At 51.4% G+C, this 140,856-nt stretch overlaps 2 protein-coding genes and 1 long non-coding RNA gene across 13 annotated transcripts; 2 read left to right on the top strand and 1 right to left on the bottom strand.

The window, feature by feature from the left end:
- Positions 1 to 15,857: 15,857 nt before the first annotated feature.
- Positions 15,858 to 42,804, top strand: CBS (cystathionine beta-synthase). Of its 8 annotated transcripts, XM_033232597.1 has the most exons (19): positions 15,933 to 16,468; positions 17,040 to 17,247; positions 18,454 to 18,529; positions 19,617 to 19,833; positions 23,091 to 23,197; positions 25,631 to 25,765; positions 26,313 to 26,392; positions 26,487 to 26,621; positions 26,736 to 26,805; positions 28,039 to 28,130; positions 28,930 to 29,055; positions 29,617 to 29,701; positions 31,860 to 31,965; positions 33,112 to 33,189; positions 33,355 to 33,489; positions 34,295 to 34,403; positions 38,624 to 38,708; positions 39,423 to 39,464; positions 42,000 to 42,208. In XM_033232597.1, the coding sequence occupies exons 4-19, from the start codon at positions 19,625 to 19,627 to the stop codon at positions 42,101 to 42,103; spliced, it is 1,698 nt and encodes a 565-aa protein (XP_033088488.1). In that variant the 5' UTR covers positions 15,933 to 16,468; positions 17,040 to 17,247; positions 18,454 to 18,529; positions 19,617 to 19,624; the 3' UTR covers positions 42,104 to 42,208. The 8 variants fall into 8 exon arrangements, with proteins under 8 accessions (XP_033088487.1, XP_033088492.1, XP_033088490.1 ...); XM_033232596.1 differs by lacking the exon at positions 17,040 to 17,247 and having other exon boundaries at positions 15,858 to 16,033; positions 42,000 to 42,804; XM_033232595.1 differs by lacking the exon at positions 17,040 to 17,247.
- An 18,938-nt stretch (positions 42,805 to 61,742) lies between these two features.
- Positions 61,743 to 132,138, bottom strand: PKNOX1 (PBX/knotted 1 homeobox 1). Of its 4 annotated transcripts, none has more exons than XM_033232603.1 (11): positions 131,989 to 132,138; positions 97,016 to 97,122; positions 93,931 to 94,058; positions 91,179 to 91,350; positions 88,172 to 88,342; positions 83,463 to 83,562; positions 81,927 to 82,024; positions 78,398 to 78,526; positions 74,312 to 74,388; positions 69,340 to 69,512; positions 61,743 to 65,388 (listed from the first exon to the last, which is right to left on the bottom strand). In XM_033232603.1, exons 2-11 carry the CDS (start codon positions 97,064 to 97,066, stop codon positions 65,177 to 65,179), a joined length of 1,311 nt encoding a protein of 436 aa, XP_033088494.1. In that variant the 5' UTR covers positions 97,067 to 97,122; positions 131,989 to 132,138; the 3' UTR covers positions 61,743 to 65,176. The 4 variants fall into 4 exon arrangements, with proteins under 4 accessions (XP_033088494.1, XP_033088496.1, XP_033088497.1 ...); XM_033232605.1 differs by lacking the exon at positions 131,989 to 132,138 and adding an exon at positions 110,209 to 110,618 and having other exon boundaries at positions 64,541 to 65,388; XM_033232606.1 differs by lacking the exon at positions 131,989 to 132,138 and adding an exon at positions 102,763 to 102,931 and having other exon boundaries at positions 64,541 to 65,388.
- LOC117095842 lies at positions 73,594 to 75,385 on the top strand. The gene is made up of 2 exons (XR_004442200.1): positions 73,594 to 73,754; positions 74,009 to 75,385. It is a non-coding gene; the product is annotated as an uncharacterized LOC117095842 (long non-coding RNA).
- Positions 132,139 to 140,856: the final 8,718 nt, after the last annotated feature.

Raw genomic sequence — 140,856 nt, 5'->3', positions numbered from 1 at the left:
AAGAAAAGTTTTATTTTGGAAATATCTAAACATACGTGACAGTAGAGAATGCAGTAATAAAGCCCACAGACTTTACCCTGTGCACCCCAGTTTGCGTCCCTAACGCAGAGGACCCAGGAGAGGACAGCCCTGAACGCGTTCCACGTTATGACGCTCCCCGCGTGGCTTGTTTTTCGTGTTTGCCAGGCTCCAGGGGTTCACAGGTGAGCAAGACACAGAGCCTGCCTGGCACGTGCTGTGCTGCTGCCCTGGAGAAGCGGGGCGCAAATCAAAGCAGCACTTCTAGGAACCGCCGCTCCGCTCCCAGAGCTCCTTTTGGTCCAGATGAGCAGCCTGGCAAGTGAGAGGCCCAGGGCGATGGCGGGGTAAGAATCTCAAGGGCTTTGTAAGTAGCAAAGCTGGACCAGGGCCTCGGGGCATGGAAACTGAATTTTACCTGCCCTGAAAATCCAGACACCAGCAAGGGGAGTTGTGGTTGACAGGGGACAATGCAGGAAGAAAACGGAACTCTTCAGAGTAGCTCTTTATCCCGGTGGATCCAACAAGCTCTTGAGAAATGAGTCTCGCTCTGCAGAAGAGGGAACCGCTTCAGAGACCCTAAGCGGACCAGGCTGTCCCAGCATGCTGTTCGCTGCAGGTCACAGACAATCTAACAAACTAGCTCCAACAGCAAGATGTGTTGGGCCAGGCACGGTGGCTCATGCCTGTAATCCCAGCATTTTGGGAGGCCGAGGCAGGCGGATCACGAGGTCAGGAGATCGAGACCATCCTGGCCAACATGATCAAACACTGTCTCTGCTAAAAATACAAAAAATAAAAATAAAAAAATGAGCCGGGAGTGGTGGCACACACCTGTAGTCTCAGCTACTCTGGAGGCTGAGGCAGGAGAATCACTTGAACCCAGGAGGCAGAGGTTGCAGTGAGCCAAGATCACGCCACTGCCCTCCAGCCTGGCTGATAAAGTGAGACTCCGTCTCAAAAGAAAAAGAAAGAAGATGTGTTGGCTTCTGGAATTAGAAAGGCCCAGTGGCCTTGCCCTGCTGAGCTCTGGTCTGTGCCACGTGGGTTCCACATAACATTAGGCGAATAGCGTGATGGCCAACGTAGGCTGCGACAGATGCCCAGCATCTCAGTCTCATAGGCCCAAGTTGGCGTCACTTATTTTTCCAACCTGAAAAAAAGGTCCGCTTCCAAATTCTATGAACTGAGTGTGATACTGATCAAAATAGCCCACAAAACTACAGGTGCCTCCCAGTTCTGAATATGGATGCAAAAACCCCACATCCAGTATTAGCAAACAGTCTAGCAGCGTGTTAGGGGAAATCTGCCACTAGTGGGTGCAGTTCAGCCCAGGAACTCAAGGATGGATGCTATCAAATATTTCATCTGTTCTAAGTTTGCTTACTTTTTTATTTTATTTTTTTTATGAGACAGAGTCTCACTTTGTCACCCAGGCTGGAGTGCAGTGGCACAATCTCAGTTCACTGCAACCTCTGCCTCTCTGGTTTAAGTGATTCTCATGCCTCGGCCTCCTGAGTAGCTAGGACCACAGGCACACACCACCACGCCTGACTCATTTTTGTATTCTTCGCCATGGGGTTTCGCCATGTTGGCCAGGCTGGTCTCGAACTCTTGACCTTAGGCGACCCACCCGCCTCAGCCTCCCAAAGTGCTAGGATTGCAGGCGTGAGCCACTGCACCCAGCCAGCTTGTTTCTTATGGTTCTCCCAATTATGCTTATGTTGTATCTCTTAGCTGGCTTCCATGTCTGTTATATTTTTAATTAGATGCATGATACGTACAGCAAAGTACCTAAAAGCTAGACCTGGTTTAAAGGACAGTTGCAAGGTGATCATCGTGGTCAAGAAGCTGCACCGATGACAGCATCCAGGCCTGCCCTCCCCGGCCATAAAATTCTTCTTCCTCCTAAAAGAAACAATCTTGACATTTGCAATAATCGTTTTGCTTTTATTATTTTACAAACTACATATGGTTCACTAAACCTTACAGTTTTGCCTGCTTTTAGAAGTGGAGTCATGGCCGGGCGCGGTGGCTCAAGCCTGTAATCCCAGCACTTTGGGAGGCCGAGACGGGCGGATCACGAGGTCAGGAGATCGAGACCATCCTGGCTAACACGGTGAAACCCCGTCTCTACTAAAAATACAAAAAAAAAAAAAACTAGCCGGGCGAGGTGGCGGGCGCCTGTAGTCCCAGCTACTGGGGAGGCTGAGGCAGGAGAATGGCGTAAACCCGGGAGGCGGAGCTTGCAGTGAGCTGAGATCTGGCCACTGCACTCCAGCCTGGGCGACAGAGCGAGACTCCGTCTCAACAACAACAACAACAACAGCAAAAAAAAGAAGTGGAGTCATGTATGATTTTGTCTGGCTCAGCTTGTCCGCAATATTCAACTGTGTTGGGTGTAGCTGGCCTAAGATTTGCAGCTGGTGGGTGCATCAGTCTGGAAAAAGCAAAGAATACAGCAGTAAGTAATGGCGTGGGTACAAGTGAGCAGCCGGGAGACAGGTGTGGAAAGAGGAGGAGGAGGGCGTGTCCTGGCGCATGGAGCAGTGAGGGCTAATTCCATGTGGCAGGAACCAGGAACACACTGAGGTTGTCAGGAAGGACTAGCACCAGGTCACAACAGCTCTGAAATCCCAGGACTCATGTCCCTCTCACCTGTGTGTCTGCCACCCGTCCTGCAGCTCAGAGCTGTCTTCACGGGGACCAGGTTGACAGGGCAGCCCCCACCCAACATGCTGCCAGCTTACAGGGAGGGAGAGAGTGAGAGAGGAGTGATGAGAGCGAGAGAGAGACTTCTTGCTGGCGCTCTGGCCCCTGACCAGAATGACGTGCAAACTGCACACGCCACTGGGTGAAACCAGGCCCACAGCCACTCAGGACTTGAGTTCTGGGGGCCCCAGAGGAGGGCACCCTGGTCATCCTCCGCTGGGTGTTGGAGACACATGTGCTGGGAAGAGATCAGGAAAAGGTTGGGGAGGACGTCAGGGAGAGCTCTCACGGGGCCTCCTGGGCCATAGGAAGGACCTGGAATCTTTTTTGTTTTTTTCCCCCAGAAACAGGGTCTCATCATGTTGCCCAAGCTTCAAACTCCTGGGCTGAAGCCGTCCTCCCGCCTCGGCCTCCCCAGTGCTGGGGGTACAGGTCTGAGTGACCACATGTGGCTTGTCCCTGGAATCCCTAAGCTGAGTCGTGGGAAGGGTTTGAACAGGAACATGAAGAGCTCTGATTCAAATGCTTAAAGCAGCTTCTCGCTGCAGCGTGCGGGACAGACTGCAGGCTGGGCAGGAGTGCAGGGGAGAACCATGCAGGCAGAAGGACTGTCCAGGCAAGAGCAGAGGGCAGCTTGGACCCTGACGGGCTTGGGGCGGTCCTCTCAGCTTGGTTTGTAAGCTGTTCTGGTGGGGTACAGTGATGGGTGACTGTGGTTTTAATTTTCATATTCCTGATGGCTAATGAGGCTGGCACCTTCTCCTGCTGTTACCATTTACATGTCTCTCTGTGAAGCCTAGTTTAAGTCTTTTGCCTATTTTAAAATATTGAGGCTGGGCACAGTGGCTCACGCCTGTAATTCCAGCACTTTGGGAGGCAGAGGTGGGTGGATCACGTGAGGTCAGGAGTTCGAGACCAGCCTGACCAACATGGTGAAACCCCGTCTCTACTAAAAATACAAAAATTAGCCAGGCCTGGAATCCCAGCTACTCAGGAGGCTGAAACAGGAGAATCACTTGAACCTGGGAGGCGGAGGTTGCAGTGAGCTGAGGTCGTGCCCATTGCACTCCAGCCTGGGCGACAAGAGTGAAACTCTTGTCTCAAAAAAAAAAAAAAATTGAGTAGTTTGTCATTTTCTTACTTATTTCTAGATTTTTTTTTAATATATGGTGGAGATTAACGTTTTGTTGATGTGCATTGCAAATATTTTCTCCCAGTCTGTCGTTTGCCTTTTCTCTCTCTAAATAGTGTCTTGATGAAAGCCTAAGTCAACTTACCCATCTTTCGTCTGTGCACAGTGCTTTGTGTTCCATGTAAGATATTTCTTGTCTCCCTGAGATCCTGCTGATATTCTCTGTCTTTGTCTTAAGGCTTATATATATTGTGTTTGTTTGTTTGCTTTTTTTTTTTTTTGAGATGAAGACTCGCTCTGTCGCCCAGGCTGGAGTGCAGTGGCACGATCTCAGCTCACTACAACCTCCACCTCCCGGGTTCAGGCAATTCCCCTACCTCAGCCTCCCAAGTACCACAGCGCCTGCCACCACGCCTGGGTGATTTTTTTTTTTTTTTTTTTTTTTGAGACAGAGTCTCGCTCTGTCTCCAGGCTGGAGTGCAGTGGCTCAATCTCTGCTCACTGCAAGCTCCGCCACCCGGGTTCACGCCATTCGCCTATCTCAGCCTCCCGAGTAGCTGGGACCACAGGTGCCTGCCACCACGCCCAGCTAATTTTTTGTATTTTTAGTAGAGACGGTGTTTCACCGTGTTAGCCAGGATGGTCTTGATCTGACCTCGTGATCCGCCCACCTTAGCCTCACAAAGTGCTAGGATTACAGGCGTGAGCCACCACGCCCGGCGATTTTTGAATTTTTAGTCACGATGGGGTTTCACCATGTTCACCAGGCTGGTCTCAAACTCCTGACCTCAAGCGATCCACCTGCCTCAGCCTCCCAAAGTGCTGGGATTACAGGCGTGAGCCACCACACCCAGCCTGTTTGCTTGTTTTTTGTTTTGTTTTGTTTGAGACAGAGTCTCGCTCAGTCGCCCAGGCTGGAGTGCAGTGGCGCCATCTCAGCTCACTGCAAACTCCGCCTCCCGGGTTCACGCCATTCTCCTGCCTCAGCCTCCCGAGTAGCTGGGACTACAGGTGCCCGCCACCTCGCCTGGCTAGTTTTTTGTGTTTTTAGTAGAGACGGGGTTTCACTATGTTAGCCAGGATGGTCTCGATCTCCTGACCTCGTGATCCGCCCGCCTCGGCCTCCCAAAGTGCTGGGATTACAGGCATGAGCCACCGCGCCCGGCCTGTTTTGTTTTTTGAAATGGAGTTTCACTCTTGTTGCCCAGGCTGGAGTGCAATGGTGTGATCTCGGCTCACTGCAATCTCCACCTCCCAGGTTCAAGCGATTCTCCTGCTTCAGCCTCCCGAGTATCTGGGATTACAGACACACCACCACGCCTGGCTAGTTTTTGTATTTTTAGTAGAGACAGAGTTTCACCATGTTGACCAGGCTAGTCTCGAACTCCTGACTTCAGGTGATCCACCCACCTTGGCCTCCCAAAGTGCTGGGATTACAGGCGTGAGCTATGGCGCCTGGCCGCTTGTTTGTGAGTGTGTGTGTGTGTGTTTTGTTTTGTTTTTTGAGGAGTCTCTCTCTGTAGCCCAGGCTGGAGTGCAGTGGTGCGATCTCAGCTCACTGCAATCTCTGCCCCCTGAGTTCAAGCGATTCTCCTGCCTCAGCCTCCTGAGTAGCTTGAACTCCTGACCTCAAGTGATCTGTCCTCGGCCCACCAAAGTGCTTGGATTACAGGCATGAGCCACCGCACCTGGCCTGTTAGCTTGTTTTTGAGACAAGGTCTGGCTCTGTCTCCGGGCTGGAATGCAGTGGATGTGATCTCAGCTCACTGTAACCTCCATCTGCCGGACCCAAGTGATCTTCCCACGTCAGCCTTCCAAGTAATTGGAACTACAGGTGTGCCCCACCACAACTGGCTAATTCTTTGATTTTTTTTTTTTTTTTTTTTGTAGAAACGGGGTTTCACCATATTGCCCAGGCTTATCTCAAACTCCTGGGCTCAAGCCATCCTCCCACCTTGGCCTCCCGAAGTGCTGGGATTACAGCTGTGAGCCACCGTGCCCAGCCCCTGTCATAAGCTTTAATATGTTCAGTTTCACACTTAACTCTAGGACTTACCTTCCTTTTCTTGTTGTTGTTGAGACAGGATCTCACTTCGTCGCCCAGGCTGGAGTGCAGTGGCGTAATTACAGCTCACTGTAGCCTCAAACTCCTGGGCTCGAGTGACTCTCCCCCCTCAGCCTCCGGTGTAGCTGAGAATATAGGTGCAAGCCACCATACACATCTAATTTTTTTTTTTTTTTTTTTAGAAACAGGGTTTCACCATGTTGCCAGGCTGGTCTCAAACTCCTGGCCTCAAGTGATCCACCAGCCTTGGCCTCCCAGAGTGCTGGGATTACAGGCGTGAGCCACACACGCAGCCATGTTCCGTGTCGGTGTGAAATCAGCACTTTCCTACATGGATATCCAATTGCTCCAGCAGCATTTACTGTGAAAACCACCACCACCTTTCCCCGCTGAACGCAGCTCCCTCTGTGGTAGTCCCGTCATGGGTGCAGTTGGGTCTGTTCTTGGATTCCCTTCTGTTTGTGGGTCTTTTGCACATCCTTGTGCCTGGGGTACATTTTGAATGAACAGGAGTCTACAGGGGCCGGGCACGGTGGCTCATGCCTGCAATCCCGGCACTTTGGGAGGCCGAGGCAAGTGGATCAGCCCAGGAGTTCAAGAGCAGCCTGGGCAACATGGTGAAACCCCATCTCTACAAAAAGTATTTAAAAACCAGCCAGGTACAGTGGCACGTGTCTGTGGTCCCAGCTACTCGGGAGCCAGAGGTGGGAGGGTCACTTGGGTCCAGGAGGTTGAGGCTGCAGGGAGCCAGGATTGCACCACTGCACTCCAGCCTGGGCAACGGAGCAAGACCTGACTCAAAAAAGAAAAAGAGCCTCTGGTATTCGCTGCTGGGTCCAGTGTGGGCTGTGAGGGAGAATTCAAGGATGCCCCTGAGGGTTTTCACCTGAGTAGACTTTGCCTTATCAACTTTATTTCTTATAAAGCGGATTGGAGAACATGGATCTAGGTTTTAAGGCCTAAAGAACTTGTAAGCCCATCCCTGTCCACGGTCTGACCCGGGACTGCCCACCTGCGGTCAGCTTGGGCCCACACAGCATGCAGGGACGCTGGCCCTGTGCCTGCCTGGGGGCAGGAAGGGAGTGAGTCCCCAGGGCTCGTACCATTTAAACAGATCAGCGCCCTGCAGTCCAGGCATCGGCACAAGTCAGTGCCAGAGCCTCGGCCTGATGTGGTCAGACAGGTCACACCTCCTCTCCAGGGAAGGATAGAGGATGGGCGAGGAGAGAAGCCAGGAGTGGCCTCTCATGGAAACATGACACTGTTGCTGTGTTCCTCACTCCGAGTGGAGTGGGCTGGGCAAGGCATCGACCATGCCAAGGCCGTCCTTCCACACCCCAAGGGCCACTTCCTTAGTGCCCACTGCCACCCCTGAGGCTCCTCCTGGTTCCACGGGCAGTTGGCTTCTTCCCCAGGAAGGTTTTGAACAAGTGAGATCCACGCAATTATCAGGTTAACTCAAGCGCCACCCGGCAGCCAAGGCTGACACGCCGCACCGCCTCCCCGGTCACGTGAGCTCCCAAGCGCTTTGCAAGAGATCAGCGGAGACCCATGGCGGCCTGAAGCTGCAGCGTCTGGAAAGTATGGCTCCCCTCCCACTGCCAGGCTCCTAAGAGAAAACGTGGTCTAAAGCTGAAACCTCCTTCTCCTGTCTAACGCCCAAAGAAATTAAAGTCCAAGGTCTTTTCTTTCCAGCACATCCTGTGTGACAGAACCTTCAACCAAACAGTCCCAGGACTGCCCAGGTGGCTGTCTCCCATGCCTGTGCTCCAGGGGCAGCAGGACAGCCCCGGAAACTGAGTCTGCAGGTCTGTGGAGCCTTCAGGAGAGAGCCGGGCCTGGGCCCACCAACCCAGCAAGTGAGGTCACCACCCAGCCTTGGCCATCTTGCCAGGGGTTTCAGCTGCATGCTGGCTCGTTAGATGGCATGGTGTGGCTCTCAGGGAGGAAGCCAGCCCTTCACTCCTCTGGGACTCCCCTCCACAGGGCGCCTCCGTCTCAGCAGCATTCCCAGCTGGCCCGTTCACACAGCGGGGATCCTTGGAGCCTTTGTTCCACCTCACACAACCAAACTCATTTGGAAAACGCCCGCCTCCAAATATTCAGGCACCTCCTCAAATCCCAGGTCTTTTTTTTTAACTAAGTTGAATCAGCCAGGGTATAGTGACTCACGCCTGTAATCCCAACACTGGGAGGCTGAGGTGGGCAGATCACCTGAGGTCAGGAGTCTGTCACCAGCCTGGCCAACATGGCAAAACCCCATGTCTACTAAAAACACAACAATTAGCCGGGTGTGGTGGGTGCCTGTAATCCCAGGGAGGCTGAGGCAGGAGAATTGCTTGAACCTGGGAGGCAAAGGGTGCAGTGAGCCGAGATTGTACCACTGCACTCCAGCCTGGGTGACAGAGCGACATTGTATCTCAAAAAAAAACAAACAAACAAACAAAAGTAAGTTGAATCAGCCGGGCACAATGGCTCACACTTATAATCCTAACACTTTGGGAGGCTGAGGCAGGTGGATCACCTGAGGTCAGGAGTTCAAGACCAGCCTCGCCAATATGGCAAAACCCCGTCTCTACTAAAAATACAAAGATGAGCCAGGCATGGTGGAACGCACCTGTAATCCCAGCTACTCAGGAGGCTGAGGCAGGAGAATAGCTTGAACCCGGGAGGCAGAGGTTGCAGTGAGCCAAGATTGCACCACTGCACTCCAGCCTGGGCGACAGAGTGAGACTCAGTCTCAAAAAAAAAAAAAAGAATCATATGAAATTGCCATTTTTTTGTGGGTCAGAAGGTCGCATTTCAGCAATTTCGCGTGGTTCAAACTAAGACACCCCAAGCTGGGGCTGACTGTCGTCGTGGGAGGACCGCAAAGTCCCATGGGTAAGAGCAGGCCCAGGAGTCCCGCTGCCTGGGCTCACCCAGCTCTACTTCCCGTTCCCGCACACTCGTCTTTCCCTTCTGGAAAGGGGTGGCCAGGTGGTGCCCTCCTTCAGTGTCAGGAGGATCTCGTCAGGTAACACAGGTGAAGTTCCCAAGGCAGGACCTGGCCCATCCGCAGTCAGTGCATGGCAGTCAGTTGTTGCCGTTGTTGGCAGCAATAGCATTAGTAACTGTTGCCGGGTGTGGTGGCTCACAGCTGTGCTCCTACCTACTTGGGAGGCTGAGGCAGGAGAATCACTTGAGCCCAGGAGGTTGAGGCTGCAGGGCACCATGAGTGCACCACTGCACTCCAGCCTGGGAGACAGAGTGAGACCGTCTCTAGAAAAATAAAAGATACAGACTGGGCGCGGTGGCTCACGCCTATAATCTCAGCACTTTGGGAGGCTGAGGTGGGTGGATCACTTGAGGTTGGGAGTTCGAGATCAGTCTGACCAATATGGAGAAACCCTGTCTCTACTAAAAAATACAAAATTAGCTGGGTATGGTAGTGCATGCCTGTAATCCCAACTACTCAGGAGGCTGAGGCAGGAGAATCGCTTGAACCCGGGAGGTGGAGGTTGCAGTGAGCCAAGATCATGCCTCAGCACTCCGGCCTGGGTGATAGGGTGAGACTCCGTCTCAAAAAAAAAAAAAAAGAAAAGATACAGTATTAGTAACTGAAGGTGGGATGTGGGAGTGGGGCACACACGCAGAACGGGGAGCAGGAACTCTGCTTGCCCCATGAGGAGTGGAGAGATGGCGTGAAAGTGAGCGAGTGAGTGCGCACATTACTCTCGGAAAATGACACAGCGTTGCTGGAAGACTTGCAGCCGACCCTGAGACATGGACGGCCCGCATTCATGGGCAATCGGACTCCCTCCTCAAGTCAAAAGGAATGAATGTAACCAAAGAAGTGTGAGACTTACATATCCCCACATCCCAAAACACCGCTGAAAGATCCATCCTCCTCCTGGACGCCTGGGCTCAGGTCCCCTCCCCTCGGGACGATATTGGCCACAGTCCTACCCAAATCCTCCCCTCCTCTCATGCCCAAAGGGTATTGCTGCTATAGCGGCAGCCCCTTCAGCCCCTCGGAGGCTCCAGCTCCTTATTCTAGAACTCTCCATTGGCAGTTATTTCTCTCTGGTGACGCTGCCCATGCATGGACCCACCAGGTTTTCACTGTCCCTGCCGCCTGCTGCCCATCCTTCCCACCCCACTCTGTGCAGATCCCTGCAAACAAATGCAGCTCAGCCTCCCTTCTGTGCCGTCTCCCACCAACACACTCAGACAAAACTTCGCTCTCACACGTAACCCAGCCTGCAAACAGCCCCAGTCCCAGCAGCTCCCTGCAAAGGGCATTTTGTTCTTGCGCTGCCAGGCTCTGCAGGGCTGGGCCCCAGGCTGCAGGTGGAGGTCAGGGCCTCTGTCCCCAAGGTCTCAGCTGCAAACAGGTCACTCCCTTCTGCCGTGTGTCCCAAGGGGTGAAGCAAACCACGGCTCAGCCCAAATCCACACCACTGCCATGACTTGGGCAGGGAGAGAGAATCGCGTAAACATACACAACCATCTCCAGCGCCCTTCCCCTGTTCTGCCACGCAGGCCACTCACCACAGCCAGAGAAAAGCACAGCCATGCTGCCAGGGGCCTCTGAAATTACTGAATGGAAATTCGCAGGGGCCGTCAGTGCTGACCACCTCTCCTTCGCTTCCTCTTCCTCCTCCTTCTCCTCCAACCTCCTCCAGCTCTGAGGGCCCAGCCTTCCGGCCACCAGGGGATGGTGCAGGCCCAGGCCTCTCCCCTCTGCTAGCACCCCAGTGGGGTAGCGGTTTATCCACTGTCCATGTCCACTCGTGACGTGTGCACTTTCTGCATACATGTTATACTCTGAACAAAAGTAACAACAAAACCCTCCATCAGCTCGGACTGTCTGTCCACCTGCTGCTGACCAGCTGTCAGGCCTATTCCTTTGAGGAAACAGAGGTGATTAGAAGGAAGCTCTCCACAGGACACCAGCGTTCCTGCATCTCTGGCTCTGAGCTCCTTCCCATTCCAGTGTGGCCAGCCAGGGCCTCCCGAGGATTCTGCTCCTATGGTGCCTTCTCTCATGTAGGGAGGCACAGAAATGAGGCAGAGGCTAGAAAATGATGAAGGCCGGAGAGACATGGATTTTTTGTTGTTTGTTTTTGTTTTTGTTTTTGAGACGGAGTTTCGCTCTTGTTACCCAGGCTGGAGTGCAATGGCACGATCTCAGCTCACCGCAACCTCCGCCTCTTGGGTTCAGGCAATTCCCCTGCTTCAGCCTCCCAAGTAGCTGGGATTACAGGTGCTGGCCACCACACCCAGCTAATTTGTGTGTGTATGTGTGTGTGTGTGTGTGTGTGTGTGTGTATGTGTGTTTAATAGAGACGGGGTTTCACCATGTTGGCCAGGCTGGGCTCCAACTCCTGACCTCAGGCGATCCATCTGCCTTGGCCTTCCAAAGTGATGGGATTACAGGCGTGAGCCACTGCACTGGGCCAATTTTTGTATTTTTAGTAGAGACTAGAGACGGGGTTTTGCCATGTTGACCGGGCTGGTCTCAAACTCCTGACCTCAGGTGATCTGCCCACCTTGGCCTCCCAAAGTACTGGGATTACAGGCGTGAGCCACCCCATTTGGCCATTCGTGCACTTTCAGTGGTCAGGTGTAGCTTTTTCGTTTTAAAATAGGACCTATGGGCCGGGCGCGGTGGCTCAAGCCTGTAATCCCAGCACTTTGGGAGGCCGAGACGGGCAGATCATGAGGTCAGGAGATCGAGACCATCCTGGCTAACACGGTGAAACCCCGTCTCTACTAAAAATACAAAAACTAGCCGGGCGAGATGGCGGCGCCTATAGTCCCAGCTACTAGGGAGGCTGAGGCAGGAGAATGGCGTAAACCCAGGAGGCGGAGCTTGCAGTGAGCTGAGATCCGGCCACTGCACTCCAGTCTGGGCGACAGAGCGAGACTCCGCCTCAAAAAATAAATAAATAAATAAAATAGGACCTATGGCTCACATTGATATAACGTGAGTAAATAAATGAGGGAGAAGGAAAACTCTGATAATGGAATGCCAAATGGTATATACATATAGAAGGAGTGATGGGCTTAGAAAAACCATTATTCAGCAACTATTTTATTTTATTTTATTTTATTTTATTTTTCAGACGGAGCCTCGCTCTGTCGCCAGGCTGGAGTGCAGTGGCACGATCCCAGCTCACTGCAACCTCCGAGTCCCTGGTTCAAGCGATTCTCCTGCCTCGGCCTCCCGAGTAGCTGGGAGTACAGGCACGCACTATCATGCCCAGCTAATTTTTGTATTTTTAGTAGAGACGAGGTTTCACCATGTTGACCAGGACGGTCTCAATCTCTTGACCTTGTGATATGCCCACCTTGGCCTCCCAAAGTGCTGAGATTACAGGCGTGAGCCACAGCTCGGCAACCATCTTAATAAAAATCAATTCAGACAAAATCATCAGTGAGTGTTCAAACTAGAGAGTGGGCTGGGTGTGGTGGCTCACCCCTGTAATCCCAGCACTTTGGAGGCCGAGGCAGGTGGATCACCTGAGGTCAGGAGTTCGAGACCAGCCTGGCCAACATGGTGAAACCCTGTCTCTACTAAAAATACAAAAATAGCCGGGCACTGTGGCTCACACCTGTAATTCCAGCACTTTGGGAAGCCAAGGTGGGCAGATCACCTGAGGTAGGAAGTTTGAGACCAGCATGGAGAAACCCCCTCTCTACTAAAAATACAAAATTAGCCAGGCGTGGTGGCGGGAGCCTGTAATGCAAGCTACTGAGGGGGGCGGAGGCAGGAGAATTGCTTGAACCTGGGAGGCAGAGGTGGCAGAGATCACACCATTGCACTCCAGCGTAGGCAACAAGAGCAAAACTGCGCCTGGAAAGAAAAACAAAAAAAGAAAAATTAGCTGGGCGTGGTGGCATCCCAGCTACTCCAGAGGCTGACGTGTGGACTACAGTGAGCCAAGATCACACCTCTGCACTCCAGCCAAGGAAAGAGAGTGAGACTACGTCTCAAAAAAAAAAAAAAAAGAAAGAAAGAAAGAAAGAAAAAAGAAAAGCGGGGCATGGTGGCTCATGCCTGTAATCCGAGCACTTTGGGAGGCTGAGGCAGGTGGATCACAAGGTTAAGAGTTCAAGTCCAGCCTGGCCAACATGGTGAAACCCTGTCTCTACTAAAAAAAAATACAAAAAATAGCCAGGCGTGGTGGTGTGCACCTGTAATCCCAGCTACTCAGGAGGCTGAGGCAGAAGAATAGCTTGAACCTGGGAGGGGGAGGTTGCAGTGAGCTGAGATCACACCACTGCACTCCAGCCTGGGTGACAGAGCAAGACTCTGTCTCAAAAAGAAACAAAACAAAACAAAATAACATAAAAACTAGAGAGTGAAAGATTGAGAAGCAACAGGATACATAGAGTTACAAAGTAGCTCCCTACAAGACACTTAGTAATTACATAGAGTGGGTTGGCCACCTTAGATGCCTGTAATCCCAGTACTTTGGGAGGCTGAGGCAGGCAGATTACTTGAGACCAGGAGTTCAAGACCAGCCTGGCCAACATGGCAAAAACGTGTCTCTACTAAAAATAAAAATAAAAAAATAGCCAGGCATGGTGGTGGGTAACTGTAATCCCAGCTACTCAGGAGGCTGAGGCAGGAGAATGGCGTGAACCAGGGAGGCGGAGCTTGCAGTGAGCCGAGATTGTGCCACTGCACTCCAGCCTGGGCGACAGAGCAAGACTCCGTCTCAAAACAAAACAAAACAAAAAAATCTCCAAAATTACTTATTGAAAAAAATCTGTGTATAAATGGACTCATGCAGTTGAAACCTGTGATTCAGGGGCGGACTATATTGGCAGACTCTGAGCAAGCACCAGGCATGAGATCACAGTTTTGTATCAATGTTAAGTTCTCAGCTTTGACAGTTCATTGTATTGTAGTCATGAAAAATATTTTTTTTGTTTTTACTAAGTACACACTAAGGAATTCAAGGGTAAAGAGGCATCATGTCTGCAACTTGGTCTCCAAGTTACAGAAACCAGAGAGATGGACTGAGTGACAGACGGATTCATACACCACACCAGCGCACAGTGTGTGTGTCGAGACAGAGAGAGACAAAGGGAGCAAATGTAGTAAAAACTTAACATTTGAATTAAAAATGAGTTTCTGATAATAGAAGCAAAAAATTTTAACATTTGGAAAATCTGTATGAGGGAATATGACATTCTGTATGGTTCTTGCCACTTTTCTAATCTAAAATTACGTTAAAAAATTTAAAAGTGTTTGGGTTGTGTAACAAATTACTGCAAACTTGAGTGGTTTAAAACAACACACATTGGGCTGGGCCGGGTGGCTCACTGCTGTAACCCCAGCACTTTTGGGAGGCAGAGGCGGATGGATCACCTGATGTTAGGAGTTCGAGACCAGCCTGGTCAACACGGTGAAACCCCGTCTCTACTAAAAATACAAAAATTAGCCGGGCGTGGTGGCACGCGCCTGTAATCCCAGCTACTCGGGTGGGTGAGGCAGGAGAATCACTTGAGCCCGGGAGGCGGAGACGGCAGTGAGCCAAGATCGCACCATTGCACTCCAGCCTGTACGACAGGGACTCTGTCTCAAACAACAGCAACAAAAACAACAAGTTTATCATCTTTCTCTCCTGCAGGCTGTCTGAAGGCTCTGGGGGAGGCCCCCACCTTTCCCAGCCCTTTGGAGGCCGCCAGCGGTCCCTGCCGTTTCTCGTCTGGTGGCAGCACACCTCGTCTCTGCCCCCATCTCCACATGGCCTTTTTCTCTCCGCGTGTCTGTGTCCACGTCTCTCTTCTTATAAAGGCTGGGCAGGGTTTTTTTTTTTTTTTTTTTTGAGACACTCTCGCTCAGTCGCACAGGCTGGAGGACAGCGGCGCGGTCTCGGCCTCCAGTGCCACCTTCCAGAGCCTTCCTAATGTAACTCCATCCCCGTCCCCTCCCCACGTCGCCCGCTTTATTGTTCTTCGTGTCAGTTCCTGTCAGTGGACATTTAATTCTAATTCACGTCTCCCTCCCTCCCGCACTGTGAGCCCCACGCGGCAGAGACCCCGGCGGAGCCGCACGGGCCGGAGGAGGCTGCGGAGCATCGCTCTGGACTGAGCCCGGGACGCCGCGGAGGCGCAGCGCGTTCCTCCGCCCACAGCTGCTGGGCACAGTCCGTGTCTTTCGCTGCAGGACTCCAGGGAGACTTGGGGGCCTGGGGTCCCCCATTTAGCCGTAGGGCGGGGGGATCAGGTTCAGCCTCTGAAAGTCCGGAACACGGTGTTTGGAAAACGGCCCCGCCCGCGGCCTCCGGGACCTGGCAAAGGAGCCCCGCGGGGCGCCCCGGCTACCACCCTGCGCGGCGTCGGCCCGGTCCCCGCGAGCGCCCGGCTGCCCCTGCCCATGGGCCGCACCGGAGCCGCGCAAGGCGACTGTTCTGCGCCTCGGCTCGGGGATCGGACCCGGCGCTGGGCGCGGTCACGCAAAACGCTGCGCACGGCGTCCGGTGGCCACAGAGAGCGGCCATCGAGTCCCTCCCCGGCGCGGCGCCCCCCTCTCCCGGGCCTGCAACACACGCCCTTGGGGTCGGTCCTCGAGGACGCGCAATCCCCCCACCCATCAGGACGCACGTTTCGAGCTCGTTAGTAAATGTTCCTTAAATTCCCGAAGGGCAAGAAGTTAACCAAGTAAAACAGCATCGGAACACCACGTAGGGGCGTTCGCACGGCCCCCGGGGTCCGCGCGCTGGGGCAGGGGCAGGGGAAGGCGGGGGAGGGGCGGCGACCCGGGTCTGCGGTTGAATCAACAGGGCGTGGGAATGGGGCGGGCGAGCTGCGGTGGGGGCAAGCCCGGGTGCCGGGGAGGGCGGGGGTCTCAGGCCGGCGGGTCCCAGCCTGCGGTGGGGCTGGGGGGAGGGGCCCGGGCTGGGTGGGGTGAGGAGGGGCTGGGCGGGGCGGGTGCTGTGCCACGAGGCATTGGCGGGCGCCGGCCTCCGCCCCCGCCTCTCCGCCAATCGCAGCCCGCCCGCTCCCCTTGCCGTGGGTCCCAGCGAGGCCGCCACCCCGGGGTCGCCGTCTCCGCCTCTCCGCAGTCGGGGCAGCAGCTCGCCCCTCTTTCCCACATATCCGTCCAGGTGAGATCCGGCCCCACCGAGACGCGCTCTCCGCTCTGGACGGAGGATCCCAACTGGGTCCGGGGCTCCCCCTCCGCGCCTCCGCCCGCTGTTGCATCATCTGCACCGAATCGCGGCGAGACGGGTTCCCAGGACCCCCGACCTACCCGCGCCCACGCCTGCGGTCTTGGCCGCCCAGAAGCTGGGGGTTTGGGCGTGCACGTGGCCCCAGGCTCCCACCCCAGCCCCCGCGCCGGCGGAGCGGACCCCACTGGCGGCGAGTCCCGGAGCGTGGAGCGGGGACGCGGGCTGGGAATCTGGGGGAGACGCACGCTTCGTGCCCAGCATTGAGTTTTCGCTGCATTGTGGATGGGAAATGACTGTTTGCAAATCGCCCTTTTCGGCGGACTGTGTGGGGTGGCGGTAAACGCTGTCGTTGCGCGGGCGGCACGCGAGGTGGGTGCCCGCTGGGGGAGGGACGCGGGGCTCTGCGCAGGTTGCGTTGTGGGGATGGAGGATTTCCTGGGACCTCACTTCCCGGAGCCCCAGGCGAGACGGCAGCTGAGCTGGAGGATGCAAAGGGGAGGCGGAAGGGGAGTGAGAGAGCGGAGCGCGAAACTCGGCTTCCCGAGGATCTTCTAGGCTCACTTGTCCCCAACTTTGTCCCAAAGTGTCGCTTCCGGAGGCGGAGTGGCCAGCGGTTTCCGGTGTCGGTACGGTCTGGATCTCCCCCGGGGAAGCTTAGAGGAGTTTCCCGCTCTCCGTGCGCCTGGCCCTCCCCAGGCCCCTCCGGGAGTGCTGGCGCGCGCGTGCAGGGGTGTCCCGGGAGCGTCGTGACCCCAAGGGGGTCTTGCGGTTTAAGGAGCGGCCGGAGGCGACCGGGCGACGCCAAGTGAACCCCCCTCCCCGGGACGCACGTGCGACCGGCCGCCCGACGCTGTCGCCTTGGGGAGCCCGCGGGTTCGGGTTCGAGTTCGGGTCCGGGTCTCCTGGAGAGCTTTCCGCCGAGCGCCTCTGGGTTCTTCAGAGCCCCGGCGGCGTGCGATCTGCGTGTCCGGCAGCCCCTTACCTTGCGGGAGAGTGCTCCAGGGCGAGGCGAGGCGCCAAGAGCAACGCGCTGGGCCGCCTGCGTCTGCCAGGGCCTCGGGTCCAAGGCTTTCCGGAGGATTCCGCGGCGGAGCGTGCGCGCCCCAGGCCAGACAGGGCCTGTGCCAGACGGAGAGTCCCTTCCGCAGGTGACTCCCGCGACCCGCGGAGGAAGGGAGGAAGGTGCTGCTCCGCTCACGGCGGCGGCTTCTTACAAGGTCGGGGTAGAAAGAAAAGCAGGGGCACGCTTGGGTGACTTCAGGAGGGACACGAACCTCTGAAAGCGGGGTGCATTTTTCTGGGGAAGAGATCCAACGCCTTCGGATTGTCAGACAAGTCCGTGGTCCCATGACCTTGAAAGCACCACCCTCCAGGGTTGTTTGAAGCCGCTTTGGGCCTGGTGAATTGCACAGGTGGAGGGGAGGCCAGGAAGTCCAGGAGGCCAAGCTGAGGCCTGGGTAAGGCCTGTGCGCAGAGACCAGCTGAGCCGCATACTCCAAGGGTTCCAAATGCAGCCAGCATCAGCAACTTTTTCTTTTTTAATAGGCTTTTAAAAAAAGAACAGTTTTAGGCCGGGCGGGGTGCCTCACTCCTATAATCCTAGCAATTGAGAGGCCGAGGTGGGCAAATCACCTGAGGTCAGGAGTTCGAGACCAGTCTGGCCGACATAGTGAAACCTCCTCTCTACTAAAAATACAAAAATCAGCTGAGTGTGGTGACACGCGCCTGTAATCCCAGCTACTCTGGAGGCTGAGGCAGGAGAATTGCTTGAACCCGGGAGGTGCAGGTTGCAGTAAGCCGGGATGGCACCACTGCACTCCAGCCTGGGCAACAAGAGTGAGACTCCATCTTGAAAATTTTACAAAGAGCAGTTTTAGATTTACAGAAAAATTGAGAAGATAGATAGTTTCTCCTGTTAAGATCTTAAACTGATGTTGTGTATTTGTTACTTTTTTTTTTTTTTTGACAGAGTCTCGCTCTGTTGCCAGGCTGGAGTGCAGTGGCACGATCTCGGCTCACTGCAACCTCCACCTCCCAGGTTCAAGCAATTCTCCTGCCTCAGCTTCCCGAGTAGCTGGGACTACAGGCACACACCACCACACTTGGCTAATTTTTGTATTTTTAGTAGAAACGGGGTTTCACCATGTTAGCCAGGATGGTCTCGATCTCTTGACCTCGTGATCTGCCTGCCTTGGCCTCCCCTGCTGGGATTACAGGCGTGAGCCACCGCGCACGGCCTATTTGTTACAATTAATGAGCCAATTCCACAATCACATAACCTTTGTTAACGTTAACCAAAGTCCATGCTTGAGTCAGATTTACAGTTTTCCCCTCACGCCCCTTTTCTATTCAAGGATCCCCCGACACAGTTTGCTGTCACGTCTCCTTACAGAGTCTGAACAGCACTGAACTGTCAGCACCATCTGCCCGGTGAGTGACAGCTGTGGACTTAGTGTCCTGTTGAATGTGGAGAATCAAAGCAGGGTGAAGGGGGACTGAGTCCAGTCCTGGGTCCTGTGCAGAGGGTGAGGTGGGAGGTGGTCATACGTTCTTTGTGCCCCCAGAGGAAGGGCAGCAGATGGGGCCTCGTCTGGGTGCCCTGGCCTTTCTTTTTTCTCTCTCTTTTTTTTTTTTTTGTCTTATCTATTTCAAGGTGCTTGTGTGTTTTTTTAATCCCGGGTAAAAATACACATGACACTTATCACTGTAACCATTTGTAAATGTGATGCAACCACCGTCACTATCTCCACCTAGAACATTTTCATCATCCCCAACACAACCTCTGTACCCATCGAACAATCACCCTCCCTTCCCCACTCACCCCAGCCCCTGGCAGCCTCTTTTCTACTTTCTGTCTCTATGAATTTGCCAGACATAGAGGGGCGTTCGAGAGTCCCAGGTGCCTCATCGTGGAAGTGGAATCACACAGCATTTGTCCGTTTGTCTCTGGCTCGTTTCACTTGGCATCATGTCCTGAGGGTTCGTCCGTGTTGTAACATGTGCCAGAATTCGTTGCTCTTATGGCTGAGTAAATATTCTAGTGTGTGTATGAGCCTATCGTGTGCGTCCATCCATCTGCAGACACAAGGGCTGCCTGCCTCCACCTTTTGACTTGTGAATAGTGCAGCAGTGAGCATGGGTGTGCAAGCATCTGTTTTGTTGTTATTGTTTTATTTTTTAAGTAGAGACAGGGCTGGAGCCCAGGCTGGTCTTAACCTCCTGGACTCAATTGTCCTCCTGCCTCAGCCTCCTGAATTGCTGGGATGAGAGGCGTGAGCCACTGCACCCGGCCCAAGCAACTGTCTGTTTCCTTTTTTTTTTTTATTTTTGTATGTGCCTATGGAGGAGACATGGCCAAGCGGCTGCCCACAGGGCTGGTGCCTGTGTTTTTGTGTAATTCTTCCTGGGCTTCTCTGAGGGAGCAGAGCACCCCGCCCGGAGGGGACCGGGTCAGCAGCGTTCGCTGGACCCCACAGCATCTGAGCCTGAACTGAAGCCTCTCTCCTTGCTTTGCCAGGTCCCAGCATGCCTTCTGAGACCCCCCAGGCAGAAGTGGGGCCCACAGGCTGCCCCCACAGCTCAGGGCCACATTCGGCGCAGGGAAGCCTGGAGAAGGGGCTCCCAGGGGATAAGGAAGCCAAGGAGCCCCTGTGGATCCGGCCTGATGCCCCGAGCAGGTGCACCTGGCAGCTGGGCCGGCCTGCCTCTGAGTCCCCACATCACCACACTGTCCCGTAAGTCCTGCTTTTGATCACAAGAGGGTTGATCCGTAACCTGCAGGGCAGGATTTTGTTACCTGGATACCACACAGCCTGGAGGACATGAGGTGTGGCCCCCCTGTAGTCACTCTGGGTTGAGGAGCTGGGGGTGGGGGCATGCCGTGTAGATGAGGTTCTGAGGCCAAGGCCTCCTTACGCTGCAGCCCAGCGCCTAGGCCAGCATCTGGCACGACAGTGGATGCTCACTAGGTATTTCCGGAAAAAATAAATAAATTATGGCCGGGCGCAGTGGCTCAAGCCTGTAATCCCAGCACTTTGGGAGGCCGAGACGGGCGGATCACGAGGTCAGGAGATCGAGACCATCCTGGCTAATACGGTGAAACCCTGTCTCTACTTAAAAATACAAAAAACTAGCCGGGCGACGAGGCGGGCGCCTGTAGTCCCAGCTACTCGGGAGGCTGAGGCAGGAGAATGGCGTAAACCTGGGAGGCGGAGCTTGCAGTGAGCTGAGATCCGGCCACTGCACTCCAGCCTGGGTGGCAGAGCAAGACTCCGTCTCAAAAAAATAATAATAATAAAAATAAATAAATAAATAAATTAGTATGTCCAGGTCACATGCTTTCCCCGGTCTGTGGCTGTGCACGTGCGTTCGCTGGAGGTGAGTGACCAGGATCCTGCCTGCACTTTATTTTATTTTATTTTATTTTTTTGAGACACAAGCTGGAATGCAGTGGCGCAATCATGGCTTGCTGCAGCCTCAATCTCCCCCGATTAAGGGATCCTCCCACCTCAGCCTCCCAAGTAGCTGGGACTATGGGCGCCCACTACCACGCCCAGCTAATTTTTGTATTTTTAGGAGAGACGGGGTTTCACCATGTTGACCAGGCTGGTCTTGAACTCCTGGGTTCAAGTGACCACCTGCCTTGGCCTCCCACAAGTGCTGGGATTACAGGCGTGAGCCACCGTGCCCAGCCCAGCCTGCACTTTTCTGTCAACTCTAGGTCATGGAGACTTCCCCTAGGCATTAAACATTTTTCCATAGTGGGCTGTTTTTGTGGTGGCACAGACTGTTCGGTGAAGAAGCCGTCATTTTGTAAGCCCTCTACTGGGTAGATACACGTTTGCAGTTATCTCATTTTAAATAACTGCAATAGAAAATACTACACATTCATTTAGCCAACGAGTCTTTCCTGAGCGCCTTGTGCATTTGTGCCCTGCTCAAGGTGCAGAAGCTCTATCAGCAGAAAAGACAAATAAACAAAAATCCCTACCCCAGCATGAAACTGAAATCAGTCTCACTAAGCCTTAGGATTATATTTATTTCCTTAGTGTCATCTCCTTGGAGGAGAACAGATAGATCAAAGGATGTGCCTCTTAGATGTTTGATTCCTTTTTTTGTTTTGTTTTGTTTTGTTTTGTTTTTTTGGAGACAGAGTCTCGCTGTCGCCAGGCTGGAGTGCTAGTCGCCCAATCTCAGCTCACTGCAACTTCTGCCTCCCGGGTTCAAGAGATTCTTCTACCTTAGCCTCCCTAGTAGCTGGGATTACAGGCACGTGCCAGCACGCCCAGTGGGTTTTTGTATTTTTAGTAGAGATGGGATTTCACCATGTTGTCCAGGCTGGTCTTGAACTCCTGACCTCCGGTGATCTGCCTGCCTCGGCCTCCCGACATGCGGGGATTATGATTCCTATTTTGTGTACAGCACTACCAGCATTTATGGTGGTTGATTTACAGTTCAGAATGGTTGGAGTGGCTGGGTGGAGCCACTCTCAGTGCAGCAATAGAAGAAGTGACAATTGACAAACCCAGAAGGTCTGAGAGTTGAACACGGTCAGTGCTGGGAGCTCAGGAGGCCAAGCAGATGGGTGGGCAGCCAGGAGGATGGGCTCTTGCCCCCAACACAAACCTGAGAGAGCAGTGGGTGAGAGGCCCGGTGAGGTCAGGAGTGGCTGCTGGGGAGTAGAGTGGGCAGGGAAGACAGGCCGGATTCCTGAGGGCTCCATGAGCTCCTAACTCTAGGGCATGAGATGAAGATGATGCCTTCCAGGTTGTAAGATGGTGTTGTACCTGCACCTCACACACACCTCATTCATCCTCCAAAGACACCCCCATCCTGAGATGCAGAGCCTACGCCGCTTGTCTCCAGTCAGAGGGCCCCCGAGAAGAGCAGGGTTGCAGGGAGGTGCTGCAGAGGTGGGTGAGGGGTTGGGGCTTCATTCTAGGACAGTGTGGGATGTCCTCCCAGGAGCCTCTTGGGCTGTAGAAGTGGGAGTCCTTGAGATAAGGGGCTCCAGGGCTATCCCTGCAAGTCGTATTCTTTATCTTGCTGAGTGCTCTGGGCCTGGCTCTGACCACCTCTAGAAACTTCTCAGGTAACTTCACAGCCACGGAGGCCCAGTGCCTGCTGCAGAGAGGCGGGCCTCTTCCTGCCTGGCTGGCCGGATGCCTGAACTGAGCTAATGAACTAACGCCCAGTGCTGTCACCCGGGGGCTTGACTTTCCACCTGGCCCTGGCTTTCTGCACCTTGCCAAGCCTGGTTCCCTTCCGCCAAGAACTGCTTCCGAGGGAGCCTCCCTGGTCCCTGTACAGCTTGGGCACCTGGCAGGACTGCCCTCTGCTCCCTGGGAAGGGCGCGATTGGACTCCTCTTGTTGGCGCCTGTTTGGGCCTTCAGGGCGGCTCTCCCTGCAAATGTGGCACTCCCTCCATGCCACAGGACATCCGGGAGCTGGGTGCACCCCAGGTCTGAGGATCGCTTCCTGGGGGGCAGGGCCCAAGGAGCCTGGCTGTTTTGCAGGTGCCTGTGCTGAGGAGGAGGCTCAGGGTCAGAGCCATGGGGTGTCCTTGGAACTGCAAGGGCCAGGGAGGGGTTGCAGGTCTGGACACCGCTGTGAACCATGCGTGTTCCCAGATGAGTTTCAGGCGTGTGTGTGGTGTGTGTGTTTGAGGCGTGTGTGTGGTGTGTGTGTTTGAGGCGTGTGTGTGGTGTGTGTGTGTGTGTGTGTGGTGTGTGTGTTTGAGGCGTGTGTGTGGTGTGTGTGTTTGAGGCGTGTGTGTGGTGTGTGTGTTTGAGGCGTGTGTGTGGTGTGTGTGTGTGTGGTGTGTGTGTGTGGTGTGTGTTAGGGGTATCTGTGTAGATATGTGTAACAACCATCCAGATAAAGCCAGTTCTTTGACTGTTGATTTGTGTCAGACAATGGCCTTGGGCTGCCAGGGCCGGTACTACTTTGTTTTGTTTTTTTCCTGAATAAATGTGGACTCCTCTGTTTCAGGGCAAAATCTCCAAAAATCTTGCCAGATATTCTGAAGAAAATTGGGGACACCCCTATGGTCAGAATCAACAAGATTGGGAAGAAGTTCGGCCTGAAGTGTGAGCTCCGTGAGTGCCCTGGCTTTTGAGAGGGGCTTCCTCCGTCTCATGCTGCGCTCCGTGGGCCTGGGGGTGCTGGGATGGGCTTAGGCAAGGCCCTGGGATCGGAAAACACGCTGGTTAATGAGTGGCTGAGATCATATCAGTTTAAGTTTGGGAAAAACACACAACAGGGTGTTGTGTCCGAGGGTGACCAGAGTGGCTCCCCAGCTGATGGACCAGGGAACGAACAGGTGACCTTTGAACTGAGGCTGGAGTGGAAGGAGCGAGGGTGTGAAGAGCCAGGTGAGGGTCAAAGGCAGAAGCAAGCAGGTGGGGAGGGTCTGCGTCCTGCCTCCTAGCGAGACGCGGACGGGTCCTAGCACGAGCTGTGAGCCACCCACTGCCCAGGGAGCGGTTGCCTCTGTCTTGCCAGCTTCATGGGGACAGACAGTTCAGCTCATCATTTACGAGACAGAGAATGGAAATTTGGAGGGTCTGTGGCTGGCCTCGTCCTGGGTACACAGGGTGTCACCTGAGGTCTGCTGTGAGCCCTCCGGGGAAGGGCAGTTCTTTGCAGGGCGCAGTTTCCAGGCTCAAGAGGGTGGAAGAAATTCATAAGGGTTGCTCTTCACCAGGAGCTCGGGGCCCTGGTAGACCTCAGCATCGTCACGGAGAAAGCTGTGGGTGCAGAGGCCTTGGGGACAAGGCGGGGACGGAATTTCATATTTCAGATGACCGAGGCCAAGGGAGTTCGGAGGGCGGCAGCACAGGTGCCGCGGAGAACCCTGAGACAGGGCCAGATGGAGGGGGTGCAGTTTGAGTGGGAAGGAGAGGGAACCAGTAACATGGCTTGGGACTTTCTCATCCTGAAATGCTGTCATGTCACAGCCGGGGGACCTGTGAGAGCTGGGACAGGCGCTGGGGGAAGGAAGTCAGGGGTCGGTGCATTGGGAACTGATCGCACATTCACAGGAGAGGCCTGCTGGGAGCCTGGCCCTCCTCTGCCCCTCTAGGGAAGGAATTCTCAGAGCTGCATCAGAGCAGCTCCCTTCACAGAGACCCCCAAGGCAGCAGGGCCGGCTCTGTGCTCATTTGTCAGACAATAAGGACCCTTGGACGCAGCAAGCGTGGCTGCCCCCTGTGCTACGTACAGGACGGCGTCTAAACTTGGCAGTTGCCCTCGAAGTAGGTTTGGGAACGCCCGTTTTACAGACAGGCACACCGAGGGTCAGGTCGGTCACGTGGCTTGTCCGAGGCCACCCAGCTCTGCTTTCTGCTTCGGAGCTGGCCCCCAGGCGCGGGTGAGAAAGAGCTAACGGAGGGCTTCACAGTGTGGGACCCAGAGGGCTCCGGAAATGCAGACCTGCGGCGGGCCAGGCCCCAGGAGTCCTCCCCACCACACAGCACCTCGGCCTGGTTCTAGGGGCAACACCTGTCTGGTGGTGGCTTTCAGAAGTTTTGAGGTGCTGCGGGCTGGTCCCAGGTCCCTCAAATCACATTTCATGCAGCCCAGTCTCTCTCTCTTTCTCTTAAAAACTAAATATTTTTAAGAGCTGGAGAGGGAGGGAGGACCTGCAATGAGAAAAGAAGTGCAGGCCGGGTGCGGTGGCTCACGCCTGTAATCCCAGCACTTTGAGAGGCTGAGGCAGGCAGATCACAAGGTCAGCAGATCAAGACCATCCTGGCTAACATGGTGAAACCCCATCTCTACTAAAAATACAAAAAAAAAAAACTAGCCAGGCGAGGTGGCGGGCGCCTGTCGTCCCAGCTACTGGGGAGGCTGAGGCAGGAGAATGGCGTGAACCCAGGAGGCGGAGCTTGCAGTGAGCCGAGATCATGCCACTGCACTGCAGCCTGGGCGACAGAGCGAGACTCCGTCTCAAAAAAAAAAAAAAAGGAAAGACGTGCAAGTGAAGGCCTTGGTCTTGTGTGGGGACCGAGCAGGGAACCCTTCCCAGGGCAGGTGACGCCCCACAGGGGAAGGAGGACAATGGGAGGCTGTAGGGAGAGTTTGCAAGTCCTCATCCGATGGGGCCGGGGTGTGGCCAGTGCCGTGGCTTCAGGACATCAAGCTGCTTTGGCAGGGGCTGCCGGGTATGGCTGGGCATGGGGCGTAGGGGACCCAAATCCAGGCGCCCACCCGCCACATGCCTAGCTTGTGGGTGGGGGGATGGGGTTTTCTGTGGGCCCCCCAGTGAGGGCTGCTTATGCCTCTCTGGTTCCCACAGAGTTGCTCTGCGCCCCGCAGGGCCGGTAGGATGGCCTGCAGGGGGAGAAGCTCTGATGGGCGAGCGCCCAGGTGCAGGTGTAGGGGAGGTGAGTGGAGAAGTGGCGATTTTTCAGAACCCACAGACCCCCAAGCCCACCCCCATCCTGGGGTGTATCAGGTAATGGGGGGTGAGCAGGAATCACTGGGGGGTGGTCAGGGGATCTTCTCTGTGATTCATCCCTGCTTCCCAGTGGCCAAGTGTGAATTCTTCAACGCGGGCGGGAGCGTGAAGGACCGCATCAGCCTGCGGATGATTGAGGATGCCGAGCGCGCCGGGACGCTGAAGCCCGGGGACACGATCATCGAGCCGACATCTGGGAACACCGGTGGGTGCCCGGCCCAGTAGGGGTGCCTGGCTGGCTGTCCCCTACCCATGCTGAGCCTGCCAGAACCCGGGGGGGGTGGTGGCTGAGCTGCAGCTGCATGTGCTGGCCCACCCGGCCGCCTGCTCCCTGGCATCTCGCGCCTGCTGCCAGCATGTGTCCCAGCCCAGCTCCCTCTGACCAGCGGTCCGAGTCAGTGCCGATGCTGTTGGGGCGATAGCACCTGGCAGTGCCTGGCACACGGGACGAGCACCCAGAGTCTGCTGTTCCTGTGCCCCTGTACCTGGCCGGGCCTGGAGGAACCAAATCTCCCGTCCTGTACTGCTCCCTCCTCCTCCTTGGCATGTACCTTTTATTCCTGCCTCTGGCAGCCTCTCTTCCCCTGCACTTGAAGGCAGAAGCAGCTATGTTGGGCAATTTTGGAATCCCACAGAACCCTCTTCCCTGGGCCCGAGGGGAGCCGGCACCGGGGTGTGCCCCTATGTCCCAGGCAGGGGTGGGGCGGGGCTTGGGGGGCACCGGGCCCCTCTCATCCTCTGTGTGCCCTCAGGGATCGGGCTGGCCCTGACTGCGGCTGTGAGGGGCTATCGCTGCATCATCGTGATGCCGGAGAAGATGAGCACGGAGAAGGTGGGTGGGCACAGCCAGGGGCGGGGTCATAGGGCAGGGGATGAGGGTGCCTGGGCCAGGCAAAAGGTGCAGGCCACCGCCTTCCCTCCTGCAGGTGGATGTGCTGCGGGCCCTGGGGGCCGAGATTGTGAGGACGCCCACCAATGCCAGGTTCGACTCCCCAGAGTCACACGTGGGCGTGGCCTGGCGGCTGAAGAATGAAATCCCCAATTCTCACATCCTAGACCAGGTGAGGCGCCTGGGGCCTGGAGACGGGCATTCCCTAGGAGGGTCTCGGTCAGGGATGTGGGGGTGACTGAGGTGTCGGGGGCCAGCTCACGGGCTCTGCTCTCTTTCTATGCAGTACCGCAACGCCAGCAACCCCCTGGCTCACTACGACACCACCGCTGATGAGATACTGCAGCAGTGTGATGGTGCGTCCCTCTGTCCGTCCCTCTGTCCGTCCCTCTGTCCATCTTGATTGCATTTATCCCAGGCTGCCCGGGAGTGTACAAATCTCTTGCCCTCTCCTTGGTGAACTCCTATTCACCCTTCAAAACCCAGCTCAAATGTTCCCTCTGTGAAATGCTATCTAGAGCATTTCTCTAGAACAGTTTCCTCCCTCCCTTGTGCCCTCTTGGGACCTCTGCCTGTGCCTTACCTGTAACACCAAACACAGGGCACGGCTATATTGGTTTCCCCGGCAATCTCTGCAGGTCTGCAGGGGGTCTTCCCACAGAGAATGTAGGGAGTGAGTCTGTTCAGGGCCCAGGCTGGTGCCGGGCTCACAGCTGGGACTTCAGCTGGGATCATGCCCTGACTCGGCATCAAATTCATCTGCAGAACAAGGCTGGTGAGATCTGCAATGAGTTCACTCTCTGGTACAGGCATGAGACCGGCTCCTTGGGCCCTTTTCCAGGGACTTGGTGCCAAGGCCTGTGGGGATTGGTACTGATGTTTTCCCAAGAGATCCCTTTAGAGAGACGTTGCCAGGAGGTTGGCGCCCTGGCTTCCTGTTGGGAATCCGGTGTTGGCATGGGCTGGAGCACACCCTCAGTCCATGCCCAGGAGCCAGGCTGTAAGGTCCAGGGATTTGCTTGTTTGGGCTTTATGTGTGGGAACTCTCTCGTTTGGCAAAAGCAGTCCTGTCTCAGCATGGGTGCCCAAGCGGCCCCCCCTCACTGAGTCTTTCCCTGCCGTGGCTTGTCTGCCAGATGCATGTGCTGGCCGCCAGCAGTGTGAGTGCCCAGCGAGTTCCTGAGCTGAAGCCTGAGTGACTGATTCCATTTCCTGTGCCAATTCAGTTAACTCACTCACACCATGCAAACATCCAACAGCCCGTGGAGGTGATTAACTGGAAGCCTCCCTCTGCCCACCCTCAGCGCCTGCACCCCCTGGACAGTGTCCGGTCTTTCTGCATCCAGCTAAATGGGGGTTTTAGGGGCCGAGTCTCATTGAGCAAAGACTGGGCTGGGGTGCCCCAGGCTGCCTGTTTCTGAGGCTTTCACAGACCAAGGGCAGCAATGAGGGCTGCTCCAGCTGGAGAAGTCTTTCTTTTGAACTTTTTGGTCACCCACCGTGGTTTGGGCTGAGTGTGTTTTCAGTGATTATTACTATGAGTGATGGGCTGGCCAGGCGAGGACCTGAGAATGTTATCCATCCACCAGGGAAGCTGGACATGCTGGTGGCTTCAGTGGGCACGGGTGGCACCATCACGGGCATTGCCAGGAAGCTGAAGGAGAAGTGTCCTGGATGCAGGGTGAGTGGTGTGACCGGGCCCAGGAGGGGCAGCGCGGAGTGGCCCCGACTTCTGAACTGAAAGCTCTCCTTCCTCACCATGTGCTCAGCACACTGTCTTCCGCGGTATTTCTACACTGCTTGGGAGGTGAGATAAGGGACCAGCAGCTCGTGACCCGGAGGAGCTGGGGCTGGGTGCTCGCTCACTGGCCAGCGTCTTGGAGGGGCTTCCTGCACTGAGTGGGGGGTTGGAGTTCCATCTAGGGGCTCTGAGAATCAGCCAGGAGCTCTGAGTCCTCTGGTCCTGAGTCTGCCCCTCGCCTGGGGTTTGAGGGAGATGGGGGAGGGTTCCTGGACTCAGGGTTAAGAGCAGGTCTCAGGTGCCTAGAAAGGTCCCACTGATGAGACAAGAGTGTTACCTCGTTGTTGCTTGCCCTTGAAAAAGACATCACTGCCCAGCGATGCCCTTTGTCCGCTAAGGTTCTGGTGTTTCACCGCAGGGTGGTCTGTCTGGGCTGTCCTGGGGGCCCCCCTCCGAGAAGCCCCCAGGGAGGTCACTTCCTCCCAGACACCTGCTTTCACTTCTGAGCGCCCTGCACTGAACGTTTAGTCCAGACGAGGTCATTATCGCTTTCATACTTGGGGCCTGGGTTCCTGGGTTTCTCGTCCTGCCTCTGAGGCCGGGAACGGGCCACCACCCACGGGCAGAGTGTTAACGGCGCTTGTTCACGGCGGTATTGGCCACTCCGATAATAGAATAGTCAGGCATGTCCAGCGGGGGCTTTTGCTGGCCTTGAGCCCTGAAGCCACGCACTCTGCAGATCATTGGGGTGGATCCCGAAGGGTCCATCCTCGCGGAGCCAGAGGAGCTGAACCAGACAGAGCAGACAACCTACGAGGTGGAAGGGATCGGCTATGACTTCATCCCCACGGTGCTGGACAGGACGGTAGGTCGAGTCCTGAGCCCGGCCGCAGTGCCAGTGCAGCCTGTAACTCACCCTCACACTGCAAAGCCTGGCTGACCCTGGGCCCCAACCAGCTTCTCCGCTGAGGGCAACAGAAGGGCAAGCCCCGGCACGCGTGGTGAGAAGCTGATCTCGCAGGTCGAGACAAAGTAGACTGGGGGACGACGTCTGCACATGTGGCCTGACCTCACCAAGGGATGTAGCCCGGGTGGCACAGGCAGGGAGCAGGGAAAACATGGGAAAATTAAGGCCCCAGAAAACTCTGTTAAGAGCCAAAAAGGTGGATTTGGCCTGAGTGAGCGCAGAGACCAAAGGGCCCCTGCAGGTCACACGGATGCTCAGGGGGGCTGGCGAGCAGTTTTACTGTCTGCTAAACGTGTTAGAACTGGAAGGTCTGCAGACGTGCCGATCCCAGAGGGAGAGGCTGGGGCATGACCTCTGGGGTCCTGCTCCCTAGACACGGGGTCCACCAGAAGGCTGTTCACTCCCTTGGCCACGCAGAAGCGGCTCCCACACTGACGGGCTGTGGGGGGTCCCGCTCAGGTGGTGGACAAATGGTTCAAGAGTAACGACGAGGAGGCGTTCACCTTTGCCCGCATGCTCATCGCGCAAGAGGGGCTGCTGTGTGGTGAGTGGGTGGCAGGCACGGGGGTACGGGGATGGCAGAGATGGATGGGGGCACCGGGGATGGCTGGGGACGCACCCTCTGCCAGCCACCAGCCTGCATGTGTAAGACAGCAGTTCTGAGGAGTGTCACTGCTGCGGCCACAAGCCTCAGGTGTTGTCTGTCTGCCTGGGTCCTCACCTGCCCAGTGTGGTCACCTGCTCAGATGAGGGCAGGAGGCCACAAGGCAGGGCTTCGAGCTGCCCTTCCAGAATGTGTTTCTAGAACAAGCCTAAAGCTGTCATGGCACTTACTGTTTCTCATCAAGCCCACCAGGGCCCCTGGGGCAGTGACTCTGCACTGACGGGGCCCATGGCCAGGACTGGGTGCTGTGAGCACCCTGGAACAGCTGGGGAGGGGCTCTGGAGCCTAAGGCTGTCCAGGATCGACCCCACTCACCTTCCTCCCACCCCGTGCCCCTCTGCCCACCTGCTTGGGGGCTGGCAATGCCACTGACCAGCCACACAGGCAGGAGAGGCTGTAGGGACCACAGTTGATCTGGACATCTGGGAACTTAGAGAGCACACACCAGCTTCTGAAACCCAGGCAGGGACATATGAGGTTTTTACATGTGCATTCCCTGTGTCATATCACTTTGCAGGTGGTGACAGGGAAAGTGGAAGGAAACCAGCCCTCAGCGTGGGCAATAGCTGAGCCCCAAACTAAAGACTGGAAGCAAGTCTTGATTGAAAAACCATTTCCTAGCCAGACGCGGTGGCTCATGCCTATCATACCACCACTTTGGGAGGTTGAGGCGGACAGATCACCTGAGGTCAGGAGTTCGAGACCAGCCTGGCCAACATGGTGAAACCCCATGGTGAAAATTAGCCAGGAGTGGTGGCGCATGCCTGTAATCCCAGCTACTCAGGAGGCTGAGGCAGGAGAATTGCTTGAACCTGGGAGGTGGAGGTTGCAGTGAGCCGAGATCATGCCATTGCGTTCCAACCTGGGCAACAGAGCAAAAACTCCATCTCAAAAAAAAAAAAAAGAAAAGAGAAAACCATTTCCCAGATGTATCTGTCATCTGTCATGAAAGGTGTCTTGGTGCCCATAAACGCTGGGCTCTCCCTATCTCAGTCTCCCTGTTCCCCGTGTTGGTGGAGAAACAAGCCCCTGCCTTTGGAGCTGGAAAGCAGGTCTGTGGGCCCCGTTACAGAGGAGGGCGCCTCTGTTCCTGCGGGTGCTCCTGGTGCAGACTTAGACCTTCCCGACTGCTGTGTGCACCCTCAAACTAAGCCCGGAGAAGACGCCTCAGACTCTGACTTCAGGGATCCTAGGCACAGCTGGTGTCACCGTGAGCCTTGGTCTGTTGTTTATAAAGCAGAGCCCAGTGTGCAGTCAGGCAGCCTGCAGGAGTGGTGCTGGGGACTCTGTCCTCAGAGCATCGCTGGCTCTCGTCTCAGGGCCAGGAGGTTTGCCAGGGGCCGAAGCCCCACCGCAGGCATTTTCCTGGCACCAGTGCCCACCCCAGCCTAGCAGGCGCCCCTTTTTTTTTTTTTTTTGAAACGGAGTCTCGCTCTGTCGCCCAGGCTGGAGTGCAGTGGCCGGATCTCAGCTCACTGCAAGCTCCGCCTCCCGGGTTTATGCCATTCTCTCGCCTCAGCCTCCTGAGTAGCTGGGACTACAGGCGCCCGCCATATCGCCCGGCTAATTTTTTGTATTTTTTTAGTAGAGACGGGGTTTCACCGTGTTAGCCAGGATGGTCTCGATCTCCTGACCTCGTGATCCACCCGTCTCGGCCTCCCAAAGTGCTGGGATTACAGGCTTGAGCCACCGCGCCCGGCCGCAGGCGCCCCTTTTGCTCCCAGATTTTTTGTTTCCTGGGTGAGGGTTTCGTTATGAAGCCCCCAGTGGACATGAAAACTCCATGGTGCACAAGGAGGATGCCGATGCTCATGGAGAAGTAGGGTCCTCCCAGCCCCTTTTCCCGAGGCAGCCCCTCTTGACGGATCCTTCGAAGCGTGTCTGACACACTCTGACGCATGCAGGTGCACAATTCATGCACCCTGGTGCACCCATGCGCACTCACCCTGGCGTATCTGATTTGTGTGCACAATTCATGCACATGCGTGCACCCACACGCACGCACCTTGGTGCGTCCGACTCATGGCCCTCTTTGCAGGTGGCAGTGCTGGCAGCACGATGGCGGTGGCCGTGAAGGCCGCGCAGGAGCTGCAGGAGGGCCAGCGCTGCGTGGTCATTCTGCCCGACTCGGTGCGGAACTACATGTAAGACATGGCTTCCCTCCCAGGTCCCTGCTCCTCTCTGTCCTGCCACCCTTCCCTGGATGCCTCACCTGAGAGCCGGCAGCCAGAGCTGGGAGGGGAGGAAGCACTGGGCCCTGTGCTCTGCTGCTCTCTCCTGCCCGGGTGCCCTCATGCTATTGGGCTTCCCAGCCCCTTAATGCTGTGAAAATCAGTGGACACTCAGGGACAGCCCTGATGGGAGGGGCATGGAAGGCGGTGGTTCCCTCTCTGTCCCTCCTGTCCATCCCTCTCTGGTGTCTGCCCCCCTCACTGCTCGGGGGTCTGTGAGCTCCAAGGGGTAGCCCTGGCCACATGGACTGACGTCCTCTTGGGCTGGGCCCTGTGCCACCTCCTCTCCACCCCGACTCCCTCTGCTGCTTCCCCCAAACTCCAGGCTGGGACCGAGTGCTTCCCGGGTGGCAAGAGCCCTGCTGCCCAGGTGGCCCCCTAGGACGTGCTGTGACTGTTTTGCCCAGAGGCCCCTTGGGCAGTAATGCCACAGACCTTGCTGGTCACCGGGCAGCCGGGCTGAGACTGCGGCTGCTCTGCACCTGCTCTCTGAGGGCGGCACCGGGGCGGGTGTCTAGAGACCCCCATGCCGTGCCCCCTGCACCTGAAGGGTTTCCTCCATGGCCTGCAAGCTGCAGGGGCTACACAGCTCCCGAGAGCTCAGCTGCCCTTGGGGGGCCCAGGCCTGGCTGGTGGGTGCCCCCAGTTGGGTTCCCCGGTGTGGGGTGATTCACAGCTGGTGCCCAGGGCCAAGTTGCCCTGTGCAGGGCTCCTGCCCACCCCCGTCCGTGCAAGAACACCGTCTCCCCACATGCTTGGCCAGCTTGCCGTGCGTGCCCGCGCGTGTGTGAGTGTGCGAGGGGCAGAGGGCAAGCATGAGAGGACGTGTTTATTTGAGTGCCTGAGCGATGGCTGTGTGCATGTTCACACACGCCTGTTGGCCATGGGGGGCAGGAAGTCCAGCCCACAGGCTGCCCCTGGGACCTCCAGCCAGCACCTGGGTGTCTCTGCTGCACCAGTGAGGTCCAGGAGAGGGGCTGGGCAGGCGGTGCTGCCCCTCAGCATGCGTGGAGGCCCAGTGGGGCCCTGTGGGGTCCTGGTGACGCCCCCATCCCGCAGGACCAAGTTCCTGAGCGACAGGTGGATGCTGCAGAAGGGCTTTCTGAAGGAGGAGGACCTCGTGGAGAAGAAGCCCTGGTAAGACTGCTCGGCCAGAGACCCACTGCCCCGTGGCCTGCGCTGGCCCTGCCCAGTGTGACAGGCAGGAGAGCGGTCCCCGTGGCCTCCTGCTGAGGTGCTGCCCGGTGGGGGGACAAGAGCGTGTGTCCATATCCTGACCTCCCGCCTGCCCTCTTCCCTCAGGTGGTGGCACCTCCGTGTTCAGGAGCTGAGCCTGTCGGCCCCACTGACCGTGCTGCCGACTGTCTCCTGTGAGCACACCATCGAGATCCTCCGGGAGAAGGGCTTCGACCAGGCGCCCGTGGTGGACGAGGCGGGGTCAGTTTCAGTCCCTGCCCAGAGCTCAGTCCCGGGTTCTGTCTGTCCAGCTCCACCATGTCAGTGTCCCTGGACAGGGCAGCCGTGCAGACCCCGCAGCTCAGCTGACAGGCCTGCCTGGGCCGCCTCATGCAGATGTTCAGGGTGTTGGAGGCCCCTTGTCGGTCCCTGAGCAGCCTGGGCCAGGGCTGCCGTGCTCACTCCAGGCCCTCAGACCTCGGCCCACCCACCCTTTGTGTGCAGCCCATCTTGGGCCCACCTGGGGGGCAGGGGGAGATATCCCTGACATGTCTGACAGCAGAAGGCCTTGGCACACATGCCCAGTGACCACGGAGAGCCCCATGTCACGGAAACCTGACGGTTGGTCACCGTCGACCCCCGTCACCCTCGACCCCGGCCACCGTCGACCCCGGCCACCCTCGACCCCGGTCACCCTCGACCCCGGTCACCGTCGACCCCGGTCACCCTCGACCCCGGTCACCGTCGACCCCGGCCACCCTCGACCCCGGCCACCGTCGACCCCTGTCACCCTCGATCCCGGTCACCCTCCACCCCAGTCACCCTTGACCCCGGCCACCCTCGACCCTGGCCACCCTCCACTCCGGCTGAAAGGGTCCAAGGACTCCTGGCTTCTTTCTCCCCGTCAGGGCCCAGCCTGGTTCCTGCCGTGTGTAGGCTCGTGGCAGAGGCTCGACTCCCATGTGTGGCCAGAGAGTGCTCCTCCCCGGGGCAGCTGAGGGTGTGCCCTGGCGTCCTGGGAGGCGTGAGGTGCCAGCGCTGACCCCTGCCTGCCCCCACCCCACAGGGTGATCCTGGGAATGGTGACGCTTGGGAACATGCTGTCGTCCCTGCTTGCCGGGAAGGTGCAGCCATCAGACCAAGTTGGCAAAGTCATCTACACACAGTTCAAACAGGTACTCAGGCACCTATGGGCAGTTCAAACAGGTACACAGGCGCTTTGGGACGGCAGAGGGTGCCCGAGTCCCCCCGGCCTTGAAGGCAGGATGCGGCACTTCCCGTGTGGGGGTGCTGGGTCCTCAACCCTCAACACCACTTAGGCCGAAGCTGGCTGCACCCCTCAAACCATGAAGCTGAGAAGCACCCACTTTACAAGCGCAGCAGCCAGAGAGGAGGCTCTCATCAGCGCAGGCTTATCCGTGCCAGCCGTGTCTTGGGGACTTGAGGAGGTCGTTTGCGCTGAGAGGCTGTCCCCGGCACCATGCGGCATCTGCCGGGATCTTTCTCATGCCCAGCCTCATTTGCACACACTTGGTTATCCAACAAGAGCTAGAACATTCTGAGAGAAGCCCATGGTGGCTCCTTGCCGGGCTGGTTAGACCCCATGCTTGTCCTGAGACACCCACCCACTGCTGCTCTGAGGGTGGCCAGGAAAGCTCGTGTGATGTTCCACATGGAGCCCCTGGGACATGGAGGTGAGGCTCTTGACACTGGAAAGGCCAAGACACGTTCTGCCCAAACGTAGGAGCAAAGCTGACTTTTTTTTTTTTTTTTTAAAGACAGAGTCTCGCTCTGTCGCCCAGGCTGGAGTGCAGTGGCGCGATTTCGGCTCGCTGCAAGCTCCGCCTCCTGGGTTCACGCCATTCTTCTGCCTCAGCCTCCCCAGCAGCTGGGACTACAGGCGCCTGCCACCACGCTGGCTAATTTTTTGTATTTTTTTGTTTGTTTGTTTTTTCTTGAGATGGAGTCTCACTCTGTCGCCCAGGCTGGAGTGCAGTGGCGAAATCTCAGCTCACTGCAAGCTCTGCCTCCCGGGTTCACGCCATTCTCCCGCCTCAGCCTCCCGAGTAGCTGGGACTACAGGCGCCCGCCAGGACGCCTGGCTAATTTTTTTTTTGTATTTTTAGTAGAGATGGGGTTTCACTGTGTTAGCCAGGATGGTCTCAATCTCCTGACTTTGTGATCCGCCCGTCTCGGCCTCCCAAAGTGCTGGGATTACAGGCTTGAGCCACCGCGCCCGGCACAGATTTGACTTCTTTCCCATCTCATACACACACCTGAAAGGTCACCTGAATCCACGCGTTTCTCACATTCGGCTGCCACCGCCTCCCGAGTGGGCCTTGCAGGAACCCCCATCGTGTCTCCTCTCACTCCACAGAAAACTTGCGGGGCCGTGACCCCCATGCCCACCTAGAGGGTGTTCCTTCTCGGCGTTGCACTTGCTGTCCCGGCCCCGGAGCACCTGTGCTGCGGGAGGTGCTTCCTGTGCTTTCTGGAGCCGCCATCGCCTCCCACTCTGTGGGGAGCTCCCGGAGACTCTCCAGCCCCCGGTGATCACCGAGTGGGGTCATGGTGCCCAGCACCACGTGACAGCACTACCCACCAGTGCCGGAAGCTTCTCTCCTTCCTCCCCACTCTCCCCTCCATTCTTGACTGCAGTGTTATAGGATACAATGAACATATTTAATACACACAGCTTAGTGATTTGTTGTTGTTGTTTTTTTTTTTTTGAGATGGAGTCTGGCTCTGTCACCCAGGCTGGAATGCAATGGCGCAATCTCTGCTCACTGCAACCTCCGCCTCCCGGGTTCAAGCGATTCTCCTGCCTCAGCCTCCTGTGTAGCTGGGATTATAGGCATGTGCCACCATGCCCAGCTACTTTTTGTATTTTTAGTAGAGACAGGGTTTTACCATGTTGGCCAGGTGGGTCTTGAACTTCTGACCTCGTGATCCGCCCACCTCAGGCTACCGAAGTGCTGGGATTACAGGCGTGAGCCACCGTGCCTGGCCTAGCTTAGTGATTTTGACATAAATACACACCCACGATGCTGTCACCCATGACACATCTGTTGTCCCCAAAGGCTTCTTGTGCCCCTTTGAGCCCCCACCCCACCCCTAGGCAGCCACCCCAGGCTGGGGTCCCCCTCAGCCACACCCTCCAGGGCTGTGTGGGTGGAGACGCCTGGGGGGTGCTCACCATTTCTACCTCCTTCCCACGGACCTGGCGGTCGTCCTGCGACCTGCTGCGCAATGTCGCATGCCTGTCTGCCCCTCTCCGTGCTGAGTCACTGAGTTCTATTCCATGGTGTCTGTGGCCTTTGGTATTGATTCTCGGGCTGCGCTCCGGCCCCTGCACTGATGGGACAGATTGGGTGCCCTTGCCTGGCGAGGTGCTGAGCCGGCTCTGGTGGTTGCGTTGAGACCTCTGGTTGCTTTGGTTTTCTGACTTTGATCTTCAAGCTGGCAGGATCTGAGAGAGCTAAAGGGCAGGGCTGGTGGCCGCTGGCCTCATGCCCAAGGGCGTGGGGGTTCGGAGGCTTGGTCATCATCCAGCGATGCCCTGACTCCCAGGCACAGCTGAGCTCCCAGCCGCGCTTGCCCTGCTTGCCCCACTGGGCTCTAGCAGACCCGCCGCCAAGGCCTGAGGCTCTCACCATGGCCCACACGAGGGGCCTGGCCAGCAGGGACAGAGCACCTGTGGGGCCTCCCTGTGTCCCACTCTGCTCCGAGCCCCAAGGGGAAGGGATGCAGGGATAGGATGGCCTTCAGCAGGAGTAGAAGCTACCTCGTTTCAGACCCTGTCCTGAGGCAAAGGCTGGGCACCACCACAGAAAACAGTGGCTCCCATCCCCTGGGCACAGGGTTCTACCCGGCGCTGGCCTTTCCTGTGGTCCCCAGGCTGAGGGTCTGTCCCACAGTGAGCGGGGCGGGGCAGGTCCCGGCCTTCACGGCTCCCCGGGGTGTTAGTCCTGGTTCTTTTGTTGGACGGGAAAACGCTGCCTCCTTGGTCTTCCGACACATGCAGGGTCTGCCTTCGTCAGAACGAGCGCCGGGGGGTTGGGCTTTCCATAAATCACAGTCTTGCTTCTGGATGCATGGGGCACATCGCGGTGCTTTGCCTCCTGAGCATTTGGTACAGGGTCAGGCGGTGCCGCCTCCGAGCCCCGGGAGCTCATGGTTTACCTGGGAAAGTCACCTCTACTGCCAGGTCGAAACAGGAAGGACACCTGCCGTGCAGACCTGAGGGTGGTTCACTGTGAGGTGCGCCCCCCCTCTGGGTTTGGCTGCCCGTTTCTGATAAGCACGTGTCCCCCCAAGAGGGGCTTGTGCAGCTCTGGTGGCATTTCCCCAGGACATCGATGGCACTGAAGGCCACAGTGAGTGGAGGTTTGAGCTCCCCTCAGATGGGAGTCATAGGACCATCCAGAGGAACGCTCGTAGCCCTAAAACGCCTCTGCGCTCCGGCTGTTCAGCCCACCCCCGACCCCAGAGTCCACGACTCTTTTTTACTAGTTTTGCCTGAAACAGGACGTCATAGAGTTGGAATCAGATAGCACAGAGCCCTCTCACACTGGCTCTTTGACGTAATAATGCATTCGAGGGCTGTCCACATCCCTTCCTGTTTTTTATTTCCCCTCAAGACTGAGTCTCTCTCTGCCGCCCAGGCTGGAGTTGAGTGGCATGATCATGGCTCATTGCAGCCTTGAACTCCCAGGCTCAATCAATCCACGTGCCTCAGCCTCCAAGTAGCTGGGACTACAGGCACGCGCCACCATGCTTGGCTAAGTTTTTGTGTTTTTGATGAGGTCTTGCCATGTTGTCCAGGCTGGTTTCAAACTCCCGGGCTCAAGCTATCCTCCTGCCTTGAGCTCCCAAGGTGCTGGGATTATAGGCAACAGCCACTGCTCCCAGCCCCTTTCTTAATTTGATAGTTCCTCAAAGGGTCTTTTATTTTATTTTATTTTATTTTATTTTTTTGAGACGGAGTCCCCCTCTGTCGCCCAGGCTGGAGTGCAATGGTGCAATCTCAGCTCACTGTAACCTCTGCCTCCCGGGTTCAAACGATTCTCCTGCCTCAGCCTCCTGAGTAGCTGGGATTGCAGGCACTCACCTCCACGCCCTGTTAATTTTTGTATTTTTAATAGAGTACAGGGTTTCACCATGTTGGTCGGGCTGGTCTCGAACTCGTGACCTCAAGTGATCTGCCCACTCGGTCTCCCAAATTGTTGGGATTACAGGTGTGAGCCGCCGTGCCCGGCCTCCTCAAAGGGTCTTTCTCGGTGTGTCCTGTCACCCTCTGATTCCTAGGTTAGGATCCTTTCACGCGATGCTTTCCTGTCACCCGTGTTCCTTTTCCTGGGGCCGGTGAGGCCCACTGACCATGCTTCCCTTGCAGATCCGCCTGACGGACACGCTGGGCAGGCTCTCGCACATCCTGGAGATGGACCACTTCGCCCTGGTGGTGCACGAGCAGATCCAATGTGAGTGGACACCTGCTCTGCGCATGGGGTTCTCACTGGGGTCAGGCCACCAAGCCTGGCCTCTGCCATGGGCAGCAGCTGGGCCCCCGTCCCCCGCGGGGTGTTAGGGGAGTGGGTGGTGCCGACCTTCAGTGACACCCAGTCTTTGTGCCCGGGCCTCCCACACGCCCCAGGCTGGTGGGCTGCACCTGTGATTCCTGCAGGGACCCCTCAGGCCACACAGGGTAGGGGCCCTTTGCCTCCAGGGAGGCCAGGGGTCTTGGGGACTCTCAGGGACAAGCCCAGAAACATCTCGAAGGGTTTCAAGTCCTGACCCTGGCCATGTCCTGCAGCCCTGGAGAGGCAGTGTTTGCCCCAACAGCCTCGTGGTCTTCGGGGGGCTGCTCTGAACAGAAACCCCCACGTGGGTCTCAGAGGAGCCATTCGTGGGCTGTCCTTGGAGCCCTGCTCCCAGCGAGCTCTGAGGTTTGGTGACTCCTGAGCACATCCCTGGGCGTCCCCACCACATCCCCACAGCCCAGGAGAGCTGCTCGCAGGTTTTGGGTTATAGATGGCAGCCCTCGGCCCGGGGTCCACAGGAAGAGTTGGGAGGGGGCCTGGAGCCCGGAGCCTGCCCACTCACCAGGCCTGTGTGCAGTGGGTGAGCACTCGGCGGCTGAGGCTGGTCCGTGAGGGCCGCGAGTCTAATCCCATCTCCCATCCTTGGCTCTGCAGCGCGGGACCAGGCCTGGGCAGGTGTGGTGGGGGGGCCTGCAGGTAGGTAACACCCACCCCTCAGAATGGCTCTCAGGCTCAGAATCACAGCCTCCCCATGGCAAATGAAGGCCTTCCAGGGCCCTGGCCCCACCCCTGAGCTTGGGTAGGAGGGTTCCCCTCTTAATCTCACATTTAGTTGTGTTTGAACATCTCAGAAAAAAAAAAGATGTAAATGCCAACGTCAAGGTCCCCAAATCAAGTCTTCCCGGAGCATGTCCACGCTTGTCACCACTGTCTGTGGCTGCTTTCGAGCAGGTCAGGGCTGTGTGGTCACAACAGAGACGGCACAGCCCCCAAGACCTAACATACCACACCACCTGGTCCTCGTCGGAAAACCCACCGGCCAGCCCTGGTTCACTGCCTCAGGGCCACAGAAGCCCGCGGCACTCAGGGCTCCCTTCTCCAACGCTCTCACTGTGCCTCAGTGTCCCCGAAACGCAAGGAGCTGATTTCATCTGGGTTCCCTGGTTTTCCTGGGGCGCTAAGTAGGGACCTCTGCCTACAAAGATCGGAGTGACAGCCGTGGCAGAGTGGGGATGGGCTCTGAGGGCTCTGCCTGGATGTTCCTTACCCCCACCCTGCTCACCCCTCTGTGCCTTATGACAGCTGGCATAGGGTCCTGTGGAGCTGGCATAGGGTCCTGGCATAGGGTCCTGTGGAGACCCTATGCAGGACTGAGAGGATGTGTGGGGAGGGGAGAGAGGGAGAGAATGAGATCTGTGTTAAGGAATTGGCTCATGAGATCACAGAGGCTGACAGACCCTGAGATCTGCAGGGTGAGGTGGCAGGCTGGAGACTGGAGAGCCAGTGGTTCAAGCCCCAAGGCAGGAAATTCCACCTTGGGTTCTATTCAGGCCTCAGCTGCTTGGGTGAGGCCCTCCACAGTAGCACGCGTTTCTGCCTCTTGACTCCTGTGCTAATTGAGAAATCCCCTCACACACGCCCAGAATGATGTGTGACCAATGCCTGGGCTCCCCACGGCCCCGTTAACCTGTATTAAAATTAACCATCGTGGGAACCTGGGCCAGCATTAACACCGAGCCCACGCTTGCCAGGAGAAGGCAGTAGGGGTGAAGACAGAATCAGGCCAGAGATGGGAGCTGTGTGCTGCCGGTGGTGGCAAGGGGTTTTTGTCTGTTTTTAGAGACAGGGTCTTGCTCTGTTGCCCAGACTGGAGTGCAGTGGTGCCATCACAGCTCGCTGCAGGCTTGACCTCCTGTGCTCAACTGATCCTTCTGCCTCAGTCTCCCAAGTAGCTGTGCCACCATGCCACAAGCATGTGCCACCATGCTCAACTAATTTATTTTTAAAAATATTCTGGCTGGGCGCGGTGGCTCAAGCCTGTAATCCCAGCACTTTGGGAGACCGAGACGGGCGGATCACGAGGTCAGGAGATCAAGACCATCCTGGCTAACACGGTGAGACCCTGTCTCTACTAAAAAATACAAAAAACTAGCCAGGCGAGGTGGCAGGCGCCTGTAGTCCCAGCTACTCGGGAGGCTGAGGCAGGAGAATGGCGTAAACCCGGGAGGCGGAGCTTGCAGTGAGCCGAGATCCAGCCACTGCACTCCAGCCTGGGCAACAAAGCGAGACTCCGTCTCAAAAAAAAAAATTCTGTAGAGATGGGGTCTCGATATGTTGCCTAGGCTGGTCCCAGACTTCTGGCCTTAAATGATCCTCCCACCTTGGCCTTCCACAGCGCTGGGATCACAGGTGTGAGCCACTGTGCCGGCCTCGTGAGCAGGCTTGAATTTCAGGCTCACACCGGCTCTGAAGTCCTGAGCGCCTCAGGATCCCAGCTGGTGGGCCGGGGAAGGGTGCGTCCTGGCATGCGGTGGGTGGCCTGGGGCTCAGGAGACTCAAGCGGTGGGTGGAGCCTGGCCTGGTTCCCATGGGACTCATGGGGTGGGGGGCGGGGTAGAGCCTGGCCTGGGGCCTAGGGGACTCATACAGTGGGTGGAGCCTGGCCTGGAGCCCAGGGGACTCATGCGGTGGGTGGAGCCTGGCCTGGGGCCCATGGGACTCATGGGGTAGGGGTAGAGCCTGGCCTGGGACCCCATGGGGCTCATATCAGAAGAGGCTTGGCCAGGCCCAGTGGCTCATGCCTGTGATCCCAGCACTTTGGAAGGCCGAGGCAGGCGGATCACTTGAGGTCAGGAGTCCGAGGCCAGCCTGGCCAGCATGGCAAAATCCCATCTCTACTAAAAATACAAAAATTAGCTGGGTGTGGGGATGTGCACCTCAAGTCCCAGCTCCTTGGGAGTCTGAGGCATGAGAATCACTTGAACCCAGGAGGTGGAGGTTGCAGTGAGCCAAGACTGCACCACTGCACTCCAGCCTGGGTGACAGTGAGGCTCTGTCTCGGAAAAAAAAAAAAAAAAGAACACAGCCTTGGCTGCTGGGCTCCAGCAGGCCGCCCTGGGGTCCCCACAGTGCACAGGTAGGTCCCCTAGGCCCCCAGGAGCCTCCTGCCGCGCAGCAGCCCGCCCAGCCTCCCGCGGCACCTGCAAACCCGCTGCCTCGTTCTCCCCTCAGACCACAGCACCGGGAAGTCCAGTCAGCGGCAGATGGTGTTCGGGGTGGTCACCGCCATTGACTTGCTGAACTTCGTGGCCGGCCAGGAGCGGGACCAGAAGTGAAGTCGGGAGCGCTGGGCACTGCGGAGCGGCCCCGCCACCCTGGCCCGCTTCTCCTTCGCTTTCCTGAGCCGTAAACACACACGTGATTGGTAACTGCCTCGCCTGGCACCCGTTATCCTCGCAGACGACAAGGAACATCCATCCCCCCTCATTAACACATGGCTTCCTAAATGGCCCTATTTATGGCCTGTGAGATGAAATGTGCTTTTCTCTAATGTAACTTCCTCTTACGATGTTGCACCAAGGAAATACTGAGAGAGAAGTCGGCCAGGTAGGAAGAACACGAGGAATGACTGGGCAGAGTGGATTAAAGGCAAAAGAGAGAAGAGTCCAGGACGGGGACAGGGAAGGGGGCAGGGAGAAGCCCGGGTGGCTCGGCATCCTCCACGGGCAGCGCCGTCAGCTCAGGGCTGAGCTGGTGGGAGCAGTCTGAGTGTTTGGGTTTTTTAATTGAGGTGAAATTCAACTTACCTAAAAATCAATCACCTTAAAGTAAATGATCAGCAGCATTTAGTACGTCCAGAAAGTTGTGTAGGCACCACCTCTGTCACGTTCCGGAACATTCTCTCATCACCGCAGGAAGCAATCATTTCCCTTCCCGTCTTCCTCCTCCCCTGGCAACTGCTAATCGCCTTTCTGTCTCTGTTGTCTAAAATAGGTTTTCCCTGTTCTGGACGTTTCATATAAATGGAATCACACAATTGCAGCCTCGTGTCTAACTTATTTTGCTTTGCATAGTATTTTCACCCGTCAGAGCATGTGTACTTGGTTTTTTTTGTGACCGAATAATAAGCCATTGCGTGGATAGAGCACATTTTGGTTCCTCATTTGTCAGACTTGGGTTGTTTCTGCTTTTCAGCCCTTGTGAGTAATCTGCTGTGCACATTCAGGGCTATTTTGGACACCTCTTTTCATTTTTCTTGGGTGTGTAGCCAGGAGTGGCATTGCTGGGTAATGTGGTAACTCCATGTTTAATTTTTATTTTTTTATTTTTTTGGAGACGGAGTCTGGCTCTGTCACCCAGGCTGGAGTGCAGTGGTGCAATCTCGGCTCACTGCAACTTCCACCTCCCGGGTTTACGCCATTCTCCTGCCTCAGCCTTCCGAGTAGCTGGGACTACAGGCACCCGCCACCTCGCCTGGCTAATTTTTGTATTTTGTAGAGACGGGGTTTCACCATGTTGGCCAGGATGGTCTCGATCTCCTGACCTCCTGATCCACCCACCTCGGCCTCCCAAAGTACTGGGATGCGCCACTGCACCCGGACTTTATTTATTTATTTATTTATTTTGAGATGGAGTCTCGCTCTGTTGCCAGGCTGGAGTGCAATGGCACAATCTCAGTTCACTGCAACCTCCGCTTCCTGGGTTCAAGCAATTCTCCTGCCTCAGCCTCCTGAGTAGCTGGGATTACAAGCATGTGCCACTCTGCCTGGCTAATTTTTGTATTTTGTAGAGATGGGGGTTTCACCATGTTGGCCAGGCTGGTCTTGAACTCCTGACCTCAGGTGATCCACCTGCCTCGGCCTCCCAAAGTGCTGGGATGACAGGTGTGAGCCCCCGTGCCCGGCCTCCATGTTTATTTTTTGAGGAACCATCAAGCTGTGTTCCACAGCGGTCTCACCGATTTCCATTCTCACCAACAGTGCACGAGGGTTCCAGTTTCTCCAGGTCCTAATCAACACTTGTTATTTTCTTGTTTTAAATTATGATAGCCATGCTAGTGTATATCAAGAGGTGTCTCATTGAGGAGAGAAGCCATTTCTCTTACTGTCTCCTGTCTCTGAGGAGGAGGAGGAAGTAAAAGTTGAAAAACAACAGGAATGAAGTCAGTGGCAAGACCAGGTGGTGCCACTGATGACCAGGCCTGAGGTTAAAAGATTAACCCCGCCCCCCGACTCTAACCACATGTGCTCTCAATCGATCATCACCCTTTCACGTGAAACCTCTTAGCGCTGTAAGCCCTTAGAGGGGCCAGGAACTCTCTTCGGGGAGCTCGGTCCTTAAGACGTGAGTCTGCTGACGCTCCTGGCCGAATGAAAAACCTCTTCCTTCCTTAATCCGGTGTCTGAGGAGTTTTGTCTGCGGCTCGTCCTGCTACATTTCTTGGTTCCCTGACCGGGAAGCGAGGTGATTAACACAGTCGAGGCAGCCCCTTAGGCCGCTTAGGCCTGCCTTGTGGAACATCCCTGTGGGGCGTCTGGCCAGCTTGAGCCACGCGGATCCTGAGAGCGCTCCCGGGTAGGCATTTGCCCCGGTGGAACGTCTCGTCAGAGCAGCGCCCAGCAGACCAGCGCGGAGGATCAACGCAGAGGCTGAACACCGGGAAGGAGCTGGCGCTGTAAGTCCGGACGTCTGAAACCAGGTAAGACTGGTCTTGGGAACTTGCCCACTCCATTTGAGTGGAAGCGTGGCCTGATCACCCACGGCGTGCCTGTACCGGCACTTTGGTTTTTGACTTAACCTGAATTGCTTGATACTTTGGATTTGGTTTTGATGTGGCTTGGATTACTGGATACTCTGATTTTGGTTTTTATCCTGGTTTGGTGTAAACTGAAGAAGTGCATGTGGATCCTTTTTGCCCATTCTTCGTTCTGCGGTGTGTGTGGTGTTTTATTTCAAAGAAACATGGGTCAGACACAAAGTGAGCCCACTCCGCTAGGAACTATGTTGAAAAATTCTAGGAAGGGATCTAGTGGAGACTGTGGGGTTACTATGACACCAGGGAAACTTAGAACTTTGTGTGAACTAGACTGGCCAGCATTAGAAGTGGGTTGGCCATCAGAAGGAAGCCTGGACAGGTCCCTTGTTTCTAAGGTGTGGCACAAAGTAACTGGTAAGGGATACCTAGACTAGTTCCCATACATAGACACTTGGTTACAGCTGGTGCTAGACCCCCCACAGTGGCTAAGCAGGCAGGCAGCACAGGGCTAGTTAGGAAAGGGACAGATAGCCAAGGGAGAATCCCGCTCCCCTCACCGAGGGAAATCAACTCCTGAAGTTCTGTTCAACGCAGCACCAGAAGACCCATTGCAGGAGATGGCACCAGTGATCCCAGTGGTGCCCTCCCCTTACCAGGGAGAGAGGCTGCCCCCTCTTGAGCCCACAGTGCTTGCGCCTCCGCAAGACAAACATATCTCAAGGCCACCCAGAGTAGACGAGAGAGGAGGTGAAGTCTCGGGAGAAACCCCTCCCTTGGCAGCTCGTTTACGACCCAAAACTGGGTACAAATGCCCCTGAGAGAGCAGCGGTATCCTGGGATAGATGAGGATGGGCAGATGGTGGAGAGGTGTGTTTTTGTGTACCAGCCCTTCACCTCTGCCGACCAACAATACCCCATCCTATAGGAAAAGCCACAAGCTCTAATTGATTTGCTCCAAACTTATCCAGACCCATAACCCCACCTGGGCTGATTGCCACCAGCTGCTCATGTTCCTCTTTAACATAGATGAGCCGGGCGCGGTGGCTCAAGCCTGTAATCCCAGCACTTTGGGAGGCCGAGATGGGCGGATCACGAGGTCAGGAGATCGAGACCATCCTGGCTAACACGGTGAAACCCCGTCTCTACTAAAAAATACAAAAAACTAGCCGGGCGAGGTGGCGGTCGCCTGTAGTCCCAGCTACTGGGGAGGCTGAGGCAGGAGAATGGCGTAAACCCAGGAGGCGGGGCTTGCAGTGAGCTGAGATCCGGCCACTGCACTCCAGCCTGGGCGGCAGAGCGAGAGTCCTTCTCAAAAAAAAAAAAAAAAAAAAATAGATGAAAGGCGGAGAGTGCTCCACGCAGCGACTAAGTGGCTAGAGGAACATGCACCGGCTGATTACCAAAACCCCCAAGAGTATGAGGACCCAGTTCCCAAGAACCGACCCCCAGTGGGACCCAGACGAAAGAGAGAGGATATGCAAAGGCTGAACTGAGACAGGGAAGCTCTCTTGGAAGGATTAAAGAGGGAGTCCAGAAGGCCCCAAATGTTAACAAGGTCTCTGAGGTCATTCGGGGAAAAGAAGAGAGTCCAGCACAATTCTACGAGAGACTGTGTGAGGCCTATCGTATATATACTCCCTTTGATCCCCATAGCCCTGAAAATCAGCGCATGATCAACATGGCTTTAGTAAAAGCGCAGAAGACATGAGAAGAAAACTGCAGAAACAGGCGGGTTTGCAGGGATGAATACATCAGTTATTAGAAATCGCTAACCAAGTGTTTGTAAACAGGGACGCAGGAAGCCATAAGGAAAACCACACAGAGAGTGAACATCAGGCCTGGCGAAATGCCAACCTGCTAGCTGCAGCAATCAGGGGTCCCCCCAAAGAGGCAAGGGAAGTGGGGGGCCCTGGGAAAGAAACTCAGCCTGGTTGTCAGAGTTTGCAGCGTAACCAGTGTGCTTATTGTAAAGAAATAGGACATTAGAAGAACAAATACCCTCAGCTAAAAAGAAAACAAGGTGTTTTTAGTAGAGACGGGGTTTCACAATCCTAGCTACTAGGGAGGCTGAGGCAGGTGAATGGTATGAACCCGGGAGGGGGAGCTTGCAGTGAGCCGAGTTTGCACCACTGCACTCCAGCCTGGGTGACAGAGCGAGACTCTGTCTCAAAAAAAAAAAAAAACACGGCTGGGCGCGGTGGCTCAAGCCTGTAATCCCAGCACTTTGGAAGGCCGATACGGGCGGATCACGAGGTCAGGAGATCGAGACCATCCTGGCTAACACGGTGAAACCCCGTCTCTACTGAAAATACAAAAAAAACTAGCTGGGCGAGGTGGCGGCGCCTGTAGTCCCAGCTACTCGGGAGGCTGAGGCAGGAGAATGGCGTAAACCCGGGAGGCGGAGCTTGCAGTGAGCTGAGATCTGGCCACTGCACTCCAGCCTGGGTGACAGAGCGAGACTCTGTCTCAAAAAAAAAAAAAAAAAACAAGGTTACTCAGAGCAGGAGGCCCCAGACAAGGAGGAAGGGGCCCTGCTCAACCTGGCAGAAGGGTTATTGGACTGAGGGGGACCGGGCTCAAGTGCCGCCAAAGAGCCTATGGTGAGGATGACAGTCGGGGGTAAAGACACTGATTTTCTTGTAGTTCCTGGTGCTGAACATTTGGTAGTAACTGCCCCAGTTGCCCGCTTATCCAAAAAGACTATTGACACATTTTTGGGGTTGCTGCCAGCTGAGGACACCTGGTTCACCTGTTTGGACCTAAAAGATGCAGATTAGCCCCTGTTAGAAAACAGAGTATGTAACTCTAGGAGTCAATGGAACTGAACTGGCAGGAAGACCTGGGTAGTGAAGATGAGAGTGAGAAACTCCCACTAGTGAGTGAGGTTCTCAAAGTGCGGAATGAGGAGAGAAGCCATTTCTCTTACTGTCCCCTGTCTCTGAGGAGGAGGAGGAAATAAAAGTTGAAAAACAACAGGAATGAAGTCAGTGGCAAGACCAGCCGGTGCCACTGATGACCAGGCCTGAGGTTAAAAGATTAATCCCCACTCTAATCACATGTACACGACCCTTGCACGTGGAACTCCTTAGCGTTGCAAGCCCTTAAAAGGGCCAGGAACTCTGTCTTCGGGGAGCTCGGCTCTGAAGATGCGAGTCTGCCAACACTTCCGGCCGAATGAAAAACCTCTTCCTTCTTTAATCTGGTGTCTGAGGAGTTTTGTCTGTGGCTTGTCCTGCTACATCATTATGGTTTTGATTTGCCTTTCTCTAATGATTGGTGATGTTGAGTGAACATCTTTTCATGTTCCTGCTGGTTATTTTTTGGGAGAAGATATTCAATATACTAAACCCTTATCATAAGACTTGCAAATATTTTCTCCCATTCTATAGGTTATTTTTTTACCTTTTTTTTTTTTTTCTTTTTTTTGAGATGGAGTCTCACTCTGTCACCCAGGCTGGAGTGCAATGGTGTGATCTTGGCTCACTGCAACCTTCACCTCCTGGGTTCAAGAGATTCTCCTGCCTCAGCCTCCCAAGTAGCTGGGATTACAGGTTCCCAACACCACGCCCAGCTAATTTTTTTTTTTAAAGACAGAGTCTTGCTCTGTCTCCCAGGCTGGAATGCAGTGGCACGATCTCAGCTCACTGCAACCTCCACCTCCCAGGATCAAGCGGTTCTCCTGCCTCAGCCTCTCCAGGAACTGGGATTACAGGCACACACCACCACACCCGGCTAATTTTTGTATTTTTGGCAGAGATGGGGTTTCACAACGTTGGCCAGGCTGGTCTCAAACTGCTGACCTTGTGATCCACCCGCCTCGGCCTCCCAAAAGTGCTGGGATTACAGGTGTGAGCCACTGTGCCTGGCCTAATTTTTTTTTGAGACGGAGTCTCACTCTGTCGCCCGGGCTGGAGTGCAGTGGCGCGATCTCGGTTCACTGCAAGCTCCACCTCCCGGGCTCACGCCATTCTCCTGCCTCAGCCTCCCGAGCAGCTGGGACTACAGGCGCCCGCCTCCTCGCCCGGCTAGTTTTTTTGGTAGTTTTTAGTAGAGACAGGGTTTCTTTTTTTTTTTTTTTTTTTTTGAGGCGGAGTCTCGCTCTGTCGCCCGGACTGGAGTGCAGTGGCCGGATCTCAGCTCACTGCAAGCTCCGTCTCCCAGGTTTACGCCATTCTCCTGCCTCAGCCTCCCGAGTAGCTGGGACTACAGGCGCCCGCCACCTCGCCCGGCTAGTTTTTTTTGTATTTTTAGTAGAGACGGGGTTTCACCGTGTTAGCCAGGATGGTCTCGATCTCCTGACCTCGTGATCCGCCCGTCTCGGCCTCCCAACGTGCTGGGATTACAGGCTTGAGCCACCGCGCCCGGCCCTGGCCTAATTTTTTATATTTTTAGGAGAGACAGGGTTTCACCATGTTGGCCAGGCTGGTCTTGAATTCCTGACCTCAAGTGATCTGTCCACCTCGGCCTCCCAAAGTGCTGGGATTACAGGCATGAGCCACTGGTCCCAGTCTCTTTACTTTCTTAATGTTCTTTGATGCACAGCTGTTTCTAGTTTTGGTGGAGTCAAAATTTGTTTATTTTTTTTTCCAGTTGCTCATGCTTTGGGTGTCATATTCATGGGCAAATCCAAGGTTCGTGGAAATAAACCCCTATGTTTTCTTCTAAGATCTGCATAGATTTAACTCATTGATCGATTTTTGGTCAATTTTTGTAGATGGTTTAACATGGGAGTTTGTGGATGTCTGTCTGTCTCAGCATCTTTTGTTGAAGAGACAATTCTTCCTCCGTGGCATGGCCCGGCACCCTTGCTCAGATATGTGGGCTCATTTCTAGACTCAGCGTTATTCCATTGATCTGTGTGGCCTTAGGGTGGTACCACACTGTTTTGATTACTGTAATTCCGTAGTAAGTTTTGAAATTGAAAGTATGGGTCCTACAGCTTTGTTCTTTTACAACATTGTTTTGGAAATTATGATGTGCCCAGCTTCATGTTCTTGGTCTCTGGGCATCTCAGCAATGGCTTGAATTCTGCCCTGGCATTGAGCCACCTAAAGGATGGAGACAGAGTCGCTGTGGACACTAATAAGGGCTTTTCTCCACAGGCTGGTGGCATCCGTGTTGGGCTGTGGTGTTGGCCTGGGACGTCCCCGACACTCGGGGCCCCATGGCGGCATTGTTCCTGCAGGTCTGCTGCTACGCTGGCAGGGAGGCAGGTGGGAAGAGGAAAGGGCAGGGCTTCCCAGAGCGATCGGAAGGCACTCCTTCTACAGGGCCTCAAGGGAGCCTCTGGCTTTCCCTCCACCCAGCTCTCCCCAGGCACTTGATTTTCTGCCAGTCTCTGGAGAGCAGGCTCTGCTTAGGGCCGGTGGAAAAGTTCCCTTTTCCCACTATGCAGCCAAGTGAAACAGGGCAGGCCAGCGGGTAGAGGAAGGGGATGGGCGTGACCTCTCCTGAACGACTTCAAAAGCAAGTCAGTCAATCACAGGCCAGAGATGTGGAAACTTACTCTTGACAAAATGGCATTCACTCTTCCAGGAAACGGCACTTGGTGTTCTTGAGATGCTAGGGTGCCAGCATGCTGCCTGGGGCTGGGGGAGGGTTTGGAGTTGAGGTAATCACAGAGCCTTCCTGAACCAGAAGCCCTTGTGGGCCTCGGAGGCTGGCAGGGCCCTGTACATAGCACCTACAGAGGGCAGGGGTGTGCATCAGGAACTGGAGAAGGGGAAGCTCGTGCGGGTTGCAGAGGAGAGCGCCAAGCAGGGAGCTGTGGGGGTCTCTGCGGCTCCAGGGAGTGACAATATTCGGGGAGCCTCTAGGAGCTTGTTGAGCAGGGAGGCAGGAGAGAAGCCAGGAGAGGGACACAGTGAGTGAGATTCAGGGAGGGCAGAGCATGGGCCTATCCACCTGTGTGGGGTGGCACATACAACTTCTCAGCTCTGGAGCTGTAGCACTGACAACTCAATCTGAGGCCATACTAAAAACCCCAAACACCCAAATTCTCACAAACGATCTTCAAGAGTGACGTTAAATGCCAACTGTCCCCGCTGCAGCAATCTCAAGCTGCCACCTCCCCTGGCTCTCTGCGAGAGTCTCACACAGTCACAATGGGAGTGAGCCGGGCCCTGGGCTCCATGCAAAATGCAGGGGAAGTGGCCGAGGCTAGTCATTCTCGATGCAGTCAAAATAGTCATTGTTATGGAAGTGTCCTAAGAGTCACAATTCCGCACAGTCAGCAGGTGCACACCTGTGCCTGGGGCCGCGCACCCATCCGGGGCACCATACCGTCTGTCTGCTGAGCCTGGCAGGCTCTGGAGCCGCTGGTGAGCACTCAGACGCAGCCCCTCTCTGGGGCAGACGCTCTTAGCAGCCACAAGTGCCACCACCTCGTGGCCTGTGAGTGCTCCCCGGAGGCCAAGCTGTGGTTCAGCTGGTGCTGTCTCCTGCAGGAGTACCCTGGCTGGCTCAGGACTTCCTAGCCGGGGACACATGCCCACGACACAGGGTCTCGGTCAGCCCCTGGGTGGGGGCACTAATGCTCTTGACCCAGTGAGCCCACAGTTGTGGAGGTCCTCACTGTCTCCTGACAGATGTTCTTGCAGCAGAGGCCACAACATCGTGAGGACAGAGGAGCCTTCCAGGCCAGCAGGACTTGCTCAGAGCTGCATCACCAAACCCTTGACCATGATAAGAAAGGGGGTTTGCTGTGGATGGGACAGGGACTGCAGAGAGGCTAGCTCAGCTGTGCAGATTGGTCCCCATTAGGGTCAAAATCGCAGGTTCCCTGGGCCCACGCCCAGGAGTGCACACCTGGCCTTCATAAGGGCAGCATCAGTGGTCAAGATGGACCAGGAGTGGTCTGTGGGCTATCTCCTCAGGATTTTTAAAGGTTCCCTACATTTTTTTTTTATTTATTTAACATTATTATTATTTTCAGACAGAGTCTTGCTGTCACCCAGGCTGGAGTGTAGTGGCGCCATCTCAGCTCACTGCAACCTCCACCTCTCCACCTTCCGGGTTCAGGAGATTCTCCTGCCTCAGCCTCCTGAATAGCTGGGACTACAGGCGCTCATTACCAGGCCTGGCTGATTTTGTATTGTTAGTAAAGATGGGGTTTCACCATGCTGGCCAGGCTGGTCTCGAACTCCAGACCTTGTGATCCGCCTGCCTCAGCCTCCCGAAGTGCTGGGATTACAGGCGTGAGCCTCCGCGTCCAGCTACATTATTTTTTTAAGTTTAGAAATATGTAGAATGTATGTAATGTGGAATAACAACAAAGACATGTCAGCGAGTCTTAGTTGAGTGAACACAATAGAGAATTGCATCTCACCAGACATGTATTGACTTAACTAAAGGTTTAAGACTTCACAGACACAGGAGGATGACGGGAGCATGTGAACAGACAACAGACGGGCTCGAACAGACGCTGAGCTGCACGCAGACATCACAGCACGGGGAGACGGGGAAGTGCCGCAAACTGGAGGAGAAAATGCCATCGTGTTATGGGATGTTTGGGGTGTCGTTTTTCCGGCCAAAACCTTTGTGGCTGGGGGGCCTTTGCCCGAGTTTGGCTCAGGCTTGCTGGGCTCATTTCACCCACTTGGGCTGGCAGGCTGCCCTCGGCTCACACTACAGGCCTGGGTCCCATGCCTGCCAAGGGCGAGTCAGGCATGGAATGGTGAGGCATGTGTGAGCGTGTGGGGTCTGGCCACGGTGCAGACATGCCAGCTGCTTCGGCATGGCGAGCAGCTCTAGATGCTGGCTCCCTGTGAGGCATCAGCCAGACCAAGCATACTGCAAGCAGCTTCCACAGTGTGGCACTGGGGAACACGGTGGTGCCCAAAAGTTTAGAGACACCAGGAACCACAGGGCCCCAAAGAGGGAATCACAGCCCTGGCTTGGGGAGCTCCCAGGTCTCGGTTCCCCAAAGGGCCGCAGCTCTTCTCTCCTTCGCTTAACCTGTAATGTGGCAAGCAAAGGGCACATCTCAGCCCTGTTTGTGCTACAGCTCTTTTAGCCTTGCCATTTGGCAGGTCCTGAGTTCTTGTCCTGCATCCAAGAATGAGGTACGCAGACAAGTGGAGAGTGAGTAAGATGAAGAGAAGTTTTATTGAGTGATAGAACAGCTTTGAGGAAACCCGCAGGGAGGGCAGCTCCTTTCTGCAGCCAGGGTGTCCCAACGTCTGTTCAGCTCCGAGCAGAAAGGGTAGCTCCTCTCTGTTAGGCAAGTCATCCCAACAAGTGTTCAGCTATCAGTAGAGAGGGTAGCACTTCTCTGCAGCTGGTCGTCCCATCATCTCCCTGTCATCGCTCCATCTCTGTAGCTCTCAGCAAAGAGGGGTCCTAGAGTAGGTTGCTCCTGTCTGCAGGTGGTCATCCCAACATTTGCTCAGCTCTGGCTGAGCCTGGGGCTTTTATGGGCCTCAATGGGGAGGAGGTGCATGCTGTGCCAATTGGTCCAAGAGAGGCCATGGGCAGGCCTGAAAAAGGCACCGCAAGTTCCCACTCCAGTCCACAGGACTGGCAGCCTTGCCCCCAGCCTTCAAGCCATTCCTGGCCTGAAGGTGGGGCCTCACCAAGGACCTGCCCCCTTCCACCCAGGAACCTGTCTGCCTCCTGCTGCCATTCATGGTGCCAAGGGTGCCTTCAGGCCAGCACCAAGCTGCCCTCAGTCCCCACTTGGCTTTCCTCCTATGCTTATCAGTGCCCAAAGTCCAGAGGGGGCCGAGGTGGCAAGGGACTGGCGTGTCAGCATTGCCCCAAGTGTGTGCACACCCAGTCGGGCTGTGACAGCACCTGAACTCGGCTCCAACTTTGCTCTAAAGATGGCCTGCTGCTGCCATCAGCAGGACCCATCAGTCCCCTACCCACTAGAGGCAAGGAATTAGCAGGCACCGCTGTGCCAGGCCTGTGAGGCAGCAGGCTCATGAGCCCAGGCTGGATTCCATGCAGAGACTCTGCCATGTGGGGCCATGGGGTTTACTTGGCTCCCATTCAAATCATTCAGGCCCTGACTGCTCAGCTTCAGGGAAGCCAGGCCCACTCCTTCTCCTTACATACTTGCCTAATCTTGCCAAAGCCCTCGAGGTAGGGGAAGGAGGAAACCCACGGTCATGGATGTCAATCTCCTCGGCATCCATCCCCTTCCTCATTCCTGACAGTTCAGGTCTCCTTGCCTCTTCCCACAGCCATGATGATGGGAGGGCGGGAATGGGGACTAGGGATTGACCTCAGTCGACAGAAGCCGACGGGTACATGCCATTCCCTGGCCAGTCACTAGTCTGGGTGGGCATGTGTCCTCAGCAGTCCACACAGGGTGGGTCCCAGGGCTCTGCTGAGAGGGCCGGGAGCAACAGCATCCCCGGTGGGGCCCCGATAAGCAGTGTGTGGCCCTGGCTGCTACGGTGGCACCCCATGGCCACAGAGATGCCAGAGAACCAACACCCTCCTGGGGCGGAAGCCGGGTGCTGGGGCCTCTTGTTCGCTGCTGAAAGCATCTGGGCTGATTCAAATGACCCCCTCCAATCTTGGAGAAACAGACCTTGGCAAAGGGAGCAGGAAGAATTGCTGAAAAGTGGTGGTAACAGATACATTCCTGAAAGCTCAGGCGGGGGCTGGTTTCCAGAAGGGATCATTGAAAAGTACCAATGCTTACAAAACCCACCAGCAAGAGAGTGACAGCAGGAGCCAGATGAAAAGATGATGTCAAATAAAAGCACAGGCTGTCAGCAAGAGACTGCCGTGCCCAGTGACTTCACCCTAGTGCTGTGAGTTTCACTGAGCTCAGAACTACTGTCTTGGTCCAAGCTCAAGTTCATATTCGTGCTATTTGTTTAAAAATGTAAAAAAGGATGTGAGCAAATGTCTAGCAGAAACAGCAGTGCAAGAAGACATGCGGCCCGCCTAAGACAACACATGGCTTCAAAGGCTTGGCAGGCGCCCTCACAGGGACACAGGTGCAGCCAATTACCAGCCACTGTTAAAGTCCTAAAGACTGCATTTGAGGAACGCTGGGCCTCTTCCACTGCAGGGACTGTCCCTGCCTGGCAGGCAGTGAGTCCAGGGACGCCTTGGACCACCAAATCCTCGACAGCCCTCAGCTCAGGGGCATATCAGCTGGCTTCTGCCAGTAGGGACAGTGAGGCCTCGGTGGGGCTCAGCTGGAGGTGGACCTCAAAGAGCCCAGGCCAGGACCCACTGTCGGGCGGTGGACAGAGGTAGTATCAGTGACATTCTTTTTAACCAGTGAGCGCTTAATTGAAGCAACTACTGGCACTGAAATAACATTTTAAAAGTGTTCTCTTAAGATTTAGTTTGGCCAGGAGCAGTGGCTCACACCTGTAATCCCAGCACTTTGGGAGGCCGAGGCGGGTGGATCACTTGAGGTCAGGAGTTCGAGACCAGCCTGGCCAATATGGTGAAACCCCATCTCTCCTAAAAATATAAAACTTAGCTGGGCGTGGTGGCACATGGGTGTAATCCCAGCTACTTGGGAGGCTGAGGCAGGAGAACTGCTTGAACCCAGGAGGCGGAGGTTGCAGTGAACTGAGATCGTGCCACTGTACTTCAGCCTGGGTGACGAAGCAAGACTCCATTTCAAAAAAAAAAAAAAAGATTTAGCTTAACATACTTGATTACAGCATCATTTTAGAAATGTGAACCGTGTGCTCGGTGTCTCCTCAGGCTGCAGCTAGCAAGGATGTGCACATGACTCAGGACAGCTCCATCAAAGCTTTGGGAAGCCGCCGGAGGGAAGCCGCCGGAGGGAAGCCTGAACTGGGAGAGAACGACTCAAAGACTTCAGAGCCTGAGTGGGCAGCTCCTGCCCACAGTGCCACACCTGGGGCACAGCCCTCTCTGCTGGCTCACACCCAGGTGGCGTCAGCATCGGGTGAAGAGGCCCGGGACGGCCCACTCCCTTCCAAGCTCCCCCAAACTTTGCTTCTTTATGGATCTGACACCGCCGCTCAGTGACTGGATCCAGAGCCGGCGTCACCGGCGGGCAGCGTGGGTCCACGGCAGGCCCCAGGAAGGCTGGTGCAGGGCTGACATGGCCCAGTGCATGCCCGGCACACGACGGGCACGGCCCATGCCAAGGCCCCACATGACATGACAGAAGCGGCCACAGAGTCCCCCTCAGGCACTAAGCCAGTTTAACAACAACAACAACCAGAAAAGTGGCTTCAGACAGTGGCAACATTTATTTTGCTCACACATCTGTGTCTGGAGCGGGGCTCACGGGCGGCTGGGCTCTGCTCTGCTCATCAGCTGGGGTAGCTTGAGATGCCTGTAGGCTCACCTGTGTGTAGCTGGTGGTCAGCACGAGCTGGCAGACAGGACACCTGCATGGCCTGTCCCCACAGCCTGGGCTTCCTTCCAACATGGCACCCAGGCCAAGCCTGAGCCCCCTCAACCTGTCAGTCACATGGCAGCTACCTCCCCAGCAGTCCCCCGGGGGACTCCCTGGATGGGCAAAATTCCAGAGGGGCACAGGGGACTGGAGATGTCATTCCTGCCATAAGATCCTGGACACTGCCCGAGAGGATCCTTCCATACAGAGAGAATCAGCAATCAGAACAGCTTTACGTTGCTCAAGGTAAAAGGCAATGCCTTCAACTCGGAGTGAAAACCATTTCCAAACCCGAAAGTTCCCCCTTCCTCATTCCCATTTCTGTTGAACTCTCAGACTGTGCACAGAGCTCTGTGTGCACTCTGGAGCGCAGGGCAAAGGCCTCCCTGCCCGCCCCGAGTTTGGCAGCTGCCAGAGGGCAGGAAAGGAGAAAACGGTGAGGGGACGGGGAACCTGCAGCCCCTTCCCTCCTTCCACCAGGTAAAGAGCCACCGCGGAGAGGCAGAAAACATTTTCAACTCAAGGTCTGCCCTGGCTCAGACACCCTCCCACCCAAGCCACTGTCCAGAGATAAGGCAGAGTTTGGCAGCAGAGGCAGGAGTGGGCATGAGCCCTGTACCCCAAGGGTATAGGACCCACCTGCGACGAAGGCGGAGCCAGGAGCAGGCAGCAGCCCTCTGCGAGGGAGGGCAGGGACAGACACCAGGCACAGCGCAGCATCCAAGGCCTGCTGGCACCTAAGGAGGGGCAGGGCCACTCTGGCACCCACACCATGCACAGGCTGGCTGTGGCCACTGCTGGAAGAATCGGAAGCCTGTCGTGCCTGCAGGGACAAAGGCAGCCCCAAGCCCACAGCCAGCTCACCTGGTGACCACACCCACCCAGGGCCTGTCCGAAGGGCAGTGCCTGTTTCTGGGCATGAGGACTATTCATCTTGGTCTCCACTGTTCTCCAAAAAGACCCCCGGCATTCAACAAACTATGAGAGAAACACAGACAATCCACGGCCATGAACTAAAGCTATTGACAGAAGCAGACCCAAGAATGTCCGGCGCCAACTGTCGCACAGCCACACCCCCACGACACGCCTAGCAGCGCACCCCGTTCCCCTCCCTGTGGGTGTCCACGCTGCTTCTGTAACCCCTGCTGCCACAGGCGAGGCTGCAGTGAGCGTCTCTGCACAGGTCTGTGCCACCCTCAATGTTTCAGCCAACAACAGACCTAGCAGACCAAGGAGGTCCCGTGAGGTTAGAGCGCAATGGAGAAGTCCCTGTCGTCAGAACGTGGAGCACAGCGTATCTCCCGTGTCTGTGGTGGGGCCGGTGTCAACAAGCCTGACGTGCTGCCAGCGCACATATACAGTAACATCCTAGGCTTCCATGCTCGCTCACACTCCCTGACGCGCTTACAGCTCCTGGTAAGTGCCCTGTGCTATTTTTAACACTTCAGACTGTATTTTTACTGTATCTTTTTGTTTAGCATATATTTTTTTCAGACAGGGTCTGGCACTGTCGCCCAGGCTGGCATCAGTGGTGTAATCACAGCTCACCGAAACCTTTCCCTCCTGAGTCCAAGACATCTTCCCACCTCAGCCTCCGAGTAGCTGGGGCTACAGGCGTCAGCCACCATGCTAGGCTAATTTTTACATTTTTTTGTAGAGATGAAGTCTTACTCTATTGCCCAGGCTGCTCTGGAGCTCCTCAGCGCAAGTGATCTGCCTGCCCCAGCCTCCCAGAGTGCTGGGATTACACGCGTGAGTCACGGTACCCGGCCAATTTAGCTGTTTAGACACACAAATCCTTACGATATGTTATGACTGCCCCGGGTACGCAGCAGGGTCACGTGCCGTGCTGGTCTTTGGCCGGGAGCAATGGGCTAAGCCACACAGGCTGGGTGTGGAGTGAGCTGTGAGTGCACTGTGCTGTTCCTACGGTGACAGTCCCCTAAAGAGGCGTCCCTCAGAGCACAGCCTGTTGTTATGTGACATGTGACTGTACTGTCAGGTTCATTCCAAAATGGCTGGCCCTGTGATATGCCTGCCCGCACCACACAAGTTCTCGTTTCTGCAGATCCCCAATCCCAGCTTCCTCACTGCAGCCGGCCGACAAGGCGGCACGCCCCTGGCTCCAGCTCACACTCCCTGGCATGGTGAGGCCATGCAGTCTTCACGTGCTGCTTGGTCCTCGGGTCTCCTTTCAATGAACTATTAATATTCGCTGTCATGGTTCTAGAGACTTCTAGAATCCCCCTAAACACTGGCTCCTTGCTTGCTTTATCATTAAAAAGAAGGAACGAGCAAAGTGCTGCTGTCAGTCACCACCTGTTAACAGTCCTCTGTGTCCTCCACTGCACAGAAAAACTGAATTTTGATCTGGCCAAATCACCCATGTTTTGCCCTTGGATTTATGCCTTTGGGGTCTCAAAATAAGGGCTTCTTCCCCAACGGAGCAAAGATAAGCTCCCATATCATCTTCCAGTGGCTCATGGCCATGCCCAGAACCCAAGGCGCCTGCCTCTGCCCTCCCCTCACCTCTGCACTGCTGTCTCCCAGGCCACCAGTCCCTCCCGGCTGCCCAGCCCCCTGTCCTCCTCCCATCTACCCTCCCACAGCAACCCCCACTCTCACAGCTTCTGCTGCGGGAAGCACTCCTTCCTGGGATTCCCTGGCACAGTTCAGCTGAATATTTCTCCACCTTCGCTGGCTGCTCTCCTCTAGCTCCACGGTCTCTACAACTCAGTCTACACTAACACACAAGACAATGTAAACTGTCAAGGGCTTCACAACTCATTTCTGACATGGATTGCTGTGTTAAGATAATGTGAAAGAAAACTGAGTAAATATAAAGTGAAATATTTTAAAATATACCTTATTTTCCTACAGGCCATTTTCTAAAAATGTCTAAGCAACTAAAGCCATTATTAAAATGTTTTTTTCTTTTTCTTTTTTTTTTTTTTTTTTGAGAAGGACTCTCGCTCTGTCACCCAGGCTAGAGTGCAGTGGCACAATCTCGGCTCACCGCAACCTCCCTCTCCTGGGTTCATGGAATTCTCCTGCTTCAGCCTCCTAAGTAGCTGGGACTACAGGCACACGCCACCATGCCCGGCTAATTTTTTGTATTTTCAGTAGAGACAGGGTTTCACCATACTGGCCAGGTTGGTCTGGAACTCCTGACCTTGTGACCCACCCGCCTTGGCCTCCCAAAGTGCTGGGATTATTAGGCATGAGCCACTGCGCCCAGCCTAAAATGTTTCTTTTGAAAGATGCTGGAATAAAAGAATTCCTGACTTTTTTTGGGGGGACGATGGTGGGGGGGGACAGAGTCTTGCTCTGTTACCCAGGCTGCGCTGCAGTGGCATGGTCTCGGCTCACTACAACCTCTGCCTCCCAGGTTCAAGTGATTCTCCTGCCTCAGCTTCCCGAGTAGCTGGGATTTCAGGCACCCACCACCATGCCCGACTAATTTTTGTATTTTTAGTACAGACCAGGTTTCTCCATGTCAGCCAGGCTGGTCTCAAACTCCTGACCTCAGGTGATCCACCCGCCTCGGCCTCCCAAAGTGCTGGGAAAAAAGGTGTGAGCCATCACGCCCAGCCTAGAATTCCTGATTTATATTAAAACCATTCTTGTAGGCCGGGCGCGGTGGCTCAAGCCTGTAATCCCAGCACTTTGGGAGGCCGAGACGGGCGGATCACGAGGTCAGGAGATCAAGACCATCCTGGCTAACACGGTGAAACCCCGTGTCTACTAAAAAATACAAAAAACTAGCTGGGCGAGGTGGCGGGCGCCTGTAGTCCCAGCTACTCGGGAGGCTGAGGCAGGAGAATGGCATAAACCCGGGAGGCGGAGCTTGCAGTGAGCCGAGATCCGGCCACTGCACTCCAGCCTGGACGACAGAGCGAGAGTCCTTCTCAAAAAAAAAAAAAAAAAAAAAAACCATTCTTGCTTTTTACAGGGTTGAAATCCTCATTCAAATAACGAGATAAAGAATGGAAACATCTGTATAAGACGATACCTTCTAAATACTATTTTTATGCAGAATATTTACAAATTATCCAAGTAAGCAACCCTAACTAGTCCTTTATAGCCTACAAAAGCCAGACCTGAGGAGGCCTGGCAGAGAGGAGCCTGCAGGTGCCAAACCGAGCTGGGCCGTGTGGTGAGGATGTGGCATTGGGGAAAGCTGGCCCAGGCCCAGATGCCAGATGCCCCGGGAGCAGCATTCACTGCTTTCAGTTGCATATGCTTAGAGGCTATATAGTCACTTGTCTCGCGGTCTTAGTGAAGGTAAAAAGATCTTACTGTACAAGGGCAAAAATAATTTGTACTAATTTTTTTTTTTTTTTTTTGAGACAGAGTCTCGCTCTAGGCCCCAGGCTGTAGTGCAGTGGGGCAATCTCAGCTCACTGCAACCTCCGCCTCTCAGATTCAAGAGATTCTCCGGCCTCAGTTTCCCGAGTAGCTGGGATTACAGGCATGAACCACCATGCCTGGCTAATTTTTGCGTTTTTAGTAGAGACGGGGTTTCATCATGTGGGCCAGCCACGCTGATCTCAAACTCCCGACCTCAGGTGGTCCACCCAGCTTGGCCTCACTAAGTGCTGGGATTACAGGCGTGAGCCACCAAGCCTGGCCTTGTACTAAGAATTTCTTCTGAGAGTATATATAATAGAATGGGATGAAAGCTAAAAAGAGTAGACATTACTTATGACATTCGTATAATTCAGAAAGTATGAAACACTATTTAATACAAATATTTCTTATTTTCTGGATTTGCTAGACTATTACTCCCTCATCTCTCTTTAGATGGAGAGATAGTCTTATGAGTCATAAACATCATTGTAGAGCTAGAATAAACCTTATAAGCCAGTTCTTCCTTTTTTTTTTTTTTTTTGAGGTGGATTCTCGCTCTGTTGCCCAGGCTGGAGTGCAGTGGCCGGATCTCAGCTCACTGCAAGCTCCGCCTCCCGGGTTCACGCCATTCTCCTGCCTCAGCCTCCCGAGTAGCTGGGACTACAGGCGCCCGCCACCTCGCCCGGCTAGTTTTTTGTATTTTTTAGTAGACACGGGGTTTCACTGTATTAACGAGGATGGTCTCGATTTCCTGACCTCATGATCTGCCTGTTTCGGCCTCCCAAAGTGCTGGAATTACAGGCTTGAGCCACCGCGCCCGGCCCAGTTCTTCCTTTTCACAAATGAAGCCCTGGAAGTCTAGAGACGCCGGGGCTGCCTGAGACCCCACACTAATCAAGCTCATGTCCGTCCTCTCACCTCCGACCTGAGGGAGCTGTAGACACAACACAGTGCCTCGGTTTTCTGTAAATCAATGAAAAACATTTCCTGAAACAATACAGTCAGCTGTCACTACTAATCACCAACAAGACGCACAATTTTGGATGTGGTTTTTAAAATACTTAAGTCTGCTGACTTTAGCCTCTAAGCATGAACAGTTGTTGGGTTATAACACTTTGGATAACAAAGACTAAAAACCCTCTGAAATTGTTTCAATGTACCTTTTAAACCTTCAGGAACTTCTTGTAACTATCTTCTTGTAACTATCTTGTAACTATCTTCTTGTAACTATCAGAATAATTAGATTTATAGAAAACTATAATAAAAACATAAAAGCTACCTGTTTCCATTTTCTGCCTGGACAGCCAATGAATGAACAAAGTAAGGAATTGAAGAAAAGATTCTTGGACATGTGAATGGACCTGAATAGTCCGATGCAGTGTGGTCCTCGTTTCCCAATATGCAGGGGTCACTACAGACCTTACATGTCACCAGAAAACATGAAAACACTCTCAATGTTTTACCTAAAATGGAAAAGCAGTTTTCAGTGACATGAGCTTTATAGAATAAACCATTCATAAAGCAAGTTTCTATTTTTAATTTTTTTGCTTTGATAAATCAATTGCTTCACAAAAATCCTTTTTAAAGACAACAATCCAAGAAAACATATTGTTACAGTATTCACATTTCAAAGATTGTCAGTTTCAAAGACCGAACATAACTAGAACGAAAGAAGATTGCTGAGTTCTTTCTGTCTCTAAGTGCCAGGAATGGGCTTTCGCAGGGGGCAGAACCCCAGCTGGGCACCCTGCTTCCTCACACAGGCAGGAGACGGATCACTCGCAGGTCACACAGACACAACTCCAGGAGCCCTTAGCCATGAGGGTTTCCTTTGCCTACTAGATAAACACTTCCACTCATCTTACTATCTGGAATCAAAGCGCAAAGGCCAAGCTAGTCCCTCAGCAGAAGCGTGCAGGAACCCAGCACAGCCAGCCCTGCCACTCCTCAACAGGTGCAGGGCAGGAACAACAGCAACATGCTCAATTTGGGTCTCAAGACACATTCAAAGGGAGCCTTCATAGGGAAAAATTCAACAAGTATAAAACTGGGATCGAATCTGATCATTTAAAACGAAATCTTAAAGGGGTCACACTTTTACAGATTCCACTGTCCGAGGGCTGGGGAACAGGTGTTTTAAGGTGCCAACTGACCTCAAACATGCTGGGCAGTGATTTTACAAACTGAAACGGCTTGCCATGTAGAAGCTAGTTAAAAGCACCCAGTGGAGAGAGGTTAAAGGAAACTCAGGCTATGTCCATAAGCACCCTCTCTCTAAATGATCTTTATCCGATTCCTCTGAATTTAGTAAGAATTTAGGAAAGTTGAAAGTTTTCAGCTGGAGAGAATGCACACTGTACCATTCAGCATGGGTGTTTAACTCTCAGGCCAGAGCTTCCAGTGCCACCAAGGTTCACGCAGTGCCCTCTTTTTATAGATGGGGTCTCACTGTGTTGCCCAAGATGGAGTGCAGTGGCTATTCAGAGGTGTAAGCACAGTGCATTGCAGCCTCAAACTCCTGGCACATGCCATCCTCTGCCTCAGACTCCCGAGTAGCTGGAATGAAAGGCACGCTCTACTGAGCTGGGCAAGGGCAGTGCTCTTAAATTCACTGCTCAGTGAATGTGATTTCTAGTGGGGGAAAGAAACAGTGACCTATATACGAGTCTACATTCTGCGAATGGCTTCCACTAATCTACACTAAAGAGCAGGCAGCCCGAGAGACGGAGAGTGGTGAGGGAAGGAGGAAGGGCCGGCTGGCTTTCATGGGTGCTTATTTTAAGAAGTCCAACAAAGTTGGAACTTAGGTTAAAATGATCTTGTAGACTTGACTTAAAATATGAGAAAACAGTTCACAAACGAGGAATGCAATGGTGGCTTCATTCTCGGCCGGGCACGGTGGCTCATGCCTGTAATCCCAGCACTTTAGGAGGCTGAGGCAGGTGGATCACCTGAGGTCGGGAGTTTGAGACCAGACTGACCAACATGGAGAAACCCATCTCTATTATAAATACAAAATTAGCCAGGCGTGGTGGTGCATGTCTGTAATCTTAGCAACTCGGGAGGCTGAGGAAGGAGAATCATTTGAACCAGGGAGGTAGAGGTTGCAGTGAGCTGAGATCGCACCATTGCACTCCAGCCTGGGCAACAAGAGCAAAACTCTGTCCCAAAAAAAAAACAACAATGTCATTCTCTCCCTAAAAGAGCTGACAATCAAGTCTTTCAGTTAAAGCTCCTGAAAGATTTTAAAATACATTTCTCTCTGTTTCCTGCTGACTTCTAAGTTATCTAGAAGTACTCCCCTATGATTAACTTCAATTAATATATTCTTCTGGGAAAAATCAGTTCCAGAAAAAACACTTCACTCGCTTAAAATGTCCCTTGGCTTACAACCAATCATTACTGTTGACTCTCAAGAATCAAAGACATTCCCGACCCTATAAACAAATGAACTTGGGCCATACCATTTCAGATGACATAAAGACATTCTGTATGAAACACTGTGGCCTGTTTTCTGAGAAAAAGCACCACTCCTAAGTAAACAAATGAAAACAAATCAAAACCAAAGAAAACAGAACCCAGCCCACTCTTTCAGTTCATCTTGTTACCAGGAAACAGAAGTCCTACAGTTATTCCAAATCTCACATGGTCAAGTGAGCAGGAGGGTTCTGGAAAGTCAAAAGCAACAACGTACAACAAGAGAACACTGACACCAGGAGACCAGCCACAAATGCAAATGTGGGAGCCAACCCGTGGGGGCTGCTGCTGCGCCCTCGCCAGACCAACTCGCCGCTGGGACTCCAGGGATGTCGGCTAGTTAAGTCATAAAGTCTGAATATCTGCTGTTTGCCCTAGCTCTGAGCCAATGGGGTAGAGCACATTTGATATTAGTTTATAATAAACATTCTGTGCATAACATATTTTGAATTTAAAACTTCTAAAACAATACACAGCTAACATGGTAAAGCAACCATGCAACTGTGGTCAGATTTAAATTAGACTGGAGTATGTATGGTAAGAGCTCCTAACGGATCACTGGCTACCATTCGCTTCACTTACCTGAAGTCCTATTTAGCAAATACCTTTCGATACATGTTTAGATCAAGTGTAAAATGCAATCCGAGCATTACATATCAACAAAAATTTGCAGATATCAAAATTTCATTAAATAGCTGTTTCTTTTATAGTAGTAAATGCTCATCACTACCCTGGGAGAGCAAAGAACCATGGAACAGTAGCTAACTTTGGGCAGGTTCATTAAATTTGGTCAATTCAGAACATTCCAAATTGAAATATTAATAGCAAGCATGTATTGTTTCTTTCTCTAGAAATTTTATCCTCAATATAGTCATCATCCAATTCATAACGAATTTATAAAAATAGCTTTTTTATCCAATAATTCCAGCAAGGTAAAAATAGGAGTTTCTTTTTATATATAGCAAATGAAACAGGCTCACTGAACATGAGGGGACTTAGGCTTGCTAAGCTTGCCATCCATCCACTCACGACGAAACCACACTCAGTCTAGGCGTGTGCCGTTGTCACTGCACACTGGCAGTTTCGGGTGCAGCGGCTTCTTTCAAATCCATGGGCCACACAAATAAGCCAGCCCACTGAGATCTGCTGGAACCACAGAACTAAGTGAAAACTGCATCACGGTTTAGAAAATGGCAGCGCTATTTCTTAATCTAATTAGGGATTCAAGGTGGGGAGGGAGTGGTGTGTCATTCCTCACAATCTAGCGTTAAACCTTTAAGGAATTTCTTTAAAAATACACACACACACACACACACACTCTTGAAAGAAGTCGCTGCACCGGCAAAGACGCGCTTTAAGCTTACTATGAAATACAAAAGTGCACTCTTCTATATCTACATATAAAACATATTAGAAATAAAACTGTGTAAAATGTTTGCTGTGCAAACTCTAAAAAGTCAGGTGCGTCTGCTCCTGCCCCTACTGTAGGGAGTCACTGTTCTCCAAGACAAGCCCGCTGATGTGGGCAGGGGCCAGGGCACCCGCGTCCTCCTCTGTGCTGTCCACAGACTCGTCCTCACTCTGCCCTGCCATCATGACCTGCTGCACCGCCAGGGTGGCCCCGTCCGAGGACAGAGACTGAAGGCTGTCCACGTTCATGTTCACGGGAGTGGTGATGGTGACAACAGCTCCTGCGGCAGGATGAAGGTGTGTCATTATTTAAATTAGTACTCGCAGAAAAACACTTTATTACTCAATTGGGTACTGTTTGCTTGTTTGACCTAAAGTTAAAAAAAAAAAAACCAGCCGGGCGCGGTGGCTCAAGCCTGTAATCTCAGCACTTTGGGAGGCCGAGACGGGCGGATCACGAGGTCAGGAGATCAAGACCATCCTGGCTAACACGGTGAAACCCCGTCTCTACTAAAAATACAAAAAACTAGCTGGGCAAGGTGGTGGGCGCCTGTAGTCCCGGCTACTCGGGAGGCTGAGGCAGGAGAATTGCGTAAACCCGGGAGGCGGAGCTTGCAGTGAGCTGAGATCTGGCCACTGCACTCCAGCCTGGGCGACAGAGCGAGACTCCGTCTCAAAAAAAAAAAAAAAACAAAAAAAAACAAAAAAGAAACTCCTTCTGAAATCAGCCTCAGGCCACGCTTAGCTAATAAGGCCTCGGCCTAAGAACAACCTCAGTGGAGATCAGGACTACACAGAACACAGATTCATGGAGCAAAAAGTACTGTAGTAACAAAAAACCCAAAAACACAGAAGAAAGACACAAGAATATAGTGGAGAAACAAAGTACAAAGGAGAATACAGAAAGAGGAAGATTCGTGTGAAAGAAGAGAAACCTTGTCACATGCCAGTGCCTGTTGTAAAACCTAACAGCAGAAGATGGAAATGGCCCAAATATCCCCGAGCAAGGCCCAAATTAAAAACACTCAACAATGGAAAGGACAGGCACAGTGGCTCACAACTGTAATCCCAGCACTGTGGGAGGCCAAGGAGGGAGGATCCCTTGAACCCAGGAGTTCCAGACCAGCCGGCCTGGACAACATAGGCAGACCCTATCTCTACAAAAAATTTAAAAATTAGCTGGGCATGGTGGTGCATGCCTGTAGTCCTAGCTATTCAGGAGGCTGAGGCGGGAGGATCAGTTGAGCCCAGGAGGTTCAGGCTGCAGTGAACCAAGCTTGCCCCACTGCACTCCAACCTGGGTGACAGAGCAAGACCCTGTCTCAAAAAAATAAAATAAAACAAAATTAAACAATGGAATGCTATTGCTATGGTGCTACTAAACAATACAGTGGACCAACATTTACTCATCTGTAAAACTCTGCGAGATGTATTAATAAGTAATGAAAGAAAGTAGAGACAGTGTTATGTGATATGCTAACATCTGGGTAAAATTTTAAGAGGCCCAGGAGCAGTGGCTCACGCCTGTAATCCCAGCACTTTGGGAGGCCAAGGTGGGCGGATCATGAGGTCAGGAGTTTGAGACCAGCCTGGCCAATATGGTGAAACCCTGTCTCTACGAAAAATACAAAAATTAGCTGGGTGTAGTGGTGTGTGCCTGTAGTCCCAGCTACTCGGGAGGCTGAGGCAGGAGAATTGCTTGAACCCAGGAAGCGGAAGGCGCAGTGAGCTGAGATTGCACCACTGCACTCCAGCCTGGCGACAGACAGAAACTCTGTCCAAAAAAAAAAAAATTTTTTTTTTTTTTTTTTTTGTTGAGGCGGAGTCTCGCTCTGTCGCCCGGACTGGAGTGCAGTGGCCGGATCTCAGCTCACTGCAAGCTCCGTCTCTCAGGTTTACGCCATTCTCCTGCCTCAGCCTCCCGAGTAGCTGGGACTACAGGCGCCCGCCACCTCGCCCGGCTAGTTTTTGTATTTTTAGTAGAGACGGGGTTTCACCTTGTTAGCCAGGATGGTCTCGATCTCCTGACCTCGTGATCCGCCCGTCTCGGCCTCCCAAAGTGCTGGGATTACAGGCTTGAGCCACCGCGCCCGGCCAAAAAAAAAATTTAAAAGAGATACACTTTCATTCATTCATGTCTGTGCATACAATATCATATTGTGTATGCACTGGAGCTTGTACAGGAAACTGGTAACAATGGTTGTCCCTGGAGAAGTAGAAGCCAGGATGGAAGAGAGATTTACTTTTCACTGAACATTGTTTGAATGTCTTTCCTCAATAGATAGGTATTGCCTTTTCTGACAGAGGGAGACAGAGAAAGAGGGAGAAACAGAATAACTTTCTAGCTGTACATTCTTTAAACAGAAGACCACCACACATCCAAACCTAAAGAATGCAGTCACAGCAGTACTTGAGGACGCTCTGGTTTAAATGCATATAACACAACTCAAGAAAGGCTAAATGGAGACAAAATAAGTGTGATTCACAGCCCATCCGAACCCGGGGGCCAGCACCCCCCGCGCAAAGTCACCTGCGCATTCAGGGGAGAACCCATCAGCACCTGCCACAGGGAACTGACTTGAGGTCGCGGGAAGAACCGTCTGAAAAGACCACAGAGAACAGAGCCCAGCGCTCACACAGGTAGCCTGGAAAACTCATTGTCTTCAGGCACCGGATGGAGAACTCAGGAAGGTCTGGCTTCAGCTGGGATAATCTGCACTAGCCTGAGCACTGCTGGGGACAACCCACAAGGATCACACTGCTCCCAAGTGACCTAACTGCACTTCAGAGCAAAGCTCAAGAAGACTTACGGGAATACAAAAACATCCAGCACCTCAAAAAGCCAAATTCCCAATGCCTGGCATCCAGTGAGATGACTAGGCATGGAAGAGGCAGGAAAACCTGTCATAAGGAGGAAAATCAATCAGCTGAAACTGACCCAGAGCTGACAGATGTTAGAATTCGCAGAGAACGACATCAAAACAGTGGTGGCAACTGTATTCTGTGTGTTCAAAACTTAAGTAGACTCATGAAAGACAGGAAAGACTCAAACAGAACTTCTGGAGACATGAAAACTACAAGGTCTGAGATGAAAACCACACTGGATGGGATGAGTGTAAGATGAAGCCGTACAGAAGAAAAGATTAGTGCAGCAGGAGGAGAGTCACAGAAATCACCCAAAATTAAACACAGAGAATCTAACAAACTGGAAAGAACATCAGGAACTGTGTGAAACTTTTCACCACCTAATACACAGGCACTGAAGTCCCTAAAAAGGGCTGCAGGAGGAAGGTCAGAAAATATGGTTGAAGAAATAATGGCCCCAAACTTTCCTAACTGAATAAGGTTCTATCGCTGCCAGAAAAAAAAGAAGAGGAAATACCACCATTTACATATACTTAAAAACCCACGCACACAGGCCGGGCGCGGTGGCTCATGCCTGTAATCCCAGCACTTTGGGAGGCCAAGGCAGGCAGATCACGAGGTCAGGAGACCGAGACCATCTTGGCCAACATGGTGAAACCCCGTCTCTACTAAAATACAAAAAATTAGCCAGGCGTGGTGGTGGGCACCTATAGTCCCAGCTACTCGGGAGGCTGAGGTAGGAGAATGGCGGGAACCTGGTAGGCAGAGGTTGCAGTGAGCCGAGATGGCGCCACTGAACTCCAGCCTGGGCGACAGAGTGAGACTCCGTCTCAAAAAAAAAAACAAAAAAAAAACACATGCACACAAAACCATCAAAAATATGAAGACCTCACACGAACAGACAGATGCCTATAAAACACATCAGAATGACTGCCTGTGTCAGGGGGGAGGGCAGAGGCCACAGGGAATAAGCAAAAACAAGAGCAGGGCATGGAGGATGAAGAGAAAGAAGACACATGGTGAGAACGGGGTAAGTCCCTCCTCTGCACCTGGAGTCGGAGGGAAAAGGAGAGTAAACACAGAAGCAAAGGAGAAGATCCACTGTCCATGACTGTGTCTTGGAGGCAGAATTAATGATTTCATATTTCTATCATGTGTTTTACATTCTCTACTACTAACTCTCACCGAGAGCTCCCATGCACCCAGAATGCAGCTTCCTCATGTTTTAGTTGCAGAGAAAGAGAACCACATGTACTTTCGTTCACCGCATGACCTGAGGCTCACAGCTAACAGGCCCGATCCAGGCCTCTTGTTCATAATCCCCACCCCACGGTCCACCATGTCTGGCCTTGGCCAGCCACCCGTACCTTCTGACATGGTGAGCTCGCTCGGCGGTGGCTGTGCGACTCCTGATGCAATAGAGTCAGGCCAAAACCTCTGAACTGGCCGGTTCTGAGCTGTCTTTTTCTTTGTTTTGGGGGTCTCTGAACAACTTGAATCCAACATTGGCTGAAGAATTCGTCTTCTGGCATTGATGAACCTGGGGACGACAAAGAGAAGCTTCCATGAAAACAGACTCCGTAAAGACCCCTATATAGGATTAAAAAATCCCAGCAAACACGCTGCTCTATGAACCATGCTACAAAGAATAACTCACATTCTTGACTATAAGAACTACTTAAGAGGACTCAACACTATTCTAAATTATCTAAATGCCCAGAAACACAGAGCCTGTTGTTTTAAAAATCATGTAAATAAGGACCAACTTGTCCATGGCACTTTTTTTTTTTTTTGCCTTAACTCCTTTAGTGTGTGTTTGTGAACTAGATACTCATAACAACATAGATGATACTCTTGAATTTGTGAATCTGACACTATTTTCCCTAAGGAAGAAAAATGTTAAAGAAGCAAGACTTTCTGTAGTGTCATCATGCCTGAGACAACCGGGCAGTCTGCACTCGTCTGGACGTCACCAGATCACCAACGTGGCAGAGCCTCTGGGTGGCAACATGTCTGAGCCATCAGGGAATGGGACTGCCACCTCCTCGTTTCACCACAAAGCACAATCTAAGGCAAGAACTGCATCTTTTCAAAAACTATTCCCAATGATGAGCTGTTTCTTAGATGACTGAAGGCGTAAGTCATCCAGTGGCCCTAGACATGTGGCCAGCACGGCACATATTCACCAGCAGTGATGAAATCCCCAACAGACGTTAGCGGCTCTGTCAAACTAGGAACTCACACCTGTGATAAGACGCCACAGAGAACGAGACCAGCAACAATCACAGGTTGGCAAGGCAGGCTGGACACTGTTTTTGTGTTTTTGAGATGGAGTCTCTCCCTGTTGCACAGGCTGGAGTGCAGTGGCACGATCTCAGCTCACTGCAACCTCCGCCTCCCGTGTTCAAGCGATTCTCCTGCCTCAGCCTCCTGAGTAGCTGGGACTACAGGCGCACACCACCACGCCTAGCTAATTTTTGTACTTTTAGTAGACAAGGGGTTTCACCATGTTGGCCAGGATGGTCTCGATCTCTTGACCTTGTGATCTGCCCGCCTTGGTCTCCCAAAGTGCTGGGATTACAGGCGTGAGCCACCGCATCCGGCCCAACAGTCACAGGTTGGCAAGGCAGGGTAGACATTGTTTCATATCAAGTGAGTATGACAGCAATCTCAAAACACATGAAGATTAAGGGCTGCTGTCTTTAGTTCTCATTCTTATGCTCTGAGCTGTTGCCTTTAAATCTGAGAAAGTGCAAGGAGACTCAAACTCCCAGGCCGGCTCTTCCTCCTGCAGTGACTGGAGGACAAAGATAGCGGCCCAGACATGCGTTCTGGTGCACCTGCCACCCTATGCCACCGACTGGGCCACTTTGCTACAAAAGAAGCTGCAATGGAAAGAAACGGAAAGAAAAACAACATCCGTCCCATGAAAGTGCCTGTGAAACCAGAACCCGTCCAGATTCACGCATTACCCCAACCTCATGCAGAAGTGACAATACCAGCCATGCTTAAGGCCTCATTTCTGTCTTCTTTGTTCAGTAACATGAGTGATAAAGTAGTTGACCTCCTGCTAAGAGTCACACATTGCTCATCTAGTAAAAGCCAGACTTCTCGGTCTGGATAGCTGAGTAGCCACGTTCACAATATCAGGGAAATAAAAGCATTACTTTTAGACTCAGATTCTACTCCGGTGTGTCACTGTGACAACTTCTCTCTTTTTTTAGTGCCCCCCTCTGCAAAACAACAGAACTGGAACTGGATCAGCTCTAACGTTGCTTAATTTTAAAAGTCCAAGGTTTCAAAATAGCTACAATCATATTAGGACACGGTCTAATAATAATGAGGCAGATCGGATCCCACCATGCCTCATTTAGAGGAACCTGGTGATCCCTGCAGCACAAGCTCCATGGCTACCCACAACCCCAGCAAGACCTGGGAGGGAAGGCCCCACTGCTATTAGAATGTGTTGGGTTTTTTTTGTTTTTTTGGTTTTTTTTGAGATGGAGTCTCACCCTGTTGCCCAGGCTGGAGTGTAGTGGTGCAATCTTGGCTCACTGCAACCTCTGCCTCCCAGTTTCAAGCCATTCTCCTACCTCAGCCTCCTGACTAACTGGGATTACAGGTGCATGCCACTACACCCAGCTAATTTTTCTATTTTTGGTAGAGACAGGGTTTCACCATGTTGGTCAGGCTGGTCTCGAATTCTTTACCTCATGATGTGCCTGCCTCGGCCTCCCAAAGTGCTGGGATTATAGGTGTGAGCCACTGCACCTGGCCTGTAATGTGTTTTTATTTATTTATTTTTATTTATTTATTTTGAGATGGAGTCTCGCTCTGTCGCCTAGGTTGCAGTGCAGTGGCGCCATCTCGGTTCACTGCAAGCTCCACCTCCCGGGTTCACGCCATTCTCCTGCCTCAGCCTCCCAAGTAGCTGGGACTACAGGCGCCCATCACCATGCCCGGCTAATTTTTTGTATTTTTAATAGAGACGGGGTTTCACTGTGTTAGCCAGGATGGTCTCGATCTCCTGACCTCATGATCCGCCCTTGGCCTCCCAAAGTGCTGGGATTACAGGCGTGAGCCACCATGCCCAGCCTGTAATGTGTTTTTAAATCCTTCTTATTCAAAACTGCTACCAGCAGAGGCATGAGCTAATGATGAGTGTGTACATTTCACTCCAGGATGTAATGTTTGTAAATAGAAAAGAAAAGAAAGTCACAAAAAGTAAAAATAGCTACAAATATTAAAGAGTTCAGAAATTTAGAATTTTTAGAAGTTATATTATTAAACTGTTATTAATACTAAAAATTAAAAGTTGATACTAAACCTAGATAAGACAATTTGTTAATGCAACATAGTAGCAAGTCAGGGAACACCGGAAATCATGAATGAAGGAAAGCGGGAGGGTGCTGAGCAGTGACTGGGCACCAGCACATCCAGAGAAGCATCCCTCCCACTTCAGCCCACCCACTACGGGTGTGCCCCAGCCAAAGCATGTGGTTTCCACACAGACTCCAGGAAAATAACCAAGAACACAAGCAGTAGATAACAACCATCACAGCAACAACATACTCAGAATCTTTAAATTTTTGTTAATATTCTATTTAAAAGATTTAACAGGAAATAACGCAAACAGTATAGTCTGTTGTGACTACCCAAATCTAAAAGAATGGCAAGAATGCAGGATCATGGAATTACTTATGCAACCCCGAAGCATACCTCCTGCACACACGACTGCACAAAGACGAAGACTTTCTTGCTGGCATTTCAACAAGTTCACATTTTAGCACAGTTAAGATAAAGAGAATAATGTTTACAACTGGAAGAATTTGTGCTTTCTTCTTTTATGCATGCCAGTTTTATTAAGCTGAAATTGTTTCCTACACCTGAACAATAAGTAAATTTAAAAAATGAGACAAGTGACTAATAACCAAAATGGAACACCACCCCCCACTTCAGTGCCACTTAGGAACACGGGCTTGTGGCCACAGTCTAAGTGTCCACAGCAATGTTTGACAGCAGGAATAGAAGGGGACGTTTTATGAAATGTCCTCCTGGGCGTTTCTCTCCTAGGAATGGCTCCCAGCCTCTGCCATGGAGCAGGGCCTCCACAAGAAAAAGCAGCAGAGGGTCCCCCCATGGGGCAGGACCTCTCACTTTTGGCCTCCCACCATCCCAAGGCTCATCCACTAACAACACATCAGTTTTGTTGTACCTTTTTTTTTTCTTCTTCTTTTTTGTGGAGAATGAGGTCTCGCTATATTGCCCAGGCAGGTCTCGAACTCCTGGTCTCAAGCTGTCTCCCGCCTCTGCCTCCCCGAGAGCTGGGAATACAGGCGTGAGCCACTGCACCCTGCCTCACACCACCGTTTTGTATGAGTGTGGGGCTTGGGGACAGTAGCACCCTAGATAAATAGTTTTTTGTTTTTTTTTTTTAAGACGGAGTCTCGCTCTGTTGCCCAGGCTGGAGTGCAGCAGCGCCATCTTGGCTCACTGCAAGGTCCACCTCCTGGGTTCACGCTATTCTCATGCCTTGGCCTCCCAAGTAGCTGGGACTACAGGCGCCCATCACCACGCCCAGCTAATTTTTTGTATTTTTAGTAGAGATGGGGTTTCACTGTGTTAGCCAGGATGGTCTTGATCTCCCGACCTTGTGATCTGCCTGCCTCGGCCTCCCAAAGTGCTGGGATTACAGGTGTGAGCTACCGCGCCTGACCGAAAAACAGCTCTAAAGAGGCAGGCAGGATGCAGTCCATAATGAGGTATCGATATGAAAACTTAGGTTGAGGCCGGGCGCGGTGGCTCAAGCCTGTAATCCTGGCTAACACGGTGAAACCCCGTCTCTACTAAAAATACAAAAACTAGCTGGGCGAGGTGGCGGGCGCCTGTAGTCCCAGCTACTCGGGAGGCTGAGGCAGGAGAATGGCGTAAACCCGGGAGGCGGAGCTTGCAGTGAGCTGAGATCCGGCCACTGCACTCCAGTCCGGGAGACAGAGCGAGACTCCGCCTCAAAAAAAAAAAAAAAAGAAAACTTAGGTTGAATCTGGTTTATTCCTAAGTATCTTGTTCCCACTGCCCATTAAAAGAACTCATATTTTTAGTCAGGCGCAGTGACTCACACCCATGATCCCAGGACTTTGAGAGGCTAAGGTGGGAGGATCACTTCAGGCCAGGAGTTTGAGACCAGCCTGGGCAACACAGCAAGACCCTGTCTCAATTGGGAATAAAGAAAACGAGAGATCTCCTATTTTCAGCAAGATTTCACCATACATTGGTGCCAGCATTTCCAAGTGCTCTACTGTGCTGACAGGCATGATTTCGGGAAGCAGGGCACCTTACCAGTTGTTGACTTGGAGTAGTGTCAAATTTGTCTGAGCAGCAATCTGTTTTTTCTCATCCTCTGTTGGGTAGGGATGCTGAAAATAAAAAGGAGGGTTACCACGGCCTTCGAGTTTACAAAGGAAATCAAGATGATCTAGGCAAAATGTGAGCATTACATAATCATCAGAAAATAATGGTAACATCAACAGTGCTTCTAGCCAAAACCTAACTGGAGTCTCACAGAACAAAGTGTTTCTCCTAGTACCAGGAATGTCCTAGTGCCTCAGTGGCTGGTTAGTGCACACGTCAAGGTGGGCCACCCCCATGTCTAGGTTCAGCGCTTGGCCGCCCCCATGTCTAACAGCTCAGTGGTGACAATAACAGCAGTGATATCACCAGGAGCAGCTATGCAGTCCAGCGGTGAGTCTACACCAGGCTTGATACAATCTACAGACTTTGTATCAACTTTATTGAACTTTATTTAACTCATGAACAATAAACTACATTCATGTAAAGAGGATGGATGAATGGATTCTGGCCCGGGAGCCTCTGCCACAAGCAACACACAGCACATTTCAATTACCTTGTCCATTCTATAATAATTCACTGATTCCTCAGAAGCACCTGCTGAGATGGTCACTGTCCTGTCTTTATTTTACAGAAGAGGAGACTGAGGCATGAAGTGTTTACAAACTGCCCCCATCCCACAGCTGGTGAAACGAGTGGAGTAGGAAATGGCCAGGCAGGCTGGGGGACACGTTTCCATCATGGGTACCACAAGAATCAACTGACACTGGGATGAGCTGATGCCATCGATGGTTTTCCTGGGCTGAGATCTCTGCTGGATTCACCTGTGCTGTCAGTAGGGAACTGAACCCAGGGCTGGCGCCAGGAGTGCCCGCTATGCTATTCTTTTATGTATGATTGAAACGTTTCACATACAAAAAATCCAACCAGAGGGCCGGGCAGGGTGCCTCACGCTGTAATCTCAGCACTTTGGGAGGCCAAGGCAGGTGGATCACTTGAGGTCAGGAGTTTGAGACCAGCCTGGCCAATATGGTGAAACCCCATTTCTACTAAAAATACAAAAAATGAGCTGGGTGTGGAGGCGGGTACCTGTATGCCCAGCTACTTGGGAGGCTGAGGCAGGAGAATTGCTTGAACCTGGGAGGTGGAGGCTGCAGTGAGCTGAGATCGCCCCACTGCACTCCAGGCTGGGCAACAAGAGCAAAACTCCATCTAAAAAAAAAAAAAATCTGGCTGGGCACGGTGGCTCACGCCTGTAATCCCAGTATTTTGGGAGGCCAAGGTGGGTGGATCACAAAGTCAGGAGATCAAGACCATCCTGGCTAACATGGTGAAACTGTGTCTCGACTAAAAATACAAAAAATTAGCTGGGCCTGGTGGTACGCACCTGTAGTCCCAGCTACTTGGGAGGCTGAGGCAGGAGAATTGCTTGAACCCAGGAAACAGAGGTTGCAGTGAGTTGAGATCGCGCCATAGCACTCCAGCCTGGGAGTGCAGGGAAAAAAAAAAAAAAATCCAACCAGAACTAAATAGCAAAACTCACAGAAGTACCAACCGTAAATGATTTCTAGCTATGCTAAATAATTTCTCCAAGATTGATGACTGTCTATATGTGGAAACCAACGCGACATTTACTGTAAAACCTGAATGCACTAAAGTCCCTGATTTTGGATCAACAGGGACCCAGGAGAATGAACGGCACCAACCGAGTCAGCAGAGGGAGTTTACTGGGCTTTGATGTGATAGGGACGCTGAGTGTGGCGTGGAGACACCCCTGCTTATCGCAGGGGGATGGAGCAGCCTCGGCTTTGATGTGATAGGGACGCTGAGTGTGGCGTGGAGACACCCCTGCTTATCGCAGGGGGATGGAGCAGCCTCGGATGTGCCTTAGCAGTGATGGGCTTGTTTCCTCAAACTAACTGGCAGTGTGACTCAACTTGACTCCATCATCAATGAGCGTGTGGCTCTGAGCTCAAGGTCATGGAAACAGAAATACTGTTCTCCCCCTTTAAAAAGCTCATAAAATTGAAACAGAGCAGGAAACACCAGCACACAAGCAGAAAACACCAAACGGCCAGAGATGCTGCCCCAGAGTGTGCAGGAAGCACAGGGGGACGGCGCTGCCAAGAAACGAGGGCAAGGAGGGACTGAGGATGCCTCACAGGAAGAAAAGCAGCATCTTCACTGGACATGATGAGCAGGGTTTATTGTTTCAGAAATTATTAAAACAGGCCGGGCGCGGTGGCTCAAGCCTGTAATCCCAGCACTTTGGGAGGCCGAGACGGGTGGATCACGAGGTCAGGAGATCGAGACCATCCTGGCTAACACGGTGAAACCCCGTCTCTACTAAAAATACAAAAAACTAGCCGGGCGTGGTGGCAGCGCCTGTAGTCCCAGCTACTCAGGAGGCTGAGGCAGGAGAATGGCGTGAACCCGGGAGGTGGAGCTTGCAGTGAGCTGAGATCCGGCCACTGCACTCCAGCCCGGGCGACAGAGCGAGACTCCGTCTCAAAAAAAAAAAAAAAAGAAATTATTAAAACATTCAAGGAAAGCTGAAAGGAGAGTCCTCACCCAATCCCACCACTTGGTGTTGTTGTATGATTATATTATACATATACTGATTGGCTGTAATAATCACGATGTGTGTAAATATACCGACATGCTGCCTTGTGACTTCCTATCCTTCACTAAACCTCCCGGCTGCTTAGAGCCCTCATTCCTCATGTTAACTATCCGTATGATACTCCATCCAACCAGTACGTCCTCATCTGCATGCCGACCCGCTTTCCATTATTATACTGAACAACACTAACATTCTGACACAAATCTTTCCGTTGCCTTGTGACTGATCTCTTTGGGCCAATTTCTCAGAGCGGCCCGGCTGCTCCCAGGTGGCACTTCTTTCTCCTGACATGTGCTGCTCGCTACCTGACGTCCATGGAAGCAGCTCGGTGGAGACCAAGAGGCCGGGGCAGGCAAGCGGCAGAGGCACAGCCCAGGCTCCCGCCAGGCCTTCCGCCCAGGGGAGGGCCCTTCCCCTCCCGGGACCACTCGGTAACACCACCTGTCAGGTTCACGCCCTCGGGCCAGTCACTCCCATGGACCCCATCCTCAACCGAGGAGCCTGAGGCAGCCAGAGAAAAGTGGGCCACGAGATGGCAAGAGGGCCACGGCTCAGGGGCCCATGGTCAGGGGAGGGTAAGGACACAGTGCCGAGGAGAAACAGGCCTCAGCCCCAGGGGAGGTGCCCTGGAGAGGAGACAGCAGGAGGGAAGGGCAGATGCAGTACAGAAGGCCGAGAAGGAGGCTCAGAAGACGGGCGGATATGGCCACAGTCCCACACCAATCAGCGGTGACAGCGGGAGAGAAGCGCGAACACTTAGGGCCAAGCCAAACTGGTGTCTGCCTTCCTGCCTCGGCCTCCCTGTGCTTGCCCCGGGAGAGCCCCACTTGCTCTCTTCTGCCCTGGATCAGCAGGCTGGCAGCAATGGAGCAGGTCCCCCCAAGCAACTCAGCAAGCAGGCCCACCACTGCACTTCCTAAGATGTCCTGGGGACAGGGAGAAGCCACGGCCATGCCCCGGCGGAGAAAGTTGGGTGCACATGCGCTGGGTCAACCGACGCTCCCCGTGGGACAGACTCGCTTCCAGCAAAAGGCACCCACCCGGTGGCCCGCCTGTAGGTGCACCCGGCACTGAGATGTCTCTAACCAGTCTCGGCTTCCTTGTCAATCCAACACACAGAAACACAGCAACTTCCCCAGCTGCGGACCCAGAACACCCCTTCTCTGCCCACTTTTCTGGCTCACCTGATCCCATCACCCTTCGTGGTGGGCTGTCTCGCACACACGTACACAGCTCACATGCGCCCGGGTGCTCCTTCATGGCGGCCCCCGCTGCCCTTCAAGGTTCCTGCAGCAGTGCCCCACGCTCCCCCCATTATGGACATGCCACGAAGTCCTGAAAGTCAGGCCTTTGACTTTCTGAGCCCAGAGAAGTAACCCTTTTCCATGACACATAAGCCAGAGAGCAAGTGTCGCAGAGGGTTGCAAGGCAAGGGCCGGCCCAGCCGTCCTTACCCCGATGTGCTGGAAGAGCCAGGACCGCATCACGTTCGTGGCGTGCTTCGGCAGGACGCCCCTCTTGTTCTTAGATGAACCATCATCTTGATGCAAGATGCTGAGATCTTGGTTTAACTGTAACTGAAGCTTTTAAACAGTTGAAAAATAACATTAGAAAGCATAGGAAATTCTCATATATCGAAGTACTTACAACTGCAGGTGGAGAAAACAGCCAAGGATCAGACAGGAAAATGACTTGTAGTCAAGGCCCACGCACAGGAACCCTGTGTGGACTGATGTTTCAGGACATGGCTCCCTCCACATTACCGGGCTTTTCTTTTTTTTTTGAGACAAGATCTTGCTCTGTTGCTCAGGCTGGAGTGCAGTGGTGCAATCACGGCTCACTGCAGCCTTGAACTCCTGGGCTCAAGCGATTCTTCCACCTCAGCCTCCTGGGTAGCTGGGACCAGACTCACATGTCACCACACCCAGCTAATTTCTTCTACTTTTTGTAGAGGCAGGGTCTCGCCCTGTTGCCCAGGCTGGCGCGTGGTAAGTCTTTGCACGAGTGACTTGGCTCTGCAGAGGCCTCTCAGGCAGGGAGGCTCAGAGCCTATCCTCTGCAGGCAGGAATGCCGTGGTCCTCTCACCCACCACCTGTTCCCACCTGTGTCTCCTGCAGTGAGGTCAGTGAGAACATGTGACTTCCTAGCCGAAAAGGGATGTCAAGAACCAATGAGAATGAACAGGAACACCAGAAAATCCAACTCTCAAGAGTAGGACATGCCAGGGGAGCAGAGGGGAAAGAAACAGAAACAGCACAAAGGCAGAAAGAGGGGTCACAGAACAGGAGGCCACAGGCTGACTCCTTGTTCCAAATGCCTCTGCAGGCACTGGAGATACGGACCTTCCCTCCTGTCACCCAGGGAAGAGTAGGTTACTCTGCCAACTCGATTTTAAAAGAAAAAGATGTGAATGGCATTTATTTGTTAAATTCTTTCTCACAAAACACGAGAGAAGATCTGCTCGTTACAAGGCTGTGCTCTAGGCCCTGGCACGGCCTCCCTCACATGTCATCTCCCTCCCCAGGTGCCTGCTGAGATGATGCTGCCACTGCGCACTGCACAGACCAGGGAAGGAAAGAAGCAAAATCACTCTGTAGGGTCCACAGCATGGATAGGTCAGCCTATTTAAGAACTCACATATAAACCTAACTTCAGTCCGGGCACGGTGGCTCACACCTGTAATCCCAGCACTTTGGGAGGCCAAGGCAGGACGACTATTTGAGCCCAGGAGTTCAAGACCAGCCTGGGCAACATAGTGAGACCTTGTCTTTCCAAAAATATTTAAAAATTAACTGGGCAAAGTGGCACATGCCTGTAGTCCCAGCTACTCAGGAGGCGGAGGCGGGAGGATTGCTTGAGCCTGGGAGGTCAAGGCTGCAGTGACCTGTGTTTGTGCCACTGTACTCCAGCCTGGGTAACAGAGGGAGACCTTGTCTCTTGGGAAAAAAAAAAGGAAAAAAGAACAGAGAGATACCCACATAAAAAAAAAAAAAAAAATCAGAGCACCTGCAAAAAAAGAGAAGCCTCTAAAAGGTGAGAAAAACACAAAAGATTGGAAAAAAGAACACCAACCTTCTTGAGAGCCGGGTGCGGCAGCTCACACCTGTAATCCCAGCACTTTGGGAGGCTGAGGCAGGATTGCTTGAGCCCGGGATTTCGAGACCAGACTGGCCAACATGGTGAAACCCATTTCTACTAAAAATACAAAAATTAGCCGGGCATAGTGACACACACATGTAATCCCAGCTACTCGGGAGGCTGAGGCAGAGAATCACTTGAATATGGGAGGTGGAGGTTGCAGTGAGCCGAGATCTCACCACTACACCCCAGCTTGGGCGACAGAGTGAGACTTCATCTCAGAAAAACAAAACACAAAAGTAATGCTTTCTCAATGTGGGGTAGAAAGGATTTTCAACCTGGAATTCTACAAGTAAACAGAGCATATCAAATATGAGATCAAAATAAACTCATTTTTAGGTTTGCAAAGTCTCAAAAAAATGTGGGTTTTTTGTTTATTTTATTTTATTTTATTTGGATGGAGTTTTGCTCTTGTTGCCCAGGCTGGAGTGCAGTGGCATGATTTTGGGGCTCACTGCAACCTCCGCCTCCCAGGTCAGGCGATTCTCCTGCCTCAGCCTCCCGAGTAGCTGGGATTATAGACATGCACCCAACATCCAGCTAATTTTTGCATTTTTAGTAGAGACGGGGTTTCACTACGTTGGACAAGCTGGTCCTCAAACTCCTAACCTCAAGAGATCCAACCATCTTGGCCTCCCAAAGTGCTGGGATTATAGGCGTGGGCCACCATACCGGCCAGAATCAATTTTTTTTTTTTTTTTTTTTTTGAGATGGAGTCTCACTCTGCTGCCCAGGCTGGAGTGCAGTGGCGCAATCTCAGCTCACTGCAAGCTCCGCCTCCCGGGTTCATGCCATTCTCCGGCCTCAGCCTCCCGAGTAGCTGGGACTACAGGCACCCGCCACTACGCCTGGCTAATTTTTTAGTATTTTTAGTAGAGACGGGGTTTCACTGTGTTAGCCAGGATGGTCTCAATCTCCTGACCTCGTGATCCGCCCGCCTTGGCCTCCCAAAGTGCTGGGATTACAGGGTGTGAGCCACCGCGCCCAGCTTTTTTTGTTTGTTTTGTTTTGTTTTGAGATGGAGTCTCACTCTGTCACCCAGGCAAGAGTGCAGTAGCACGATATCAGCTCACTGCAACCTCTGCTTCCTGGGTTCAAGCAATTCTCCTGCCTCAGCCTCCCAAGCAGCTGGGATTACAGGCATGCACCACTGCCGCCCAGCTAATTTTTGTATTTTTAGGGACGGGTTTTCACCATATTGGCCAGGCTAGTCTCAAACTCCTGACCTCGTGATCTGCCTGCCTTGGCCTCTCAAAGTACTGGGAATACAGGCGTCACCACGCCCGTCCCAGAATCAATGTTCTTAAAGTAAGAACTGATAACACACACCAAAGACCAGCAAGGTTCGGCAGCCACAGAGATCGCGTCACTGCACTCCAGACAGAGAGGCCTGAAAGCCCGGGCCCGACGACACTGTCATGATGGAGGTGTGGGCCAGGCTCTCTGGTCTGAAAAGTTTGCCTGGCAGTTCTGCTGTGCCCTCTATGGGCACCGCGGGGGAGTGTGTGCCTACAAGACCTCTGCCCCTGGTGGACGCGCACATGATCCAACGCTAGCACTGGATAACTGTGTGTGTGCGGGGTGGGGGGGAGGGAGGGACGGGGGAGTGGTTATGAATGACTTTTTTCCTGTTCCTTCAGAATTTTCTGAACTTTGCAAATTCTCTACAATGAGAGAGATAAGAGTACAAAGAAACAAAACACTGACATTCAGAGAAATCAGAAATTGCTACACAAGAGAAAAGCTCTTCAGGCAGAGGGAAGGGCTCATGCTTGTTCTACCTGTGCCCCTCCCTATGTGGGCAGCACTCGCCCCCAAAGCCTTCCATAAAATGGCGCACGCACCTGGGAGTTCTGGATCCTAATTGTCCCAGGCGACAATGTCTGTGTGACCACTTGGCCTTGGGGAGTGACGACCGTGACAGGCTGATACACTGTGCCACCTCGAAAGGGAGAATAAAAATATGAGGCTGCTTTTAAGTCTCAATGATTTAAACCATTCTTCTTTTTTCTGTTTCTGTAGAGACAGGGATCTTGCTTTGTTGCCCGGGATGGTCTCTAACCCCTGGTCTCAACTGATCCTCCCGCCTTGGCCTCCCAAAGTGCTAGGATTACAGACGTGAGGCACTGTGACTAGCGCCCTTCTTGATATACATACAAAAGGAATAAAATCCCTAGTTTGATGAGCTTTTTAATCATTTCAAATGATCACCAATCCTTTGCCAGCTGACTTGTCACTATAAAGCATCAAAACAAACTCCCTGGGTAGGCTACTCGGGCACCTGCAGCAGCGGGTGGGCAGGTGGGTGAGCGCTATGTGCCTGGCAGCCCACACAGTCCACCTCACACACCACCAACCGACCTGGAGTGTGAGGGCTCCCTTTCTTCTGCAAGCCTCTGTTTTCTACTTTTTCCTAAAATTAGCACATGTTAAGGATTTGGCCAAGGGTACTAAATAATAACTATTTTATTCTAGTTATATTTTTGGATAAACGGTGCTTTCTTTCTCCCCCTGAGGTTTCCTTTTGTGCTATTATGTGAGGTCTTTGATGTAAATTTCTACCCCTCCCTCCCTGCCATGTCGCATTTCCATGATGCTTGTGTTTTCTTTTCTTTTTTTTTTTTTTTTTTGAGGCGGAGTCTCGCTCTGTCGCCCGGGCTGGAGTGCAGTGGCCAGATCTCAGCTCACTGCAAGCTCCGCCTCCCGGGTTCATGCCATTCTCCTGCCTCAGCCTCCAGAGTAGCTGGGACTACAAGCGCCCGCCACCTCGCCCGGCTAGTTTTTGTATTTTTTAGTAGAGACGAGGTTTCACCGTGTTAGCCAGGATGGTCTCGATCTCCTGACCTCGTGATCCGCCTGTCTCGGCCTCCCAAAGTGCTGGGATTACAGGCTTGAGCCACTGCGCCCGGCCTGCTTTGTGTTTTCAATGTTCTCTACGCACCAGGAAACTCTGGAGTCTGTCCCCTTCCTGTAACAGGTTTTGTTCTACAAGTAATACTAACACTAAGACTGCATTTTTATTTGATTGTCATCAATTAATGATAAAACTTAAGATTTTCAGGGTGCTATTAAAAGCACAACAAAAAACTATGTTATTTGAAAATGACAGCTGGTTTTTGGTGTATATTTTCAACTCCTATATAAAACCTTTTTTTTCTTTCCAATATATTTTTGGTAGAGAAATAAAGAAACATAATCTACATAAAATATGTGTTATTGAGTATTAACAAGAAAGAGGCATTCAGAGACCTCTAGCTTCTAACATTGCTACATTAGAAAATGGCATTAACTTAAAATTATATTTATACTGTCATTCTAACACACAGGACCATTTTCTGCAAAACCTCACAGAAAGCGTGTCCATTTTTCCGTCATCGTACCTGCCACAGTCGCCATGGCTACGTTTCCCTGCTGCAGCGCAGACGCCGGCACCACAATTCCTTGAGGGCTGATGGTGCCTGTAATGGCACTTTGAATCTGCTGCAAGTCAGAACACACACGTTGAAGGAATTACTAGAAAACGGAAAACCCATGTTTAAAACTTTAAAATAAGTAGCATAATGACACCATTAAAAAAGGAAGGAGAAGCTTGAGGGAAAGAACACCCTCAGATGACGCGGCTTCGGAACGCACGCACCACACACGGAAAGCAAGAGATGCACAACGGTGTATTAAACACAACAAGCCAGCCTGCAACATCATCCTGCACTGTGGCTCCCAAAAGATTACCATCATCTCACTGCCATATTCCACGTGCCTTACAGCCCAGGAGGATGACAAGAAAGACCCTGCATTCTGATCACACACCTTTTTCAATAGACTTGACTTGGTGGACTCTTGAGTGTTCCATGAACCAAGTTCTCCCTGACCGATAAGAACATTCAAGAGATTATAGCACAGGCCTGGGAGGCACTGGAAGTGAGCAGGGCTGAGGTATTCCAAGTTGTGCTGGGGAGTCAGCCTCTGGCACCCACCTTGACTCTTGACCCCAGCACAAGTGTGATCGTGGCTTTCCCCAGTGCTCTTGCTTATACAGTGCTTGGAACTGTGCCTGGCCCACAGCAAGCTCCATGCAAATGTTCGTCCATGCGCCATGGAGGACTCTAGGCATCTGGGGTTAGATCCACACAGGCCACTTTATCCACTGACTGTGAAGCCTGGGTGGGCAGCTGGCAGGGGAGAGGAGCCTACAGTGCCGGGCCTGGCATACTCACGTGCCCTGACATGTGAGCAGTTAAATAGCATAAGGGGATACCACCCCAAGGCTTGACTCTGTGGGCCACCATTGAGCGGAACGTGTAAGCTTAGCGGCTACGCTTAAAGCCTGCCACATTAATTTGGTTGTAATAAAAGTTAAGCTAGTCAAATCAATCATTCCAGCTCCCACTTTAAGATCTTAGAAAAACAGGAACATCACAAACCCAAAGTAGAAGAAAGGAAATAATAAAGATCAAAGTGAAATCAATGAAACTGAAAACAGAAAAACAACGAAAAAAAAAAATCAATAAAACAAAATACTGGCCGGGCGCGGTGGCTCAAGCCTGTAATCCTAGCACTTTGGGAGGCCGAGACGGGCGGATCACGAGGTCAGGAGATCGAGACCATCCTGGCTAACACGGTGAAACCCCGTCTCTACTAAAAAATACAAAAAACTAGCCGGGCGAGGTGGCGGGCGCCTGTAGTCCCAGCTACTCGGGAGGCTGAGGCAGGAGAATGGCAGGAACCCGGGATGCGGAGCTTGCAGTGAGCTGAGATCCGGCCACTGCACTCCAGCCTGGGTGACAGAGCGAGACTCCGTCTCAAAAAAAAAAAAAAAAAAAAAAACAAAATACTGTTCTTTGAAAATTACACAAACCTCTAGAAAGACAAAAAAAAAAAAAAAGACACAAAAGACTAATATCAGAAATAAAACCAGGAGAGATCACTACAGACCCTGCTAACACCAAAAGGCTATGAAGAGAATACTAGACCAACTCTAAACTCCTAAATTTAACATCTTAGGTGAAATAGACCAATTCTCTTTATCAAAGATTTAAGAACTAACACCAAGTCTACATAATCTCCAGAAAAAAATAAGAGGAGGGAATACTTCCCAATCCATTTCATGTAAGTTTGTGTATCTTGATCCCAAAACGAAAGAGTATGAAAAATAAAACTATACACCAATATCCCTTATAAATATAGACAAAAATGCTGAACAAAATATTAGCCAAGAGAATTCAAGAATATATATGAAAAGAATTATGTGCCATGGCCAAGCAGATTTTATTCCAAGAATGGAAGGCTTGTTCAATATTCAAAAAATCAATCCATGTAATGTCCATTATTAACAGGCTAAAGAAGAAAAATCACATAATCATATCAATCAATGCCGGAAAGCATTTAACAAAATTGAACAAAATAAAATCTCTCAGATAAGGCCGGGCGCGGTGGCTCAAGCCTGTAATCCCAGCACTTTGGGAGGCCGAGACGGGCGGATCACAAGGTCAGGAGATCGAGACCATCCTGGCGAACACAGTGAAACCCCGTCTCTACTAAAAATACAAAAAACTAGCCGGGCAAGGTGGCGGGCGCCTGTAGTCCCAGCTACTTGGGAGGCTGAGGCAGGAGAATGGCGGGAACCCGGGAGGCGGAGCTTGCAGTGAGCTGAGATCCGGCCACTGCACTCCAGCCTGGGCGACAGAGCAAGACTCCGCCTCAAAAAAAAAAAAAAAAAAAAAAAAAAAAAAAATCTCTCAGATAAAAGGCAATATAGGCGGCCAGGTGCGGTGGCTCACGCTTGTAATCCTGGCACTTTGGGAGGCCGAGGTGGGCGGATCACGAGGTCAGGAGATCGAGACCATCCTGACTAACACGGTGAAACCCCATCTCTACTAAAAATACAAAAAATTAGCCGGTCGTGATGGCAGGGGCCTGTAGTCCCAGCTATACTCGGGAGGCTGAGGCAGGAGAATGGCGTGAACCCGGGAGGCGGAGCTTGCAGTGAGCTGAGATCGTGCCACAGCACTCCAGCCTGGGCTACAGAGCGAGACTCTGCCTCAAAAAAAAAAAAAAAAAAGCAATATAGGAGAACCTCCTCAACTTAGTAAAGAGCATCTAGAAAAAAACCTGCAACCAACATCATCAACAGTGAGTGACTGAAAGGTGTCCCCTAAGGTGGTGACAAGGCAAGAATGTCTGCTCTTGCCACTCTTATTCAAGATAGCACAGGCCAGGAAAGGAAATGCTTGGGTATAATTCTAAAAACACATGTACACAACTTATGTGTCAAAAACTACAAAACACTGATGAAAGAAATCAGAGTTGTCAATGAATGAAGAGACATGCCATAGCTGTGGATTGGAAGACTCAACACAGTAAAGATCTCAATTCTTCCCAGAATGATATACAGGTATAATGCAATTCCTATCAAAATCTCAGTAAGATTTTTTTGTAGCTCTAGACAAGAGCATTGTAAAATTTATGTGGACAGGCAAAGGAACCAGAATAGCTAAAACAATTTTGAAAAGGAATAACAGGATGGGAGGAAACAATCTACATAGTTTAGAGACTTATTCTATACAAAAATCAACTCAAAATGGATCACTGATTTAAATGTAAAATGTAAAACTATAAAACTCTTGAGGCCGGGCATGGTGGTTCACGCTTGAGCCCAGGAGTTTGGGACCAGCCTGGGCAACATAGAGACCTTGTCTCTAAAAACTTCTAGGAAAAAACTTAAGACAAAATCTTTGGGACCTAGGATTAGGCAAAAAGTTCTTAGACTTGACACCAAAAGAAATGTCCATAAAAGGAAAACCTAATCAATTGAACTTTATTAAAATTAAAAAGGTTGGCTCTGAAAAAGGCCTGTTAAGAGGATGAAAAAAAAAAAAAATACTTAGCTACTATAGACTTGGAGAAAACGTTTGCAAACCATATATCCAACAGAGAACCAGTATCTACAATAAGCAAAGAACTCTAAACACTCAGAAGTTAAAAAAAAAAAAATCCGCCGGGCGCGGTGGCTCAAGCCTGTAATCCCAGCACTTTGGGAGGCCGAGACGGGTGGATCACGAGGTCAGGAGATCGAGACCATCCTGGCTAACACGGTGAAACCCCGTCTCTACTAAAAAATATAAAAAACTAGCCGGGCGAGGTGGCGGGCGCTTGTAGTCCCAGCTACTCGGGAGGCTGAGGCAGGAGAATGGCGTAAACCCGGGAGGCGGAGCTTGCAGTGAGCTGAGATCTGGCCACTGCACTCCAGCCCGGGCAACAGAGCGAGACTCCGTCTCAAAAAAAAAAAAAAAAATCCAATTAAAAAATGGGCAAAAGACATAAGCAGCAGACATTTTATCAAAGAAAATACACAGAGGGCACAATAATGTTCAACATCATTAGTCATCAGGGAAATGAAAATTAAAACCACAAAGAAATATTAATGTCACTACGGATCATCAGAATGGCTAAAACACAATAGTGCTTCCTCATGGAAGAGCCTTACAGGCATACTGCACAATGAAACAAGCAAAGGACCCAGAAGGACAAACACTGTATGATTCCGCTGAACATGAGAGACCCGGAGTAGTTGAATTCACAGAGACAGACAGCAGAATGGTGGGTGCCAGGGGCTAGGGGAGGGGGAATCCGGAATGAGTGTTTAATAGGGTCAGAGTCTGAGTTTGAGAAGATGAGAAAGTTCTGGAGATGGATGGTGTTGATGGCTGCCCAACAATGTGAATAAACTTAACACCACTGAACTGTACATTTTAAAATAGCTAAGATGGTAAATTTTATATTATGTATATTTTACACAATTTTTTTAAAAGAAAAAATAAAATATTTTAAGAAGAAATAAAAGAAAGAAATGAAACGGAATTGTGCCTTCCATAAACATGGGACCGGTGTCCCAGTATGCAGATTGAGGACTCACTTCATACCCTGAGGGAGTTCATTCCCAAACCAGGCTAGGCTCAGAGACTTAGAGGGTCCTTCTTGTAGAAAGTCATTAAAATGACCCAGTGAATTCTGAAAGAGCTGGTGGGCTCATGACTCAATGCAGATGTTCACAGTGGCAGAGAGGGAAAGCGAGACCCCCAAACATAAGTACCTGGGACTGCACCGGTGAGTACGGGCTTCCAGGCTCTCCACTCAATAGAGTTTCACTGTTCATTTTCGTTTTTAGACAAGCAATGTATCGACTGCAGAAATCTTTGCAGAGTTCGTTAACCTTTTCCAGCTCAAGAAGATGAATGCGCAAAACCTGGATTGCTTTTACCATCTAGAGCAGAGAAAATGAAGACTTTCAGAGAAAAAGGTAGCATTACTGTAAGTTATCATGATCCTACATACCAGTTCTTAGTTATTAGATGGAACCATCTCTACTGCCAATAACTAAAGTGGAATGACATCAGAAATCCTCTAAACTGATGAGTTGTTCCAGTGCCACTGCCCTGGGCTTTGGTATCTGGCTTTATCTGGTGTGCAGGGAAGACAAAGGCGCATGGTGGTGACCTCAGCGCATCCCAGTGCTAGGTGTGTGCACTGTGAGCCGAAGCCTAGCCCTTCCACTGACTCGCTCTGTGGCAGGCAGGACAAGTGACTCACCCTCATCTACTTCTGTTTCTGCATCCACAAAGAGGGACACGTCCATACTCACCCTCGGTGGTGCCACATTTCCATAAAGTTCCATTTTGGTTCAAGTCTAAGAACTCTTTGCCTAGTCCTAGATCCTCAAGATCTTCTCTTGTGACTTTTCTAAAAGTTGTATCATTTTTTTGTTTTTGTTTTTGTTTTGAGACAGAGTTTCACTCTCGTTGCCCAGGCTGGAGGCTGGAGTGCAATGGTGCGATCTCAGCTCACTACAACCTCCGCCTCCTGGGTTCAAGTGGTTCTCCTGCCTCAGCCTCCTGAGTAGCTGGAATTACAGGCATGCACCACCACACCCAGCTAATTTTTGTATTTTTAGTAGAGAAGGGGTTTCACCATGTTGGTCAGGCTGTTCACGAACTCCTGACCTCAGGTGATCCACTTGCCTCGGCCTCCCAAAGTGCTGGGATTACAGGCGTGAGCCACCGAGCCTGGCCAAAGTTGTATCGTTTTATCTTAAGTAACCACATTCTGGTGTAATTTGTCCCACAGCAGTAGATAACTAATACCAATAATGCAGCCATTATCATAAATACCCATTGCCTATGAATCAGCAACTCCGAAGCCCATCCCCTTCACCTGTAAGTCTGGTGGTAGTAATTCATAAGTATCTATGCAGTGAGTAAATGAGTCAATCAACAAGAATGATGGAGTGTCAAGCTCTGCTAGGCCCTGTGCTAAACACTCGCCGGTCAGGAGAACCTTGGTCCCTGCCAGCCTGGTGGGGTGCAGAGGACACCTGTGCTCTACTCACTGGGCCAAGCCAGGTGTGAGCCAATGGGAAGATGGAGGCAGACCACAGACTCACGGGTGGAGAGAGCATCGGATCCTCACCCCCAAAGAGCATGTACTGTTAGTCTCATCTCAGAGAGGAGGACACAGATCCAAGTCAGATAACTCAGCCACAAAATCTATTTGGTGGTAAGCATCAAGTATATAATCAGAATTTTCTTAAAAACTAATACCTCTGCAATTTATTCAGGAAAAATTAGTTTTCCAAAAAACTTTTCTATTGAAGGCCCTAACCAGGGTTTTGATATGGGACCAACATGGCTCGAAGGGAATCCAGTGAAGGTTCCCTGATGCCAGATCTTTATGTACCCAGCTCTGAGAAGCAAACATGGTGGTTCCACTCTGGCAGGAGAGCAGACCCAGAGAGGGTGGCCTGCCCAGACCAAGCTGGCAGCGCTGCATGGGTGCCTCAGGCACAGCTCGCTCAGAGCGATCCAGTGATGACGGAACCAAGGAGTTCTCCATTGCCTCCGGAGGGCACAGAAAACACTGGATTTTGGAGCCCTGGCCCTGGGAGGAGGGCACCACAAATCACTGTCAGCCTCAAGACAGAGCTGTCTTGGAGAATACAGCTCAAGTCTGTGTCCATGTCCATGATAAACCAAGGACAGATGCAGGTCACAGACATGTCGCCCGAACAGTCCAGCCCCATGGACCTTTACAAATGCTGTGCAGAGAGAACTGAATCCCCGTGTCCATCTGGCATGGAGACTCAAATTATTTGATTTGATTTTTTTTTTTTTTTTGAGATAGAGTCTCACTCAGTCACCCAGGCTGGAGTGCAGTGGCACAATCTCAGGTCACTGCAACCTCTGCCTCCTGGGTTCAAGTGCTTCTCCTGCCTCAGTCTCCTGAGTAGCTGGGACTACAGGTGTATGCCACCATGCCTGGCTAATTTTGTATTTTTAGTAGACATGGGGTTTTGCCATGTTGGCCAAGCTGGTCTCGAATTCCTGGCCTTGTGATCCACCCATCTCGGCCTCCCAAAGTGCTGGGATTACAAGTGTGAGCCACCGTGCCCAGCCTGTTTTATTTGATTTTTTTCTTTTTTTTTTGAGATGGAGTCTCACTCTGTTGCCCAGGCTGGAGTGTAGTGGCGCCATCTCGGTTCACTGCAAGCTCCGCCTCCCAGGTTCATGCCATTCTCTGGCCTCAGCCTCCCGAGTAGTTGGGACTACAGGCGCCCGCCACCACGCCCAGATAATTTTTTGAATTTTTAGTAGACACGAGGTTTCACAGTGTTAGCCAGGATAGTCTCGATCTCCTGACTTCGTGATCTGCCCATCTTGGCCTCCCAAACTGCTGGGATTACAGGCGTGAGCTACTGCACCCAGCCTTTATTTGATTTCTAAAGGAAAGGGTAGGCTGGGCCTTGGGAGGCCAAGGAGGGAGGACTGCTTGAGGCCAGGAGTTTGAGACCATCCTGGGGAACACAGTAAGATGCGTCTACACAAATAAAATAAATTTAAAAATAAAAACTAACTAAATAAAAGATACCTAGAGAAGGCTGGAAGCCTTGGGAATATCCACATTACACATACCATAAAAATTAGTTCTTTTAGAGTTGTATGAGTCTCTCCTTTAGCAGAACTACAAGCAGTCTAAAATTCTACTTAGAAGCCTAAAATTTCATAAATAGATTTCACATTTTGAAAAATAAAATGTATTTCACTTACTAAATTGTCAGTTTCTGGATCTTCACAGAAGAAAGGTTTCCCTTCTTTCTCTTGCTTCCTTACAAAATTTTCGATGTCTACATCAAAACTGGCAGAAGTTGTGCCTTCGGAGCCCTGTGTGGATTGTTCACATTTTTCAAACAACAAAGCTAATAATGGAAATAGTGGATGCCTGAGGAGAAAAGAAAGAAAGAATCCATGTACATTCTACATCTCCATGAGAATGTCTTCTCATGTACGCCTGCACTACTTAACCTAACACCTCTGTTGGCTGAAAGTCACAGACCACACAGTTCATCCATGTAAAGTATGCAATTCAATGGTTTTTAGAGTGGCACAGCCATTGCCACCGTCAACTTTAGAACATTTCCATCATCCCCCAAAGAAACCCTGTATCCTAATAGCAGTCATTCTCCACTGTTTCCCAAACCCTGGCCGACTAGAACCTCCTTGCTATCTCTATACATTTGCCTCTTCTAGACATTCCGTGTGAATGGGAATCTTATCACATGTGACCGTGGCGTCCGGCTTGTTTCCCTCAGCATCATGTGTCCAAGGCTCACCAGGGTTGTAAGAGGTATCAGTCCTTTTTTTTTTTTTTTTTGAGACGGAGTCTCGCTCTGTGGCCCAAGCTGGAGTGCAGTGGCCGGATCTCGGGTCACTACAACCTCTGCCTCCTGGGTTTAAGCGATTCTTCTACTCAGCCCCTCAAGTAGCTGGGACTACAGGCACCTGCCATGATGCCTGGCTAATTTGTTTTATTTTTTGAGACGGAGTTTCGCTCTTGTTGCCCAGGCTGGAGTGCAATGGCGTGATCTCAGTTCACCGCAACCTCCGCCTCCTGGGTTCAAGTGATTCTCCTGCCACAGCCTCCCGAGTAGCTGGGACTACAGGCACGCACCACTAGGACTAGGCTAATTTTGTACTTTTAGTAGAGATGGGGTTTCTCCATGTTGGTTAGGCTGGTCTCAAACTCCTGACCTCAGATGATCTGCCCACCTCAGCCTCCCAAAGTGCTGGGATTACAGGCGTGAGCCACCACACCTGGCCTAATTTTTGTATTTTTAGTACAGACAAGATTTCACCATTTTTGGCCAGGCTGGTCTCGAACTCCTGACCTAAAGTGATCTGCCCGACTTGGCCTCCCAAAGTCCTGGGATTACAGGCATAAGCCACTGCACCTGCCACTTCATTCCTTTTACTGCTAAATATTATTGCATTGCATGGAGATGCCATAATATGTCTGTTCATTCATTAGTTGATGGGCACGGGCACTGTTTCCAGCTTTTGGCCATGACAGGCAGTGCTGCTATGAAGATTCATGTACACGTTTTTGTGTGGACTTTTCTCATTTGTCTTAGGTATATATATGCATCAAAGTAGAACTGCTGACTTATATGTAATTCTATGCTGAACTTTAAAAAAAATTTTTTTTTTTTTTTGAGATAGGGTCTCACTCTCTGTCACCCAGACTGGAGTGCAGTGGCACGATCTCAGCTGACTGCAACCTCAGCCTACCAGGTTCAAGGGATTCTCCCCCCTCGGCCTCCAGAGTAGCTGGGACTACAGGAATGCACCACCACACCCGGCTAATATTTATATTTTTTGGTAAAGACAGGGTTTCACCATGTTGGCCAGTCTGGTCTCGAACTCCTGACCTCAGGTGATCCACCCGCCTCGGCCTCCCAAAGTGCTGGGATTACCGGGGTGAGCCACTGCGCCTGGCCTGATCGACTTTCAAACACTAAACCAGTCTGGCACTCCCAGGAAAAACGTGACTTGGTCGCTATGTATTATTCTTTTCACATATTGCTAGAATTGATCTGCTAATATTGTATTGATGATTTTTACATCTAAGTTCGTGAAGGATACTGGCCTGTATTTTCCTGGTATTGTCCTTGGTCTTAGTGTCAGAGTGATGTCAATAAATTTATAGATTTATATTCTAAAACTTTTTTAGGTATTAGAAATAACATCTTTGTGTGTGTATGTGTGAGACAGAGTTTCACTCTTGTTGCCCAGGCTGGAGTGCAATGGCACAATCTCAGCTCAATGCAACCTCCACCTCCCCAGTCCAAGTGATTCTCCTGCCTCAGCCTCCCAAGTAGGTGAGATTACAGACGTATGTCACCATGTCTGGCTAATTTTTGTATTTTTAGTAGAGATGGGGTTTCACCATGTTGGCCAGGCTGGTCTCGAACTCTTAACCTCAAGTGATCCACCCGCTCAGCCTCCCAAAGTGCTGGGATTACAGGCATGAGCCACCATGCCTGGCCAGAAATAACATCTTTTTTTTTTTTTTTTTGAGACGGAGTCTTGCTCTGCCGCCCAGGCTGGAGTGCAGTGGCCGGCTCTCAGCTCACTGCAAGCTCCGCCTCCCGGGTTCACGCCATTCTCCTGTCTCAGCCTCCCGAGTAGCTGGGACTACAGGCGCCTGCCACCTCGCCCGGCTAGTTTTTTGTATTTTTTAGTAGAGACGGGGTTTCACCGTATTAGCCAGGATGGTCTCGATCTCCTGACCTCGTGATCCGCCCGTCTCGGCCTCCCAAAGTGCTGGGATTACAGGCTTGAGCCACCGCGCCCGGCCCAGAAATTACATCTTAATCTGAGACAATTTTCAGCCGAGCAGTTATCACATCATAATGGCACCTCACAACTCTGCCTCGCTACTAGTTCTAGTGTTCCTTTTAACAAACTTGTCGACGCTCCTCACTCCTCTGAGTGCCCCCACAGCCGGCACCCCCAGCACTACCTATAAATGGCCTGCTTGTCCACATCCATCGGGGTCTGAGACTCCACAGGGGGAGGGCTCACTCCTTCTCCATCGGGTTCAGAGCAGTTTGGATCTTGTTCTGTCTTTAACTCTGTTACTACTTGCATCTGTAAAAGGAGGAAAACAATTCTTATTAGCAAACACAAACTACTACTAGGTACTCCAGCGCAACAGGAATGCAGTCGGAGTGGGGAATTGCCAGACAGCGGTATGACTGCAATCATATGTAAGGAATACTACCAACAAAACAGCTTTGAATTTAACGTGCTTTAAAACAGATAAAGGTAAAATTTCCAAACTGCTTAAGAACTGAAATAACCAATGTCTGTGAAATGCTCGTGATTTTAAAATAACACTGGTGGTGCCCTACTGAAGAGAATGGCACACATGCAATCTTCCTCCTCTGTCTATTGCTGGATCTCCTAATATGTAGTAATACTGCAGTCAGAGAAGCATAAACAAATAGTCCAAGGTCTTCTTACCATGTCACAGACATAACCTAACCCCACACACTACATATTTGTGACAGGGCTGAACTTCTCCCATACCTACCCTCAAACCTCAGCAATACATAGCCATAAAAATGTCATTGCATTCAGAAAGGAAAAGGCCAGCTGTGTTTACATAAAGCCTTAAAAGATACTACCATTTAAACTGCTTTAAACAAGCGATGTCTTTGTCATTTAGGGAAAAAATATGTAAATCACTAAAAAAGAAATCAGTTTACAAAAACAAAATTTTGCGACAGTAAACTTCTAGTTATCCATGAGCAGCAATTAGACTGTCCTGACCTCAGCTTCCTCAGGACCAGGACGGGCCATCTCTCCCTCGGTGGATTTGGCCATGCTTCTGTTCCTTGAGGAAGCAGCTTGGGGCAGCGGGGATGGGGAGACCTCATGGGGGTGGGGCCATCACCACTGACCAGACAGACTGGGGGCCAGCCATGAATGCCCGCCCCCACAGGATGCCTCTCACATCCTCCAGCCCTGTGCTCTCTTCCCTCCAACGTCTTGTTTTTGGAATAAGATGACTTCTATTCTGCTGTCTTTAAATGGTACAACATATTAGGAAAACAGTTTTTGTTTCTCTTAAAAAAAAATAAAAACAATAAAGCCTAAGTGGACACAGTATTTCCGTAAGGCGATCTGCCAGCATGTATAAAAAGCCCTAAAAAGGCTGGGCGCGGTGGCTCACGCCTGTAATCCCAGCACAGTGACCACCTCCGACACAGCCTGGGACAGCAGTGCTTGCTACCGGCCACCTCCTCCCAGACAGCTGTGCCAGGTGCAGATGACACTTGGAGCGCTGCCCTGTTCATACCCGAGTGCTTCCCAGGGCTTGGAAAGTGTTTTATCAGCATTATTTTAAATAAACACTGAAATATATCTACAGCATAGATATATCATAATTGTTTTGCCATTTTTCCAAGGTTGAACATTTAGGTTTCTCTCTTTTCACAATCACTTTTTTCAAATACTGAAATGAATCTTTTAAGGCTTCTTATTTTTTGTTATTTATTTATTTACTTATTTATTTATTTTGAGACGGAGTCTTGCTCTGTTGCCCTGGCTGGAGTGCAGCGGTGCGATCTCAGCTCACTGCAACCTCCGTCTCCCAGGTTTAAGCAATTCTCCTGTCTCAGCCTCCTGATGGGTGGCCTGGTCACCGTGCCTTGGTGCACAGGAGGCAGGGGTGGGGGTCGGAGCAAAGACCTGGCAGGCAGGAGGGAGAAGAGTGATGGGAACAGTGAGGACTGGTGCTCCAGGGCAGGCAGAGAGGTGCCCAAGATGTGCTAGGCAGAGATGCTGGGGGCGGCCTGGGGTCCAGAGGGGCCAGGTGATTCGGGCCACAGGGCAGCTCAGTCTTTGCATGAAAGCCACAGGAATCCACAGGAAGCCACTGGAGAGCTCAGGTGGGACAGTATTAGATTTGCATTTTAGGAAAAAAAAAAGTCAATTGGAAAAATACCTAAGGACTAAGGACTTCTAGGCTAAGGAAGCAGGCTGACTACATCACAGAATTTCCCTCCTTTAACTGCTATACAAAGCAAAGCAAAAAACAAAAAACACTATCACCACCAGCAACAACAACAAAAATCTCCGCAACAGGAACTGAACAAGGACTGGTTGATAAAAACCAACCACCAGGGAAAGGGGGACCCAGCGCCTCAGCTCCTAACCCCTCCTCAGACCTCACCAGCATGGCTCCAGTGAGTCATCCAGAGCCTGACCCTTGCCACCAAAGTACTCGAGGTGGGGAGGAGAGCCGAGGGGTGGGCACTGCACTGCCCCTGCCTGCTGGGGAGGAAAGTAAAGGGCAGGGCCAAATCCCTTCACTCACTCCAGAGTCAGTAGGATGACGAGCCAAATGCCAGTGGGTTCAGAACACAGTGTTTAACAAGATCACAGGCCAAGAAAGATGGCAAGGGCCTCCGCCAAGCCTTGATCCTCCTGCTCCTCAATTCATTCAGGTCACAGAACACAAAACACTCAGGTACTCAAAAGCACAAAACACCATAGCTTCCAGGAAAACAAAGTCTCATCCATGGCGGGAGGGCAATGGAGAGCTGCCCAAGTATGGCACAACCATCCAAGCATGAGCAAGGTACAAAGATGGAGCGCTGGGGCCCTGCAAATTCATTACTGGGACAGCCCCTCTCATGCCTACAACTGGGGAGATGAGGCCACAAGATTCCCATTCAAAAGCTGATCCAGTGAGACACTCAGTAGAGCCACCAGTCAACATGGGAATCTGTCATCATGAAAATCAACCGGGTTTTCTTTCAAAGTAACAGTGCTAATTAACACTGACATTAAAAAGGTAAATTCCCAAGAAACTTCATATGACTTAGGAAAGTCAAGATTCCTGGCAATCCTGGTATCCGTTAAGGAAATAATATTATTCTATGGCTTATTTTTCTGAACACAAATGTACAATAAATGCATAATACACTTACATTAAGCATGCAACCTCATGGCAATTGAATTGTAAGTATACAAAGCAATATCCATGCTTGAGTGCCAGGTTATTTGTAATTAGAATGCAGAATCAAGTTCAAGCTCACCTGTTGCCCATCTTGATAGCTATCTATACTTAATGTCTGTGTAGCCATCATGGTTCATCAGAGTTTTATAAGACATCAAATCATCTTGAGTGAAAAGCAAATGGTGTCTGGAGAACAAAACCAGAAAAGCATCAGTTAATAGTCGTAGAGCAGCCGGACGCGGTGGCTCAAGCCTGTAATCCCAGCACTTTGGGAGGCCGAGATGGGCGGATCACAAGGTCAGGAGATCGAGACCATCCTGGCTAACCCGGTGAAACCCCGTCTCTACTAAAAAATATAAAAAACTAGCCGGGCGAGGTGGCGGGCGCTTGTAGTCCCAGCTACTCGGGAGGCTGAGGCAGGAGAATGGCGTAAACCTGGGAGGCGGAGCTTGCAGTGAACTGAGACCCGGCCACTGCACTCCAGCCTGGGCGACAGAGCGAGACTCTGTCTCACCAAAAAAAAAAAAAAAAAAAAAAAAGTCGTAGAGCACTTTTTTGTCTCCCTCATTCCATAACATCCAGTCTTTTTTTTTTTTTGAGACAGAGTTTCGCTCTCATTGCCCAGGCTGGAGTGCAACGGCGCGATCTCAGCTCACCACAACCTCTGCCTCCCAGGGTTCAAGCAATTCTCTTGCCTCGGCCTCCCTAGGAGCTCAGATTAAAGGCATGTACCACCACAACCAGCTAATTTTGCATTTTTAGTAGAGACGGGGTTTCTCCATGTTGGTCAGGCTGGTCTCGAACTCCCGACCTCAGGTGATCCGCCTGCCTCAGCCTCCCAAAGTGCTGGAATTAAAGGCATGAGCCACCACGCCCAGCCCATAACATCCAATTTTTTAAAAATATATATTTTTACATGGAGAGAAAAAAAAATTATCCTTAATAGTATGTTATGACCCAAATCCTACTAAGAAACCCTTCACTTACATAGCAATCTCTTATTTTCCTGTGCTGGGCCCTGACTTGCTATTACATTTTCAGCCACTGCCAGTCATTGCCCAGCAAATATCAAGTCAATGCCTGCCCATGCCAGGCAGCGTGCTGGGCCTGGGGTATGGCAGTGAGCAGGACAGGCAGGGCGTCTGCCTTCCTGACACAAACCAGGCAAGGGGGAGACACAATACACAGGGTCAAGAATGGGCACAGGGTGAAGTGAGAGGGGCCTGGGCTGCTTTCCCGGGCCGTGTGGTTGGAGTGGAGCAGGCCTCACTGGGAAGATGCTGTTACACCAAGACTGGAGAGACATGCTGAGATCAGGGAGTCTGGTGTCTCAAAGAGAAAGAACGGCTAACAGAGAGGCCTAAGACAGGGGCGGAAAAGAGTAGACTGAGATGTGCATGCTTGTAAACACACGCACATAAGACAGGTAAGTAGTGGCGCACTTCATGACAACAGAAAACCGCAAAATGTCACTTTTGTGCTGGAAGATGGAGCGGGAACACGACCAGCACCTGCAGTGTGGGTGTGGAAAAGCACTGCAGAGTCGGGGAGAGCAGCCGGGCTGGACCACGGCCGTCACAGCCTCGCCACTGCTGGTGCAGGTCACAGACATTCAGAGTCTGGGCTGCCCTGAGAAGGTCACGTGGAGGTCAAGGGCAGTCGTGCCACTTGTTCTGCACTAGCAAGAACACCAAAGTTCCCCAAGGAAAGCAGCACTTTAGGAGACAGTGTTAAATGGAAAGAAATCCTGTCCAGGCCTTGCAGGATGTGGGAGGACTACCATCTTGTCCTGAGCGAGACAGTTCAAAGGAACAAGGAGCCGAGCGGCGGCTCACGCCTGTAATCCCAGCACTTTGGGAGGCTGAGGCAGGTGGATCACAAGGTCAGGAGTTTGAGACCAGCCTAGTCAACACCGTGAAACTCCGTCTCTGCTAAAAATACAAAAATTAGCCGGGCATGGTGGCGGACGCCTACAGTCCCAGCTACTCGGGAGGCTGAGGTAGTAGAATCGCGTGAACCCTGAAGGCAGAGCTTGCAGTGAGCCAAGATCATGCCACTGCACTCCAGCATGGGTGACAGAGCGAGACTCCGTTTCAAAAAACAAACAAATGAAAGAAAAAGGAACAAGGAGTCTGGTGTTAACAGCAGCAGCAGTAGTGGCAGCAGCCAGGTCACCTCCTGAGCTCATTGAGCCATCTTAGTGCCACCTGCCCTCACAACACCCCGGGGGAGGCACTGCTGTGACGCCACTTCCGCCTGAGAAACCTGAGCAATGTGGCCTCAGCCACCGAGATGGCCAGAGGCTGAGCTGGGACTCACCCTCAGCAGCATCATTCTGGAGCCATTAGAGGGGTACAGTCAAAGGGCACAGGAGGCACAGTCAATGGGGTAAAAGGGAGGGGGCAAAGTCACGGGTACAAGGGAGGGGGCACAGTCAATGAGTACAAGAGAGGGGACATGGTCAATGGGTACAAGAGTGGGGCCACAGTCAATGGGAGCAGCTTCTGTGGCCTGGGAGGGGAGGGCATGTTGGGACATTTTAGGTTTCAGATGCTTCTCAGACACCCACAGTAAAACTCCGAGCAAGGGAGTGTGGCCTAGAAACACAGATTTGGCGATCATCAAAGTATAGTTAGTACATGTAGAGGGTAACTGTGTCCTCCAAAAAGATATGTCTAACTGGACATGGTGGTTCACGCCTGTAATCCCAGCACTTTGAGAGGCTGATGTGGGAGGACCGCTTGAGTCCAGTAGTTCAAGACCAGCCTGGGCAACATAGCAAGATCCTGTCCCTACAATAATAAAAATAAATTTGCCAGGGTGGGTGGCTAAAACTTTATTTTTAGATATTTAATGTGTTTAAAGCCTTAAGACTTTATGAGACCATGCAGGAAGAGAGAGGATGGCCTGTGCTAGAAGACAGTCTGGAGTTCAGGGAGACAGGAGGACACAGCGCAGGATGAAGAGCTGCCAGGGGACAACAAAAGAGCCAGGTGGAGCCCCCAAAGCCACATGGAGAAGGGGGACCAAGGAGGTGGGAGTGCCAGCCACGGCAAGGGCAGCTGAGGGCCAAGGAACCGTGGGGCGGAGGGTGCTTCTGATGAGCGGGAGAGCCTGCAGGGAGAAGGCTGTGACTGAGCAATCTCACAGCCCAGGGCAAGCCTATCGACACAGGCCCATGGCACGGGAGCCACTGTTAACAGAAAAGGTTGGAAACCACTTTCAACAGAAGCCTAGTATAACGGATAACAGCCACCCATGAAATGGAATATGTGCAATTAAATATGAGGAAAACACTTCACAAACTCTTCCCCAAGACCCCTGTTCTACAGAGACCCTATACATCTGCAAACTTGTCACTGAGCCTCTCCTAACAGGTCTCTGCCTTGACCATAACCTGGCTCTCCTCCAAATCTCTGCTTTCTCTCCAATTTCACTTCCATCTGCTCCCCTGCACCCCAATGCAGTGTCTCCAATTCAGCACCATCACCTCACACCTTGATGGTGGTAGTAGGCCCCTACCTGGTTGTATGAGCCTCTAGTCTTACCCTCTTCCAGTTCATTCTCCAAGCTTTCTTTTTTTCTCCCTTTTTTAGAAACAGGGTCTTGTTCTGTCACCTAGGCTGGACTGCAGTGGTGCAATCATAGCTCACTGTGGCACCGACTTCCTGAACTCAAGAGATGCTCCCACCACAGCCCCCCAAGTAGCAGTAACTGCAGGCCCACACCACCATGCTGGCTAACTTTAATTTTTTGTAGAGATGAAGTCTCGCTATGTTGCTCAGGCTGGTCTTGAATTTCTGGGCTCAAGCATCTCCTGGCTCAGCCTCCCAAAATGCTGGATTACAGGCGTGATATGGTTTAGCTATGTCCCCACCCAAATCTCATCTTGAATTCCCACGTGTTGTGGGAGGGACCCAGTGGGAGGTAATTGAATTATGGGGGCAGTTCTTTCCCATATTGTTCTTGTGATAGTCTCACAAGATCTGACGGTTTTAAAAAGAGGAGTTCCCCTGTACATGCTCCTCTCTTTGCCTGCTGCCATCCGTGTAAGACATGATTTGCTCTTCCTTGCCTTCTGCCATGATTGTGAGGCTTCCCCAGCCATGCGGAACTGTAACTCCATTAAATCTCTTTCTTTTGAAAACTGCCCAGTCTTAGGTATGTCTTTATCAGCAACATGAAAATGGATTAACACTGTAAATTGGCCGGGCATGGTGGCTCAAGCCTGTAATCCCAGCACTTTGGGAGGCCGAGATGGGCGGATCACGAGGTCAGGAGATCAAGACCATCCTGGCTAACACGGTGAAACCCCGTCTCTACTAAAAAAGACAAAAAACTAGCCGGGTGAGGTGGCGGGCACCTGTAGTCCCAGCTACTCGGGAGGCTGAGGCAGGAGAATGGCGTAAACCCGGGAGGCGGAGCTTGCAGTGAGCTGAGATCCGGCCACTGCACTCCAGCCCGGGCGACAGAGCCAGACTCTGTCTCAAAAAAAAAAAAAAAAAAAAAAAAACACTGTAAATTGGTACCAGGAGTGGGGTGTTGCTGAAAAGATACCCAAAAATGTAGAAGTGACTTTGGAACTGGGTAACAGGCAGAGGGTGGAACAGTTTGGAGGGCTCAGAAGAAGACAGGAAAATGTGGGAAAATGTGGAACTTCCTAGAGACTTGTTGAATGGCTTTGACAAAAATGCTGATAATGGTAAGAGCAGTAAAGTCCAGGCTGAGGAGATCTCAGATGGAGATGAGGAACTTGTTGGGAACTGGAGCAAAGGTGACTCTTACTATGTTTTAGCAAGGAGACAGGCAGCATTTTGCCCCTGCCCTAGAGATTTGTGGAACTCTGAACTTGAGAGATGATTTAGGGTATCTGGTGGAAGAAATTTCTAAGCAGCAAAGCATTCAAGAGGTGACTTGGGTGCTGTTGAAAGCATTCAGCTTTATAAAGGAAGCAGAGCATCAAAGTTTGGAAAATTTGCAGGCTGACAATGTGATAGAAAAGAAAATCTCGGCCGGGCGCGGTGGCTCAAGCCTGTAATCCCAGCACTTTGGGAGGCCGAGACGGGCGGATCACGAGGTCAGGAGATCGAGACCATCCTGGCTAACACGGTGAAACCCCGTCTCTACTAAAAAATACAAAAAAACTAGCCGGGCAAGGTGGCGGGCGCTTGTAGTCCCAGCTACTCGGGAGGCTGAGGCAGGAGAATGGCGTAAACCTGGGAGGCGGAGCTTGCAGTGAGCTGAGATCCGGCCACTGCACTCCAGCCTGGGCAACAGAGTGAGACTCCGTCTCAAAAAAAAAAAAAAAGAAAAGAAAATCTCAGCTGGGAGTGGTGGCTCACGCCTGTAAATCCCATCACTTTGGGAGTCTGAGGCAGGAGGATAACAAGGTCAGGAGTTTGAGACCAGCCTGATCAACATGAAGAAACCCCAACTCTACTAAAAATACAGAATTAGCCAGGCGAGGTGGTACATGCCTGTAATCCCAGCTACTCAGGAGGCTGAGGCAGAATTGTTTGAACCTGGGAGGCAGAGGTTACAGTAAGCCAAGATCGTGCCACTGTACTCCAGCCTGGGCAATAGAGTGAGACTCATTTCAAAAAAAAAAGAAAAGAAAAAGAAAAGAAAATCCCGTTTTCTGAGGAGAAATTCAAGCTAGCTGCAGAAATTTGCATAAGTAATGAGGAGCCTAAGGTTAATCCCCAAGACAATGGAGAAAATGTCTCCAGGGCATGTCAGAAGTCCTCATGGCAGCCCCTCCCATCACAGGTCCAGAGGCCTAGAAGGAAAAACTGGGTTTGTGGGCCAGACCCAGGGTCCTCCTACTGTGTGCAGCCTAGGGACTTGGTGCCCTGCATCCCAGCTGCTCCAGCTGTGGCCGAAAGTGGCCAATGTAGAGCTTGGGCCGTGGCTTCAGAGGATGTAAGCCTCAAGTCTTGGCAGCTTCCATGTAGTACTGGGCCTGTGAGTGCACAGAAGTCAAGAATTAGGGTTTGGGAACCTCCGCCTAGATTTCAGAAAATGGACAGAAATGCCTGGGTGTCCAGCCAGACATTGGATGCAAGGGCAGGGCTCTCATGGAGAACCTCTGCCAGGACAGTACGAAAGGGAAATGTGGCACTGGAGCCCCCACACTGAGTCCCTACTGGGGCACTGCCTAGTGGAGCTGTGAGAAGAGGATCACTCTCCTCCACACCCCAGAATGGTAGATCCACCGACAGCTTGCACCATGCACCTGGAAAAGCTGCAGACACTAAATGTCAGCCCGTGAACAGCTGGGAGGGAGGCTGTACCCTGCAAAGCCACAGGGGCTGAGATGCCCAGGACCATGGGAACCCACCTCTTGCATCAGTGTGACCTGGATGTGAGACATGAAGTCAAAGGAAATCATTTTGGAGCTTTAAGATTTGACTGCCCTGCTGGATTTCAGACTTGCATGGGGGCTGTAGCCCCTTTGTTTTGCCCAATTTCTCTGATTTGAAATGGCTGTATTCACCCAATGCCTGTACCCCCACTGTATTTAGGAAGTAACTAGCCTGCTTTTGATTTTAGAAGCTCATATGTGGAAGGGGCTTGCCTAGTCTCAGATGAGGCTTTGGACTGTGGACTTCTGAGTTAATGCTGAAATGAGTTAAGACTTTGGGGGACTATTGGGAAGGCATGATTGGTTTTGAAATGTGATTGTGAGATTTGGGAGGGGCCAGGGGCACAATGATATGGTTGGCTGTGTCCCCACCCAAATCTCATCTTGAATTCCCACGTGTTCCAGGAGGGAGTTGGTGGGAGGTCGTTGAATCATGGGGGCAAGTCTTTTCTGTGCTGTTCTCATGACAGTGAATAAGTCTCGCGAGATCTGATGGTTTTAAAAAGAGGAGTTCCCCTGCACACATGCTCCTCTCTTTACCTGCTGCCATCCATGTAAGACATGACTTGCTCCTCCTTGCCTTTCACCGTGATTGTGAGGCCTCCCCAGCCATGTGGAACTGTAAGTCCAATTAAACCTCTTTCTTTTGTAAATTGCCCAGTCTTGGGTACGTCTTTATCAGCAGTGTGAAAACAGACTAACACAAGGTGTCAGCTACCCAGTAGGCCCATTCTCCAAGCTTTCTAAAATGGAAATCTGATCATGTGACTCACATGCTTAAAATTGCCTCTGCCCAACCCTCACCCTCAGGCATCAGCATCCCCTCACTGACCCCCTTCCACACTCCAAGTTGCATAAACAAACCAATCACCACATTTAGCTTCCCCAGCATGCCAGGTTCTACCCCGCCCCTGGATCCTCTCCAGCCTGATAGCTCTGCCCAGACACACTCCCCTCTCAGCATGGCTAGGTGGGGAACATGCATCACCCACATGACCTTCTCCAGAAAGCCTTCCTGATGAATCTCGCCCACACGGAGGTTAAGTTTGTCCGTGCTGGGCCCTCTGCTCAGCCCCGCCGTACCTCAGTTGTTTATTTGAACTACAAGTTCCTTAAGGGCCATGGGCCGGTCTTGCTGCATTCCCAACTACTGCACTGTCTTTGATGTCAATACACACAAATAAAAATGCTTCCTGAAGCTAATCACTGACATGACACGTTTTTGGACATATAATGTGCTTGACTTCATCCTGTACCTCCTTATTCCACTTAAGGCAATTTTATTTTTCTTTGGTTGATGCACAGTTGACAAAATATTTTACAATTTTAATTTTTATGACTGTTAGTCAAGTGGTTGCTGGAACATTAGGCTGCCGAGGCCAGGCTCTGTGTCTGAGTCAACCTCCATCCCCACAGAGGCAGTGTCTGCTGGCACACAGCGCTAGTCCTGTGGAGAGGTGCTGACGATGAGTCAGCAGGGCTTTGGGAAACCATCTCTAAGTCCTAGTTTGCTTGGGGAAAATGAAATACACAGCATATGGGACCAGGCGTTATGGCTCATGCCTGTCATCCCGGCACTTTGGGAGGCTGAGGTGGGAGGATCACTTGAGGTCAGGAATTCGAGACTGGCCTGACCAAAATGGCAAAACCCCATCTCTACTAAAAATACAAAAATTAGCTGGGTGGCTGGGCGCGGTGGCTCAAGCCTGTAATCCCAGCACTTTGGGAGGCCGAGACGGGTGGATCACGAGGTCAGGAGATCGAGACCATCCTGGCTAACACGGTGAAACCCCGTCTCTACTAAAAAATACAAAAAACTAGCCGGGCGAGGTGGCGGACGCCTGTAGTCCCAGCTACTCGGGAGGCTGAGGCAGGAGAATGGCGTAAACCTGGGAGGCGGAGCTTGCAGTGAGCTGAAGTGAGCTGAGATCCGGCCACTGCACTACAGCCCGGGTGGCAGAGCGAGACTCCATCTCAAAAAAAAAAAAAAAAAAATTAGCTGGGCATGGTGGCACATGCCTGTAGTCCCAGCTACTCGGGAGGCTGAAGCAAGAAAATCGCTTGAACCCAGGAGGCAATGACTGCAGTAAGCCGAGATCACGCCACTGCACTCCAGCCAGGATGACAGAGATTCTGTCTCTTAAAAAAAAAAATTTAAAAAATCAAATACAAAAACTAGCTAAATTAGCTGAGTATGGAGGCTTATACCTGTAATCCCAGTATTTTGGGAGGCCGAGGTGGGAGGATCACTTGGGCCCAGAAGTTCAAGACCAGCCTGGGCAACAGAACGAGACCCCATCTCTACAAAAAATTTTTTAAAAAATTAGCTGGGAATGGTAGCTAACTTATATGGGTTTCTATGTAGTTGCGCTAGCTTCCAAAGAGTTCCAACTAAACAAAACTTGCAGCATACACATCTGGGAAGGGCTATAACAATATAGCCACAAGACAGTCAGCCACTTTGTTGGGAGACAATCCTCCATGACAATTTTAAGTCTCACCATCTAGGCTTTCTAAGCAAACTCGGTTCAAGGACGATGGACTTACACACACATCTGGAAAGCTGGCGCCAGTGCACTGCTCAGGAGAGATCGGGACTCCCTGAGTGTTTATGGTCCAGAGGAGGGATGCTAGGGGCCTTCCCTGGCCTGCCTTCCACAAGAGTCCTGTTAGGTCAGTTCAGCCAGAACCCCCTTCACCCTGATGTTTCCTCTTAGTAATTTTCCATCCATGGCCCCCACCCCTGCTCCTAGGTCTCCCCCACTACACAATCCCATTGCAGCAGGCCCTACACCTATCATGACCATCCTCAACAGCCTGCCCTTTGTTTTGCTTTTCTGAGACAAGGTCTTGCTCTGTCACCTAGGCTGGAGCAGGGTGGTGCAATCATGTTGCACTGACTGCAGCCTCGAACTCCTGGACTCAAGTGATCCTCCTGCCTCAGCCTCCCACGGAGCTAGGACTACAGGATCACACCACCACACTTGGCTACTTTTTTAAATTTTCTGTAGACACGAGGTTTCACTATGTTGCCCAGGCTGGTCTCAAGCTCCTGGCCTCAAGCTATCATCCTGCCTTGCCTCCCAAAGCACTAAGTGCCTTGACATCTTTAATAAGGGTCAGAATAGGTTTTTCTTTACAAATATAAACACATAAATGAATAGATGGAGAGAAGAAAAAGCTCTAAAATACAAGAGCTCTCCAATGAGTAGAGGATGATGACAGCTTTCAAACATCACCATTCGGCAACCAGCACAGTAAACCATTTCAGACAGGAATCGTCAATGGATGCTATCACTAGTTTAAGTTAAAGTATGAGAAACAGGAAATGTACATAATCTCAAAGTACCTGCCACAAGATACATTTCATTTTTTATTTTTTTGAGATGGATTCTCGCTCTATTTCCCAGGCTGGAATGCAGTGACAAGACTGGCTCACTGCAGCCTCGACCTCCCGGGTTCAAGCGAAACTCACACTTCAGTCTCCTGAGTAGCTAGAACTACAGGCACACACCACCATACCTGGCTAATTTTTGCATTTTTTTGTAGACAGGGGTCTCACTCTGTTGCCCAGACTGGTCTTGATCTCCTGAGCTCAAGCCGTCCTCCCACCTCTGCCTCCCAAAGTGCTGGGATTACAGGCATGCCGCCACAGCACCAGTCTCAAGATACTTATTAATTACAAAGGGAAAACAATGATGCACTGAAAAGGATACACTGTACTGACTTCTGTGCAGTCCTTCCTGAAATGACAGCTGTGAGTCCAATCCTCAGGACACACCCACGAACCCAAACTGAGAGGCACTCTATAAAGAAACTGTCAAAAATAAAAGTAAACAGCCAGATGCAGTGGTTCACACCTGTAATCCCAGCACTTTGGGAGGCTGAGGCAGGTGGATTACCTGAGGTGAGGAGTTCGAGACCAGCCTGGTCAACATGATGAAACCCTGTTTCTACTAAAAATACAAAAATCAGCCGGGTGTGGTGGCAAGCACCTGTAATCCCAGCTACTGGGGAGGCTGAGGCAGAAGAATTGCTTGAACCCGGGAGGTGGAGGTTGCAGTGAGTCAAGATCGCACCACTGCACTCCAGCCTGGACAACAGAGCAAGACTCCGTCTCAAAAAAAAAAAAGAAAAGAAAAGAAACAACAACCAAATGTGGTATGTGATCTTGGTTTCAAAAACAAATGCTGTAAAAGACAACTTAAGGAAATTTGAGATGTGAATATATAGTATTAGATATTATTAGAGATTGTGTTATTTTGATGGTGTGATAAAGCTATACGCTCGTAGCATAAATATCATCATTTTGAGAAGTACGTGCTACAATGTTTAGTTGCATGACCATGATATCCAAAACTTAATTTCAAATAGGTCAACAAAAATACAAACATAAATAAATTGGGTCCAGATATCAACAACTGTTGAATCTAGGTGGCAGATGATTATGATTCTACTCTTAGATTGTCTTTCAAAATGTTCATAATAGGAGGGAAAAGTCAGAATTTCAAAATGTGTAGATTGGTAGTCCTTCTCTCTAACAAAACTGGTTAAAATGTTCAGGTACAATGGCACACGCCTGTAATCCTAGCATTTTGAGAAGCCAATGCGGGTGGATCACTTGAGGCCAGGAGTTCAAGACCAGTCTGGTCAACATGGTGAAACCCCGTCTCCATTAAAAATACAAAAAAAATTAGCTGGGCGAATGGTGCGTACCTGTAATCCCAGCTACTCAGGAGGCTGAGGCAGGAGGACAGCTTGAACCCGGGAGGCGGGGGCTGCAGTGAGCTGAGATCACAGCACTGCACTCCAGGCTAGGCAACAGAGCAACACTCTGTCTCAAAAAAATAAATAAAATAAAAAAATAAAAACTTCTATATCTGATATATAGGTATAATCACTCTAAAGAAAAACCTTCACACTTACCTCAAAAGCTTTGAAAATGTGTTTTCCCTTCAACAGATCAGGGAAATTCTAAGCAAGGAATTAAAAGAGAAAAAGGCAACTCTTTAGGACTAACATATGTTGTTGAGTAAAAATAGGTGGCCAGCCCTCCTACCAGACACCGGAGGCCGGAGCGGAGCTGCCATAGATGGTTCTGCCTGCTCAAGAAGGCTGTTCACGTGGAAGAGCCATTGGTAAATTCATTACTATAATTTGTGGAGCTCCTTGCTAAATTCCACTCTCCAGCAAAAGGATAAACCACATTTTGGTAGTAAAATCAACTGATTCCTGCAATCAGGCAAATGGTTTCCAGCAGAATTTACAAGGTTCATCCCAGCACAACGTCTGAGGCTTCAGGTGACAATCTTGTGCTGAGGGCAGGACCTCTGTCAGCCAACTCAGATACAAGCAGGCCCAGAACAGCACCTGACTAAGAGAAACCTGTCGTTCATGGGGAAAGAACTAAAAACATCCAGCTGAAGGATGAGGGCTCAGCAGGTTCATCTTGATCAAAAACCACTTTTCTCAGCATTACATAAAAACCAAAGGCTGACCTGAGATTTAGAGAAAATCGATCTCTATTTCTTTTCCCGCTTCCACACAAAAATAAGTTTCTCTGATTTTCTTTTTTTTTTTTTTTTTTTTGAGGCGGAGTCTCGCTCTGTCACCCAGGCTGGAGTGCAGTGGCCGGATCTCAGCTCACTGCAAGCTCCGCCTCCCGGGTTTACCCCATTCTCCTGCCTCAGCCTCCGGAGTAGCTGGGACTACAGGCGCCCACCACCTCGCCCGGCTAGTTTTTTGTATTTTTAGTAGAGACGGGGTTTCACCGTGTTCGCCAGGATGATCTCGATCTCCTGACCTCGTGATCCGCCTGTCTCGGCCTCCCAAAGTGCTGGGATTACAGGCTTGAGCCACCGCACCCGGCCAGTTTCTCTGATTTTCAAACTCCAACAACAGTGTCTTAACTTCTTAACATAAAATGGGGTTCGAAATTCCCAAAGAATTACCAATCTAGGCCGGGCGCGGTGGCTCAAGCCTGTAATCCCAGCACTTTGGGAGGCCGAGACGGGCGGATCACGAGGTCAGGAGATCGAGACCATCCTGGCTAACACGGTGAAACCCCGTCTCTACTAAAAAAAATACAAAAAACTAGCCGGGCGTGGTGGCGGGTGCCTGTAGTCCCAGCTACTCGGGAGGCTGAGGCAGGAGAATGGCGTAAACCCGGGAGGCGGAGCTTGCAGTGAGCTGAGATCTGGCCACTGCATTCCAGCCTGGGCAACAGAGCAAGACTCTGTCTCAAAAAAAAAAAAAAAAAAAAAAAAAACTTTTAGCAAGAAAATCTAGATGCTAAAGATTTTTTTAAATTCACAATAACAAAAAATGGAAACAAAACTACCCATCCATTGACAGGGAATGGGGAAGTCAACTGCACTCATCCATCGTGCGATCACAAGACATGAGGCAGAGTGGGAAAGAGTTTGAGGTCACTGTCCAGTGAAAAGGCAGAGCACACAACTCTACACATGCTTCACAGAGCCCTTCACTCATTTCACATATTTACTGAATGTCTTCTTTATGCCTGGCTGTTCTAACTGCTGAGGATACAGCAGCAAACAAAACGATGTCTCTGCTATCAAGAAACAATTTATTTTATTCTGAGACAGGGTCTCACTCTGTCACCCATGCAGGAATGGAGTGGCACATTCATGACTCACTGTAGCCACAACCTTCCAGGCTCAAGTGATCTTCCCACCTCAGCCTCCTTAGTAGCTAGGACTACAGGCATGTGTCACCAAGCCCAGCTAATTTTTGTATGTTTTACAGAGACAGTGTCTCACTATGTTGCCCAGGCTGGCCTCAAGCGATCCTCCTGCCTCAGCTTCCCGAAGTGCTAGGATCACAGGCGTGAGCCGCCATGCTTGACCAACTTTATAACAACTTTTTAAATGTATTTATGGACTCACCTGGGGAAAAGAGCCTCATTATAAAACAGATCATCCCCTCCATGAGCACGGGATCTTCTTCATTTACTGAGACCCGTACCTTCGTCCATGATTAAGTCTGATGGTCTTCTTTCTGGAGGTCTTCTTAGATTAATTCCTCAACACTTTATGGGTTTTCTGGTTACTGTCTCAAGAGCAGTTACAGTTCCTGGTGGGTTGCCAGTAGAAGTATCACTGGTTTGTGTGGACTGATCTTGTATCTGGTAACTGCTCTGGATCCTCCTGTGGTTCTAACAGTTTACAGAGATTCCACTGGTTTTCTCAGTAAACGTTATCATCTATAAATCATGCAGATATAGTCGGGTGCAGTGGCTCACACCTGTAATCCTAACACTTTGGGAGGCTGAGGCAGGTGGATCACTTGAGGTCCTGAGTTTGAAACCAGCCTGGCCAACATAGCGAAACCCCGTCTCTACTAAAAAATACAAAAAAATTAGCCGGGCGTGGAGGTGCATGCCTGTAATCACAGCTACTCGGGAAGCTGAGGCAGGAGAATTGCGTCAATCTGAGAGGTGGAGGTTGCAGTGATCCAAGATCATGCCACTGCCTTCCAGTCTGGGCGACAGAACAAGACTCTGTCTCAAATAAATAAATAAATAATAAATAATGCAGATATAATCTCAATCAAACTTCCTCAAAAATAAATAAAACAAAACTGCTCTCAAATGTAAATGGAGAAATAAAGGTCTGTGAGTAGCTAGGTTACCCTTAAAAGAGCTAAGAGGCCAGATGCAGTGGCTCCCACTGTAATCCTAGCACTTTGGCAGGCTGAGGTGGGAGGATCGTTTGAGTTCAGGAGTTCAAGACCAGCCTGGGCAACATAGTGAGACCTTATCTCTACTAAAAATCAAAAAATTTAGCTGGGCGTGGTGGCACATGTCTATAGTCCCAGCTGCTTGAGAGGCTGAGGCAGGGGGAATCACTTGGGTCCAGGAGGTTAAGACTGCAATGAGCCATGATCATAACACTGTACTCCAGCCTGGGTGACAAAGGGAGACCCTGCCTTACCTTTTTAAAAAAAAAAAAAAAAAAAAAAAGGCTGGGCGTGGTGGCTCACGCCTATAATCCCAGCACTTTGAGAGGCTGAGTCGGGCAGATCACCTGAGGTCAGGAGTCTGAGACCAGCCTGGCCAACATGGTGAAACCCTGTGTCTACTAAAAATACAAAAATTAGCCAGGCATGGTGGCACGTGCCTGTAATCCAAGCTATCCCAGAGGCTGAGGCAGGAGAATCACTTGAACCCAGGAAGCGGAGACTGCAGTAAGCCCAGATTGCACCATTGCACTCCAGCCTGGGCAACAGAACAAGACTCCGTCTCAAAAAGAAAAAAAAAAAGAGTTAAGGAATACCAATTTTAAAATATACTACAAGGCCACAGTAACAGCAAAAAAAAAAAAAAAAAAAGTGGGTAACCACACAGGTAGAGACCTACAGGCCAAGGGAGCAGGAGAATTAAGGCTGTAGACTTGCCAGGGCTTTTTAAATGCCAAAAATGCATAAAGTTTTAGAATTGTGATGTTTTTACAAAAATCTCTTTGAAAACAACCACTTCCACAAACTGAAGGTGCTGGCAGAACAGTCAACAGGAGTGAGGCCAGTCTCGCTTCCTCCGCCTAACCCCGCAGCAGGGCCGCGTGGAGGCCCGGCACAGCCACTCAAGGAGCCTGGAAGCTCGGCCTGCGAGTCCTGTTGACCAAGGCCATGCAGGGGCCAGACGCACATTCGTTCAGTCAGTGTTTTCAGTGTCAGGAGGAGAATGGGGCTTCGTGAGGGGAGGAAAAGGGCAGTGAGGGCAGACAGAGCCGCGGCTATTACACGCCAAGGCCAGTGTGTCCCCCAACTCTCTGGCATTTCTTCCATCGAGACACGAGGTCTTTATCCCTTCCTCTGCAATCTAGGCTGACCTGAGTGACTCATGTGAGAACAGAGAACGCAGTGGAAATGATGCTGTGCAACTCCAGAGCTGGGTCAGAAGAGGCGAGGAGGCTTCCATCTTGTTCATAGTGACTCTCCCTTCTGGAGCCCTGAGCACCCACGTAAGAAGTCTGACTACCAGGAAGCCCCATGCAGTGAGGAACCCCCCTCATGATATAAAGGAGTCCCCAATGCTGTGAGGAAGCCATTGTTATGAGAAAGTCCCGAATGCTGTGAGGAAGCCCCCAATGATATCAAGGAAGCCCCCAGTGCTATTCAGGAACCCCCAATACTGTGAGGAAGCCCCCATTGCTGTGAGGGAGCCCCCCAGTGATATAAAGGAAACCCCTCAATGCTTGAGGAAGCCCTCCCCAATGATATAAAGGAAGCCCCAGTGCTGTGAGTGACCCCCCAGGGCTGTGAGGGACCCCCCCAGTGCTATGAGGAACCCCCAGTGCTGTGAGGAGCCCCCAGTGCTGTGAGGGAACCCCCAGGGCTGTGAGGGACCCCCCAAGTGCTGTAAGGGAACCCCCAGTGCTGTGAGGAGCCCCCAGTGCTGTGAGGGACCCCCCAGTACTGTAAGGGAACCCTCAGTGCTGTGAGGGACCCCCCCAGTGCTGTGAGGGACCCCCCAGTGCTGTAAGGGAACCCTCAGTGCTGTGAGGGAACCCCCAGTGCTGTGAGGGACCCCCCCAGTGCTATGAGGAGCCCTCAGTGCTGTGAGGGAACCCCCAGTGCTGTGAGGAGCCCCCAGGGCTGTGAGGGACCCCCCAGTGCTGTGAGGAGCCCCCAGTGCTGTGAGGGACCCCCCAGTGCTGTGAGGAGCCCCCAGTGCTGTGAGGAGCCCCCAGTGCTGTGAAGACCTCCTCTAATCTGTGAGGAAGCCCAGGTCCTATGAAGTCTGCACACGGGTGCTCTGGTCAACATCTCCAGCTCGTGTTCCAGCTGACAGATTTCAGAAAGCGCCTCCAGAAGACACCATTCCTCAGTCATTACATCACCCCCAGCCGCTGAGTCGTCCCAGCTGAGGACACAGACCTCCTGGAGGAGGGACGGCCACTTCCTGTTCCCTCTCCATATTCCTGCTCCACAGAATCTGTCCACATAGTAAAATGGTTTTTTGCTACTAACAGTGTGACCGGGGGGTTCACACTAGTCATAACCAGACTACTCTAGAAGGCGCAGATAGGTTCATTGTCTTTGTTTCGCTGTTGAGGAGACAGACTATCACAGGCTGGGTAACTTCAATCTGTCCAGCTCCAAAGCCCTGACATTGCTTCTACACAACCTGACCTCTGATGATAAAATAATTGTGCTTCTAAGATAAGGTCGAACTCACAAGAACAGGACACTTGACAACAATCTGTACAACTCTGGTGCCCGCAACAGTGAATTACATCAGTTCAACCTATGAATTATGGCATTATTCAAAATGGGAAACACAGAGTGAGCTGAGGAAGCAGGTGGTCCATGAGGCAAGCACCACGAAAGACGCTCAGCTATGACCAGGATGCAGCTTCCAAAGCCACACATGTGTAACATGCTCTGCAAACATTAACCAGGGTCTGAAGAAAGCAATGTCCTGTGGCTTATGGTGGTAGTGCATCTCCCAGCAATAGCGAAGGTTTGGAAGCTGAGTGCAGTGGCACGATCCAGCTTGGGGGACAGAGCAAGATCCCATCTCAAAAAGGAAGTGTAAGTCAGTAAGTACACAAATAAATAAGTAAAAATGTTATTACTAACAATTCACGCACTAAAAACTGCCCAGGGTTTCTTTTTAGTTATTTTGTCTTTAGGATTTACCCTGCTAGGATGTACAATACAATTTGGTTTTTTGGGGTTTTTTTTGTGAGACGGAGTCTTGCTCTGTCGCCCAGGCTGGAGTGCAGTGGCACCATCTCAGCTCACTGCAAGCTCCGCCTCCTGCCTCAGCCTCCTGAGTAGCTGGGACTACAGGTGGCTGCCACCACGCCAGGCTAATTTTTTTTGCATTTTTAGTGGAGACAGGGTTTCACCGTGTTAGCCAGGATGGTCTCAATTTCCTGACCTCGTGATCTGCCTGCCTCGATCTCCCAAAGTGCTGGGATTACAGGCGTGAGCCACCGCGCCCGGCCAATACAATTTGTTTTGAAGTTACCTGAAATAATTCCTTTCTTTTTTTTTTTTTTTGAGACAGAGTCTCGCTCTGTCGCCCAGGCTGGAGTGCAGTGGCCGGATCTCAGCTCACTGCCAGCTCCGCCTCCCGGGTTTACGCCATTCTCCTGCCTCAGCCTCCCGTGTAGCTGGGACTACAGGCGCCCACCACCTCGCCCGGCTAGTTTTTCTTCGTATTTTTAGTAGAGACGGGGTTTCACCGCATTAGCCAGGATGGTCTCGATTTCCTGACCTCGTGATCCGCCCGTCTTGGCCTCTCAAAGTGCTGGGATTACAGGCTTGAGCCACCGCGCCCGGCCAATAATTCCTTTCTGTATAGTTAAGCCACCAACTCAATTTGTGGTTTGATTATTTTTATTCATTTTGCTTTCAGTTTTTTGTTTTTTTCTTTTTTTGTAGAGACAGGGTCTGGCTTTCCCAGGCTGGTCTCGAACTCTTGGCTTCAAGCAATCCTCCCACCTTGGCCTCCCAAAATGCTGGGATTACAGGTGTGAGTCACAGTACCCGGCTGCTTTCAATTTTTAGAGACTACTTCTCCCCAACTTTTGACTTCATTTTATTTTAAAACTGTATTTAAAACAGCCATATAGGTTTTGTTTTGTTTTGTTTTTTTGAGACAGGGTCTGGCTCTGTCGCCCAGGCTGGAGTACAGTGGCACCATCTGGCTCACTGCAGCCTCAACCTCCCTCATTCAAGCGATCCTCCCACCTCAGCCCCAGAGTAGCTGGAACTACAGGCACACACCACCACGCCCAGCTTATTTTGTATTTTTTGTAGAGACAGGGTTTTGCCATGTTGCCCAGGCTAGCCTCAAACTCCTGAGCTCAAGCAATCTGCCCTCCTCAGCCTCCCAAAGTGCTAGGATTACAGGTGTGAGCCACCATGCCTGCCCATGATTATTAACTATACCTGTAAATGATGTTCATATCCCTCTATCTAATGCTTCCGCCTTGTCTAACATTTTAAATCTCCCTTTTGGCCAGGGGCAGTGGCTCACGACTATAATCCTAGCATTTTGGGAGGCTAAGGCAGGCGGATTACTTGAGGTCAGGAGTTCGAGACCAGCCTGGCCAATGTGGTGAAACCCCATCTCTACTAAAAACACAAAAATGAGCCAGGCGTCGTGGCATGCGCCTGTAATCCCAGCTACGCAGGAGGCTGAGGCTTGAGAGAATCGCTTGAACCCGGGAGGTGGAGGTCACAGTGCATCAAGATCACACCATTGCACTCTAGCCAGGATGACAGAGCGAGACTGACTCAAAAAAAAAAAAAAATTGAAACAGAAACATAAATTTAAGTAATCAAGTAAATACATCCCCAGGCAATGTTATCCTGACCAGTCAAAAGGTCCATGAGAAAACTGTCACAAAAGCACTGAAAAAAAGAGGTTGGGGATAGGCCAGGCCCAGTGGCCTACACCTGTAAGCCCAGCACTTTGGAAGCCCGAGGCGGGAATATTGCTTGGGTCCAGGAGTTCAAAACCAGCAACATAGTGAGACTTTTTATCAAAAAAAAAAAAAAAAATTGGAAATTATTCAGTCCCTTTTTTAATTCCATTTACAGAGGAAATGAGGAAAGAGACATCAAACAGAAAAAGGAAGAGATGAGGGAGATTCTACAAAGAAGTCCTAAGAAGCTAGACCAGTGAGGGGGTTCTCATCCAGCCCACAGGGTCCCCAGCCTGTAGACCCTGACCAGTGTCCCAGGGACCAGGCTCCCTCTCATCAACCCACTCTGCCCCTGGGCCAGCCCTGACCAAGGAGCCTGCCCTGATGTCCCAGCAGCCGGGGGGGTCAGCACAATTGCTCTCAGTGAAGCACGGGAGCCACCAGAAAGAATCTGACCCTCCACCGGTGACTCTCAGTAAAGCGTGTCCCAGCGCTCAATGGGAACTAGTCACTGAAGCAGAGTTCTAGACTTCAGCTGTTAGAACTACTCACATAGATTCCTTTATAATTCTCATGGTGAGTTAAGAGCTATTTCTTTAGGCTCGACTTTTACACAGACAACACTGTATACCAATCACAGCCAGGCATGAGTCAGCTGAAGGAGAGTAGCTGACCAAATCCCCACATGTTTTTCGTATCTCCCAACAGTTTTGCTATTTGATTCCATTTAGATCCAGACCAACTTTGATTTGGTTCAAGTAAGAACTGAGGGCTGGCCAGGCACGATGGCTCACACCTGTAATCCCAGCACTTTGGGAGGCTGAGGCGGGCGGATCACGAGGTCAGGAGATCGAGACCAGCCTGGCTAACATAGTGAAACCCTGTCTCTACTAAAAATAACAAAAATTAGCTGGGTGTGGTGGCAGGCGCCTGTAGTCTCAGCTATTTAAGAGGCTGAGGTGGGAGAATCGCTTGAACCCGGGAGGCAAAGGTTGCAGTAAGCTGAGACTAGGCCATTGCACTCCAGCCTGGGTGACAGAGTGAGACTCCATCTCAAAAAAAAAAGAACTGAAGGGGTGGGAGGTGTGACCAGCAAAATTTTTCTGTAAAGGGCCAGAAGGCAAATATTTTAGGTTTGTGGGTCACATACTGTCTGTATTACATATGCTTTCTTTACAGCTCTTTAAAAATGTAGAAACCGGCCGGGCGCAGTGGCTCAAGCCTGTAATCCCAGCACTTTGGGAGGCCGAGATGGGCGGATCACGAGGTCAGGAGATCGAGACCATCCTGGCTAACATGGTGAAACCCCGTCTCTACTAAAAATACAAAAAACTAGCTGGGCGAGGTGGCGGGCGCCTGTAGTCCCAGCTACTCGGGAGGCTGAGGCAGGAGAATGGCGTAAACCCGGGAGGCGGAGCTTGCAGTGAGCTGAGATCTGGCCACTGCACTCCAGCCGGGCGACAGAGCGAGACTCTGTCTCCAAAAAAAAAAAAAAAAAAAAAAAAAAAAATGTAGAAACCATTCTCAGTCCTAGGGCCACACAAAAAAAGGCCAGTGGGATCTGGCCCATAGGCCTGTGGTTTGCCAATCCCCGACCAAAATTACAGCTGTTCAAAGAGATGTAATACTTTTTTAAAAATCTGACTACACTTTCTTTTCCTCTTTCTAGTACCCAGAGGAGTCAGAAAATCTGAGTATACTTTTTTTTTGAGATAGAGTTTAGCTTTTGTTGCCCAGGCTGGAGTGTAATGCCACACTCTTGGCTCACTGTAACCTCCACCTCCCAGGTTCAAGTGATTCTCCTGCCTCAGCCTCCCGAGTAGCTGGAATTACAGGTATGCACCACCACGCCCAGCTGATTTTGTATTTTTAGTAGAGACAGGGTTTCTCCATGTTGGTCAGGCTGGTCTTGAACTCCCAACCTCAGGTGATCCGCCCGCTTTGGCCTCCCAAAGTGCTGGGATTGCAGGCGTAAGCCACCGCACCTGGCCCGAGTATACTTCTTTAAATCCACCTACAATGTGCTCTCTGACTCAGTTTGGTGACACTATCCTGTGTAATGTAATATACTAGACACTGCCATGCTGGAGGAGTCCACACAGCCCCATCCCCCTTGCCAGGTGCTGCGCCTAGCAGAGGACCATCTCCCACAGTGCCACCTCCTAGCTGCTACCCAGAGCTGTGTTGACTAATGAGCAGCCACAACTCCACTGGAAATTCTAGGGTAATTCCAGTTCTAGCAAACAGTAACCCTGAGGCATTTATAAAGCCAGAAAACGACTGAAGACAACACAACAGTCAGATCCAGAGACTGCATCTCTAGGTGCTGTGTTTGTTACCAGTCCTCCCAAAATACCTTCTCCAGGACATCTTTTAGGACACTAACTATACATTACGACAGTTGGGTGAGTTTTCATTTCGTGTGTGAGAAGTTTTAGGCACCTGTGGTTCAGAAACCACAAGCCAGTTGTCCATCTGTCTTCCACCCTGGCTTCCACAGCTCCTATTCCAAAGAGCTGTTCAGTCAATAAATGACTCATTCTGAGGAAAACATTTGTCAAGAAATCACTTTTTTTTTTTTTTTTGAGATGGAGTCTCACTCTGTTGCCCAGGCTGGAGTGCAGTGGCACAATCTCGGCTCACTGCAATCTTCGCCCCTCGGGCTCAAGGGATTCTCCTACCTCAGCCTCCCAAGTAGCTGGGATTACAGGCGCCTGTCACTGTGCCCAGCTATTTTTTGTATTTTTAGTAGAGACGGAGTTTCACCCTCTTGGCCAGGAAGGTCTTGAACTCCTGACCTTGTGATCCACCCACCTCAGCCTCCCAAAGTGCTGGGATTACAGGCATGAGCCACCGCGCCTGGCACAAACAAGGTTTGAGGAGGTATCATTTGAAGTGTAATATTCAAATACAATCATAGATCATAAATCCTGTTAAAATCTGTATCAAAAAGTATTTCTAACCCAAAGGTCCACATATGTCCCCTAAAGACATGACAAAATTCTAGCATCAAAGACATTTTACATTTTAATGGTTTTGCAAATTTTTTTAAATTTTTTAAAATTTTTTAAAATTTTTTTTCCCTGAGACAGAGCCTCACCTGTTGCCCAGGTTGGACTGCAATGGCACGATTTCGGCTCACTGCAATCTCCACCTCCCAGGTTCAAGAAATTCTCCTGCCTCAGTCTCCTGAGTAGCTGGAATTACAGGCACCTGCCACCACGCTCAGCCAATTTTTTGTATTTTTAGGAGAGATGGGTTTTTGCCATGTTGACCAGGCTGGTCTCAAACTCCTGGTCTCAAGTCATCCGCCTGCCTCAGCCTCCCAAAGTGCTAGGATTACAGGCGTAAGCCACCATGCCCAGCCTGCAATTTGTTTTAATAGACTCTGAGCTGGATGGTCTGTCACAACTCGTAAATTTAAATTCACATCAAAGCTTTAAGACCCCAGCCGGACGCAGTGGCTCACGCCTGTAATCCCAGCATCGTGGGAAGCCGAGGTAGGCAGCTTTTTTGAGATCAGGAGTTCAAGACCAGTCTGGCCAACATGGCAAAACCCCATCTCTACTAAAAATACAAAAATGAGCAGGGTGTGGTGCCTTGCACCTGTAATCCCAGCTACTCCGGAGGCTGAGGTTGGAGAATCACTTGAACCCAGGAGGTGGAGATTGCAGTGAGCCAAGATCACACCCCTGTACTCCCAACCTGGGTGACACAGTGAGACTCCACCTCAAAAAAAAGAAAAAAGAAAAAGAAAAGAAAAGAAAATAAGGGGCCGGGCCCAGTGGCTCACACCTGTAATCCCAGCACTTTGGGAGGCTGAGGCGGGTGGATCACCTGAGGTGAGGAGTTCGAGATCAGCCTGGCCAACATGGTGAAACCGTCTCCACTGAAAGTACAAAAATCAGTCGGGCATGGTGGTGCACGCCTGTAATCCCAACTACTCAGGAAGCTTAGGCAGGAGAATCGCTCAAACCCGGGAGGCAGAGGTTGCAGTTAGCCGAGATTGCACCATTGCACTCCAGTCTGGGCAACAGAGCGAGCCAGACTCCATCTCAAAAAAAAAAAAGAAAGAAAGAAAAAGAAAATGAGGAACCCTAACCCTTGGAGGCAAGGACCCCTTTTCCATGGACAGCCTCTCTCTCAGGCACTGCCTGCACTGGGCACACAGCACTGTGGAAATGCACCTGCACTCACTCCCCGCACAGCAGCCACCCCTTTCCTCCACTCTCCCTGTCAGCACTAAGCTTGGTCGGTCAGAGGGTCTCCAGCTTTCAGATGGCAAAACACAGAAAGCATCAAAACCTAAATACTCAAAAGGCTCCACAACATCAGGCATGGCCGTAAAATAATACAAAAAACTGAAATTGGCCTGGCGCAGTGGCTCACGCCTATAATCCCAGCGCTTATAATCCTCAGTCTCCCAGGCTGAGACAGACAGATCACCTGAGGTCAGGAGTTCGAGACCAGCATGGAGAGCCCCTGTCTCTACTAAAAATACAAAATTAGCCAGGCGGGGTGGCACATGCCTGTAATCCCAGCTACTCGGGAAGCTGAGGCAGGAGAATCGCTTGAACCCGGGAGGTGGAGGTTGTGGTGAGCCAAGATTGTGCCATTGCACTCCAGCCTGAGCAACAAGAGCGAAACTCCGTCTCCAAAAAAAACAAAAAAACAAACAAACAAAAAATGGAATCAAAAAAGTATATGAGATCTTAAATTTTTAAAACAAGAAATGTGTGGATTATATAAATGTTTTAAAAATTCATTAAAATGCCAACTAAAAACATAACACAAAATAGCTTAATAAATATGTAAAAATGTATGAACAGAGCCAGGCACAGGGACACATGTCTTTAAGTCCCAGCTCCTTGGGAGGCTGAGGTAGGAGTATTACTGGATTACTTACTTGAGCTCAGGAGTTGAAGATCAGCCTGGACAACACAGTGAGACCGTCTCTTTAAAACACACATACACACACACGTATGCATGTGAGAAACCCAATTCAAAAATGGGCAAAGGACTTGAAGAGATATTTCTCCAAAGACACATAAATGGCTGACGAACATGTGAAAAGATGCTCAACATCACTAATTATTAGGGAAAGGCAAATCAAAATAACAGTAAGATACCACCTCATATTCATTAGGATGACTACTATTAAAAAAAGCAACAACAAATAAGAAAATAAGTGTTGGCGAAGATGTGGAGAAACTGGAACCTTTGTACTGTTGGTAGGAATGTAAACTGATACTCCTTCCTTATTGGGTCCTTAGAAAAATAAAAAATAAGTTAAATTAAAAGGAACAGAAAACAGTACAGCTGTTGTGAAAAATCTGATGGAGGTTCCCTAAAAAATTAAAAACAGAATTCCACTATGATCCAGCAATCCCACTTCTAGATCTATATCCAAAAAAATTGAAAGTAGGATCTCGGAGAAGTATTTACACATTCATGTTCACAGTTTTATTATTCAAAATGGCCAAAAGGTGGAAGGAACTCAAGTGTCCACTGAGGGGTGGATGAACAAAATTCAGTATATCTATACAATGGAGTATTATTCAGCCTTAAAAAGGAAGGAAATTGACATATGCTACAACATGGATGAACCTTAAGGACATTAGGTAAATGAGTTAAGCTGGTCACAAAAACACAAATACTACATAATTCCATAATTACTACAGTAGTGAAATTCAGAGACAGGAAATACAATGGTGCTTGCCAGGGGCTTTGGGGAGGGGAAATGGGTAGGCAGTGTTTAAAGGGTATAGAATTTCAGTTTTACAAGATGAAGAGTTCTGGAGACAGATGGTGGTGATGGCTGTACAACAGTATGAATGAACTTACCCCCAGTGAAATGCACACTGAAAATGGTTAAGATGGTAAATTTTGTTACGTGTATTTTACCATAACAAAAATTGGGAAAAAAGGGCCAGGCACAGTGGTTCATGCCTGTAATCCCAGAACTCTGAAAGGCAAAGGCGGGCAGATCATCTGAGGTCAGGAGTTCAAGACCAGCCTGGCCAACATGGTTAAAATTCCATCTTTACTAAAAATACAAAAATTAGCCAGGCGTGGTGGTGGGCACCTGTAATCCCAGCTACTCAGCAGGCTGAGGCAGGAGAATTGCTTGAACCCAGGAGGCAGAGGTTGCAAGGAGCTGAGATTGCGCCACTGCACTCCAGCCTGAGCAACAGAGCAAGGCCCCGTTTCGGGGGTGAAAAAATAGTACATATGCTCATATACGTAACAAAAATTAGAAGAATGTAAAGTTTAGCAATTTAACGTTTATTATACTTTTTTCTCCCCCCCGAGATGGAGTTTTGCTCTTGTTGCCCAGGCTGGAGTGCAATGGTGCAATCTCAGCTCACTGTAACTTCCACCTCCCAGGTTCAAGTGCTTCTCCTGCCTCAGCTTCCGGAATAGCTGGGATTACAGGCATGCGCCACCACGTCCAGCTAATTTTTTGAATTTTTAGTAGAGACAGGGTTTCTCCATGCTGTTCAGGCTGTACTCAAACTCCTGACCTCAGGTGATCCACCCACCTCGGCCTCCCAAAGTGTTGGGATTACAGGCATGAGCCACCACACCCGGCCTTATACTCCTTTTTCTTGTCAAGTTAAATTCCTAACATTTTTAATACAAAAAAATGTACAAACCTTCATAAAATGTCTGAGAGAACATGTAACAAAACACATGCTCTCACTCAGGCATTATGTTTTGGAAACTGCGATCACAGTACCTACCAATCCACAGCCCCTTCTGAGCGATCCAACCCCACCGGCAGGCCCTGCTCAAAGGGGGCCTTCCTGGTGCAGGTGGCAGAAGCTCACTCCTCCCAGGCACCACTCCCTGGACCAGGCAGCCCCGCAACACCCAAGGCCAGCCCCCAGCCCAAAGGTCAGTGTCTGGAAGGTGGTGTGAAGGGAAAGAGCTCAGGCACTCTCTGAGGTGGGTGCTGGGAAAGGGAGAGTACAGGGCAAGTTAACACTGGGTGGGCCTCCGCTGTAGGGGAGTGTACAGACGGAACACAGTGGAGGGCAACCACCTCATTGAAGCAGAAGGCCGAGAGCCCTGGTGCACAACTGGATCCTGCCAGAGTGCAAACCATGGTTCCATTTGCCCAGAGGCCCAGCAGCAATACAGTGATCCCAAGGATCCCACAGATTCCTGTTTTCTTTATGCCTGCATGATCCTGAACCACCTATTCCACCGCCCACCCAACTTGAAGTCAGCCTGCTCCCTGCCACCCTGAGAATCCGACTAAAACAGCCAATCACTCCAGTGTCAATCACAGATGGCAAACAGTACAATTAGCTGGGTGTGGTGGCACGTGCCTGTAGTCCCAGCTACTTTGGGGGCTGCGGTGAGAAGATCACTTGAGCCCAGAAGCTCCCAGCTGCAGTGAGCAGAGATTGCACCACTGCACTCCAGCCTGGGTGAAAAAGTGAGGCTCTATCTCAAAATAAAATAAAATTAATATTAAATAAAATAAATAATAAAATAAAGTAAGCTGCTCTGTCCCCTTCTCAAGTCCCTGAGGCAGAGCCTCAGAACCAGAGCTTTAAACAGGAGTTTTATACCCCATGCCAGACAACACACTGACTGAATTACCACACTGCCTTCTACGTGAATTTTCCAGAAACAGTAACTAAACTGGCAGGGGCTAACAATCCAAAACAAGGAGCTCCCATCTGCCAAGGCCACGAACAGGCCTGACTCCAGACTTTGCTCACTCTCATGAGCAGGGCACCACCAGCAGCAGGCCTGCTGGCTCTTTCCACCAAGGACCATGCCTCTCAGCCCTTGAGTGCTTCTGCTAACAGTTTCCAGACTGACCATTTTCTATGTGATACGTCCACTCTACATGTCCTCCTGAACAGTGTACACAAGACAGAACCATCAGGTATCCACTCAGTGCTGCACATGGATGCAAGATGCAACTTTCCAGGGCTTGCGGCCACTTCCTTCACCCTCACCCCTAAGGATGCACACTGTTAGGCTTTGGGTTCCCCTATCTCTGCTGTTTTTATTTCCTTGTCTCTTCTGTCATCAATATAACCATTTGAGGAAGTAAAGAAAGGATACATATATATTCCTACAAATGGATAGGCTGAGAGTAAATCAACTTGGTATTTGTGAACATGAATGATAAAATGCAAAAACTTCTAGTTGAAATTTAGCACTCCTTCAATTATAAAGGCAGACAATAAGCCCTGGAGTTTTAACAGGAACAGCAACAGGTATTTTCCAAAGCATTAGAGTGTCACAGAAATCTCATCACTACTCCCAAAGGAATTACCAGAGTCACTGCTCAATCCGGTTACTTAGCTAATAAATGGGACTATCACCAATTTGGTTCAATACAGTATTTTGATAACTGTGTTTCAAAATAATTTGTTATCTTCTGGCCAGGCGCGGTGGCTCAAGCCTGTAATCCCAGCACTTGGGGAGGCCGAGGCGGGCGGATCACAAGGTCAGGAGATCGAGACCATCCTGGCTAACATGGTGAAACCCCGTCTCTACTAAAAAATACAAAAAAACTAGCCGGCGAGGTGGCGGGCGCCTGTAGTCCCAGCTACTCGGGAGGCTGAGGCAGGAGAATGGCGTAAACCCGGGAGGCGGAGCTTGCAGTGAGCTGAGATCTGGCCAGTGCACTCCAGCTTGGGTGACAGAGCGAGACTCCGTCTCAAAAAAAAAAAAAAAATAATAATAATAATAATTTGTTATCTTCTTAATCATTTCCTTTAAAATGCTGTTAAGGCCGGGCGCGGTGGCTCAAGCCTGTAATCCCAGCACTTTGGGAGGCGGAGACGGGCGGATCACGAGGTCAGGAGATCGAGACCATCCTGGCTAATACAGTGAAACCCTGTCTCTACTTAAAAATACAAAAAAACTAGCCGGGCGACGAGGCGGGCGCCTGTAGTCCCAGCTACTCGGGAGGCTGAGGCAGAAGAATGGCGTAAACCCGGGAGGCGGAGCTTGCAGTGAGCTGAGATCCGGCCACTGCACTCCAGCCTCGGTGGCAGAGCAAGACTCTGTCTCAAAAAAAATAAAATAAAATAAAATAAAATGCTGTTAAGAGGCCCCCAGAGGCCAAGCAGACATGAACATTCAAGACACCCCCTCCCCCCACCAGAGTCTACACTTTGCATCACTTTAGCAGTTTCAGGCTGTCCTTCTAAACAGTATCACACAGTTTTAACAATTTGCAACAAAAGTGTAAACTGCAAATAGAATGTTACTTCTCATAAGTAGCACCTTTCTATTTCAGCTATTTACAAGTAGTATTTTTTTTTCTTTTTTCGGACATGGAGTCTTGCTCGTCGCCCAGCCTGAAGTGCACTGGCGTGATCTCAGCTCACTGTAACCTCCACCTCCTGGGTTCAAGCGATTCTCCTGCCTCAGCCTCCCGAGTAGCTGGGAATACAGGCTCCTGCCATCACACCCAGCTAATTCTGTATTTTTAGTAGAGACAGCGGTTGCACCATGCTGGCCAGGCTGGTCTCAAACTCCTGACTTCAGGCAATCCATCCGCCTCAGCCTCCCAAAGTACTAGGATTACAGGTGTGAGCCACCGCTCCTGGCCTCACAAGTAGTGCTTTCCTAGAGTTACCACCAGAGAAACGTTAACTACGTCTAAACTAGAGTACAGGAATCCTAACAAAATGTGTTGTACTCAGTATCATTACCACAGAACCTGCTGACACTGAGATCATAAGCACAGAATGTTAATCTTTGAAACAAGTCCTACTTCACTCACTATGTTTCATCAGTTCTAAGGCACACTTTTAAATGTCTGAAGTGAAAAGCATCCTTCACTGTTGGGTAAGAAAGCACCGCACCAGGAGGCATCGGGAGCATCTTTAGCGGTATAACACACTGCTGTATTTTACATTCAACAGACTATAAGCACCTCATTTTACATTTTATTGTGTTTTGCTTTATTGCACTCAGCAGATGTTATGTTTTTCACAAGTTGAAGTGTGGCAACCCTGTACGGAGAAAGCAAGCCTATCGGTGCCAATTTTCCAAAAACAGGAGCTCACTCTGTGTCTGTGTTACATTTTGGTAATTCTTCAGTATTTCAAACTTTGTCATTTTTATTTGTGTTATGGGGATCTGTGATCAGTGATCTTTGATGTTCCCACTGTAATTTTATTGGCATGTCACAAACCCCTATTAGACAGCAAACTTAATGGATAAACGCTGTGTGTTCTGACTGCCCTGCTGACCGGCTGTTCTGCCCACTCTCTCCCTCTCCGTGGGCCCCCCATTCTGTGAGACACCACAATATTGAAATTAGGCCAATTAATAACCTTACAATGGCCTCTAAGTGTTCAGGTGAAAGGAAGAGAAACACCATCTCCCACTTAAAATCAAAACCCAGCTTGGTTAGAAAGTCACGTCGCCAGGCGGGGTGCGGTGGCTCATGCCTGTAATCCCAGGACTTTGGGAGGCCGAGGCGGGTGGATCACGTGATGTAAGGAGTTTGAGACCAGCCAGGTCAACATGGTGAAACCCTGTCTCTATTAAACAAAAACATCCAAAAGTTAGCTGGGCATGGTGGCACGTGCCTGTAGTCCCAGCTACTCGGGAGGCTGAGGCAGGAGAATCGCTTGAACCTGGGAGGCGAAGGTTGCAGTGAGCCGAGATTGTGCCACCGCACTCCAGCCTGGGCGACAGAGTGAGACTCTCACTCAAAAAAGAAAAAAAAAAAAAAGTCAGTCATGTCGCGGGACACAGTGGCTCACATCTGTAATCCCAGCACTTTGGGAGGCTGAGGCAGGAGGATCACCTGAGGTCCAGTGTTTGAGACCAGCCTGACCAACATGGAGAAATCCCGCTCTACTAGAAATACAAAAAAATTAGCCTGGCATGGTGGCACATGCCTATAATCCCAGGTACTCGGGAGGCTGAGGCCGGAGAATCGTTTGAACCCGGGAGACAGAGGTTATGGTGAGCTGAGATCATGCCATTGAACTCCAGCCTGGGCAGCAAGAGCAACACTTCATCTTAAAAACAAAAAACAAACAAAAAAACATGCCAAAAACCAAGATGGGCCAAAAGCTAGGCCTCTTGAATCAAAAAGTTAGCCAGGTCAGGAACAGTGGTTCATATGGGTAATCCCAACACTCTGGAAGGACAAGGCAGGAAGGCTGCTTGAAAGGATTCACCATTCTGGAAAGGAACTTAAGAGATAGCCGAGACAACATGAAGAGACCTCACTTCTACAGAAATTTTTCAAAATTAGCTGGGCATGGTGGCACATCCCTGTAGACCCAGTTACTCAGGAGGCTGAGGTGGGAGAACCACTTTAGCCCAAGAGGTCAAGAGTGCAGTGAGTTATGATCTCATCACTGCACCCCAGCCTGAGCAATAGAATGAGACCCTATCTCTCAAAACCACAGTTAGCCAAGGCCAGGCAGAGTGGATCATGCCTGAGGCTGAGGCAGGAGGACCACTTGAGGCCAGGAGTTCGAGACCTGCCTGGACGACCTAGGGAGATTTCATCTCTTTAAAAAAAAACAAAAAAGGGCTGGGTGCGGTGGCTCATGCCTGTAATCCCAGCACTCTGGGAAGCCAAGGCAGGTGGATCATTTGAGGTCAGAAGTTCAAGACCAGCCTGGCCAATACAGTGAAACCCTGTCTCTACTAAAAATACAAAAATTAGCCAGGCGTGGTGGCTCACGCCTGTAGTCCCAACTACTTGGTAGGCTAAGGCAGAGGAATCTCTTGAACCTAGGAGGCAGAGGTTGCAGTGAGCCAGTATCGCGCCACTGCACTCCAGCCTGGGCGACAGAGCAAGACCCCATCTCAAAAAAAAAAAAAAGGAAAGAAAAGAGAAGAAAAAACAAAGGCTAGCCACACTGTAAATGCAAAGTACAAGTTTCTTTTCAATTTTTGAAATTAAAAATTATATATACACAAATTTTTGAAATTTTAAATCACCTCTCAGAACAAAGAAAAAATTCTTTTTTTTTTTTTTTTTTTTTTTTTTTTTTTGAGACAGAGTCTCGCTCTGTCGCCCAGACTGGAGTGCTGTGGCCGGATCTCGGCTCACTGCAAGCTCCGCCTCCCGGGTTTACGCCATTCTCCTGCCTCAGCCTCCCGAGTAGCTGGGACTACAGGCGCCCGCCACCTCGCCCGGCTAGATTTTTGTATTTTTTAGTAGAGACGGGGTTTCACCGTGTTAGCCGGGATGATCTCGATCTCCTGACCTCGTGATCCGCCCGTCTCGGCCTCCCAAAGTGCTGGGATTACAGGCTTGAGCCACCGCGCCCGGCCGAAAAAATTCTTAAAGGCAATTAAAAGTGCTACTCCAGTGAACACATGAATAAGAAAATGGTTGGGTCAGGTGGCTCACACCTGTAATCCCAACACTTTGGGAGGCCAAGGCAGGCGGATCACTTGAGGTTAGGAGTTTGAGACCAGCCTGGCCACATGGTGAAACCGTACCTCTACTAATAATACAAACATCAGCTGGACATATGCTGCACACCTGTTATCCCAGCTACTTGGGAGGCTGAGGCAGCAGAATTGCTTGCACCCAGGAGGCAGAGGTTGCAGTGAGCCATGATCATACCACTGCACTCCAACCAGGGCAACAGTCTCAAAAAAAGAAAGAGAGGGAGGGAGGGAAAGAAAGTGAAACAGCCTGATTGGTGATATGGGGAAAGTATGAGTGGTATGGATAGATCAAACCAGCCACAACATTCCCTTAAACTGAAGCCTAATCCGGAACTAAGCCCAAATTTTCTTCAATTTTATGAAGGCTGACAGAAGTGAGGAAGATGCAGAAGAAAAGTTGGAGCCAGGCACCGTAGCTCTCCCCTGTAATCCCAGCAATTTGGAAGGCTGAGGCAGGTGGATCACCTGAGGTCAGGAGTTCGAGACTAGCCTGACTAACATAGTGAAACCCCATCTCTACCAAAAACACAAAAAATCAGCTGGATGTGGTGGCGGCCGCCTGTACTCCCAACTACTACAGAGGCTGAGGCAGGAGAATTGCTTGAACCGGAAGGCGGAGGTTGCAGTGAGCTGAGATCACGCCATTGCACTCCAGCTTGGGCTACAAAAGTAAAACTCCATCTCAAAAAAAAAAAAAAAAAAAGAAAAGAAAACTTGGAAGCAGCAGAGGCTGGTTCATGAGGTTTAAGGAAAGAAGTTGTCCCTATAACACAAATGTACCAGGTAAAGCAGCAAGTGCTAACTAATAGAAAAGCAACACCAGGTTATCCAGGTCTAGCTAAGATCACTGATGAACGCAGCTAGACGAAAAAGCAGATTTTCAATATAGACAAAACAGTCTTCCGTTGGAAGAAGATGACACCTAGGACTTTCATACCTAGAGAGAACTCAATGCTTAGCTTCAAAGGGCAAACTGGTTCTCTTGTTAGGGGCAAATGTCACTGGTGACTTTAAGCTGAAGCCAATGGTCTTTGACCATTCTGAAAATCCTAGGGTCCTGAAGAATTATGTTAAATCTACTCTTGCCTATGCTCTAGAAATGGAATAACACATTACTGAATATTTTAAGCCCACTGTTGAGATCCACTGCTCAGAAAAAGATTTCTTTCAAAATATTCCTGCTCACTGACAACGTACCTAGTCACCCAAGGGCTCTGATGGAGATGTACGCAAGGAGATGAATGCTGTCTTCATGTCTGCTAACACCACATCCATTCTGCAGCTATGGTTCCAAGGAGTAATCTCGACTTTCAAGTCTTAATTATTTAAGAAATACATTTTGTAAGGCTATATAGCTGTGGTAGTGATTCCTCTAATGAATCTGGGCAAAGTAAACTGAAAACCTTCTGGAAAGAATCTGCCATTCTAGATGCCATTCAAGATTATGGAAGGAGGTTAAATATCAACACTAACAGGAGTTTGGAAGAAGTTGATTCTAACCCTCCTAATGACTTGGAGGCGTTCAAGACTTCCGTGGAGGAAGGCACTGCAGATGTGGTGGAAATAATGCAGAGTTGCTTCTTATGGATGAGCAAAGAAAGTGGTTTCTTGAGATGGAAGCTATTTCTAGTGAAGATGCTGTGCACACTGTGGAAATGACAACAAAACATTTGGAATATCACATCTACTTAGTGCATAGCAGTGGCAGAGTTTGACAAGAGCCTCCAACTTTGAAAGAATTTCCACTGTGGTTAAAATGCTATCAAGCCGGGCGCGGTGGCTCAAGCCTGTAATCCCAGCACTTTGGGAGGCCGAGACGGGCGGATCACGAGGTCAGGAGATCGAGACCATCCTGGCTAATACAGTGAAACCCCGTGTCTACTAAAAAAATACAAAAAACTAGCCGGGCGAGGTGGCGGGGGCTTGTAGTCCCAGCTACTCTGGAGGCTGAGGCAGGAGAATGGCGTGAACCCGGGAGGTGGAGCTTGCAGTGAGCTGAGATCCGGCCACTGCACTCCAGCCTGGGCGGCAGACCGAGACTCCGTTTCAAAAAAAAAAAAAATGCTATCAAAACAGCATCACATGCTACAAAGAAGTCTTTCATAAAAGGAAGAGTCCATCAATGCAGCAAGCTTCACTGCTGCCTTATTTTAAGTAAGTGACACAGCCACCACCACCCTGATCAGTCAGCAGCCATCCACAATGAGGCAAGATTGTCCAAGTACAAAAGGAGCAGGACTCACTGAAGGCTCAGATGATCATTAGTATTTTTAGTACTAAAGTATTTTTTAATTAAGGTAAACACATTTTTAGAGATATAATGCTTGCTATTGCACACTTTAAATAGTGTAGCATAATTACAACTTTTATATGCACTGAAAAAACTGTGTTGTGTCACTTGCTTTACTGCGGTGGTCTGGATTAGAACTCGAATTATCTGAGGTATGTCTGTATACAAGGAGAGGATTCACAACTCACTCTAAGTAAATTAAGCAGAGTGATGAAAGGCTCATTTCAGTCAGCCTGCCATCTTCCAAATTAATCTATGACTAAATGCAAGAGCATCACCAATAACTACACTGGCAAAGAGGTTCACATTTCACCTCGATTCTTCCTTCTGTTTAGAGAAAGCCTATTGTTCACTATGCCAGGAAAGATCATGAAAGTAGACCTAACTAAAGCTGGGGGTCTCTTTCATCCTGAAGAGGAAAGCACCCACTTCCTAAGGAAAAAGCAAACTCTTTCTAAAGAGTTGGAGGAGAACCCCTCACACAGGTGGAGCACCCCCCAGGGCTGCAGCCCAGCCGTCGCACTCAGCCCGGCCCGCCCCGGGCCCGACCGCAGGGGGCCGCCATTCCCGGACCCTCGGGCCTCCCGTCAGGAATCCGCCATCGGAACGGAGGCCCTAACTGGTCCGGTCGCAGAGCCGCTGTCCAAATAAGGCATTTCGAGAGCCACGAGGATGACATAAAGCAGACTCCGCATTTCTTCATTTTTCGTTCAGTGACACGATTTCCCTCACAAGGAAGGTGCAAACCCACAGGGTGCCCAGCCCCTGCCCGGCACTTCCTGTCATCTATTTCCACGACCCGTGTGACAGAAGTGGCTCTTCCCACCAATTCCTGGGATGCCAGAAACGCTTCCCCAGCACCCGGCCCCAAACACTGCCGTCAGCGCGCGGACCTGGGCTGCTCCCGCGCCGGTGCCCGGCTAAGGGCACGAGCCCCATCGCGCCTACAGCCCCCAGGACCCCGACCCACGCGCTCGCCACAGCCGAGGCCGGGGCCGGGGTCGCGGCCGCCATTTTCCCGCCTGGGCCGCCGCGCACCCCACACCCTCCGAGCAGCCCTGCCGGCCCGGAGGACCCCGCGAGGCCGCTGACCCGACCGGCCCCACGCGCGCCGCCCGCCCCGGCCCCGCCCCGCCGCGCGCCCCCGGCCCTCACGCCCGCCGCCCCGCCCGCGCCGGGCTCCGCGCGCCCCCGCCCCCGCCCCGCGCCAGGGCGCGCGCCGCACTCCGAAAGGGACGGTTAGGAGCGCGCGCTTCGATCGGGCCCAGCCCGGCGGCGGCGGCGCCTTCCAGAAATTTCCGCGTCCCTCAACCCACACTGAGAAACCAACTGGGCGCGTCCCCGAGCTGGTTGGGCGGAAGGCGCCCCCTCCCCCGCGGGTGCCCGCTCCCCTCCCCCACCCGCGCCCCCTCCCCGCCCCCTGCCCCGGACGGCGGGTCAAGTGCGGGCCCTCCGGGGCAGCGCCGGCCCTCCAGACCCGGGCGGCAGCGGCGGCGGCGGCGGCGGCCGCGGGCCGGTGTGATTGATAGGGACGGCGGCGGCGAGAGCGGCGGCGGCGGCGGCGGAGCGGTTGAGTGACAGCTTACCTGGGTGCCAATCTTCATCACACTGACAAGCGGCTGCAGCAATCGGGACCCGCAGTGCCGCGCCCGCGTCCAACCGTCACGCCGACGCTGGGCCACGCGACACAGCCTCGCTCAATGGGAGGAGGGCGACGCCGACGCGCGCCGCATCAATATTCAGAGAGGGGGCGGGGCCCGCCGGAGATGGGCCCCGCCCCTCCCTGCGCGGCGGCGGGCGCGGGGTGGGGCCTAAGCGCTGTGGGAGGAGAGCGAGGGCGGGGACCGGGTCGTGGCCGGCCCCGCCTCCAGCCCCGCCCGCACCCAGAGCTAGGCCCTGCCCCCAACCGGCCGCGCCCGAGCGCGAGGAGCTGTCTGCCCCGCCCCGAAGGCAGAGCCTCCCGCCTTATGACTATGCAGTAGGGGCGTGGCCTCAGCGCGCGTCACGCCCCCTCCGCGCGTTCGGTTGCCGCCCAGAAGAGGTGTGTGGAGCCGGGCGAAACCATCTGCTTCGAGCAGACGGGGAGGGAGGGCTGTACCATCAGTAGCCCCGCGTCCCGGCGCCGAAGGCCCCCATTCTGTGTGTGCCCCGTTTGAATGTAAGCCCTTGGGAGCCTCGCAGCCTTCTTCCTCAGGCTCCAGAGCCCGGGTGGGCACGGGCCTGGGCGGCACAGTGGATGCTCACGTGCCTCCCAGCCTGCGGCAGCGCGAGTGCTTAACACCTGAAGCTTTACCCTGGGCGCTGGCTTCCCTCCGTGTGAGGACCCTAGCAAGGACTCATGATGTCCACAGGTGCTTCGGGGTGGCCTCTGGGCTACTTGGCCTGACTTGAACACACCTTCCGGCCCAGGCGAGCCTTGCCGGTCTAGGTGACCAATGCAGCCACCAGATAAAGGGCACCTGCCTTAGGGGATGCGCACAAGTGTCTGCATTTCAAACTGTGCTTTGAAAGACCACCTTAACTGATCACTGCCACAATGAACCCATAATTGCTGATGGTGGCTTTGGTCTCCAAGATGTAAGGAAAGGGCGACACATTCCCCAGTGCGTAGGAAAGCACACGGTTTGCCTGACTGGCCTTCAATACTCATAAACATCCATTTATGCAGTGGCCCACCTAGTGCCGTCAGTACACAGCGGGGGAAGGGCAGCTCTGTGGGCCCCCACTCCTCCCGGAAGGAAGGCAGGCCCAGGACAGAAGCTGATTGCTGGAGGGAGCCAGGGGTAGGTCTAGGCATGAACAGCTCGGAGGACATCCCTCCTGTGTCTTCAGAGCTCCACACCGCCAAGAGCCCTTGGCCAAGTGCTGTGCAGCTGCAGAGCCGTCTCTTTCAGAAAGATGGAGGGGCAGCAGGGTGGGCAAGAGGGAGGCCCTGAGATACTTGCCTCAGGAGGGAAGTTCAAGGGGACAGAAAAAGCTCAGTTTTCGAGACTGAGCATAATCTGCAGAGCCTAGTGCAAGATGCAGATGCAAGTGTCAAGAGGTGTTGGAACAGAGAGACTCCATAGGGGCTGGGTAAACTGAAGCTGAAAACTGCTGGGCTGCACCCCCAGGAGGTTTGCATTCTTACTAATAGGATGAGATAGGAGGTCAGAACAAGACACAGGTGACAAGGATCCTGCCGGTAAAACAGGATGCAGTAAAGAAGCCGCCAAACCCCACCAAAACCAAGATGGCGGGGAAATTGACCTGTGGCCTTCCTCACTGCTGATTATACACTAATTATAATATATTAGCTTGGTAAACCACACTCCCGCCAGCGCCATGACAGTTTACAAATGCCCTGGCAACGTTTGGAAGATACCCTAAGTGGTCTAAAAGGGGGCCAGGCGCAGTGGCTCATGCCAGTAATCCCAGCACTTTGGGGAGGCCAAGGCGGGCAGATCACTTGAGGTCAGCAGTCGAGACCAGCCTGGCCAATATGGTGAAACCCCATCTCTACTAAAAATACCAAAAAGCTAGGCAGGCGTGGTAGTGTACGCCCGTAGTCCCAGCTACTTGGGTGGCTGAGGCAGGAGAATCGCTTGAACCCGGGAAGAAGAGGTTGCAGTGAGCCGAGATCATGTCATTGCACTCCAGCCTGGGCGACAGAGCGAGACTCCATCTCAAATAAATAAATAAATAAATAAATGGAAGAGGAATCCTAAATTCTGGGAATTCCCCAGAAAACTTTCCCGGAAAACTCATGAATAATCCACCCCTTGTTTAGCACATGATCGAGAAATAACCAATATAATTCAGGAATGGATTCTAGGGGAAAAAAAGGACCATAAAAATAGCCAGTAGCTGGCCGGGCGCGGTGGCTCAAGCCTGTAATCCCAGCACTTTGGGAGGCCAAGACGGGCGGATCACAAGGTCAGGAGATCCAGACCATCCTGGCTAATACAGTGAAACCCCGTCTCTACTAAAGAATACAAAAAAAAAAAAAAAAACTAGCCAGGCGACGAGGCGGGCGCCTGTAGTCCCAGCTACTCGGGAGGCTGAGGCAGGAGAATGGCGTAAACCCGGAGGCGGAGCTTGCAGTGAGCTGAGATCCGGCCACCGCACTCCAGCCTGGGCGACAGAGCCAGACTCCGTCTCAAAAAAAAAAAAAAAAAAAAAAATAGCCAGTAGCAGCCCTTGGGGCTGCTCTGTCTATGGAGTAGCCATTCTTCTGTTTATTTACTTCTCTAATAAACTCACTTTCACTTTACTCTGTGGGTTCTCCCTGAATTCTTTCTTGTGTAAGCTCCAAGAACCCTCTCTTAGGATCTGGATTGAGACCCCATTCCGGTAAGACAAGGTCCCTGGATCAGAAATTACAGTGAAGAATTTCAAGGCAGTGACAGCAGAACCTTACCCCAAGCCTGGACCCTTCTCAGCAGGGGCCGGGGCCCTGTGGCATGCTGTTCAGGCCCCAGGAAGCAGCCCTGGGCTCACTGGCTACACCTAGGCCTGCCCCGGGTCTGAAGCTTTCATTTCTTCGCACCCAGCCTGTGAGAAAGCAGGAGCTCCACAGGAGGACCTGAGTGCATGGTCACCCAGAACCCGGGAAGCAGCTGCAGCGAGTTTAGGGCAGACAGAAGCCCAGGCCCTGCCACCCCCCTCTGGGCCCAGAGGGCTCTGGGGTCATCAGCTAGGTGCCTTCTCTGCCAGCTGCTTTGCCCTTTCACCCACCATGAGCTGCCGCCCTTCTTTTTTTTTCATTTCTGAAGTCTGTCTTCAGAAAAAGGGGAAAGGGCGGGATGTGTTGCCAGAAAGGGGGTCCTGATCCAGACCCCAAGAAGGGGTTCTTGGATCTTGAGCAAGAAAGAACTCAGGGCAAGTCCATAAAGTGAAAGCAAGTTTATTAAGAAAGCAAAGGAATAAAAGAACGGCTACCCCATAGGCAGACCAGCGGTGTGGCTGCTCAGATGCTTATACTATGTTTGTTTGTGTTTGCTTGTTTGTTTTTCTTTCCTGCCCTGCCTTCCTCCCCAAGCAGCTTATACGTATTGTTAGCTCTTGATTATATGCTAAACACAGGGGTGGGTTATTCATGAAGTTTCCTGAACACGGGTGGGAACTGAGGGTTCCTCCCCTTTTTAGACCACATAGGGTAACTTCCTGCCAATGCCACGGCATTTGTAAACTGTCCTGGCACTGGTGGGAATGTCTTTTAGCATGCTAATGCATGATAATTAATGCATTATAATTAATGCATTATAATTACTGTATAATGAGCAGTGAGGACCACCAGCAGTCACTTTTTTTTTTTTGAGACGGAGTCTGGCTCTGTCGCCCAGGCTGGAGTGCACTGGCCGGATCTCAGCTCACTGCAAGCTCCGCCTCCCGGGTTGACGCCATTCTCCTGCCTCAGCCTCCCGAGTAGCTGGGACTACAGGCGCCCGCCACCTCGCCCGGCTAGTTCTTTGTATTTTTTAGTAGAGACGGGGTTTCACGGTGTTAGCCAGGATGGTCTCGATCTCCTGACCTCGTGATCCACCCGTCTCGGCCTCCCAAAGTGCTGGGATTACAGGCTTGAGCCACCGCACCCGGCCGATCACCATCTTGGTTTTGGTGGGATTTGGTCAGTTCATTTACCTGTTTTATCAGCAAAGTCTTTGTGACCTGTGTTTTGTGCTGACCTCCTACCTTACCCTGTGACTAAGAATGCCTTCACCTCCTGGAAATGCAGCCTAGTAGGTCTCAGTCTTATTTTACCCAGTCCGTATTCAAGATGGAGTCGCTTTGGTTCAAATGCCTCTGACAGATGCACCATCAGCAGTCTCTTCCTCCAGGGATGGGCCAAGTTTTCTGGCCCTGAAACTTGCATACTGTAGGGAGTCCTTAGGAAAATAATTCAAAGTTAAGTAGGTGTGGGGCTTTAGAGGAGGCGAAGACTCATTTGCTTCCCTGTGAATCCACCTTTGCCTCCATCCACACCTGTGAGGCCACAGGGGGCCTCCTCCAGGTGTTGAGCACCAAAGTGGCTTCTAAAGAAAAAAAAAACAGGCTGGGCTCGGTGGCTCACGCCTGTAATCCCAGCACTTTGGGAGGTCGAGACGGGCGGATCACGAGATCAGGAGATCGAGACCATCCTGGCTAACAGTGTGAAACCCCCTTCTCTACTAAAAAATGCAAAAAATTAGTGGGGCACGGTGGCGGCACCTGTAGTCCCAGCTACTAGGGAGGCTGAGCCAGGAGAATGGCGTGAACCCGGGAGGCAGAGCTTGCAGTGAGCAGAGATCATGCCATTGCACTCCAGCCTGGGCAAAAGAGCGAGACTCCATCTCAAAAAAAAAAAAAAAAGGTACATTTTAATTCAAATAACCAGCCATTCTGTCTATTCTCCTTACAACAAGTTTTTTATATATTTGTTAATTTTTTTTTTTTTTTGACACGGAGTCTTGCTCTATTGCCCAGGCTGAAGTGCACTGGCATGACCTTGGCTCACTGCAGCCTGTGCCTCCTGGGGTCAAGCGATTCTTCTACCTCAGCCTCCCAAGTAGCTCAGATTACAGGTGCCCACCACCATGCCCGGCTACTGTTTGTATTTTTAGTAGAGACGGGATTTCGCCTTGCTGACCAGGCTAGTCTCAAAGTCCTGACCTCAGGTGACCTGCCTGCCTTGGCCTCCCAAAGTGCTGGGATTACAGGCATAAGCCACCATCCCCAGCCAGATTTATTAACATTTTTCTTGGGAAAATAGATATATGAAGTAAAAAGGCACATATAATTGTTTATAGAAATACATGACTAGGCTGGGCACAGTGGCTCACACCTGTAATCCCAGCATGTTGGGAGGCCAAGGTGGGCAAATCATTTGAGATCAGGAGTTCAAGACCAGCCTGGGCAACATGGTGAAACCCCCACTCTACTAAAATACAAAAATTGCCGGGCGTGGTGGCTCACGCCTGTATTCCCAACACTTTGGGACGCTGAGGCAGGTAGATCACGAGGTCAGCAGTTCAAGACCACCCTGACCAACATGGTGAAACCCCGTCTCTACTAAAAATACAAAAAAATTAGCTGGGTGTGGTGGTGGGTGCCTGTAATCCCAGCTACTTGGCAGGAGAATCGCTTGAAACCGGAAGGTGGAGGTTGCAGTGAGCCGAGATTGTGCCACTGCACTCTATCCTGGGCAACAAGAGCAAAACTCCGTCTCAAAAAAAAATTCAAAAAATTAGCTGAGTGTGGTGGCAGGCACCTGTAATCCCAGGTACTTGGGAGACTGAGGCAGGAGAACTGCTTGAACCCAGGAGGCAGAGATTGCAGTCAGCCGAGATCGTGCAGCTGCACTCCAGCCCAGGGTATAGAGCGAGACTCTGTCTCAAAAAAAGAAAAAGAGGCCGGGCGCGGTGGCTCAAGCCTGTAATCCCAGCACTTTGGGAGGCCGAGACGGGCGGATCACGAGGTCAGGAGATCGAGACCATCCTGGCTAACACGGTGAAACCCCGTCTCTACTAAAAATACAAAAAAAAACTAGCCGGGCGAGGTGGCGGGCGCCTGTAGTCCCAGCTACTCGGGAGGCTGAGGCAGGAGAATGGCGTAAACCCGGGAGGCGGAGCTTGCAGTGAGCTGAGATCCAGCCACTGCACTCCAGCCTGGGCGACAGAGCGAGACTCTGCCTCAAAAAAAAAAAAAAAAAAGAAAAAGAAAGACATGACTAGACTGGGTGCGGGGGCTCATTCCTGCAATCCCAGCACATTGGGAGGCTTAAGGCCAGGAGTTTGAGACCAGTGTGGGCAATATAGTGAGACCCCCCGACTGCCACCTGCACATCCCCACCCCGGTCTCTATAAAAGAAGAAAAAAAAATTTTTTTTTTTTGAGATGGAGTCTTGCTCTATCACCCAGGCTGGAGTGTAGGGGCGCAGTCTTGTCTCACTGCAACCTCCGCCTCCTGTGTTCAAGCGATTCTCCTGCCTTAGCCTCCCGGGTAGCTGGGACTACAGGCGCCCACCACCACGCCCGGCTAATTTTTTGTATTTTTAGTAGAGATGGGGGTTTCACCGTGTTAGCCAGGATGGTCTTGATCTCCTGACTTCGTGATCTGCCCACCTTGGCCTCCCAAAGTGCTGGGATTACAGGCGTGAGCCACCACGCCTGGGTGAAAAAAAAGTTTTTTAACTAGCCAGGTGTGTTGGTGTACGCCAGTTGTCCCAGCTACTTGGAAGGCTAAAGTGGGAGGATCGCTGGAACCCAGGAGTTCGAGGCTGCAGTAGGCTGAGACCATGCCACTGCACTGTAGCCTAGGCAACAGAGTAAGACCCTGTCTCAAGAAAAAAAAAAGGAGAAATATTTGAGGCGTATGAAGAAGAGCAACTCCATCTTGAATTGGAGCTGGGTGAAATGAGGCTGAAATCTACTGTGCCGCATTCCCAGACGGTTAAGGCATTCAAAGTCACAGGATGAGATAGGAGGTCAGGGCAAGATATAGGTCATAAGGACCTTGCTGATAAAAGAAGTTGCAGTAGGCTGGGCGCGGTGGCCCACGCCTGTAATCCCAGCACTTTGGGAGGCAGAGGCAGGTGGATTACAAGGTCAGGAGTTCAAGACTAGCCTGGCCAAGATGGCGAAACCCCGTCTCTACTAAAAATACAAAAAATTAGCTGGGCGTGGTGGCACACACCTGTAATCCCAGCTACTCAGAAGGCTGAGGCAGAGAACTGCTTAAACCTGGAGGGGCGGAGGTTGCAGTGAGCTGAGATCACGCCACTGCACTCCAGCCTGGGTGACAAAGCGAGACTCCGTCTCAAAATAAATAAATAAATAAATAAACAGGTTGCAGGTTAAAACCCACGAAAACCAGATGGCAACATGAGTGACCACTGGCCGTCCTCACTGCTACACTCCCACCTAATCCCATGGCAACATCAGGAAATTACCCTATATGGTCTCAAAGGGGGAGCATGAATAATGCACCCCTTGTTTAGCATATCATCAATAAATAACCATGCTGGGTGCGGTGACTCATGCCTGCAATCCCAGCACTTTGGGAGGCTGAGGCTGGCAGATCACCTGAGGTCAGGAGTTGGAGACCAGCTTGGCAAAACCTTGTCTCTACAAAAAATACAAAAATTAACTGGGCAGGCTAGGCGCAGTGACTCACATCTGTAATCCCAGCACTTAGGGAGGCTGAGGCCTCTGGATCACCTGAGGTCAGGAGTTCGAGACCAGCCTGACCAACATAGAGAAACTCCGTGTCTACTAAAAATACAAAATTAGCCGGGCGTGGTGGTCCATCCCTGTAATCCCAGCTACTTGGGAGACTGAGGCAGGAAAATCACTTGAGCCCGGGAGGTGGAGGTTGCAGTGAACCGAGATTGTGCCATTGCACTCCAGCCTGTGCAACAAGAGCAAAACTCTGTCTCAAAAAAAAAAAAAATTAACCGGTTGGTGGCGTGTGCCTATAATCCCAGCTACTAGGGAGGCTGAAGCAGGAAAATCAGTTGAACCTGGGAAGCATAGAGTGCAGTAAGCTGAGATCGCACCACTGCACTCTCTCTCTCTTTTTTTTTTTTTTTTGTTTTTTTTATTTTGGTTTTTTGGGGTTTTTTTTTTGAGACAGGGTCTCCTTCTGTCACCCAGGCTGGAGTGCAGTGGTGTGATCTCAGCTCACTGCAGCCTCTGCCTCCCAGGTTTAAGTGATTGTGCTGCCTCAGCCTCCTGATTACTACAGGCACACGCCACCATGTGTGGCTAATTTTTCTATTTTTTTAGTAGATTTGAGGTTTCACCCTGTTGGTCAGGCTGGTCTCAAACTCCTGACCTCAGGTGATCTGCCTGCCTCAGCCTTCCAAAGTGTTGGGATTACAGGTGTGAGCCACCACCCCTGGCCTCCTCTCACACCACAACAGTGAACACAGAAAACTTCTGTAGGTTCAAGACGTTCTGTGACCAAATGTTGAGGGCATTTCTCCCCTCCACCAATCACGTGGTCAGTTCTGCAGTGAGCAGACACCAAGTGAGGTCCTCCAGCTTAATTCTGTCACGTCTCCCTGGGGATGGTGTCAGATCCTATATGTGGAGGACTCAGTCCCCAAAACTGCCTCCCCGAACTAATCACAAGTCCAGGCCTCTGGAGTTTCTGACCAGCCAGCTATCAATCCGAGTTCCCAGGCCCCACACTGTGGATCCCATACATTTGCTGGAGCAGCTCACAGAACTCAGGAAAACACGTTCACCAGTTTATTACAAATGATATTACAAAGGCCAGGTGTGGTGACTCACCCCTGTGATCCCAGCACTTTGGGAGGCTGAGGTAGGTGGATCACCTGAGGTTGGAAGTTCGAGACCAGCCTGGCCAATATGGTGAAACCCATCTCTACTAAAAATACAAAAATTGGCCAGGTGCGGTGGCTGACACCTGTAATCCCAGCACTTTGGGAAGCTGAGGCGGGCGGATCATGAGGTCAGGAGTGAAACCTCATG

This window comes from Trachypithecus francoisi, unplaced genomic scaffold, assembly GCF_009764315.1.
Source record: "Trachypithecus francoisi isolate TF-2019V2 unplaced genomic scaffold, Tfra_2.0 Lachesis_group14, whole genome shotgun sequence".
Taxonomy (NCBI): domain Eukaryota; kingdom Metazoa; phylum Chordata; class Mammalia; order Primates; family Cercopithecidae; genus Trachypithecus; species Trachypithecus francoisi.
The sequence above is the reverse complement of the archived record's forward strand: the minus strand, read 5'-3'. Positions and strand labels throughout refer to the sequence as shown.

What these genes read in the sequence shown, in the direction of transcription:
- PKNOX1 (XM_033232603.1), bottom strand. Translation starts at nt 97,066, where the DNA reads ATGATGGCTACACAGACATTAAGTATAGATAGCTATCAAGATGGGCAA. An exon ending in ATCCAGAAACTGACAATTTA is followed by an intron (nt 88,343 to 91,178) that starts GTAAGTGAAATA and finishes TCTCTGCTCTAG; the next exon opens with ATGGTAAAAGCAATCCAGGT. An exon ending in TTAGGATCCAGAACTCCCAG is followed by an intron (nt 78,527 to 81,926) that starts GTGCGTGCGCCA and finishes ACTGTTTAAAAG; the next exon opens with CTTCAGTTACAGTTAAACCA.
- CBS (XM_033232596.1), top strand. Translation starts at nt 19,625, where the DNA reads ATGCCTTCTGAGACCCCCCAGGCAGAAGTGGGGCCCACAGGCTGCCCC. An exon ending in CTCGTGGAGAAGAAGCCCTG is followed by an intron (nt 33,190 to 33,354) that starts GTAAGACTGCTC and finishes CTCTTCCCTCAG; the next exon opens with GTGGTGGCACCTCCGTGTTC. An exon ending in CCCGTGGTGGACGAGGCGGG is followed by an intron (nt 33,490 to 34,294) that starts GTCAGTTTCAGT and finishes CCCACCCCACAG; the next exon opens with GGTGATCCTGGGAATGGTGA.